The 144179-nt window shown below is 40.7% G+C and overlaps 2 protein-coding genes and 1 long non-coding RNA gene across 6 annotated transcripts; 2 read left to right on the forward strand and 1 right to left on the reverse strand.

Annotated features, from left to right (window-relative positions):
- Positions 1–5718: 5718 nt before the first annotated feature.
- RGS20 (regulator of G protein signaling 20) lies at positions 5719–47134 on the reverse strand. 3 transcript variants are annotated; one of them, XM_037381175.1, is made up of 6 exons: positions 46453–47134; positions 28621–28965; positions 13586–13734; positions 9392–9478; positions 8282–8516; positions 5719–7047 (listed from the first exon to the last, which is right to left on the reverse strand). In XM_037381175.1, the coding sequence occupies exons 1-6, from the start codon at positions 46567–46569 to the stop codon at positions 6859–6861; spliced, it is 1122 nt and encodes a 373-aa protein (XP_037237072.1). In that variant the 5' UTR covers positions 46570–47134; the 3' UTR covers positions 5719–6858. The 3 variants fall into 3 exon arrangements, with proteins under 3 accessions (XP_037237072.1, XP_037237073.1, XP_037237074.1); XM_037381176.1 differs by lacking the exon at positions 28621–28965; XM_037381177.1 differs by lacking the exons at positions 28621–28965; positions 46453–47134 and adding an exon at positions 27271–28021 and having other exon boundaries at positions 6131–7047.
- LOC119145083 lies at positions 9441–16560 on the forward strand. Of its 2 annotated transcripts, none has more exons than XR_005103290.1 (3): positions 9441–13362; positions 13564–13760; positions 14510–16560. It is a non-coding gene; the product is annotated as an uncharacterized LOC119145083 (long non-coding RNA). The 2 variants fall into 2 exon arrangements; XR_005103289.1 differs by having other exon boundaries at positions 15160–16560.
- Positions 47135–54982: 7848 nt separating the features above from the next.
- ATP6V1H (ATPase H+ transporting V1 subunit H) lies at positions 54983–106201 on the forward strand. The gene is made up of 14 exons (XM_037379959.1): positions 54983–55136; positions 56492–56618; positions 64414–64516; positions 65957–66046; positions 70614–70727; positions 73783–73887; positions 74964–75017; positions 77889–77986; positions 79421–79613; positions 82912–83090; positions 83867–83992; positions 86885–86986; positions 91585–91698; positions 103967–106201. The coding sequence occupies exons 2-14, from the start codon at positions 56515–56517 to the stop codon at positions 104025–104027; spliced, it is 1443 nt and encodes a 480-aa protein (XP_037235856.1). The 5' UTR covers positions 54983–55136; positions 56492–56514; the 3' UTR covers positions 104028–106201.
- The last annotated feature ends 37978 nt before the right edge of the window (positions 106202–144179 follow it).

Below are 144179 nucleotides of genomic sequence, written 5' to 3' on the forward strand. Positions count from 1 at the left end.
TTCATCACAATATTAACTAGCTGAGGAGGTGATATTAAATTCACTTCATATAAAGGACATTAATTTTGTTCATTAACTGAATTTTGACATGTAGAGTATCTGATGTCAATCATAGACCTGCCGGTGAGAATAAATTAGTAAAGTTACGGTCTTTTCCAGATGTGGAATGATATAAATACTGCTTTGTTAGAGCCTGCTTTTTAACAGTGCACATGTTTAGAAGTATTTTCAAATCCACTTTCTAGGAAAAACATGTCAACATCTTTAGGAGAGATTAAATTCTTTCATTACATTATAATTCATCAGAGCTGGGGGCTGAGGTCTATCCTGACAATGTAAGAGGATTCATGAAGAGTATGTGCGATTCCTGGAGAATAAATTCCTTGACTGTAAAGGAAACCCAAGGTTTTCTATGTTGAATGTTTTTTGCATGATAGTGGCGGTCGTAACAAACGAGTTGGAAATAGTATGATGACACTTGAGCTTTGCGAGACAAGAAATGTTTGGTAAATACTTTATAGAGCAAGCTTTTCTGGTCAGCCTGTGCTAGGAAGGAAAAGTGGCTTTTTTTGCTGAAAGGAAAAATGATTAAACTGGAAGTTTAGTTACAAAAATTTTTAAACAGAAAATTGTTCAGTATTTAAAGTTTCTTGCATAACTTTATAAAATTAAATGTAAACTCAATTTATTTTATATTAATGCTCAAATTCAGAAAAGATTTTTTTTTATGAACAGAATGGGTTTATTTTCATCTATGTGTAGGTCCTTTGGCAGGATTACTTCTTCAGAGTTAACTTAAAGATGCATAATTGGTTTTGGGTTTTTTTTTTCAAGTTTAAGATGGCAACAAACTAATGACAGACGTTTAATACCAATTACAGTGCTTTGTTCGGGGACCTTTCTGAAGGAACAAGTCCAAAAAATTGTGTTAGAAGTGATTGTAAATTGGGTACAAAGTAAACTTAAATTTCCACTGCTGTTCACCGCATGTATACAGGGCAGGCACAGCTTGGTTTGCATGTCCTTTAGTTTTTATGCCTGATTGTGACGTTTAAGAGAATTACCTTTTGAGAAAATACAGTAATTGTCTTTCTGTACTTACAGATTATATCTGGGATTGATTAAAAGAACTAGAACTGCGATAGTGCTTTCTGTGATGCAGGTGTGTCCAAGTAGTTCAACTAAAATGTTGTTTCACTTACTGTTATCTTATGGCTGGGCAACATCCTTCACCATTTCTGTCTTCTTTCCCCAAGGTAAAAACAACAGTTTATCCAGAAAAGATTGTAGGTGCCTAAATTCTATTCATGCTGCATTTTGATTACCCGAATCCACAAATAAAACTGCCTGGTAGTGAGTTTTGGATGCATCTCTGTTGAACAGGTGCTTCAGTTTTCCCAGTTGTCTGAAATTGCCCTCCCCTGTTGGAGAGGATGCAAAGTCTGGACTGATCTCATTTTCCCCAGCTGGCTGACTTACCTACTGAGCTGCAGTTGTGCTATAACTGATCCAGTATATTGGGATATTTTATGTAGTGAAATGTGCTGGCAGAACTGGTCATGAATCTCTCCCTTCCAAATTTTTTTCCAATTCCAAAAAAGCAGATTTGTTTATTACCTTTGTGGACATTTGAATCCTCTCAGATTAAAAGAGAGACTGGAACAAAGTTGCCTTACAATTTAAGCTAGTTTTTACACTACTCTAGTGGAGAAAAAAAGGGAGCCATGTTCCTTTTAAAGTGTGTGTGTGTGTTTAGATCTTTAAGGATGCCATTTTCTGTAAGGAAGGTTAGGGGTTTCTGCTGCTCAGAAAACACAGCTTCTGGATCCTTCATTAGAAGGCATTTCCTCATACATAATTCTGTTAAAATGCAGATTTTCTTCTGAGCCAGTTAAAATACCTCACACTCAGTGATTCTTTTCGGCTTTGAGCAGAAGGTAAATACCTGCTCAATGATCTTGGCTTTTGTGAATCCCACTTTGAAGCCCTATTGCACTTTCCAAGCATTGCAAAAGGAAGTGCCTTGCTGAGGTCACGATTCCACTTGTGGTCACGTGTCAATTTTAAATGGAAATGTACAACCCATACCAGCTTAGGTAGAACTAAAATTCATCAACAGGAAGTCCTCATTCTACAAAAAGTGGTTGTCTTACCTTCAAAGGCATGCCTTTTGAAATAGATCATTAGCAGTCATTCATATAAATAAACCTGAGGAGATTTACCTCAAAGTACAATTTCATACAGTTGTGTATTAGCTTTTATTCCACTAGATCATCATTCGTTTGGAATTGTTTTACTATTTTAAAAGGTTTGGGATTAATCTAGTTACAACATTAATATAGAAAATCTTCGTTAATGTCATTGAAATGATACTGATACCTTTCATGGCAGATGATGTGTTACTAAGGACTCTTTAGAGCAAACTTGTTTAAAAGCTACTTCACATTGTAATAGTCTTTCTCATCACTTTCTCTTTTTCAGATACGCTTTTTAATCAGAAAGTGCATGAGTACATGATGTTTGTGTGATAAATTTTCATCTATCTTTATATAGCATAACGCTTCAGGGGATATATATTTTTTTTTTCTTCATTTGTATTGTGCTAATGACTTTGGAATTTAAAGGTCAGTGTAAAACACAATGTGTTGGCTGAAGGAGCCCATGCAATTTTAATACTGCTTAGCAGGCTGGTGAAAAGAGCAGCCTTTAACAGTATGCATGTTCTGCGGGAGTTAGTGATTTGTGAAGTGCAGACATTGAGGAAAGAATACCAGTGGAATGGGAAGTTGTTAGAGCTTAATGATATCCTGCAGTTAGATAAATACCAAGACAAACCAACCATGCTTATTTTCAAACTAGGATAAGTCGATTTTGTGATAATTTCTTACTTGATGAATTATAAATAATATCTTGTGTCAATAATGATTATTTTCTCCTTCTGTTCATGTAATAGCTTGTCTATAGTTACTTTTCCTTTTCAGTGCAACTTACTATATCCCTGGGAAAAGTTTGTGCATAATGAGCAAGTATATAGTAATGAAATATAGTTAAAAATCTGTCTTCTGTGCAGGTGGGTGTTTGTTTTCCTCTTTTTTTTTTAAAAAAAATAATTTTTCGCTCCTCCTTCAATTAAATGCAGCACATTAAACAGCCTCAAAATAACAAGATGTTTAGAGGGGTTGTTTGTTTGGGTTTTTTAAGAGATGCTCCCAGGGTAAGTAGGGACCAGCATTCTGCTATTGGTGTTGGGTATAAGTTTAAATGCAAAACACAGCATTAAAATGTGTTTTCAGGAAAGATGCACATTGCAAATGTCAGCGTATTGTAATGCCAAAGTGAAAGGAAAACTACCTAGAGAATTTTAATTGCTTAGAAGTTGTGGCACATGGAAAATAAGCTTAGAAATTATTATTTTCTTCTTTTAATAATCTGAAGCCTAGACCTCTCAAACCAGTGTAGTTTTTCTCTCCCTTCTAATTTCATTGCAGAAATGGTTTTCTTCCTTTTTCTTGCAGAATAATAGAATATAGTGTTTGATATAAAGTACAAGTGTTTGGTCTGTCTTCCATCTCTTAATGAGGTATCTTTGCTGGGAAGAGAGATAGCTTAAAAGAAATGAAATTCTCCATTTCATGAAATGACACACTTTGAACTTTTTTTGATATGTGTGTCTGATCTTTCCAGCAGGCTGAATTTGACCTAATTAAACTTACTTTGTAAACTTAGAGTTTTAGAGCACTCTTGTCGGCCCTGACTGAGACAAGTACAGCATGGTCAGTTTGACTGCGAGCTCCCCATGAATGCCACCTTATTGATAGATCTAGTTTGTTTTGTTGAAGTTACGACCTATATTGTCATACTTTATATATGAAATGATATTGTTAGTGCTTTGGGTAAGTTTACTAGAAATTCAGCTGAGATAACTGGTGTTCATACATTAAGCAGTTCTGACCACTAACTGGACCGTGTCATAAGTATGTTTGTAGAAGGGCTCCCTCTTAACTTAGTCCTCCAGTGTTGTGCTACAGAGGGAAAAAGCACTTTGATTTGCTGTCTCTCATAGGTTTTTTGGTTTACTTTTTTGTGCTGTCATGTTGAATAATGTTTTGGTTTTGGAAGGAGATGACGGAAACTGGACCATAGGTATTGTTAACTTACCGTGTATCTGGTCTTCTCCTGTGGTGCTGTGTAATGAAAAATCTCACCATTATTTGTTTAATAACATGAATGCAGTAAGAGGAGAGCATGTCTCCTGTTGAGGGCATTGAGGAAACAATTAAATTGGTCTCCTAAATCCTGCCTTGTTATTCCCATTTCTATTTTTCAGAGAAAGCCCCCATTTTCTGCTTTTCATAGTACTGGAATTAGGCAAAGAGTAGATTTTAGAAAGGCTACGTACAGTAAATGTCACTGAAGTATGACTGTCTAATTCTTTCCTTCGGGGGTATTTTTTGCCTTTCTTTCTTTCTTTTGTCTTTCTATGTCCTTTTCCTACCTGTATGTGTCATTTGGTTCATGTAAATAAGTGTGCAGGAAAAAAATACAATTCAATGGAAGTCTACTATAAACTCCAAAGTTTAATGTAGTGGAATTAATGTAGTGAATCTTGTAACTTGAAATAAAGAAGTTACTCTAATAACAGGTCTACACATAGTTTACAAATGAGAGCAGTAGATGTTGTCTGCCTTGACCTCAGCAAGGCTTTGGACACTGTCTCCCATAACACCCTCATAGGTGAACTCAGGCAGTGTGGGTTAGATGGGTGGACAGTGAGGTGGGTTGAGAACTGGCTGATGGCAGAGCTCAGAGGGCTGTGATCAGCAGCACAGAGCCTTGCTGGAGGCCTGTAGCTGGCGGTGTGTCCCAGGGGGTCAGTGCTGGGTCCAGTCCTGTCCAATTTATTCATCAATTCCCTGGATGAAGGGACAGAGTGTGTCCTCAGCAAGTTTGCTGATGATACAGAACTGGGAGGAGTGGCTGACACACCAGCAGGCTGTGCTGCCATTCAACGAGACCTGGACAGGCTGGAGAGCTGCACGGAGGGGAACATCATGAAGTTCAACAAAGGCGAGTGTGAGGTCCTGCACCTGGGGAGGAACAACCCCACGCACCAGTACAGGCTAGGGGTGACCTGCTGGAAGGCAGCTCTGCGGAGAAGGACCTGGGAGTCCTGGTGGACAGCAATCTGGCCATGAGCCAGCAGTGTGCCCTGGTGACCGAGGAGGCCAATGGGATCCTGGGGTGCATCAGGAGGAGTGTGGCAGCAGGTCAAGGGAGGTTGTCCTCCCCCTCTGCTCTGCCCTGGTGAGGCCCCATCTGGAGTGCTGTGTCCAGTGCTGGGCTCCCCAGTTCAGGGGAGACAGGGAACTGCTGGAGAGGGCCCAGCAGAGGGTTACAAAGATGATGGGACTTCTGAGGAAGGGCTGAGAGGAGATAGTATCAACGTTTGGCATGCAGAAGAGACGACAGAGAAGATCTTATTGATGCCTACAAATATCTTAAGCATGGGTGTCAAGAGGACGGGACCAGATTCTTTTTAGTGGTGCCCAGCAACAGGACAGGGCAACAGGCACAAACTGAAGTGCAAGAAGCTCTATCTGAATATGAGGAAGAACTTCGCTTTGAGGGTGACAGAGCCCTGGCACAGGCTGCCCAGAGAGGCTGTGGAGTCTCCTTCTCTGGAGACGTTCAAAACCTGCCTGGACGTGGCTCTGTGCAACCTGCTGTAGGTGAACCTGCTTTAGCAGGGGCTGGACTGGATGATCTCCAGAGGTGCCTTCCAACCCTGACTGTTCTGTGATTCTGTGGATTCAACTTTACTGTCTTCCTAGTATCTCCTGTGATTACTGCTTTTGAGATATGACCAGAAATTAAATGTAAATCTTGGGGGATACTGTAAATGAACATTGGTTTATTAGTGGATAAAGCTGTTCCTTTTCTTTGGGACAGGCTGAATAGTTCCAGCTTCCTTCTGTTGGCGATAAAATTATCTGTAATAGAAACCTTACAAGATTGTCGGGTAACAGGAGAATTTAATATGTACAAAACAAAGGTGGTTGATACTGGCATCCTCTCGGGAATGAATAGTGCAGGGTTTTTACATCTACCTACTGAGGGAAGAGAAGAAATGTGAGAATTCTTGTGCTTTATTTAGGAATTTAAATGCCCACAGTCGTCTTCCTCTTAAGTAAATACTTTATAAACATCAACGATATGAACTTAAAAATGCTTTTAGCAGACTCTAGTAGTAAAATAACAATTCTTCAGCAAAAGATTTTTATAGGCAGCATTATTTCAACCATTAGCTTTCATAAACTTGAAATTGCCACGCTTATTCCCAGTAGCGCACCATATACATTAAATATACCAAGACAAGTGGAGTGCACCTGTGCCAGGTACAGTACATGAAACTTTGTCTAGTGTAACCCAGATATTGACAGTACTGTTTTTACTTTGGTTACAGTGTGGATGGGGCAACTGGTTTGGTTTCCAAGAAAATTCTAACGCTCCACTTTAAATTTAGTTTTCATGCCCAGTTGGCATTTGTACCTCAGATGTATGTCGTAATGGATTTGCATCCAAGTTGCCTGCTGTGTTTGAAAAAATACTGCGTTTTTCTGAATAACAATGTTTTCTTTTCGTTTTCTTCATTCTCTTTTGCAAAGTAACACTGAGTTTGATCAGGAACTGTAGTTGGCTGATTGTGTCGGAGCCTTGTGTGGCTTTAAATCATTCAGTCTGTAGTAAAATTTGCCTGAGTTGTTTTCAGGTAAATATCTGATTAACTCTGTGTTCCCTGTGGATTGGTGTAACCCAGAGTTCCGTCTGTTTTAAAATAAATACACTTAAGAAAAGAATCTATGCTTCAATGGATTTTTCAGATAAGGACTGAAGCAAGTCCTTATAAATAGCAGAGTTCATAAACCGTGGGTAGGAGTCTCTGTGCATTAAGGTATAAATTTGAAGCTGTGCGTCATCGAAGGTATGTTGTGAGGGTTCCAGCATATTTCGGTTAATAACTTCTCTTACTCTGGAGTCCAGACTGACCTGTGCATTAAAATAGAATGTCACATAAGTAATAGTGGAGAATAGTACACATGAGTTTTCAGGATTGTTGGTTGAAAAAGCAGTCTTTTTAAACCATTTCAGCTGTTTTTCAAGAGTGTAAAAACTGCTAAACATACTTAGGCAAAAAATGACTGTGTTGAAATTTGGAAATAGTAATATCTTGAGTATGGACAGAGAAATGTTCTTACTGAGGTGAGCTTGCTCAACCAAGGCTGCCTGCAGCCCCGCGGTTACAGACACCTGAGACTGGCAGGCTGTCTCCAGACCCGCTTCCTGCTCTGTAGGAGAGAGGATTTGTAATTTTTTGTGACAGTTTGTTTCCTTGGGAGTTAGTGCTGTTGTAAAGAGACTGAATTTGGAGTAAGCAGTATGATGCCAGACAGAAAATGTAACCTGGGAAGCTGTCACTTAATCGGGATCCTGTTAAAAACCAGGGTGAATCAATGGGAACCACTGGTATGGCTGTATAATGATTGCATACAACATACAAGTAATGTCTTTTTTCTTTTTTTTTTTTTTTTTTTTTTCTGTAAAGCTCTAGTGCCTGTAGAAAAATATTAGTATTACTGGAATAGACTGATTAAGATTTAAACAGCATTTTTATAAGTACATAAGTATAGCTTGCCCCACAAACTATTAAGTTTGACTTTTGGAAGGATATTGGAAGGTTTAAAATTCCAGCCTACTTGGCAGGATTATATTCAAACTGAACTGAGGTGTCTTCAAAACTTGATGTGTTTGCTAACAACAAAGTGACAAGTATTTTTGAAAATTTTCAGGAAGTCAGTGTGTGTGTTCTGTGACATATTTTGTCAGCTGCTCTTTGAGCAATTTTGAGCTTTGCAGATAACACTGTTTGTGGTTTCTGTGCTTTTGGAGAGACGTGTAACACCCCCTTCCTAGTGCAAAGAAAAAAACTGCTTTGTCCAACAAGTAAAATTTAAGTTGAGCAAGGATAGAGTGATCACCTGTATAGTTGTGCCTCAAACTAAGGAGTTCACGTCAGCATGCCAGGGTAGCATAGGAGAAGCTTTCTTCCAGCCAGTGGAAGTAGCGTTGACCATCTCACCTCAACAATGGGTCTGCCTTTTTCTCCTAAATCTCTACTTGATGGCGGTGGAATGGGGTGGGGGGAGGGGGGAGGAAGTTCTCCCTGAGTATTGTTGTAGCTTTAAACACACATTAGAACTAACTGTTGGGGAAAGTAATATACCTCTTTTGGAGAAAGGATAGAAATATAATCTTCATAAATTAGTCTTGCTTTTTCTTCAATGACACTTTTGTTGGATTCTTGTTTTAGTTCCTCGCAGGCCATCCAGAAAAGCATGTTTTCCTCGCTGAATTCTGTTCGTAGAAACTCACGAAAAGCATTTCTGCCAGCTGGAGTAAGCATCAATTTATCAAATGATTGAGCCCAGCCATTGACTTCTTCAAGAGTAGGGGCAGGGCTTCAGGCAGGAGAGAACAAGAGAGAAATGAAAGATTGTTACTCGGACTGTGTGCAAGTGGCAGGAGGCATCTGCCATCACAATGGCACAAAATCACAGGGTTCACAGGGCTGCAATTCCTTGCCAGGACTACCCGAGTGCAAACTCTAGTAAACATATTTGTAAGGTGCCTTTTGAAAGTGTGCTTATTAAAAACTCAGATGCAGATGATTGCCAGCACTTTGGTGCAGGGATTGAAGTTTACTCTCAAAGTAACTGCAACAAAGAAGTCCCTCTGCAACAACTATTTGTTGTTTTTTGTGTGTATATATATATATATATAAAATTTTGTCTATACCTCGTAGTTCTTGTTGAATTATTGTTAAAAATTGAATGAAAATATGTAGAAAGAAGCCATGATTCAAACCTCATAAAAGGTACTCTTCTGTCTATTACAGTTTTACAAGTGCTGCTACCTGTTTGAGCAATTCTGAAGAGACAGTTGCTTGACTCTTGGGAGGATCTGAGCTCCTCTCTATTATTTTTACAAGGCTGAGCATTGCCAATTAGCTTCATTACACAGTTGCTGTGTGGGAACAGGATGTATTTAAAAATTATTTCAGATAAAATGGAGGCTGTGTTTACAATGCTCTTTTTGATCTGCCATGTTATGAAAGTGGGGATGTGGATTTAGATGCTGCATATAAATAAGGTAAAAGATTATAGATCAGACCTTTGGTTCCTTAGGAGGTAAGAGACAAATGACTGCAAATTCAGCATAAATTGCAAACAGATAATAATAGTTATTTGATATTTCAGGTAATTCACTTTATTTAGTCTGATTTGTTGGGATTTGTTTCGTTTTATCTTGACAGAACACTTGGTAAATACCATACCTTTCCTCGCAGTTTGGAATACCCTCTGCTTGGAGTTCATGAGATGTTCTCCTTGCTCTCTCTTCATCTTGATTTCTAACAGTAAGACTGCAAGGTAGCAAACAAAATTTTAGCCAGCTTCATAGAGGAAAAGGCTGAATGTACAGCAGATGCTTTTCCTCTGATATTAAAAAAAAAAAAATCAGCTAAAAGGACAGAAGCTAACAGTAGCCACATTACTCATAGTTATGCTCTGACATTAATTTTACAGTTGTATAAACCTGGAAAACTTTAATGTAGCTGAATGCTGTTCAGTAATGTATCATGTAGACTTTCTATACAGAGGTCATAAATTCATAGAATTTCTCAGGTTGGAAGGGACCCATAAAGATCATTGAGTCCAATTGTCTGTATGTATGTGTACGTGAGTATATCTGTATATATATATGGGGTATATATGTATACATGTGTACCTTATCAGATACCAAATCTATTCTCCATTGATACTTATTATACTGTGTATGCTCGATGGAATGTTTTAACTTAAGTTAGGCTTTATGCACTGGTTTTATGTGAGTTAGATGCTAAGGTTGGTTGGTTTGGGTTTGGTTTGTTTCCTCCTCACCCCCCCGCCCCCAGCTTCCCTATTTTTAATATCCATAGGGCACAATGAGAGCCAAGGCTGTGGGTTAGAGAGGTGATACCATGTTACAAGAAAGCCAGGGTTCAGAAGATGGAGCGCAGGTTTTAAGCAAGCCAGACACTTCTGTATGGGATGTTGGGAGCATAAGCATATTTCAGAGTTCAGATGTAGGTACAGCCATTGTCTGGTAATTGATTGCAACTAAGGAAGTATTAGCATATGCTTCAAAATGTGAGGCCTGGAGCACAAAGAACAGATACATGGCTGCCGAATATTGTTTTGAGTATGTCTGACTGGAAATGAGTATTAGATTGTTTGTAGCATTACAATAAAGATAATGTCTTCTGCAGTCACTAGTAATCGCTGAGAGTTTTTCATGTCCCATGGAAGAGTAGCTGTCAACTTCTGTTGCTTTCATCACATGTTAGTTTAATTAACTCTAGTTTTTACAAATTCCTTTTGTAGTTGCAGATGATTTGTTTTCATTTGAGACTGGATTTGCGAGTATGCATACTTCTTTCTAGGGAATGGGGACTATGTTCCAGTTCGTAGGCTGTCATAGTTTAGTGAAAAATGCATGTGCACACACACACACATTCATACACTCTGTAAAGCTGCTTAAAATTTGTCAAGAGAAGGTCCTGGTGAATTATAACCTGTAATTTATATGAAATAGGTCCTCCAGCTGATACAATGCAATACAGTTGTTATAACTTGTAGGAAAATATAAATGTTTCTTCATTTGTATCGTGTCTGTCTTTAATGCTAATGTTGTAACAGTTTTGTTGCCTTAATTCTTAAGAATCTCATTTATCTGTAGTAAGGCTTTTTGTTGATCCAGTTGATTTTTCTGTCCTTTCTGCCTTCTGTACTTTTGACTTTGCCTTACTTCCAGCCTTACTATTTACTGGTTATCTCCTTCTCTTGTTTTCTCTAGTGTTAGTCCATAATCTGCAGAGACCCGCTTTTCTGTTTGCCAAGGCAGTCCATGCATTGAAGAGGGAGGGAAGCTTTCTAATACAGAGAGCAGATAATTGCAAACGCTTTTTTTCTTTTTTCTGCAACATCTGAAGCATACATTCAAACCAATGAAGTATTTCAGTTCACCTTTTCAGATAAAAATGGTAGTTAATGTTAGTTCTCTATTCTTTTGAGGTGTATAGGTCTCAATCCTTTACTACACTTTTTACCAGCGGCCTTTTTTAATATGAAAAGTAATTCATTACATATTCCTCACACACAGACAAGAAGTGATATGCTTGTCAGAGTTACTTTTGGATTGAGGGGAACCAACAGATCCAACAGAAAGGATTATAGTCTTCATAGGGTAATGCACAAAAGGGGAAAAAGAGAAAAGAAATAACAAACGCTTTCTTAAGAGAACATGCCGTGCCTCAGAAAATGACTTGCAGGCAGACTCTTTCCCTAGAAATGTACAGGTAAACAGTAGAAAGGGACTAGTGCCAATACTGCATCTTCTCATGCTTCTTCTCAGGATCTGGAAGAGTAACATGCTGGAGGCTTGAGTTCTGGCTCGGAATGAGCACAGGTTCTGAGCATCCAGCTGAGAGACTCATTTCACCATTTTTTTTCATTCTGAATCTACTATTAAGAGTATGCTGATTATTGGATGTTCAGCAACTCAGCTGCATGACTCATGTAGACTGTTATTTTTGTTCCTATTCATAACTTTTCTGTTCAAAGTACTTGAGCTATTTTGAGGAAAGGCTCTATGAATAGGGAATATAAATAGCTTAATTACAGTTTGTTTTGCATTTCTTGTTACTAGAAAACAATTGTTCTCAAAAAAACCCCCACCAGAAAATACTTTAAAGCTCAAACAAGCTGCTCTGTTTTGGAGCCTGTACTGGTTTCCTAGATGATTCTGAAATGCAAACAGGAATTCTAAGCATCGTGAAATTTGTGTACTATCACATACCCTATGGAGTAAATTGCTCCCTTTGAATTGTTTGAATAGTGAGGTGCACAGAAAATGAGCATCCTGGAAAATAACAGGTAAAATGCTGCACTTTATCAGCAATTTAAAAGATAAAATGCAAATTTTATGTAATCAGTGGGATAAGCGCCTTATTTTTTTTTCCTTTTATGGAAAGATGTGTTGTTTGTGTAATGCAGCTCTAGACTGAGCCACTTGTGATTGCACTGGACAACTGTTCAGATGACACTGGAATTTGTATGGGATGCAAGGTAGCAAACTCTGATCCTGTACAGGCACAGTACTTAATGTCTTTTTAAGCTCTATCTTAGTTTGCCTCTAAGAACCTGCTGAAAAGGTAGGATCAGACCCAGAGTACTTAGCATCTTGCAAAAAAATTCCAAGCAGCCTGTTGTCCTTACAAAATACTCACTGTTTGCGTAAGGGAGGGCAGGATTGGGTATCTCTGCTTCTGATGAGCTGAGTACCGATAGCAAAGGAATGATCAGCCTGCTTTTCCCTTGCCTTCTAATGGTGTTCTCCAAAGCATTTGCTATCAGCTGCCGTTAGAAAAAAGTAATGGTGGAATAGATTCCTAGCCTGGGCTGTCAGGTTATTTATGACTTCTTCCCTTCACCTCAGTGCCAGGTTTGCTTGCTATGAAGTGTTTATGTAGTGGATAGTGTATTTATAAGAAGCACTCAGCTTGCTGTCAAGTGTTTTGGTTGAACTCCTATGGGTGTTCAAGATATATATATATCTATTTCATCTATTTCAATGCAAGTTCTGGTCTTGCCCATTAATTAACACTTGGCCCCAAACGAATACAGGACTTCTGAGTATGGGAAGCTTTACTTCAGTTTTAAATCAAATTGCATGCATCTGGAGGAGCTGGTAAGAGAGAGAAGGTGAACACATCACTAATTTACGGGATCAGGTGATTTCTTTTCCTATTTTTGCTTTGCTTTCCTGATAAATTTTCCTCCTTAACATCTTGTAACGGGAGTTCTTCTGAATTATTTCTGCTTAACTCCTCTTCTTCAGCAAATACAATGTTTAAAGTCGCTGATCCTAAGGATTAACTTCATATGAGTTGCAGGTGCTGTGAGTTGGCAACACTAATTAATAACAACAGATCCAGTTGCCTTTGAAACAAAACAACAGTGCTGGGCATGTGGTTATTCATTTTCCAGCATACACATTCTTCCACCTTCTCCGAACTCCATTTAACACAGACTGTGCTGCTTGTTAAGTCCCAGTTCTAAATCTAAAGCTGTGACATATTCTGGTATTGCTTTCAGTTTTTAGTGGAAGCCCTGGTGAAGCTCAAGGCTCAGGAGAAGCAGTCATGCACGGAACAGACCTTCCATTACACAGTATTGACAACAAAACTACAGCGGAGTTACTGTACAGGTATTTTCTTAAAAATCTGTTATTTCAATGGCAGGGAAAAAAAAAGAAATAATTAGTAAACTGGAATAGAAAGTTGTGTCTAGCACTAGGGCACAGTCATCTTTTAGTCCCAGATCTGCAGAATTACCCAGGTGGTTTGTTTGGCTTATGTTGTCGTATACGCTGGCTATTGCCTCCCTCCCCTGCTATTCTCTTCCCCAGAGGCTTGAATGAGAGGGGTTACCATGAGCAGCTGCAGCAACAGCACCAACAGAAGCAGCAGGCATTGGACCCTCGATTTCCTGTGCTGTGCTGAGCCTGTGCTGTGCCTGGGGTCTCCTGGGTCGTAGACATCTGCCGTTTGCGCATCTCCATCCGCTCTGATCCCATGGGCTGCAAGACAGCGAGAGGAGGAGGAAGTAAGAAACATCTCTCTTTTTCCTTTTGTTTGCTTTAAAAGTCTTCCCAAGCAGTGCTGAAGGCCACAGCTCCAAAGGAACTGAAAGCCTAAATGCTTCATTTCCCACACCCCTGCTTACCCCCAGAAGCTCTTAGGTGTTGAATCCTTTGGAAGATTCACTCATTCTATTTTAAGCACTGCGATGGAAGGCAAAGGGCTAATGAATTCTGCGTGTAGGTGGGTTACAAGGAAAGAGTGGTGATGCAGAGAGCAAAAGGGGTCTCGGAGATGCAGCTTTTAGTACAGTGGTATATAAGGTCAGGAGCTGAAAAAGATTTCCTGAGGTTTTGACTTCGAGGCGAGTCCTAAAGAAAATGGTACAGAACAGAGGTAGGTAGAGCCTCTCCTTCCCTCTTCCCTTTTCCCCGATTAGCCAATGCACAGGCTTAGTGATGCTTGAGACACTTGAGCCCTCCTGAAAATCTGCCCTTTGGTGAGTATTGAGGATGTCTCAAGCCTGCTTGTTGCCCTGTAGCAAAGGGGAAAGGCCAGTGCTTACCTGTCCATTACAGGTCTGACTGCCACAGGTTTTTTAAATGTTTTCCTCTTAAGGAGGAATCAAGTGCTTCTTCATTAGTAATTCATCATTTTCACAGAAAACACACAACTGGACATTAACATGCAGGTTTTTGGTCACCTCTTGCAACTGAAGACAGCATGAAACAATTTTTGGTGGAAGCACTTGTTGTGGTTTTTGCACTGTTTTAGGAAACCTTTTTGGAGCTTGAATTCTGCAGGTTGTGCAGAGAAGTGGTGTTAATGAAATGACAAGTCCCCTTGAAGTTCCTGTCCCTTCCTGAGCTATCTCTCTCTGAGCTTCAGACTTGCTCTACAGCACTTCATCATGCTCTCCCTATTATGCTGAGGGTAGTATCGTATCGAAGTGACAGATGTCTTTTACACATGAAATGCCAGCTTGTACAAAGATGAGTGTGTCTGTCTTCATTTTGATTGTATTTGATTTTTGGATACATAACTAATCATCCTCCTATGTCATGAGATCCCTTTGTGTGTAGGTTTTTTTCAGGTTGCTAAACCTTCTTTTGAGGCCATGACAACTGTAGGGGAACTAGCTGCTGCTAATTTTGAGTTCTTTTTTTAATTGATAATCAATCGAATGCTAGACTTGAAACATAATCTGATGAAATGAATACTGGAGGGTTAAAAGTTGCCTTCCTTTCTAAAATGTTCAGCCAGGTTTAGGAAATGCTATTGTTATAATTTGAGGGAGAATGCACAGAAGTTGTCATGGACTTGAAAGAAGTGTCAGGAGGAGAAAGGAGATTATTGCAGCAGAGTGCAGCATTAAATTTTGCTGGATTTTTTTTTAATGTTGAATTTGTTTCTTTCTTATACAGATTAATAGTTTTCAGTTTGGTGGGAACCACCCACTCTCCCGAGAGAAAAATGCATGACATGCTGAGCAGAAGATGCACCTGTTTTGCAGGAGGAATATAAGAACAACAATACAGATAGAAATTATAACTCATTTTGTAACTCTGTAGACCTAATCTGACAAGCAATGCCTACATGCCCAGAAATAGAAAATCAGGAAAAGAACACAGCTTCCAAAAACCCCACAACCTTTCTTGTTTCAAAATGTGGAAGAATAAACATGAGATGTACAATACATTTGTAGATGCAGATTTCTTCAGAGTTTCAGATTCACAGGAAGAGAATGAAGCCCTAACTATTAATTTCCTTCCAGGTACCTATACTTTTTTTAAATAGAGCATCTTCATACTTCAATTAGAAAGTCATAGTATATAAAGCATTATTGGAATGATAATTTATCTAACAATATTTCAGGTTGCTTTGGACAGTGAGCAATTATTACTCATTTGAAAAGTGTAACTTGGTTTCAGATGTGTGGTTTATGTACCCTAATCCATCCGCTCTTACTTTTGAGATGTGTTATGTGGATAGTTCACACATATCTCTAGTCCATATTACAGTTGAACTGATGGTGGCCTGAGTAGAGAGCTTGGTTCCTGTTGTTTGCTTTTTTCCAAGGAGAACAGTAAAGGACAGCAGAAGTAGGAAGAATACACTCTTCCTCCCCACCTCATCCCACCGTGATTTAATTCAAGAGATCCTTCTGGATGCATTGTTACAATTTCAGGTTCTTCAGTATTGTTCTTTGACATCTTTAATGAAAGGGAAGAGTATGTAAGCAGCTGTATGGCAAAAACTGCCCAGCAGCATTGTGTCTTTGTTTCACTTTGAACCATACACCTTACTTAGTTTTCTGGTACTATAGGCTTTTATGAATGTTCATCATTGCATTTTCATTTTTATTTGGCAGATGTATGCCAACTTTCTCATTGAATAGCCAAGTAGGTTATGGTCATTTGCGATGAATATTTTTTTGAAGATATTTTTAGCAGACAAAGCATGCTTTAATGATGGCAAAGCTGTATTGGAGTAATGGGAGATAAGAGAAAGAGGACTGGAATATACCTGTTGGCTTAAAGACAGCCCAGACTTTTGAATTGGAGCTGTTTAGTGATTATCATGCACGTATTCCCTGTGGCCGTGGACAGACACTTTGTACATTTGAAAGAAGTGGATCACAAACTAATTTGGATGTGACTTTCTGTGGTGTATCAGCAGGAATATTGTGGTTAGATACAAGAAGGAATTTACTCCTCTGTGGAAGTACTACGGGTACCACTGTCCTGGTTTTGGCTGGCATAGAGTTAATTTTCTTCTTGGTAGCTGGTGCTGTGTTTTGGATTTGGTGTGAGAACAATGCTGATAACACATGGATGGTTTTTGTTGTTGCTGGGTAATGTTTGTACTAAGTCAAACACTTTTCAGTCTCTCAGGCCCTGCCAGCCAGAGGGCTGGAGGGGCACAGGAACTTGGGAGGCGACACAGCCAGGACAGCTGGCCCCAACTGGCCGAAGGGATATTCCATACTATGGGATGTCATGCTGAGTGTATGAACTGGGGGGAAAGCTGGCCCAGGGCTGCTGATCTCTGCTCAGGGACTGGCTGGGCATCGGTCAGTGAGTGGTGAGCAGCTGGATTTTGCATCACTTGGTTTTTTTTCTTGCTTCCCTTTGGATTTTATTTCTCTCCCCTTCTCCCTCCTTTTAATTATAATTGTTGTTGTTGTTATTATTATTATTATTATTGTTTTGGGTTTTCCCCCTCCTATTTTATTTTCCTAAATTGTTCTTATCTCAACTCTCGAGTTTACATTCCTTTTCATTTCTCCTCCCCGTCCCTTGTGGAGGGGGCAGGGAGGAGGGGAGTGGGCATCTGTGTGGTACTTAATTCTGGCTGGGGTTAAACCACGACAATCACATTCCAAGAAAGATAAAGCATCTATCTAAAACCCTAACAGGATGTTTAGAAAGCATGACTTCCACAGAAAAAAATTGTAGAAGTTTGGCTTGTTAATCTAGAAAGGGGAACTGAGAAGCACATTGATCTTCTGATCAGTAAAACTTACGATGTTCTATTGTTCTCTATTTCTTTCAGAGATAAATGATGAGTTAGCTTGGGCTAAATAAAAACCTAAGCTTGATTTTACAGGGTAGCAAGGTAGAGAGTGAGCAGTGGTGCAGGTTATTACGAAGTTGTAGAAACTCCTTTGGCACAGATATTATTAAGACCCATAAGACAAAAACATAGCAGGCTGGTCCAGGTTCACAGAACAAGTAATGAGTAAGTGATCCATTGCAGCAGTGTTTTTCTAACTTCATTCTTCCGTGCTTTTTAAAAATTTTTTTTTAATGTAGCTCTGGCTCTAAACCAAACTATCGTCAAGCACGTTCTATATACCTTTCTATCTGGATCAGTTCCTTTTAGCCACATAAAAATGATTAATCTGCAGGAGAAGTGGATGTCTTGCATTAAAAGTCTGGTTTTGTAGTTCATCCTCTAACAGAATTGCAAAATGAAGTTAAAATGTTCATGTTCGCAGCACAGTTTTTTGCAAATGTATATCCCATTCGTGATTGTACTGAGATTGTGTAATGCCAGACATGAGGCCTGAATGCACAGTAAGACATAGGCTCTGTCTTTTGTATGTATATTCACGGACATACACTGGCTTTCCAGATTGCTTTCAAAAAAAGATGTAATTTAAGAAAAAAAAAAAAAGGTAAACTAGAGAAACCCAAACCCTGCAATTTTGCAGCTGTGCATGGTGATCTAAGTTTATCATGAGCTCCGTATCTGCTGGTTTTGCTCTCCCAGAAACTGCTCCTTGGCTGGAATAGAAACAAAGGCACAGACACCAAGCTTGTGCAAGTCATCTAAGGGTTCATTTTTTTTAAAAAAAAACCAACAAAACCTTAAAAAGTATTAAGGCTATCAGAGTATGACTATGCACAGGGAAGTATAATGACCTTGGAAGGTGTATAGAAAAAAAGTCATAGAGATGAAGCAAGTTGTCTGAGATCATGCAGTGAGCCACTAATGGGATGCAAACAGAAAAGCCTTGTTTTACATATGTGTCTTTCTGCTACCTCTAGTGCATCCAGAATTCCGCTATGGGTCATTGAAGTTCTCCATCACACTTTGCTGCTGCTTGCTGCAGCCACCATAGCTGTGTAATGAGCCTTTCCAGACAACCGCTCGAATTACTGTTCTGGAGTTTGTACTGTGTGCAGGAATGCACAGTAGATTTATCAACAACCCCAGTGAATATTATTTGTAGGAATTTACACAATTCCTTGCTTCTTTACAGTACAACCCACATTAACAACTCTTTAAACAATTGCCTGACTCGCAGATCTGCAGGAATGGAGATGGCTATTTTTTTTGCCTTCGGTACACTTCAGATGCTCAGGGCAAAAAGGAGGGTTTTCTTAGACCTCCCTGTAAAAAGGTCTTCTGTTTGTATAATGTTACGGTTGTTAATTTGGGACATTGGATGGTCTGACTGGGTCATGCAGTAGATGTAAAACCAATTAGAAATTCTAGTGTCTGTGTTCTTTGCATCAATGATGACACTAACAGTATATATTAGTTGAAGAATTACTCACTTATGGCTTCTACTGCTATAGTACGTGGTACCAGTGATTGGTGACCTCTTCAAGTTTATTATCCCACAGTATGATGCCAAAGAGCTTCAACCCACTGTAATAAAAACCAGTGGAAGTGTGACTTAATTTTGCAAGAGGGCTTTCCTTATTTTCTAGATTGTTACTGTGGGTGATCAGGTTGTTTTAATAATGAAAAATATGAATCATCAACAGCATTTTGATCCAATAGCTTACCTTAAAGCTGTTAAAGGGAATGACATATGTTGGTACCTACATTTAGCTAAATATTTTTCTTTCCCTGTTCTAGTTAAGAACATATTCAGCAGACCCACAAGTGGTGGACCAGGGAAGTAGGGCAAGAGGCACACGTAATGTATATAGCTTCCTTGCCAGCTGATGCATTTCATAAGGAGCATAAGAGGTGTCCTAAACTTGTCCCATAACCTGACTGTGATGCTTAAATAATTATCTCTATGCTGAAATAATTATCTTTGTTTTGTTAAACAAGTAGAATGATATTGCAAAGAAATGCATGTACAGAGCTGGGCAGGGAAAATATTAGTTGTAGCAATCAGTTGGAAGACTCTGGGGCTCGAGGAGCCCTGAGGGCTAAAGTGTGTATAAAATCAAGGGTGATTCAGAGCTATTATTTGGCTGTAAAAGGAAACTATGCGTTCCTGAGGAAAACAAGGTGTACAGCCATCCTCCTATACCTGGTGCTGTCAGAGCACTCGCATATGACAGGAGACTGTTTTGTACTCTGGCATTGAAGCGGGAAAGAACCTGTGATTGAACTGGACAGAATCCTTCTCATGGGGAAATTTTATAATGCAGTTATAAAAAATGAATACACTAGGTGCATTTTCTGTAATCAACAGTGCAAATGTTCTTCCACCAGCTGATATATTCTGTTCCATGTTACCAGGTGCGCACTTTGAAAATGGCAGTCAGTAAATACAGCATGTTTTCACATCAGCCTCCCAGGAGAGTCACCTATTTCATCAGCTGACTCTGAAATAAAGCCAAGATGGAAGTGTTCTTTCTAAGGTTTTCGGTCTGCATGGCATGCAATTAGTATCTGGTTTAAAATGTTTTTTTTACTGGCCAGTGTCAGGTATTTTCTGTTTCATTTCCCTGGACAGTCAAATATCAAATATAAGTATGTCCATCAACAATGAAGATGCTTTCTTTGAAACATCAAGATCTCATTGTAATCAGAGAAAATTCCATCCTAGTTTTTATACATTCAATTTTGAAGTATTAATTCTGATTACATGTAGTGTGTGTCTTATTTTCAGCTGCTGAAAAACTACCTCACTTCACTATGACCGGTGAAGACAAGGGGATTTATACCACCTAGGGATGTGATCTGGTACTTGTATTTATGCTGCAGAGAAAAGTGACTTCATGTCTTGGGTTGGACTTAATACCAGGTGGTGCTAAGCAGAATTGTCTGAAATGCCTTTCTTCAAAATTTGTATAAATGTTTTGTTTAAAAATCCTCCTTCTGCTTCCTGAATGCATTTAGAAAGAAGGTTACAAACAGTGAGAGTTTTATTTTACCATTGAAAGTGACTTTTTCCATCACACTGAGAGAATGCAGAGGGTGAACATGTATCATTGTGCATAAACTATTTCCACTCTGATTGAATAGTTTTGTATTTATTCTTTGAGAGAACTCTTACTGGTTTGACTAGAAAGTAAATTTAGAGATGACTTTTTATTTTTTCCAAGGTAGTATGTTTAGGATTTTAGATATATTTCTTTAAGTAGTTAAATATTCAGACCTGTAAGGAGATGATCTCCTATTCTCTTTGAGGTCCTTGCAAGTTCAGGAAGACTAACATCTCACAGGTTCAAGCTCAAATACCTGCTCTGTTTTTGTTTAGTTTTTTTGTCACTCGGGTAGTCACACTGAGATCTAGTGCCTTCCTTCTTTAGGATTGAGGCAAGGTTATATTGTTTCTCCAAGGCAAGAGAGGAAGGTTCAGGAGGAGAATTTATTTCTAAGCCCCAGTGGAGGGATTCAGCCTAGTTTGTGACAGGTTTATCCCTTCATATGTCTGGATCTCAAAAACCTTGGATGCTCCCAGGTCTCTTGTTCTTGTTTAATTACTGTTAACTCCTTTACTAGGTTGCAGTACTACAAGGGAGATCCATACCCTAAAATCTGCATCATTGAGGAAGAATAAGAAAATAAAAAATTGCTTTTCTTTCCCTAAGGTTATCTCCTTCACACAAAAATGGAAATTTCACTGCTCTAAACTCCCTGTGCCTCCTTTATCTTCTCAGATTTCCAGATCTCTCAGAAGGTGCTATGATAATGAACAAATTGTGTGAGAACCCTCTGTGCTGGATGCTCGCTGCACCTTGCGAACTGGGGTCTGCCTTCTCTGTCCCCACCATCTGGAGCATCTACATGCCTTGTTTGACAATGGGTTGGAGAAGAAGACACAGGGGCTTTAAAAACTGGAGATGGGCCGCTGTCTTGTACTTGGTTTCTAAGGAATCCAAAAGTACTTTTAGCTACGGATGGAATGAGATGAGATACCTTTAACCAAAGGACTTCAGCCTCTACCATCACATAGTTTAACCCCAGCCTGGGTACAGTTTTAGCCAATTGTTGGATATAATGTGCGATGTCTCTCTCCATCCAGTTGTATCAGTTTGACTGCCCAAAGTAATGACAGCACTACCAAAGACCCTGTGTCTGCTTGGTGAGGGCTTGGGTAGCCGTAATTTAATAGAAAAAATACGACTCTGGTTCACGTGATAGGGAAGGACTAAAAGGTGCTATTCTGCTGATTGTTAGGTAGTCTCTGATTTTGCTAATACCAAGTTGCTGTGGGAAATCAAATCCTTGAACAAGACAGTCAGTGTCCAGGTGGCAACAGGAGTTTCTGTTGCAAAGGTTCTTGTGGTGGTGTTGGCTGGACCAGATTGAGACTCTCTGAATCGTGCTTTACTGCGCAGTTCTTACATCCAGCTGGTCCATGCTCCTTGCGACTGCTCCAGCAGACGCGTGATCCATCCCTTGTGATCATCTTGAGCTACATACAAAACATCTCCTAACTACCTAAATTCATACAAAAGACTCTGCTACATGATCATTTCCGCATCTGCAGGAAGTTTCTTCTGACTACTTACAATTGGCTGGCTACTTACAAGTCTCATCTGGCCACCTGCAATCTATGTAGAGTTGGATCAATTTTGCAGCCTTGGAGGCTCTGGAAGGGCCATATTCTCCACTCTGGATGTTAATCAGCACATTGAAACGTAAAGACAGTTGTCTAGGCACAGTGAGTCCTGCCTGAAGGAATCCAGAGAACTGTCCAGATCCCACACGGAGTGCACCAATTAGTCAGATAACTGGGAAAGGGGGGTAGGAGTTGAGTTGATCAGCTTGTCTCTTGTTTGCTCACTGTTTCGCATCAATCTAATGTAGTATCTATGCGGATGCTTAGGTGCATAATTTCTGGATCTCACAGAAAGAGAGAGGTCCTTCTCTAATGATAACAACAAATTTACTCCATTATAAAAATGTCTCTAAAAAGCAATGAACCAAAAGTAGAGGAAAAATAATGGCACGTGTTCTTGCTTCTTATCCACTAGATAGCATCTATGATTCATATAAAAAGTACACACTCATATTACTGAGTGCTAGTAAGTAAGTAAAAAAAAACGAAAAAAAAAAACCCCAAAACCAAAACCCAGGGACTTAAGCAAGCATCTGAAAAGCTACTTTTGACAAGAGTGGAAAAACTACTGTATGCCTTAAGAGTAATGCTGAGGTACTGGAACAAGTATGTCTGCCATACCTTTTCCTCTTCCTCTCCAAGGCATGCCTATCTGACATTCAGATTATGAGGCATTTCTGTATGTGACCTTATGAATGCAAAGGAGTGTGAAGGTCAGGAATGAAAATTATTTCCCTGGTTAAAAGCACCTCAGATAATACTTGGCTTAGTTGTAACATTTATAGTATTTGCTAATCTCTCAGTAGGAAGGTGGGCTACCAAGAAAATAGCTTCTCAAAGGAGGAATATTTAAAACCTAAGCCACAAATGTAAAATTTAAAAACAAAACCAAACCAAATAAAAAAAAACCCAAACACAAGAATACACAGAAGACTGTAGAAAATGATTTTATGCTTTTATCCTCATTTTATGCTAAAGCACAATGACATTTTCTCAGCTCAAAGTGCAAAGATTCTATTGCTTAAACATCACTACTTAGATATGATATTTCCTCCTTGTACACATTACAATCGGGCAGGTGTGCAAGCCTTAACTTGTCCTTAGGGCTGATTTGCATGGCCACAGCATGAAGCTTTTGCAGGAACTATACAGCCTGTGAAGCCCTGTGCTATAATGCTACCTGACAGCCAGTTGGAGTGAGCGCACAGATGTAGATCATCATAGTCCAATTATTTTTCAGTAAATACTTCAGGCCTGATCCAAACTCCATTAAAGCAATGAAAGCCAAATATTGGTTTCAGGGACCGTTAGGTGAGGTGGTGTAACTCTTGCAGTTGCTGCTTTCTCTTCAAATCCCTGCAATAACGATAACCAGTGAGTTGGAAGAAAAGAGATTCTGTCCTTATCTACTAATGTCATAAGAGGCTTGCAACTTGGGGTCAAGCTCCAAGTAATTCTCTGAATCTGTATTTTATTAATTTAGAAATACTTGGAGGAGCTGAGGAGCTGCAACATGCTCCCACTGAAGCCTGTGGCAGTTTATTGTCAACTGAAATATGAACGGGAAGCCTGATGCTCATGCTTCTTTCTCTTCATTGACAAATTTGACACACAGGCTTTCTGCATCAAGCAGTATACTATTTTAGATGGAGAATAATTGTAATATATGTTAATGAACTCACCCACACATATGCACACGCTTTAGGCAGTTACTGGATTGCCCACTTAGTGAGTTAAGAGCAAAAGCTCTTTGCAAGTGTTTTTGTGTTGTTGAAGATGTGGCATCTTGTAATGGGGTGACTGAGATGGTTGAGAATTTACAAAGGCAAGATGGAGGTTCACAGAACGGAGACTGGCAGCCATGCAGAATAAAGCAGCTTCTTATGTCACTGCCGCGTCTGAGTCTGTCAAAAGCCTAAGTAGATGAAATTGCAAGAGAAAGTATCCTTCCATGAGTTTAAAAAAAAAATCTGGGATGCTTTTATGTAAAATGTGCAGAAATTGAGTGCCTTTACCTGTTTTATTTATTTTTCCAGAGGAGCAGCAGCTCAGAGGAGCTGGGTTCATCTATCCAGATTAAAGCATTGCTTTACATTTCAAAAGGAACGGCTGAAAGTGTATCACACCCACATAGTTCCAGGTAACGGTGCCTCCATCATGTCACCTGTAACTGAGGTGTTTTTCTACCAAGGGCTTAGATGTCTTCTGCTCCTTTTTCTTTGCTATTCAGTGCTGCACTATTTGGCTGCCAGACCAACCCGCTGTCTGCAAAAAACTTCCCACACTGAAGTCTTTCTCTGAGTAAAATCTGACTTTCTTGTTAAGAAACATAGTTACTTGGGGTTTCAGTGGGATTTTTGTGTGTTTCTTTTTAGAAGGATGCTCTATATCTCCTCTGGTAGTACTGTAAAGTAATTCCTTTGGATTTTACCACAAGAGACTTCACTGCAAACGTTACTCTAACGTGCAATTAGCAGGGTCACTCTCTGTCATTATTTCTCCTGTAATATGGGAAAGGCAAGAGATATTTTTTTTTTTACTGGTTGCATTGAAAAAGCAACAAAAGCAACCTGTTACTGCAGTCCTGCTGTTTATGTGGGTACTGTGACAGTGGAGCAGTACGAATGCCAGTATGGATGTAACTTCATTCCATGCTGAGTCCCTTCACAAACCAGGTCATTGCAAACTGCAATTAAGTTAAATCAGTGTCAAATCCTCCTCTGCACAGCACAGCACAGCCTGTCGGCATCCCTTGCCTCGTCTTCCGTGGCAGCTGGAGTCAGCCTCGCTGGATGTATGTCAGTTCACACTGGCTGATCAGCTCTCTCAGAAGCAAAAACAAACAAACAAAACCCCAGGCTTCTCCAGTGCTGGGAGTTTTACGGCTGCTTCAGCTCTGCTTTGGCTAGCTTTAATGTTAGAGGAAATATTTGCTTCTAGGTATTTTTATGCAGCTGGCTTAAAAAAAAAAAATTAAAAAAATCCATTCATCCTAATATTTTACAAACCTCTTTACTATGCAAACAGTGAAACTGGTGCACATAGCAGATTACTCTGCTCACTCCCATCATCTCCTACTGGCGCTTGGTTGCATTGTGCTTAATTATGAATGGTCTCCAAAAAGCCCATTTTACTGTACTATGAAGTGACTCATAGCACACAGAACTGACAACTCACACTGGGTACTGGAGTCACATGGCGCTGTATTAGTCTGTGACTCATTTCATATTGTACTCGGTGCTGAGATCTGACTCATATCGAACTGTGTGCGGAGCTGACTGACATTGTACTGGTCTGAAAGCTGGTTTGAATTGGGATGACTCATGCTGGAGTGCATTAAACAGTGATTCACATACCGTTTCCTATTGATTCCGATTGTCGCGATTCACTTTGGATTGTACTACACTGGCATCTGGCTGCTTTGGTAGGGTAGGCACCGCGGTAGCTACCCTCTGCCTCAAGTTCAGCTGTGGTGCCAAATGGCGCCATGTCAGCTGGGAGGAGTATTACCAAAGTCAATTTAAAGCTGAAGTAAAGTCAGAATTTGGCTTAACGGACCGTCATTTTGGTCACAACGCTTTCTGGACTTCTTCGCTTCACCTGGCTATGACAATTTTGAAACAAGCCTATAAACAGAAAGTTAAGAATCACGAGCTTCTAGCTAAGACTAGTCTTGCTCCTGAATGTGAGATCTCTGCGCTATTGCGAAGACCTGCTGCCTCCTTGGGATAACGTTTCCTAGTGATGAAAGATGGGATGATTTTTTATAAGCAACTAAGTATTGGTAGTTGCCTATGCCTCGGGTTCATCAACTTGTGACCTGGGTTCCAAGAGACACAGAAACCTTACACTGTGCAGATTCCTTCCTGGTACTTTAAGCTGAGCCCCTCAAGCATCACCACTCACTCCAAAAAATGTGCGCTGCTCTTCAAGGGACAGAGGTGTGTAATAGCCAAGGTGATGCTTCCACGATTAACCATTTGGGACCCAGAGTAAAGACATCAAAATAAGTATTAATGGTCGAGTAGATAAGTAAGTGAAGGGGAAATAAGGTAACTGCTCTCTCATCTTAAAATATTTTACAAAACCTAGTGCTAGTTTTACATTCATTTGGCTTCAACATGCTCTTAGTTTGAAAAGACATTCCTTATTTTAACCTGACCACAACTAGTACTCAGCTGATAGTGATTTCGGTGCTTCATTGAATTGAACTAATGGTTACTGGTTTTTGGTTCTGTAGCAGACCCTTGGCGTAACCGGTGCCGCAGTACACAGCTCTGCGAAGTGCTGGATCTAATGCTGATGTTCTGTTTGCGCAACAGGTACAGAGGTACCAGGCAACTCCTCGCCATTATGTCATACTGCTGACACCATATGAAAAGTTTTGATCTTACGTTTTTCAACAGCAAAAGTGAAATAACGGAATGGTTACATCAAGTAATTCACACGTATTAAATTACTGCAATTCTTACTGGCACACACAAGGATAATCTTATTTCACTTTCTGCAGTTGTGTCCACTTTCCATTACATGTTTTTTCGTACCTGCTGACGTTAACTAAAGGCAGAGCTCAGGAAGAGCTCTTTCTCGCACCTGGGGATGGGTGATGTGGCAGGCTGATACCGAAAGAGTACATGGAAGCGCTGCCTTGCTGCTACTCGTGTCTAACGTTGCAGGGGGCCGAGGGCCCCGAGAGCGGGCGCGCCGCGGGACTCCCGTCGCGGAGGGGTAGGGGGGATGGGGTCTCCAGCAGCACTCGGGGAGAGACGAAGAGGCCCCGGGCGCACGGCGGGAGCGGGGCCGGCACCCGCGCTGGGGCGAGGGGGGCAGCGCGGGGCACGGCGCGGCCCCGGGGCGCGGCGGCGGGTCTGAGCCCGCGGGGGCGGGTGCCTGCCCTCGGTGCCGGGGCAGCCGGCTGCCGGCTGGGCCCTGCGCTGGGGCCGCGCTGGGAGCGGCGCCGGGAGCCCGCGGGGAGGGACGGGGCGGTGCGAGCCCCGGCACTGGGCGCTCCCGGCTGGCGGCTCCCGGCACTCCGGGAGACCGGGGGAAGCGCCTTTCGCGCCGGGTCCCTCCGGCTCCTCCCGGGCAGGGCGGCCGCGGCCGCTCACCCGTCCCGACCGCGGGGTCCGCTGGCAGCGCCGCTCGTCCCGTCCCGTCCCGCTACACCCGGGGCGGCCCCACCGCGGCGCGGAGGTCGCGACTGCCAGCGACGAGCCCGGGGTGCGGGGCCGCAGTGCGCGGCGGCCGCCGGGCGGGACCGAGCGGTACTTACGGGGTCGGCGGCGGGGCCCCGCCGTGAGTCCTCGCCCGCTTCCCCTCCGGTAGAGGCGGGCTGGGCGCCCGGGGACGGCGGCTTGCCAGCCCCGCGCATGCGCCCGGCCCTCGCGGGCTCGTGTCACGGTGCCAGCCGCGGACGCGGGTGGGCTTCGCTCGCGGTGTCCGGAGCCGGGGGGGAGCGAGGCCGGCAGCCCGCGCTCCCCGCCCCCCTCCCGGCACGACGGGGAGGGCTGCCGCCGGGCCGCCCCCCGCGAGGCGAGCACCGGGGGCCGCTGCGGCTCAGGGGCGGTTCGCAACGGGACTAGCCGCCGCAGCGCCCGCACCGCGGCGGCGGGATGGGGAGGGCGCGGGGGGAGCCATGGGGCCGGCGCCGCAGGGAGGGATGCCGGAGCAACCGGCGTGCGAGCGTGTCTGCGCTCGGGGGAGGGGGTGGGAAGGGCCAGAGGAGGCGGCGGTGCCGCCGCGGGGCTCGGTACTGGTGCTTTAATGTTCATGGAAGCCTTAAATGAGAGCCGTGCTTATAAACCCGGGATTGGAGCACGTCTGCATTTTAAGTAACTGCAGGGATACATCTTCCCTCCTCCCCCAGCTGCCTCCTGTCCGCCTGCAGCGCACAGCTCGCCGCCGCCGGGCTCTCTCTGTCTCGTTCTCCTGTTTCAGCAGGGCACGATGTTACTGGCGGCTGCGGCGGCCGCCCGGCGCGGCCCCGGGGAAGGCGGGTGCCCGGCCCCGCCGAGCTCGGCCCTCGCTCCGCTCCTCCGGGGCGGCTCTCGCGGCAGCGCCCTGCGCAGCACCACCACGCTTTGGGGACTATCTCACCGATAAGGTCCCGCCACCGCGGCCCCCCGTGCAGTCCCAGACGCCGTTTGCCGGGAGGGCGCAGCGCGCCCGTCGGTGGGACATGGGTTAACGGGGCGGCTGGGGCTGGCTTCTGTCACCGCCGTCCCCGGGCAGAGCTACACGGTCTTCCCGTGAAACCTCGACTGATCTGGTGCATGAACGCCCTGCGCGTTCCCGGAGCCGGGCTCCCGGTTCCCGGGAGACCTGGCGGGCAGCCCTGCCGTCGGGGCTGCTCCCTTCCCGCCTGCGTACCGGGTGCGGAGCACGGCGGCCGCAGGACCGCCTTGCTGGAGCCAGCGGACCCGGGGAGCGATGGGGGTGGCAGGTGGGGAGCAGCGGGCATTGCCTGAGGAGCCCGGGGCTCTCACCGTGGGAGCTCACCCAGCGCCCCCGGCTCCCACGCCGCTGCCGGCTGAGGGCACGTGGGCGGACAGCGGCTTCCCCGGTGCGGGGAGGTGGGGGAGGAGGAGGAAAGGGCGGACGCGGCCCCACGAGCGGTACTCACAGCGCCGGGCGGCTCGGGGGCAGCGCGGGGCTGCGGCGACGCGGCTCCGTGGCACGCCGGGCATCTCCGGCGCTCCGGGGGGAGGCGGCTGGGCGGCGGCGGGGCTGGGGCCGGCGGCTCAGCCCAGCGGCCCCGCAGCAGGGCGGCGAGCGGGCAGCGGGCGGCCGCCCCGCTACCGGCCAGCAGCGCCGCTAAGCCCGCGGGGCCGAAGCGGGGCCCCGGGGCGTCTCGACGGGGCGCCGAGACGAAGCGCGGGCAGGGCCGGCGGGCGGGGAGCTGCGGCCGCAGGAAGGGGCTGGAGAGCAGAGCTGACAGCGGGGCGAGGGGCCCGGCAGGCCTCGGAGGCTGCGGCGTGCGGGGGAGGTGCGGGAGCCGGGGTGCGGGGCGGGGAGAGAGAGAGAGAGAGAAAAACACAAAATAAGCATTACCGGGGAGGGGGGAGCAGGCGGGCGCCCTGCATAGCCCAGCCCCGAGCGAAGCCCCTCCGCCGCACAGCTAACCTGAGGGGTGGCAGACTGGAACCCTCACCAGTCTGTCCCCGAGTGCTCGGGGCTGCTCCCTCCCCCTCCGCGAGCATGCTCTGCGTTTTTAACTTTTCTAAGGCGGCCCTTTAGGGTGAGAACTGAAGGAGACTTCTTGTACCGAGCCAAGTGCCCCGCTGGGGTTCAGGGCCGGCCCTGGTGCCAGAGGAGCAGGGGGACGAGGCTGGCCGCTTACACGGTACACGCAAAGAGCACACCCAGCAAAGCCCCGGGCACAAATCCGGCCGCGCTCGGCGGGAGGCGCCGCCCTGCCCTGTCCAGGGTCCTGAAACGGCCCCGCCGCGGCTCGGGGGCGGCCGCGAGCGCAGCCAGCTCCGCTCTGCAAGCGGCAGCGCGGCACGGCCTTCCCCTTCCTTGCCGAGTGCCATTGTCCTAGAGAGAGGAAGCCACCTTACCAGAGCATGAGCCCGGAATAGGAATAGACAGAAATCACTGCCTTTCGGGCTCTGCCTCTGTTTCCCCTAGCCACGATTTTCACCTGTTTCTCTTCAGGGCTCCATCTTCTCATCAGAACCCATCCCTTCCTGAAACATCTTCCCCATTTCTGGCCTACAGCCATTCTTTTGACATCAAGAAGACAGAGAGGAGTTTAAATCTGCACAGTGTGAAGAAAGCCCTTCCCACAGAGGTGGCACTGCCCTTGAAGACCAAAGCTATTGCTGCTGCAATAGGAGAAGGTGCTGTGGTGCCATTTGTGCCAGGGGAAAGTGCTCATTAAAGCTGAGACCCGTGAGGAAAGCTGCCATTCCTGCACATAAGGAAAGCTTGCTGTTGCCTAGCAGCAGAGTTCCCCTAGGTCTCTTCAGGGAGGTGGACCGGATGGAAGCTGGACAATGTTTCCAGGAGAGTGGAAAAAATAGAAAGGCTGATTCCTACCCCACACCCCCACTTAGTAGCTCTCCTGCCCAGCGGCAAGGAGCCCATCTGCAGATCTCTGCCCTTTTGGTCATGGCACAAAGCACACGACTGGGATGTTAAATAGGCTTTTGTGCCAAATTGCAACTGTCAAGGCTCAGGCAGGACTATGGAGGTATTCTAGGCTTGACAATTAGGATCAAGTGATACTGCCTCAGTCCTTGGCAGAGAAAAGGGAAGAAAGTCTCAGCAAGTGTACCAAGGTGGTTCTAAGACCAAGATCACAACACCTGTTAACACCACTGGCTTTTGAATCCAGCTCCTAGTCACTCTGTCAGGAAGGGCAGTCATTTCTGTCCAGTGAGTGGATGTGATTCCCCTAAGCCCTCTCCAGACTATGGACCCAGGTCACCTTCTAAATCTTCGCATGTTCAAGTTTAAGTTCACATAACAAGCTCAGATTTAAAATGCTGGCATAGTGTAACCCCTTTGGAAGGTATGGTCTTGCTCCATCCTTTGCATTTCTGTCAGGAGGGTCATGATCAACTAATACCTTATCTTAAAGACAGCTATTTTTTCAACATCAATGATGCACAGTGATAGTGCATCATATTGTGTAAAAAAGATGGTACTCATGCTCCCCAGCATGAATGGTATTAGACAAACAAAGCCACCTAAGCTGAGTGTCTTCCAGTGCTTGGTGTTTGCAGATAAATCTATCTAGCTCTGCAGGTAGGTACATCTGCATCACTGCATATGTACACAACCACCTACATTCCAAAACAGCTGAGAGGCTTGGAGGCCTAAAGTCCTCTCCAAATTGATAAAATAAGCACCACCTTCTCCCTGAATAACGGATGCAGGCTGATGTCCAGATGCTTAAGACAGAACTGCAAGTGCTTGGACTTCATTGAAATGGGGTTTAAAGTTGAGGGACTTTAAGAGCTGAAAGACTCATATTGAACCCCTTTGCCTAAAAGGAATCTGAGCACACTTTTCTCATCTGTGAAAGAAAATTCCCTCTGTCATCAGAGTAGCTTGTTGGTGACCTTGCTCTTAGTCCCCACCACTGCCCTACTTTGTACAGGTTAATTCAACTTCACTAGGACAGAAAAGTCAAATATGAACATCCTGACAATCTAGTTAGGCATGGGAGTATTGGGCCTGGGTCTTGCTTCTGTTTCAAAAAACATGTATGGAAAACAGTTTACATTTAATAAAATTATGCTATATAGTGGCCCCTTTGTTTGTAATATACAAGGTAAACATTAATTCAGGGCTCAATTTCAATATTGATATTAGCTACTAGTATATAAGGCATTAGAAAAAAAAATCCTTTTACTAGACCTTCCTGAACATTTTGCATTAAGTCTGCGTAAGTTATTGATGAACTTTTAGAAGTGAAATCTATCCATCATGCCATGGTTGTTTGTTTTTTTTTTTTATTCTGCACCAGAAAGGAATAGGGCACCCTTGCTGTTTAATGTTGTCCCTTTGTACATTTCTTAGACTCCGGCCTCTCTCTTTCTGGAGACATGTCTAGTTAATGTGCTTTCATAATTTTGCCTTTGTGGGAATGAAGAAACCTGTCATTGTTATTATTACCAAAAAATTGTATGGCACATTTGTTATTTTGTTCTCATTGAAAACGTTAAGAACAGGTTATAAGAAAGGTAATAGAGTATCTGTATTTTAATAACATAATATTCCAACATTCTTTCAGTCACACTTCAATGGCTGAAAATGCATATATTAGCTCTTTTGGGACCTGGCTTGCTTTAAGGTGTTAGGACACATTGCTGGGCCTCATACCTGAACTTCTGCTCCTTGCCCCAGGAGAGGTAGAGTAGCTTACAGGTACTACTAGTCTATTTTAGTGTTTCCTGCTCACTTCAATTGTTAAATAGAGAGTTTCTAGACCATTGAATGGAGCTGATTCATAGTGAATTAGGGAGCAATTCAAACAGAAAGTAATAAGCCATTTTTGACTATTTTCATTCACATGAAAGTGCACTTGTTACAAATCACTTTGAAGACTGATAGGCTTTTCTGGGAGAGGAGATCTTTTCAGAAGTAAAATGAGTTTCCAGGGACTTTAGTTGAAGTTCAATTTTTTTAATATACCAGCAGTATTCTAGCATTTGCTTTATCTTATTCCTTAATAAAAACTTGAAAGGAAAATAAGTATGTATTTTTAAAACACGCATTTTAAGTAACCATATTTTGAAGTGAACATAATGCCAGTGATATTATGGGAAACAGCACTGCTGAACTTTTAGATATTTCTATACTTTCAACATCAGTTTCTTACAGATACAAGTAGTTTTTCTTAATGGATCTGTTAGTAATTGGTTTTCAATAGAAGATGTAGGTTCAATGTTGAGGGAAGGCAGAATAAATTGGAGTCTTCAAATACGTAAAACTAATCATAGAACTGCACAGGTCCACAGAGCATTTACCAACTTGTCCCACATGTAGGGATGGCTGTTTGTACTTGATTTTTCTTCAGCATCAATAGCAATGTGTTAATTTGTCAGTAGAATTTATTTTGTGTAAGCCCAAGTGTGAAAGTCACACTGGGAAGTTCCTCCCAATGCCACATCATTCACACTGTCAAAATGGAACTGTGCAGCAGCACATACGCAGTGCATAGGGTTCCTCTTAGCCTTTTGCTGGAGGATTAAGGTTCTTCAGGGTCTTATGCCAAAACCTGTGATTGCATTATGTTAGGACTAATGCTTGAAGAATTATCATGAGCCTTGGCTTAGATCTCAGTGCAGCTAGAATTCTTTGCTATTGATGGCTCTGCTTAGTACTTTGCTAATTATTTCAGCACTGTAAGGTTATTTTCTAGGGTGATGCACTTTCTCAGAGTTGGCCAATTCCAGATGTATGTTCTGCCAAAACTCTCAGCTTCAATATTTATATCAGTCAATCTGTATTCTGAAGTCTCAGGAAGTCTGGAAATTAGCCTCTGCTGTCACCACTGACAACCCTGTTTCTTTTCCGCTCCTACATATCCCATCTTTGTTTCTTCTAAGGAAGAAGCTTAAAGAGAAATAAACTTTGAGATGGAATTAAATATTAGAAATAAAGAGATGTTTTCCAGTAATAGGACTGAATGCTGGGTTTCAGAGCATCAGTCAGCTCTGTGATGGCTCTGCTACCCATTCTGGCCCCAGTCCAGCTGACAGGCACCGTGGGGTTTGTAAGCCCTCAAAGTTCTGTGGCACAACTCATGTGCTTAAAATCCTTGGTGACTCAGAGTTTCTGGCAGATTGAAAGACTACCTAGGAAGCTGGTGGCTTGGACAAAGAGAGTCTAATTACAAATTGCAATACGACACATACAAAAAATTTAAATCTTTGCTGAAGTACGACTGCAGGAAGAAACTATGTCATTCATTTCCTTTGCCGTGTTTGACAAACTGATGCCTCACTGTATTCTGTCTGACCCTCTCACATTATGCATGTCAATAACTAAAAAATAATGCTAGCTACATCTTTATAAATCACAAGGTTAACATACATCTCTAGTTCTATTTTGCCCATAAACCTTTGAATTATTTGGAATCATTAAAAACCCTTACAGGTTTGGTTTGATTAAAAAAAAAAGTTCTCCCATCACAGCAACGTTCTGTCAGTGTATGTCCTGATGACATCCTAGAACCTGTACCAAAGATCTGGGCAAAATGTTGACCAGAAAAAGATTAGCTTCTACATCTTAAAAACTGAGAGTTAAGGAAGCTGCTCAGTAAGTCATTACACACTTCCAGAAGGTGTCAGTGTGCACCTACAATTTGACTGGGGAACCTCAACAGTTGAGGATTCGTGCCAAAGCACGATTCCTTCTTGTGCTATTAGAGGTCCTTTTCTCTGCCCACAATGGAAATTAAATGAGCTAAAACTGGACACAAATATTTTCCTTTTTTCATGATTAGAAAAGGAAAAATATCTCCATAGTATCAATGTCACTCAAGAAGTACCTGTCCAACCATGGCCTGCAAGAGTATTCCTGATATTCTGGGTCACACAATGTAATTATTACACAGGATTCTTGCCACACAGATACTCAGCAAGCAATGGATATAATTAAAGAATAATCTAAAACTGACATGACTGCAATTTTTAGGTCTAGAAAGTAGCTTTTAGTCACATTCCAGAGTGATTCAGAAAGGAAGATTGATGGGGCAATTTGGAACCAATGTTCCTGAACAGCTTGAGGTTTCAGAGTAGTTCAAAGTGAGTCTGAAAGCCCAGTTGCACAACGTGGCTGCACAATAATATTCCAGTTGACAAGATTCATGAGGAAGCCACTATCACTTCTGCCATTGACTTTTCATCAGATTTTGGACCTTAGAAAACCTGGAGGAACTGGGGGAATTGCGCAGCCATGTTAAAAGGCTGATGGGAGAAAAATGTACTCATAGAATGGGGCAGAGAACACAAAAAGAGATCACAGCTAAAATACACCATAATTCCATTGAAGAACAAAAGAATAAAGAGCAGGCAATGAGAGACTGCTAAAGAGTATGAGGTTAAAAACCCCCAGTATCAGGAACGAGAACATTCTAGGCTAATAGATGCTGGCATAAAAAGCAAACTACTTGCTTCATTGCAGACTAGTTTGAGGTATTAACCAGGAGTGTTTCTCTAACATCTTAAAAAGACCTTTGAATGACAATGGGAGGAAGGGGAGCTGATCTGTATAGAATGATGGCGAGGAGAAGGTATGAAAATTTTTAGGAAATGGGAAAACTTCAGGTGATACTTATCTCAGTGTACTAAGGTATCGATGGTACTGAACAAGTACTGATTTAGAGAGGTTAAGTTATCCTTGTTTTGCATTTGCAGATACCACTGCAGAAGTGATTGGAAAGGCCTGGGGCTTCCTTGTGGAATCTCTTACTAATCTTTCCTTCCTGGATGCCTTATGCAATTTTACCCATATAGGAGTGTATGCCTGGATTAGAGAGGCTGTGACTGCAGACAGTACAAATTACAGGTTGAATGTCATGCTTGCTTTGGGCTTAGGAGCAGACTTACAAATGGTACCTGTGGTGCCAAGGGAGACCTGGAAACCAATACAGAGTTACAGGTTACAGATACAGAGGACCTCAAGGAAAAAAAAACCCAACAAACCAGGGGGTGGAAAAAAACACCTCAGAAGAACACTGAGTTCTTCTGAAGTTGGTGAAGGCACTTGATGTATTCCTGTGAAACTGCATTTCTCCTGTCTGATGCTCAGAGAGACAGACACTCTTCTGCAGGCTGGACCTTTTCCTCCGGCCACTCTGGGGCTGTCTGTCATGTTTCCCTGCCTTTGGAAATATGCCGCACTTTGCTGTGGATTCTCAGAAGGTCCTGAGAGAGAGAGAGCAGCAGTCCAGAGGGGTAGAAATTTGGACAAACCTGTTTTTATATCCCATCTTTATGCATCATTTTTCAAAACAACTCATTAACAGACCACACTTATGGTGGTTTCCCTGTTACACCACTGCTTTGAAAGACTGCATCTTCCTCCTGGGTGGACAAAAATGTTCCTCCCAACCTCCTTTCTGCATGCATTTCAAATCTACCTTCCGACCTAATACAGAAAAGACAAAGTGAGACTGAAATTTTCCTGTCTGCAATAGTCCATGTTTTTTTCTCTGATCTGTAACACCTTTAACTTATTTATCCTAATGATTTGGAAAGGCTGGTAAGAACCCAGTAGAGTTTGGCTTTTCTTTCTGTTTAAAAGATGTCTGGCTTAGAATCCAGTATGATACTTGAGAGAGCACAGGTTTTTTATGAGTCTGAAACAATTTTATAGTCTGAGCATACCACTGTTGGTCAGGTAAATCATTCAAGCAGATGCTGTTCTTGTACGTACATGAAGCGCATGCATTTATCTGTGCAGGGTCTATATGAACAGAATAAACAATGCACAAAGATGGCTATTCTGTCTAGCAGAAAAAAATAGTAACCATCTTTCAAAATCAAAAATTTCAGTGAACATGAAGAAATTCTAGTTTGAAGAAACATCCCTGGCATTTAAGACTGACTTACTGTATCAGTCTTCTGATTGGAAAGCTATCTGACTATTCCATGCCAAACTGTCTAGAAGGTCTGTATGTAAGTAGAAACACCCTTTTACCTTATTTAGAGCCCATATTAAATATAGAGGTTATAGATGTCCCATTTATTGACATGATATGCAGAATTCTGGGTAACATAGATCAGTAAATGGAACAAGAGTTTGCAAAAGAAAAAAATAGGACAAAGGGACAGAGATGAGCAACTCTGCCACTTCTCTGGTGCAGTCTGAGAACCTGCGTGAATCTGAGCACAAGTAACCACAAGGCAAAAAGGGTGCAAGTGGCAAAGGTTATTTGGGATACTAAACTCCAGGATTGGCAAGGAATCCCTAAAAGGAGATACTCTTCCCCAAAGACATCCCTCCTAGAAGAATGCTTGTGCTTAAACAAATCAGTTTGGTAATAAAAAGAGAAGACCATGGATTTTACAAACTCAGGCACTGCAGTGCAAGAAAATTAATACTTTAAAATATTATAATCCTCCTACCTCTCATAATAAATGAAAGTCATTATGCACTTCAAGAACAAATACTTATCTTTTACTGGTCTAAGTCTGATCTACTGTTTTTGCTCTTGACTACCCTCAAAGGAAACAATGAAGCTGACAGAACATTAAGAACAGTTTTCTCCTTTATTGAGTCCTAAAGTAAATCACACAAGATGTCACAGGAAAAGTCACAGCTACTTCCTGAAATTAGGCTGTGTTCACAAAGGGAACTGAATGAATAATGGAAGTTGAGCCTCTCCTCTTTTTCTGTATGAATTTCTCAGCCTACACCTGTCATCTCTAGATTCCCGAGAATATTTTTCATCCTTCTTGTAGGCATAAATAAGCACTTGCAACAGTGAACCAGGAAAAGTGATCTGACATTTCCTAAGATCATTGGCTACTGCTTCATTGGACAGCATCACTGGGCAGCTCCTGGTTTGCTGCAGTCTGTTCTTACCTTAAGATGTGATATGGTATTTTAGATTTGCTTTATTTTGAGAATAACACCAAAGGTACAATATTGAGGACAATTAGCCTTCTGAGCTGTTTCCAACCATATCTGGTGGTAGTCCGAGGATCTGTTAAGTTAAAGATCTCAACATTGAAGTTCCTGAAAGTTTCATTGGAATCAGGACCCAGCACAGGGATGGGCTGTGGGAAAGGCCAGGCCTTCTCAGATATCATAATCAGTAGTAATCAGGCACAGACCCACTGTGATCCAGGCTTCACCAGTTCACCTACTCACCGATCCCTGCCATTTCCCAAGTATTACCCTTCAGCATACTTTTGGATGTGGCTGATGGAAAAATAACATTCTGCCTGCCTCAGCATTAAGTTTTAATGCTTGTGTTGAAACATACAGTTACTTACATTGTACATAAACAAGGTGCTTTCATCCCGTGCGGCCTCCGGGAGAAGAGTCTGTGGGATGGTATCTCACTTGCATTTCCTGGCTTGGCAGAGGTTTGGCTTTGACGAGTTCTCAGGAGGATGCACCTAGCAACCTGAAGCTGGGCTTCAAAATTAAGATATTTGCAGTAGGATATTCTGATCTCTTTTTGCATCTTTCTTTTGACAGGATGAAGCTGATTTATGAAGACATGCCAATGAATGGGAGTAAAAAACTGTCCTGTTATTGCACAGAAGGGACCAGCAAAATGTAGGACTGAGTAAGCATTAACTGGCTTGCAAAACAATTTATTTTCCACTAGAGTCTTTGAATTTTGTGTGGAAAGATATTGCTGTGAAAAAGCATGTATTGATTCCTGAGTTTTGTTGTTTTGCAGCATTTATGGGAAATGCATGTCATGTGGCACGCACTGTATACAAACAGGCAAGAGGAAGGAGTAAATTACCCTTCATGTTCACTACATATACAGCAAGGAGTAGTGGGTTTAAACGGCAGACAGATATTTCAGTTAAATACGGGTTTTCAATGGTAGGGTGGTGAAGCACTGGATCTGACTGCCTAGACTGGAAAGTCTGTGTTAGTAAGGTTTTAAAGAGCAGGCAAGGTAAACCCATGCCAGGAAGGGCTTGAGGATGGTTGCTCAGATGACACTTTCAAGCTCCCATCCAGAACTCCCTTTGATGATACTACACCCCACATGATTCTCCTGGTCACTGGAAGGATTTGCTAATTAGGCTGGACTGGCCAATACCTACAACCTGGCACTCAAATCCCTGAGAAATCTGAGCTGAAAAAAAACCCCACACCACAATTCCTCTTTCACTTGGACGTGAGGTGTATTGGAAATAAAGCAGAGTGTGATGGGAACACTATGCTCAGGTGATCTCTACAACATGATGGCCTCTAGGAGAAGCCATAAATGACAGCAACATCAGCTGTATTATGTCTTAGCATTCTGGGGCTTGTAATGCACAATGGTACTTCATTTTACTGAAGATCATCTACTTTCATCAGTCTGGGTGTGAGAGACCTATCAGGAAATAAAGATCAATTCCTCCTGACTCACAGACACCCAAACTAGATGTCTTAAGGCAGCCTCCATGGTCTTCCAGAGAAATGTTGCTTTTCCCCAGTATCCTTTAGATAAACAGTTGATTCTTGCTGATGGAAGGATATCCTAAATTACTACATTTGTAAATCTAAAGTTACCCATATCTCAAATTACTTGATTTAGATTTAGGCTGGGTGGGTTATTTATCAATCAGTGTGACATTTTATTGCACTTAAAGAAGGTCATCTTATATTAATGAAAGCAGTCTCTGTAATTCAGGTCAGTCTAGGATTGTTTTGCTGGAAAATTTCTGGAACTAATGTAAAAACAGTTTATATTTTGAATTTTGTATTCATTAAGTTCTTTCTGACAGTAATACCCTAATCAGCCCAGGATTCTACATTTTTCCATTTCAAAGGTACACAGCTAAAAAGGAAATTGTAGGACTATTTCAAAGGTAAAATATGTAAATCACTAAATTAGAAAAATACATGATTGCAAATTAGTACAAATTATCTCTGAGGGCTAGAAAATTTGCACACTATTAATATGCAAGTAATCCATCCATTAATATGTAGTACATTATTATTTTGACAACTTCTACAAAAGAAAGCCCTCTGCTGTCTGCACAGCTATTATTTGCTTATAGACAACTCTGAGCAATACAGCTAGCTAGTCTCAGAACTGTGTTTCTGGATGCAAGAAAATATATTTTATGAATTAAAAAATATTATGCCATGTAATTACAGAACAGTTTAAAAAGACAGACATGTGAAGAGCTCTGTTTCACAGAATAGTTGAGGTTGGAAGGCAGAATCTGCAGATCGTCTAGTGTAACCTTCTGCTCTCAGGCTTCCTAGGACCATGCTGAGCAGGGTTTGAATACCTCCAAGGATGGAGACTTCAGAACCTCTCTGGGCACTGTCCCACTATTCAACCCACCCTCTCCCAATAAAAAAAAAAAACACACCACCAACTTTCTGCCTGATAGAATAATTCCTGCATAACCCACATTCATCTGTTCTTACATTTATGTAAGATGCTAAAGATTAAAACATTTTTGAAAGGAGTTATATTTAATGGTTTGAGCTGCCTTTAGCAGACTAGTATATTATATATTCAGAGGAGATACAGGGAGAAGAAAATCCCCAAACCAAACATGAAAGATATCTGCAAGGCTGCCCAGGGGTAGCAAGCAAGTGGTAAAAACTAGTCCTATCCATGGATACTAGCAAAGCCAGTGGCTTGTTGCGTGTCTTCAGGACTAGGCCTGCTAAAGGGTACCCTATGCACAGCACATTGTGCTCCTCCATGGCTCCCAGAAAGACCCACAGAACTCAAGTAGATACCAGTGCCTGCTCCCTCATCTTGCATGGACAGAGCTGGTATCTAAACATGCCATCCAAAAAATGACACCACACTGCATGGGGAGCTGCATCACAGGAACAAATGAAAGTCCCAATTGCAGAAAAGAGTGTTCATGTGTCTCTTTCAAAGGAAATTACAGGACTGATTTGGCTCTGTACATGCATTAGCCTTCATTTGGGAGCCACAGCCCCAGATATGGCCAGCTCCCACCGCCAGACCTACATATCTGAGTGATGCTATTAGCATATTTGCTGGAGAGACAGGACATACAGCCTTAGATCCTTCCTCCGCTCTGAATTTGCATGGGTTGATCTCCTAGACTGGTGGCCTAGCTGCTGGAGGCTGTCTGTCAGCCTCAGAATGCCCTCCCTGGCTCAGACCCTGCTAACCAGAAGGGCAATGAGAATGACGTTCCAACCTAGCTGCAAAAGACCTCCCTGTGGATTTTGGTCTGGGCCAACTACCTGTTAAAAAAAATGGAAATATTTCTTATTGAATCTCAGACCCTTGTGTGATAAGTGCCTTGAACACAGTAAAGCGTCACCACTCCTATACAAGGAATATTGAATTATACAACAAAAAATTTCAACACAAGGGAAGGAAGGGACCCCTGCTATCCTTCTCACAGACACACTGTACTAAGTGGTTAGGTGATCCTTCTGGTGCATGTGGTTTCAAGTCACTTCAGGGGAAGTTTTTGAACCTGGACTTCCCATAACCTGGGCAACAGCTGTAAGTGTTAGGCTGTCAAATGAGAAAGCAGTCCTCTGTCCTGTGTCAGGACAAGGAGGCTAATTTCAGGAGCACATTTGGGTCCATGATTCACAAATTAAAGGAGAGGCCTATCTCTAATGTCATTGCTCATGGTAGCTCATTGAATCCTATCCTACATACTCAGCTATGCTTATACATATGCAATACAGACCCCACATGGGCTCTGGGGGACACAAGCACACCAAAATCCTGCATGCAGTGATGTAGATCACAGGGATGACCACAGCCTTTAGTGAATAATGCTGGGTTTAGCTATGAGAGTAATTATTTAATTGCTATCAATGTTTATTTTGGATTCTCATCCTATATTTTTTACTTCCTCAGCCAATACAGAAAACTGTAGGAGCTTTACCCAGCTAGCAGATTTGGACCATGATAAACATAAATCATTCAAAGATGAAATGTTTTTCCATAGTTACAAGTACTATAGTTAACAGACCTCCCACTTCAGATGACCAGATGGAAGGGAGGATTCTAACCCCCCAGATGAGTAGTACAGTCTTTTTCATAGCATGGATGCCCTGACTCCAATAAGTGCTAAAAACCTGGGTATGAAGCAACTGTGAAATATTGCTTCCTGTGCCCCAAGAGTACTTTGTGACTTCTGAAAGCAGCAATTAATGAAACAAGTTTTTCCTTGGAGGAATTTTCTTGCAAACAAGAGAAACCACTTCCAGTTTCTGCCTGACCCCTCTTGCAAGGTTGGGTGCTGACAGGCCTTAATCCTCCTAATAGGTCTGCTGACAAGATGTGCACCAGTATTTTGCTGGACACTGCAAGTCTCAGAAGGATTTATACTTTATGGTTGATAGTCTAGAAATATGCAGGGCTAGCCCTTTAACTAGTACAACCACTTCAGGGACAAGAAAAACTGTTGTTATAAAGGATACATGCCAAGAAAATAGAATTAACCAGCACAGAAGACCACACAGAGATAATGTTCTCCAGCTTGTCCTGAAAATAATTTTGCTTAAAGTAAAATCATATGCAGCTGGTTTTAAAGCTATTACCTTAGTCTTTAACTACTCAGGAAAATACCCACCCTTTTTCCTAACCAGAAGTATAATGTATTATCAAAGAAGTTGTCAGCAAGATGGTTATAATTTGGTGGTCCTAAATATCCTGTAATACTCCTACTTCTCTCCCAGAACTCTTCCCCTCTTTGAATCAGTGCTCCTGAATAAAACAGAGCATCAAACACGCGACAAGTTTTACATCTGCTGTATAAGAATAACTATTTGGGCAAAGACAAAGAATGTTAGTTGCCAAGCGATTCAATCCACAGCCATACAGTTTGCATCCCCCGCCCATCTCAAACATAAGAATTAGATAAAATGTGACTATTAAGCCATGTTTCAGCCTATTTATCTAATTAAAACACCTGTTCAAAAGAACAGAAAGAATGTGTTCTTGGTATAAGTTACTGCTTGGTTTGTTCCTATGACACAATCACAAGCTTTAAGACCATACAAAAGCTACTGTGACTAAGTATGAAAAAGAGACTTCAAATAAACACCCCTGACATGAAAATGTACTTGGCAGAGATTATGTTGACTGAAGAGGGTGAGTATATTGATCAACAGCAGGACTTTTCCTACTGTTACAAAAGATAAAGACAATATCCAACTTGAGAGGGATTGTTAATAGTAATAATTAGTGACTGGTAACACTCATCACCTGATGACACTAGGGTACTTGGCAAAGCAGTGCAATCATTCAACTGGCACAGCATCCTTTGCAAATAACATCTTTTATCATTTTTGACCTTTCTGGAGTTGTTTGTGAATGGAACTCTATTTCAGCAAACAAATCATGATTCATAGCTGTTGCCAAATGATTTAGATGAGCTATGCACGGTCACAAGCAGCTTCCACATTACATGCAGTGCACGGAATAATGTTTGACATCTGCAAACCCAAAGGATTTCTGCAGAGCTAAGATTAGCTAGATGAGGGAAAACAGATACCATGCTTCCCCTGGGCTGCTACTCCCGACAGTATGCTTGTGGCCATTTTGGTTTCTGCCTAGTTTCCCAGACAAAACTCAGAAGGGTAGGACTTGGCAAGCAGAAAGGCAATGCTGTAACTGGGGTATCATTAGGCATCAGACTATAGGCTGATTTTTAAGGATGTGCAATACTTGTTCTCTGCCTCTCCTTGACAGACACCTTCTCACTCAACACTATGCTTTTCTTCACCTCTCTGCTCCATGCCTCAGGGAAGAAAGGAAAGAAAGATCTTACCTGTAAGGCAAACCTCAACAGGAGCTGGAAAGGATTCTGCTTACCAGCAAGAATAGGGTTGCTCTCTCAGGTAAAGTAAGCAAGAAGCCCAGGGAATCCCACAGCACTTGAGCAAGGCAAACAGGACAGAAATCGCCAAGCAAGGTCCAGATCATAAGGCAGCATTGCAGCAAGGAAGTCAGCCCCTCAGCCAAGGGCTAAAATCAGGTTCCATAATCAAGCCTACACTGACAAGGGACAGCCAAGTTCAAGGCAGGAAGCCAGCCCAGGGTGGGGGTTAAGGTCTCAGCCAGGTAGCTCCAGCACCAAATGGGGATAGCTATCACTCAGCCAGAGACCAGAGCTCCAGCACAGCTCAACCAAATAGAGAACAGCCCTTTGGGGCCAAGCTTAAATAGAGCTGCTGGGTTCATGAGCGAGTGTGGTGGCCCCAGGTGAGGCTGCTCAGGCTCATTAGCGCTTATTACTGCCCTCAGAGTTCTGACACTGCTGTCCTGTTGGCACTTGTCCAGTCACCTGTTGTCTGTAGATGTATTATTCATGTAAACCCAACCAAATCTGTGTATGCTTAGAAACTGTAATTATGTTATAGAAGTGAAATAGGTCTTATCCAGATGTAACCTGGACATGAATTAAAATGTAGAATCTCTGTGGAGAACATTCTCATCCTTTTCTGAGGAAGTGATGGCTTTGGCCAAATTTTGTCATTAGGGAAAAACTGTGATGTATTTGCAACCTCTCACTATCTCCCTGTGCAGTGTAATGTTGCTGGGATGTTTATTTTGTTAACTTGCAAAAAACTCATTGGGAGCATACAAGAATGTGTCTGTTGGCTCTGGGTTAAGTAAGTCCTTGCATCTTTGTGTTGAGACTGGTAAAACCCACTTTATTCACTTCTGGGTTTTAACACTTTTATAAATCAAGACGCAAAAATGTCAGAGGGAAAGGCTTTCTAAGTAATGCAAATGGAGATTAGAAATAAACAAGTCACTAGTAAATTTAAATATCATGAAGGTAATTTAAAAGGCCTTTAAACCTCGCCTACCACTTTTCAAAAATATTTATCTTCTAATTCAGTTTCTCTTTGAAATGCATGTTCAAGAATAAATAAACCTAATTCAAGTGTTCTGTTGAAAGATTTGTGTTTGTTTTTTTTTTTTTTTTCTTAAGTAAACCCAATTTATTTAGTATTTCAACTTTTTTACTCTTTGGCATGTTGAATTAGGTGCCAACTTGCTCTCAGAAGCAGCCACTGCTCACATTTGGAAGCATCAAATTCAAAACCTCACCTAAAGTGGAAAGGAACATGGAAATTAATGAGGTCTGGGGAATCAGTCTGATCAAAGACCCTGTCAGTCACACAGATTATGGGTCTAAGAAAATAGTTTGTCTATAGTGACCACTGTCACATATAGAAAAAATTTACCAGAAAGAATCTGAACTTTCTTCAGGCTTTAATGCCACCAGAAAAAAAAAAAAAATGTGATCTTGTCTGTTCTGGGAGTGTAAGTGATGAACTGCTCTTCAACCTTACAAACTTCAAGTTGATTTCCTAAATACTAGGAAATCATGTAAACCCTCTGTGCCTTGGTTCCCTATCAGTATACAAGAAAGGTATTTGCTTCCTATATGAAGTAAAGCTTGCAATTTATTTTAGTTACCCAGACTTAGAGCTGTACACATTTCCAGACAGTAATTTTTCTAACTTTCAATCACTGACACAGTCCTTGTAGACTCATTAACTACTAGTACTGTTGCTTACTTTACATATGTGAAAGGATTATTTGCTGATACAGTTTATGAAGTCCTGGAGACATGCTTCCCCAGAGCCTCATGCAAGAGCTTCCACATGACAGCAATTTCACCTTAGCTGGGCTCATAAAGTGGTCACAGAGCATCTCCTGGGCTGTCCCTGCTACTGGAGATGACAGCCACACCGGCAGAGCTGCAGCATTTAGAAACGTAAGCACAGAACAAAGTAAATGGACAGATAGTCAGTGGGAGAAGGGAAGCTGGCAGTGCTGGTGTTTAAGGAACTTTGGACAGTAAGTGGCTCTGAACCTTGCAGTGTCATTTAGGTTCCTCTGTAGATAAATCCCTTTGCAGAGCACAGAAATAATAAGTTGTCCTCTGTGAGATGCCTGACTCAGTGCTGTGCACCATGTTCTCAGAGACTTGGCAACAAACTACAATTTCAGGTAAGAGCCATAAAAGCAATCACCAAGCTGAAAGGAACTATTCACTGGGGATGAATGAGAGGATGGCTGAATGAGAAATGACTGGGGAGAGTTGTGAAGAACTCAGTATATGGGTTTCAGAAGCTATGACTATGAAGAGTGAAATTCAGGAGCCATTGTGCCTGTGACAAAACCTTCTCTGCCTTCAATAGGGCCAAGAAGTCCCCAGGCTAGTGTGCTAAATGGACAAATAATGAGACAGAATGACATGAAATTCTGAAAGGTTTGTACTTGGTTCATTACCAGAAACAGTTTCCTGATAGTGGCAAAGCAGGCTGAGTATCTCCTCTCAGCAAAAGCAGTGAAAGTCATTCAGGATTTCTGATTAGTATAGTTTCGTAATTCAAATGAAATGGCCTGCTGGCAATGGACACGCATTGGCTAAGGAGATGGGATGGAGAAGCCAATTCTTGCTTTAACTGGAATGTCTGTAGTGCAGATGTGGAATGGGGAATGGCTTCTTCCCATCTTGTCTTTCATCAAATCTGCCAACAACCTTGACTGGCTGCCTCAGTCCTTCTCCACTCTGGTGCTAAGTTAGTCTAAAAAAGCCCCCAGATGTTGTGCTTCCAAGGTGTGTGACTTTGCTATTATGTTCTCTTCCCTACCACTTCTGCATTAAAGTTTTAACAAGTTACGGTTTCTTGCACCTGTCTCTCTTGCTCTGTTGAGATGCACTGTAAATAACATTGGTTCACCCCGCAGGCAGCTTTCAGGCTTTTGACAGAATCTAATGGGTACATGACTGTTGTTTTTAATTAAGGAAAATGGTTCGGCTCCACAAGTTGACTAAAGGGGATATACTGCAACACCCTAATAGATTTTAATATTATGCTGTGTTTGATTTCTTTGGGATATCTTATTTTGTTAACTACTAACAAAGATCATCTGAGGTAGGTAGCATCAGTAAAAAATGCAGACCTCTTCAGTTTCTCAGCACCATGAAGCAACATGCTTTCCCTCACCCTCTTAACCACAGATTAGCTCCACAAAGTATGAATCATTTTCATGAGTTAGATGGATGTGTTTAATACGTTTGAAAGCAGACACTTAACAGGAAGGTGGATCACCACCTCCTTTGTCACTGTGGTTGCAACACATCGAGGAACAGAGGGCAGAGGATGAGGGTCAGGAACAAAGAAAAACTACATGAATACTGATGTCTTGGTGACGAATAGTCTATGGCTATTATCTATTACATTAACATTTTCTTTCTGCTGCTTTCCCAATACACCCTTTCCTCCCTCCTTCAGGACATTTGGATAACCCTGGATTTTGTCTTACCTTGAAAATCCACTGTGCTGCTTTAACATCATCTTCATTTTGGAGAGTCTCCTTTGCTTGACAGTTGTCTGCATGGTAGCTGTGAGTCCTGAAGTAGAGCAAAACTTGCCTCCACATCAAGAAATAAAGGGGCTGAACCCAATTTTACAATGACCTTTCTCGGAAAAGCACCACTTTTATTTAATGATGAAACAAAACCAAATCCCAGACAGTGGGCTGAATGACAACAACATAGAGGTGGCTCTTCTTTAAAGCGATGGGCAAATGCCAGGGTCTCTTGCAGCTTGCCAGTCCTTCCTGAAGCCTCCACAGTTCTGGAGACAAACAGGATTATCGTCCCTCAGATATCTGCAGCGCCTCATTCCCTCAGCATCGTGCCAGCTTAGAGATTAACGATTTCATAGGTTCTAGTAAGCTGAAAAGGAAGAAGACAGGCACATAGCGGGTGGATACATGTAAGAAAACAGGCTGTAACAATCATTAAACACATTTTATCACTCAGAGTGAATGTACTTCATTTACAACTTGAAGGAAGAAGTAACTTAGCATGTAGTTGTACTCTGCAGGCAGCACCAAATGGAGATGTCTGTTTTAGGTCAGTGGCACCTGTCAATCACATTTTTTCTCACCGACTGAACAGATGGTTTACTGGTAATCCTTCCAGCCCCAATGAAAACACCACATGAGCAGAGCCATGTCTGAGGATAGAGACAAACTAAATATAAAGACTAAGACTCCAGGTAGATTATTAATAGATTATTTCTCTTAGCTTTATATAGGGTTGCAAGGCTTTTGCTTTCTGTTCATATTCCCTCACTATTTCTTTTTTGTGCTTTTCAAAATACAGATGGGACAAACACAGAAAATTTAGGAGGAATATTAAATTATTGTGGAATTTTCATTCAAATAATTATGTAAGCATTGTTTAAAGTTTATAGTTAGCAATGCTGTTGTAATGACAGCTAAGCAAATAATAGTGTTCCTTGTGTGGGAAAGCATTTGGGAGCCTTTTAAAACATCTTATCTCGGAGACAGCAGGAAGTCAAACTCATACATATGTTAGTATGCATTGAAAAGAATCAACATGTTAATTTATCATAATTTCAAAATGCTTCCAGTTTTAATAATTTTACATTTTAAGTTAGTAATTTTTAAGAGTTAGTTGAAAGTACAGAAGTTACTATAAATAGGGAGCCAAGAGAACTTCCATTTTAAAAGTGTCTGTGATAGAAATATAAGTGGGAAAACTGATAGAAATATTCTATCTGTTTTAAAAGTTCACTACATCTTTTTCCAGGCTGAAATATGTCTAACCGTTGTTTTCTGCCAAAAGTCAAAAGTTTTGACAATTCAACACTGTAGCTATAAGGCAGCATCTCTTGTGAGAAGTGCCTTGGTCACACCTCTGTCTCTTTTCAGAGAAATCCAGTAAGTGCTGAGGAGAAAAATGAAGAACAATAGGAGAACATTTTGTTCTAGCATTTGGCTTGACAAGCTGAATTGCACTACAAGTCATAGTATAGTAAGAAAGCTTTTGCATGAGCTCTGGTAATAAGTCTGAGTTCAGCAGAGTTACTGCTGAGGTTTAGGTAACCACCTTCTTTTCTGTCTTCTAGCCAGGCTTACTGTCAGCAGCAGTGGGTAGCTCAGCATTTCCTTTTTCCTCCAAGAAGCTACTGCTCTGACCTAGCCTCTGCTTGTAAGAAAAGGTGATGTCAGAGGATCTATTTGTTTTCTTTATTTTAACCCGGAGGTGGGTTTTATTTCACTTGGTACTTGCAGCGATTTCCCAGAAAAGAGTGCTCCTTCTACACATTCAGGTGCAGACGCCCTTGTCCAGACAAGAGCTGTTAGCACAAATTAGCTGAGACTGATGGTGAGAGGAGAGATGCTGTACTGCAAAGGGGAGCTGGAGGCTCTGAGACCCTCCACCTTTCAATACAGAAGGGCATGTTCATGAGACAGAGACACTTGTCCCTACTCACTAAAATAATGTACTCTGCTGTTTTAACCCAGCTGCATTTATTTCCCAAGGCTATAAATAGTTTTGTACTGGCCTTTCTGTTCCTGTTTCTACACAGTACTTCACTTCCAATTTTCAGGCAATATATCATTGTTCCATTCTACCAGGGAAAAAAAAAATGAAGATGTATTTATTACAGTAAAATGTTAGTTTATTTTTCTTTCAAAACCACTGCTCCTATTGAGGATAAGATATGTGTGGTTCCCTAACTGAGCATGCAAAACTTAATTTCAAAGAGGTGGTGGAGCACTCAGAAGATTGCCTGGTATGACTGTTGCAAAATTGTTGTGTATTAGCTTTACCAGATCCTTTCGGCCAGGATCTGATTAATTTAAAATAAAAACGATCAAACTTCTATGACCCAGAAGACAGACAAATCTATATTGGTTGCAGGAAGCAGGATTTACTGGTTTAAAAAAAAAACTCACAGAATAATGTTCTTCTACCATGACACAGACACTAAAATGAAGATGAAATAAGAGGAGAAAACAAAGACAGATGAAGCAGTCAAAATCCTGTTCACAGTGGGCCAATCTGGCTATAATTACTCAGGAAAAATATCCAGTGAAGCACTCCATATCTTCTCACATTGAGAAGTCATTTCCGTTTCCATGAAAGGAAGCCTCTTCTCTGACAACCCTCCACCCTTGGACAAGAGAGAAAAGAATCTGGAGTCCCCCATTCCACTGTCCCACAGGTCCTCCTTGATGCCTGTGAGGCAAACGTGAAATCTGCTGGGAGAGATGGTTTAAATGGGAAACCCATGAGACGAAAATAAAGAGAAGCCAGAATGGTAAAATAAGTCAAGTCCATTCAAAAGTTACAAATGTCACAGCATTTTCTCTCCAGGATAGGAGGTTAGTTGTGTATCAGTGGGTCATTAGAAATCATTGGGATTTGCTCCAGTATGTGAGTACTTTTTATACATCCTTGCAGTATCAAATCCTGTTAGGTTTTTTCCTTCAGATAATTCAGGCACCTAAAGACATATCTAGATGTACAATGAGATTTTTCAAAAGACATTGTGCTCTCCTATCCCATAACACTAAAAAGCCCAAAGGAGCATCTCAGATATGAAGTTTTAAAGCAAAAATTCGTCAAAAGGACAAAGAAATTCAGTGCCTGCCTTTCTCTTATCTGTACTTGAAACATATATTTAAAATTGCAAATAAATAAATAAACATATAAGATACAAAATATTAGAGTATTTAAATAATTAGCTTTATTTATTTTATTCTGAAATTTAGAGATAACACACACAATTTCCACCAGTGGAAAAGAAGAGCAAATCATATCTTCTGGGAGACAGCTAGCAGTCTTCCTTTTCAGGCCTTAAGATGTGTGTATGCGATAAAGTGCTGGAAGATACAAAGATGGACATATTCTGATATATTTCTTCTCACCTTGCAGTAGAGACAGATTATTGTAGATTCATTTCTTTTTTGCACTATTGGTTTCTTCCATACTGTGGAGCAGTGCTTTGGGGTAAGGAGTATTTTAGATTTACAACAACATGTTCTTTGATTTTCCCCATTCATGTGACCTTGACCTAGTTTCTTCATATTTATCTGCCTCAATTTATCTAGAAAATGAAGACCCTCCTACTTTACATTAGTATTACATGGACTTAGCCAATGATGCTCAAAAAGGCTTCAAGTTTCACACATTACAAAACCAGCTAGATTCCCTCTAATGTTTGCCTCTTACAACCCACAAGCAGACCTGAATTGTAGTAATTTCTTCTTCTTTGCTGTTGCCTCTCTCCTGCTATAGAATCCCCTTTGCCAAAAAATAGCAGGTTTAATTTAGGGTCTGTTGACCGAGTGCACCTGGTGCTTAATTCTGTGACAGAAGAAATATATCCTACGCTTGCAATGCACCCATAGGGGCTTCACACCGAAAGAAGTAATTCTAAAGCCCATGCCTATGGCTGGCATCCATCCCTTGGCATGCAGTGTACATGCTGCTGTGATTTGCAGAATATGTGAGAGGCAACGATACATTGTTCTTATTACAAGAAGGAAAGGAGAACAGACAGAAATATTCTCACGATCCAACTCTCTGTAGTCTTACTGTAAGGATAACTCAACTGCATTCATTTTTCTAGTATTAAACTATTGAACATTTTTATTCTTTATGATCCAGGCAATTGGTGACTTTCATTCCTGCATGCTGATATGCTTTTCATTTTTCTGTTTCACACACCAATAAAGTCATCTACACATAGCAACTTCAAGTGAAGCTGGGCTGCCAGGAGTTAATAGACAAGCTAGTGCTTAAGACAATGTGAGACAACGAGAATTGTTTTTCAGCACCTGAATCCTAAAGGATCAAAAAATAGGAGCATATAAAAAAATAGGAGCATAGCACTTTTCCAATTATAATCTTTAACAAGATCCAGTTCAGAGAATCAACCAGCATGAATAAGGCACCATAAGGTGCTCTCTGAAGCTGATGACACAGAATGGGTTTGTACTGGTTGCTGAGGACTGCTTCTTGCTGTCATAGTGATGACAGGCACACGAGACAGGTTCCTGTAATGCCTGTATAATGTTTTTCTCTCTCAAAGCCTGCCCTTGCAATGCAATGCAGTTCATTAACACAGAGAGTGCCTCATGGGACTCACGTTGAGTGAAAATTTCCAGATGTGCCCAAGTGTTTGACAGACAGGGGTAAGAGTGCATGTAAATCTGTAGCATACCCACCATCCTCTGGTAAAGTGGTTCACAGTTAACAATGTGCTTGTCAAAGGAGTGGCACTATCATCGGCAAAGTTTTGAATACACTGTTTACCTCCTTTCTCAAACATATCTGAGTGTGCTGAACAGCACAGGCTCCAGCCAGATGTTTTCTGCACTCTGTTGAAGACCCTTCTGCACTGTGAAAGTTGATAATTTCTTCCTACTCTCTGTCATATATATCTCATTCAAGAGTTATGAATCAATGCATAGACGTTTCTTTTTAGTCCAGAAGAGGGATAATTTTTTTTGGTTTTTGTTTTTTTAAGAGCACCTGCAGATGCATCTCACTGAATGCCTCTTGGAAATAAATCCAAGTGGATGGAGTCTACCTGTACCAACCTTGTCCACACACACAAAGAACTCCTGCAGAGGTGGGAGACATGACTGTCCCTTACAGATCTGTACTGACCTTTTGTTAATGTTTTGCATTTATTTCCTTACATGGCATAGAAGAATATGTAAAGTAAGTATATTATTATATACATATATTCAGGAACAATGTATTGTTTGCATTCTCTAATACGGTACATTGTGTTCACTAATTTGATTCCTCTGCTAGAGACTCTGTTAACTGGCCTGGCATAGATATCATGTTTACTGTTTTCTAGTTCCTCAACTGCTCCTGGAACTTCTGTTAAAAAAATAATTACTCTTACAATTATTTCTCCTCTCTTTATCTTTCTCTTCTTGCTAATTCAGTAGATTCATACTTTCAGCCATTATGCCTCACTCCAAGGTTACAGAAAAGTTACAGGAAAATACTTTTTATGGTAGCCTCTCAACCACCTGTGAAACGAGTAGCAAAGCCAGAGTCTGCCATTTATGATGAAGTCAACATACAAAATCACAGCTTTCCAAAGTTCTTTTCTATAGAAAAATGACTGTTGCCATAGTATCAAAATTTCAACTGCAAAGAGCAATCTGTCTTCTTTTAGCTGGACTGAATGGATGGTGCTAGACTCTTGCAGGTCATGCAATTAGGCAAAAAAATAGTCTGCTACAGAAAAAACAGACCACTGATGACCTAAAGCATGCTCCAAATAAGAGATCACTTTGGGCACCAAACTGAAACCAGGAAACTGTTTTTCTCTGCTTACTATAAAGTACTGAAACAATACTGGAAGCAGGGACTAGAAGTGAGAGAACCACGATCCTGTGTATGCTTGCACACGAGTACAGGTAATTGGGTTAAGCCAGAAGTGTGCTAAAGGGGTGGGAGAAAATACACTCTGCAAAGTAAGATTTGTTGTGGATTATTTCCTTGAAATAGGTGATCCCTAGCAGAAGAAATGCCTTTGCAAGCCTAAGCAAGTATTTGGGACATTACCTTGCTAGACACAGGGGCACATGATGGGGAACAACACTATTTGTGTCTTAAAACTGGCAGCTGGAACTGCACATTCAGAGGTGCTGATCCACTTTCCATGGGTTTACTTAAACTCTGAGAACAACTATTGGACTGAGCTCGGAAGGGTGGAGGTGGAAGAATACCGTGCCTAGCTTAGGTAAGAGAAGGCACTGAATTATCGGTGTTTTCAGTGCTGGGACAGTTTGGGGTTTGAGCAGAACTATCATTGCGGACAACCGAGGAAGTTTCACTGAAGGAAAGCCTGATGTGCCTCCAGCTTCAGGTAAGGGCTGAATGGTAGTTTGTAGGATCACTGTGCAGACCTTTGATGCCTTCATTCTGCAAATCCTGTTTAAAAAGCTTCAATGCTTGTTCAGATTATTTTGTAAACCCTTTGTGCTTTGGTTTCTTTATAAAATGGATAAAGTTGTATATATCATTATTGGTAATGTGGTTTGCAATGACTATGGAAGAGGTGAATATGTGTATTGCAGGTGCCTGATGCTAGACTCCAAACAAGACCAGCGGGCGAGACATGCCATAAAAAGGCAGAGCAGAAGCAGGAAATGCAGAATGCCACAGGACAGAAGTTACATTCTTAAAAGAGGAACTGGTTAAAATAAGGCTGAATCAGATTCAAATAAACTTTCAAAGTAGCAGACTTTTATTCAAGATTGTGTGGAGTTGTAGAAATGTTCATCAATGTGTGTAAGCAAGCAACATGCAAGAACACAAATGTGCTAGATTAAATCCCAAAGTCCCATGTACTGGGTAATCCACAGAATCACATTAATGCATGTGTTTATTACAGACTAGAAGGCACCGAGCATGCACACAGCTTTGAGAGCTTTCTTCTGCTAAAGCATGAAGAAATGCAAATACTGTTACTTGGACTGTGCCTGGGATTTGAGCTCAGTGGTTACGTTATCAAGAAATCAACAGTTTTATTGTGGTATGAAGAAAAATCCATTTTAAAGGAAAAATTCTTATGGAGGAAATGTAATTAGTGGCATGGTAATGAAAGCCATCCTTGAGTTAAAAGAACACTAGCAGAGGTACTGGCAAGGTGTAATTTAAAGAACAATGTATCCTCTGAATGGAGAATACAGAGACTCTACAAAAATGAAAGTTAACTGTAGACAGGTTCTATGATATTATGACACAGCTCTGCATTGCCTGTCTTGTCCTGCTCACACACAGACCTCTCAGATCTATTTCTCTTTCCTCTGCCTTTCCTCCTTTTATGTTAGCAGAATTACCATTCAGGATCATTTCTGACTAGGAGTGGTATGTCTATACACTTCATCACAGTATGACTGGAAAACTTCACTCAGCAACTGAAGACAGTTTTTTTTCCCCTCAGAAACATGGAAAATTAAGCTTGTGGTTTCTGAAACACTTGGGCTTTTAGTTTGAAAAGTTTCCTCCTCCTTTTGCTTAGCGAGGCATAGCTCAAGATATACAGGCCATTTTATTCAAGGACGTTGTTGTGCAGGGTGCACGTCCTGCCCAGGTACGACTGGGGAGGAACGGAACAGGGTGCTGCTGGCACATGGCCCCTGCAGCTCAGGGCGCGAGGGAGAGCTGTGACACAGTGGGCTGCGAGACTGACACCGTGGGCTGTGAGACCCCCTGCGAGACCCCGACACGGTGGGCTGTGAGACCCCCTGCGAGACCCCGACACGGTGGGCTGTGAGACCCCCTGTGAGAGACCAACATGGTGGGCTGAGACCCCTGCAAGACCGCAACACGGTGGGCTGTGAGACCCCCCGCCACACAAGGGACACAGGCAGTCAGGCCCCCCTCCCAGAAGCAGGGGCCCAGGACCCCCTGCCCCCTTTCCAGCTGTAGGAAAGCGCAAACTCGCCCCACTGCAGCAGGAGGCAGAAGGCAAGAAAATGCTGGTTACCGGGGAACAGCGGCAGAGCCCCGGGAGGCATTCCAGCGGCAGAGGCCGTGCGCGCCATCTCCCCGGCCTTCCCACTCCCGGCCCCGGGGCTCTCCCGAGCCCGGCGCCCCTCACCCCGATGGGAACCGAGGGGGCCGTCCCGGGGGGCCAGGAGGTGCTCGACCCGAGGGGCAGCACCGAGGGGAACCTCAACCCTTCCCAAACACTAAGCCCTTTCTTGGCAGCAAATAACACGGGCGGGCACCTACACGCCGTGTCCTGCCATCGGTCTCCTCGGCACGGGCTTACACCCCCACACGAAATGACCCGCAAGTATCTGTGTGTCGGGGTGCGGATGTTTCCTACACCCGCGCACACAACCCAACCCGCACGGATGGCTAACGCCGCCCCGCCGTCCCCGCCCGGGGGGCACGGTGCGCCAGCCCCGCCCGCCGCGCGGCGCGTGGAGCGGGGCGGCGCGCGCTCGGGGTGAGCTGTCCCTCGGAGGCCGCCGTCGCCGTCAGGTGAGCGGCGTCACGTGACGGCGCTGGCTGCGGGGCCGCGGCGGCGGGTGGCGGAGCGCAGCGGCGAGGGGCCTCCGGGTGCGCGGCCTCCCCGGGACTGCCGAGAGGCGGCTGCCGCCTTCTCCCTTGCACGGCCCTCGCTCACCCACGTACCCTTGGGGTGAGTGAGAGCTGTCCCGGGCGCTGCCCGCCGCGGGGACAGGCGGGGGTGGGGGTGGGTGCCGCTGCACGGCCTCTCACGGGGGCTCCTGTGGGCTCGGGGGCGGCGCGAAGGGCTCCCCCCATCCCCCCGGGCGTTTGGGCTCCCCTGGACCCCTCAGGAGCCCGCGCAGGGAGCGGCAGGACGAGGCCCGGCGCCTTCCTGCCCTCAGGCCTGCGCGTCACTCGGGTTCTTCGACTTCCCCGTGCCGCTCCTGCCGCCGGCCCTGCTCTCCTCTGCCGCTCCGGGAGTCTTGAAGTGGTTCTGGCTGGGCCACGCAGGAGCTGGGAAACGTTCAGTGGTCGTTGAAGGACACCGAATGGTGCCGTCTTTGTGGGTGTCTGTTCACGGAAGTAGTTTCAAAGGGAAGACAGTTCTGCTGCTTCATTTGGTCAGGGTAGTTCCTTTTTTTGCTTTTGTTAGAATCATGTTTTCATTAAGTCATACGGATCAGGTTTGCTTGTTAGGGATGGTGCAGAATATGCCAGTTTGCTCTTGCTTCTGTAAAGGGAGCCAGAAAAGTCCAGAAGTAAGCTACACGGAGAGGCTTGATGCAGTTTAGGTTGTAAGGAATTCCTGCTCCAGCTGGGTCTCAAGCCTCTGCAAACACACTTCTTGTTATGGCATCAAAGGCGGGTGGAGATTAAACCATAAAGGAAAGAAAAGGAAGTGGTGAAGGTCACTGTCTGCAGTAATGTAATATGTCCTGATGAAGAACTTCTGTGTAGTTATTTTTCAGTTTGCTTTCTGTACAGCGGTGATATGAATTTTCTTGTTAGCATATGTGACATGGGTTTTAATTTATATAACTGGTGAGTTTTTTTGGTGAAGTTGTAGTTCATGTGTTTCTAATGTCTAAATACTCTTAAACAAATACCTGAACTAAATCAATTCAAATGTGTGGGGTTAGGGAGGATATGCACTGAATTTTAGCCGTGATTTGGAAGGAAGATACATTGTGTTATCTGTAGGAGTGCTTGAGCATTGGAGAAGAGTTGTCTATTCAAACGACTTCATTTGATTATTTAAGAATTTACAAGACTGGGAATTATTTAGTAATGGTATATATCTTTTATTTTAGCAATCTTGTGATTGGCTACAGTTTAATTTGTAGGTATGGCTTATTTTTGTTTGCTTCAAGGAAGGCACGTTTTAGATGCTGTATAAAAGTTTGATTTCTTAGTAAGTACTAGGTACAGTTTTAAGGAATGGTACACTGAAAGCAGATTTTCCTTTTTATTTCTTTAAAATACTGGACATGTACTCTTTTCTTTAGTACTTTAATAAGAGGTCTCACATCTGACTTGCATTCCTAGGTACAATTTAATTATCAATTAAGATGGATATCCGAGGTGCTGTAGATGCTGCTGTCCCAACAAACATCATTGCTGCCAAAGCTGCTGAAGTTCGGGCAAACAAAGTAAACTGGCAGTCTTATCTCCAGTAAGTAAAAACTTTCCATGACTTTGTTTTTTTTTTTTTCTTTCTTCCTTCCCTCTTAAGTGTTAGACTTCTTGAGATTTTGGGTTACGTTGGAACATTAGGTTACAGTGAGGAACATTCTTTCTTGGCCTCATGGAAGCAGCTGGAAGAAGTCTGTATTAAATGGAAGTGGTTGGGGAAAATTTTCTTGTGACTTCTTACCAGAAGGGGAACTCTGCTTTTGTGAACTGAAATGCTGTAATAGCAAATAATGTAAGTTTGCCCAAATGTGTGGTAAAACTGTCCATTTTTGTTCCTCATCATTCAAATGCCATTCTCAATTTTACCCTTATTAGATGAATATGGAAGTAAGAAAAGTTTACAGTATGAGTTGTCTTATATGTAGGTATGTTACCTATATTGCTGAAGTGCCTTTTGTGTGAATACAAATTATACTAGTGAAACTGGACTGGTAGTCCAGGAAAATACGGTGTACCTTAAGAAAGAGTAGTGCTGTTGAGCAATTGAAGCAAGTAAATTGGGGAGTAGGCTGAAACCAATACTTCAGTCTGGGGAGAGTTGTGCTGCCATTTCAGGTAAGCTCAGAGTTTACTTTGGAACATACATAATGGCATTGGGAGTAGCAAGAGAAGTACTGTCCAAAGAGGCTACAGGAACAAGCTGAGGAAAATAGATCTGTGTGTGAGGTAGGGAACAGGAATTAAAAACAGACTTTTACGAGTCCTCTGTACTCTGAAGTGAATGCAAGATTCATGCAGCCCAGCATTCCTCATGACAGGTACCTATGAAGAATATTGACAAAGTGTAAATTACTGTTATCTTTTGAGGGCTCACTTAGGAATAGCAAACTACTTAAGCGTTCATTGCTTTGTAACTGAAGTGGCAGAAATTTTGATGATTCTGGGGGTACAAACCATATGATGGTACTTCGTGGTTATCAACATTATACTACTTCGCAAAAAATAGTTGCTTTTTTTTAGATTGCTGTGGCACATAAATATATGCTATATGTTAAAATAACATTGCAGAAGTGTACGCATGCCAGCTGAAAAGTGCTAACCCCGTAGAAGCTTATTGATTACTACATGCTTTGCCCTGTGCTATGTAACTCAGTCTTGCTTATTCTATTTTTTGTATTGTGTTTTTTTTTTTCTCTTTGTGATTGGGTTTCTGCATGATCAGTCTAGATTTAAGGAACTGATCTGATGAGGAAGTTTCATTTTTTTCTAGGCTATTTTTCAGTTGGTTTAGTTCCTTGTTCAGTTTACAATGTGACATTACAGTGGCTTTGCAAGTGGAAGGGAAAGGTTGGTGTCGTAACTTCACAGTGGCAGCTACCAAGCACTTTTCAAACGGTCTAAGCAGCTTTTGCTGTTACTGTGGGCACTGTTATCTATCTGATAGGAAGTGTGTCCTGAGGAAGCCTGAACCGTTGTTCCTGTGCTGTCCTAGTGGCATGTGAACAGCTAGTTAGCAGTTATTTGGGATGAAAGTGGGAGTACAGTTGTTCACTGTCAATGTGAGTGCACATGACGTAGTCTTTTTCACTGCTGCTCTGTGTCAGACTGTAGGGTTGGTGAGGTTAATTTGTTGTTTTTGTTGATGCAGGGGATAGTTCTGTTTGGCAAGGAGTTGTATTTTGAATATGTATGTAGTATTAATTGCTTCACTATGCTTTATGTGGTCTACCACATACAATTTTCATTCGCTCTTGGGGTTCTGTCTCTCTGATGCTGAGTAAGGATGGGGGAGTTTTGTTTATTTGTCAGCAAACTCCTGTGTAACCTCTTTTGACCAGGAGGCAGGATTGATGTTCTTTTTCAGATTCTAGATGTAGAATTTGTTTTTGTTTTGTTCTGGATTCTAGGAAAGAAGAACATACTAGTTATTTCTTATCTTTGATGCATTAGCCAGGTTTTGGAGGCTACTGTAGTGCATCTGGCTAGTGTTTGTGGTCCTTCGTGAGACTGTTCAATGCTTGATGTCCTCTGTGTGTCCTGTTTATTATTGCTCTGAAAGAAATGTAATTTTTGTGCCTCATATTTACTGATAGCAGCCTGGGTGTCTGGCTGAGGTAGCTTCACAGGTGAACTTAAGTGGTGCCAGAGGGATTGTGGAGTGTCATGAAGATAACTGTAGTTCCTTGGCTGGGGAGTTGCCTTATCATTAGTTATTGGAAAACATCAGCAGAAATTTTGGTGCTTCTGAAGAGGAAATAAAATTATACTTGGTTTTGGACATGTCCTGTTTGGATGTGATGGTGTCTGAGGCTGGTGCTTTAAGGGATTTGTTGGAAAGTCAGTGCAGCTATATTGGCTCGTGTTTGGAACAAAGCACGTTAATAAATGAGTGGAAACTGCTTCTGGTGTACCTGTTAGAGGCAGGTCAGAGTGGGTTGTTCTGGTTTGTAGAGTAGAAGGAAGATGAAGTGCTGGTGATTTTGAAGGGCACTTTTTTGCTTTCTTTTGAGCTCCTGTTCTGGCAATCTGTGTTTACAGTGGTAAGCTTGCATATAAATATATGGAAGCATACTTCAAGTCTTTAGACATTTTTACATTAGAGGAAAGATTTTTGTGTTAATTTAGGGAAAACAAACGTATCAACTCAGGCATGACATAATTTGTGTTCCTTAAATACTTCCTATAGTTTATGTAGTTGGAATCAAATTACTTGACAAGAAATTGTGATGAAGTGTGTGTGGTTTTTTTGTGGTGTGGGTTTTGTGTTGTGGTTTTTTTCTTTTTTTTTTTTTAATCTGGCTGTGACAGTTATGTGTATAAAGATGCTTCAAAGTCTGCATCAGTCATGACTGAATTGGAGTCTGGGTCACACAGGAAGGCGTTCTGAAGGTCTTTTCTGCTCTCTGTTCTTCAGTGCAAAAGTGAAAAAGCTTACTAATAGTTGATCAGATTCTAGTAGCCTGACTTCTCTTACAGAGTCAGTTCAAGCTAAAGATTAATTGGCATATTGTTTAATCCATCTCTGAAGGTTTTAACTGTAAACTAAATGTCAAACTATGCTAACGCACAACTGCTGACTTGTGATGTTTTCCGTGTATGCTGTTGGAACAGAAGTAAAATATTTAGGTGTGACAACTGTATATATTAATCATTTGCTGCTGTGTTCACTGCTTGCTTCAAAATTAGGCTGTGGAAAAATTTGTGGGGTTTTTATGTTAAAATTACTTTTTTGTTTGTTTTGAATTCCAGCTAGAGTGTGTCTGAGGGAGAAGAAAGTAGCAAAACTTGCAACAGTGGAAGGTGATGTGTAGGTTTACTTACCTTCTGGAAGCTAAATGTAGTTGAGGCCATTAGCTCTGTACAGACTTTACTGCCCTTGAATCTTGAGACTTGTGGTGGTTTAGAGGTGTTGATGCCCTCTGCTAGTTAAATACATGATGGGTCTGTGGGTGTGGGTCGCTGTTCTGTGCTGTGTAGTTTCTTTCAGCTTTTGCCTCAGGGTGTGAGAATGCCTTTGGAAGGTGTGTTAGCTTGCTTGAAGCAAATTTGGTTTTGCTTTCTAAGAATAATAAATGAGTTCTGTGGAAAAGTGAACTTGTTTCAGAGTTTAACTTGCATCTTAACTGCACTGTAGGTTTTCTAGGTATACAACATTTGACAATACTTTATATTTAACCAGGTGGGTACCTGATGGCTAGCTTGTACTTAGTTTCCCATGTGTCGCCAAGTACTTTATATATATGTCTGTGATTCCGATAATTTTTTTTTTTCCGCTTGGGAGTGGGGGAACCTTCTAAAGCAAGCTAAATATTTTTGTCTTTAAGAGCCAATCTTGTCTTAGAAGAGATAGAAGTTTCCTAACTTGTAGTATGCATATTTTGTTTTCTTAATTTTTTTTTTTTTAAATTTGGTCCAGTCTTGTAGAGTACATTTAGCCTGTTTTACTGTTTTAATTTTGTAGTGTTAAAACTGTTGAGCAGTTGGATAAAATTAATGTCGTTTAGGTACATGCAAAGTACTGTTGATACCTGGATAAAAGAAATCATGCCTTGACATGATGACTTCATATGAGCTTTTTATTTGCTTCAGATATAGTCAATTAAATATGTAAAAGCACCAACAAAGAAACCCCAAAATTAAAAACCAAACGAAACACCCTTAACCCTCCAGAACAGTTTTTGTTAAATAGTTCAAACAAAAAAAGGAACAGGAGCTTCTGGAGGAAATGCATAATAAAAAGGAGGAACCACAAGTTTCTGAATCATCTTTAGAGGTTTTAAAAATGATGGTCTTACAAATTCATGCTTTCTAAGTCTTGCATAGCTTCAGTTTACTCTCCTGTAGGTAGTGCTCTCAAAGGTAGGCCTTAGTATTTGAAGCACAGGCCTTTAAAATGTGGTTACAGGACTCCTGGTCTAAACCTGATACACCCAGATAGCTGAAGCTCAAAGTGACTTTTATCTGTTGACGAAAGACTGTATAGAGAAATTCTGGAAAATAAGAAATTAGATGGCTGTTAGGAAGAAGGATGGAGGGAAGTTTTGGTTACTTGCGTTGTTTGCTTAAAGGTACTGGGAGATTCCTGTCTCTTTGAAGAGTGGATGAGGAGAACACGGTAATAGCATCATGGTAGCTGGTGACAGCTGCCTGATGCTGCTCTGCATTTTTTCTCCCCACCCGCCCCCCGGTTGTTAAGGTTTACTACATAATAAGTTACTTCAATTTTAAAATGAGGTGAATAGAAATGGGTGCATTTGAAATTACTAAAACTATTAATTAGTTGTATGAGATCCCTGGTAAAATATTAACAACTTGCTTACAAAACTCAATCCCTCGTACTGTTTTGTATGGGTTCGAAAGTGTCTTTTTGAATGGCACTTACAAAGCAGTAAAGAATAAACTTTAACATCCTTTCCTCTCAAGACAACAAAGACAACATCAGTCCCCACGCTTTTCTTTTTTTTTTTCCTTCCCCCTGCCAGTCTAATGTAGGATGAAAGCAAAAGCTTGAAAGCTTTTTTCTTTGGCAGTTGGCAGACTTCTTTGAATAGCCTGTCTTTTAAAGAAGCATCTCTTTTCTTGGGCTGAGGCTTTTTCAGGCGTTAAAGCTGAAAGTTAAGGGTTTACCTCATGTTGTCTTTGAAGTGCTTCCTGAAAGGCAATATTCTTATAAATGAGCAGCTCATCTAGCTACTTTTTTATCAATATCATCCAGGAGTCTCTGGCTTGGCCAGCACTGAATGAAACATGAGAGGCTTCTAGTTATGGGTCGTTAAGTCCAGTATTTGTGGTGGATGAATTGTCCTCATATTTCAATAACTACTCAAATCCATCTTTAATAGGGAAGAAAGAACACAAGTCAGTCTAAAACGTGTGTGGTAGCAGCATGGTCATCATTGGCTGATTACTTTTCCATGTATAATTTGTTAAGTTTTAGTAGAAACTAGTCAAGGACTACCACTGGCTCTATGTATCTTCCACCCAGTAAGAATTAATTGCCTTTTGTCAGTGCATATAAGGATATTTCTCATATAGAGCTAGAATACAGGAATAATGCAGTACTGGACTATTTACTTTCTTTGCTTGAAAAGTAGATAGGTAAAAAGATGACTCTGTGATGAGGCTGTCCTTAAGATATAACTGTTTAAGTAAGAAGAAAGAGTAGGCCTTATTTGTGTTTCAAGAATCCAGGTGAGCCAACTAAAAAAAAAACTACCATCAATCAAACAAACATTTCCTGTTAACTTTACAAGGATTTTAATGGAACCTCTAGTCATGGAACATCTAGAAACTGACCTGAAACATGGAAACAGATGGATTACAAGAACCCATGCTACATAGCTTTGCGAAGTGGAAGAGGCATTTGACTTGGTGGAAATGTAAGAGGACATGAGTCATGGAAATAACTGAAACAGAGCAGTGTCTAATACTTTAATCCCTTAGTGGCTTTTGTATTGATGATGTGCACAATTTTCTTCTTTCTTGAAGCACTCCTGGTATTAACTAGTAAAGCTGGTCACCTATTAAAGTCTTGGATATTTTCCGGACTACTTGATTTAAAATTAGTTTTTATACTTGACTGTACCATTTTGATAAGTTTGTTATTTGTTGTGATGGTAAGTTTTGTGTTATAACAAAGACCCAACAATACTCTGCCAGGTCTTAGCTGAGTCAGCAGCTTTCTGAAATAGCATTGATGGGGTAGTAATCCCTTGAATATTAAGTTAAAGAGAAGATAAAGTAGAGATCTGTCAGCTTATAGGTATCCATAGCAGTTTACTGTATCAAGCCCCTGTGCGATGTGTTTGGATGAGCCTGCATTCGTATCAGTTTTTAAACTATTAGGAAAAGCTGAAATGTCATGATTGGTGAAAGGTAAAAATACATTAGGAACCAGGTTCTCTGTACTACTTAAAATTCTCTTCAGTGCTTATGTCAAACTTAAAAAAATCATTTTGTTTTTCAGCACTTACTTTAGGTTGGATTTGACTGTTATTCATGTTATATATTATAATTTTGGCATGCTAGTTGTTTGTATTCTGGTTCTTATAACTATTTCCACTGACCGTTGCATTCAGCCTCTGGAAGTTTAAGAATTATTTAGGGAATGTTTTTGAGCAGAGGCAATGCATAGGGAAGGCTTTAGAGAGATTATTCTGTCATTAATTTTAGATCCATTGTACATGAGACTTTTTGTAGAAGGGAGTTCTTTACGTATATACTGTGGGATAGAGGACTGGTAAAGCAATACTGTTGATATCTCAAGTTGAAGAAAATAAGGTTGGTTTGGTGGGTTGACCTTGGCTGGCCACTAGCTGCCCACCAGGCCTCTCTATTACTCTCACTCCATGAAAAGAATAGGGGGAAAAACCGTGCCAAAATGCTTGTGGGTCAAGATAAAGACAGGGAGATCACTTGCCAATTACCACCAAAGGCAAAACAAACTTTACTTGGAGAAATTAATTTATTGCGGATTAAACAGAGTAGGGTAATGAGAAATAGGAACAAATCTAAAAAACACCTTCTCCCCACCCCTACCTTCTTCACAGGCTTAACTTCACTCCTGACTTCTCTACCTCCTTGCTCCGAGTGGTGTAGGAGAACGGGGGTAGCGATCAGTTCATAATGCTTTGTCTTTGCTGCTCCTTCTTTCTCACATTCTTCCTCTGCTCCATCCTAGGGTCCCATCTATGGGATATGGTACTTCACAAACTGCTCCAGCATGGGTCCTTTCCATGGGGTACAGTCCTTCAGGAATGGACTTCTCCAGTGTAGGTCCCCCGTGGGGTCACAGGTCCTGCAAGAAAACTTCCTCCAGCATGGGCTTCTGCCTACAGGGCCACAGCTCCCGCCAGGAGCCTGCTCTAATGTGGGTTTTCCATGGGCTGCAGCTTCTTTTAGGGCATATCTACCTGCTCCAGCATGGGGTCCTCCTTGGGCTGCTGAGGAACAACGAGTTTCACTATGGGCTGCAGAGGAATCTCTGCTCCAGCACATGAGTCACCTCCTCCCCCTCCTTCACTGACCTTGGTGTCTGCAGAGTTGTTGCTCTCACATATTCTTCCTCCTCTCTTGGCCACTGTTGTGCTGCTGTTGCTGCTCCTTAAATATGTTATCACAGAGGTGCTACCACCGTTGCTGAGTGGTTCAACATTGGCCAGTGGTTGGTGTCTTCTGGAGCTGTCTGGCATGACTCTGTCATGGGGGATGCTTCTAGTGTCTTCTCATAGAAGTTGCCCCTGCAGCCCCCTGCTACCAATACCTTGCGACATAAACCCAATACAGTTTGAAATTTACTATTCATGTTACTTATGGCTTTATATTTTGCTTTTCAGAGGGCAAATGATTTCAGGTGAAGACTGTGAATTTATTCAAAGATTTGAACAGAAAAGAAATCCAGAAGAAAAACAGGAGTTGTTGCAAACAGAAGGCAATCAAGTAACTTTCCTTTCTTTCAATAATTTATCTTTTGGGGAGGAGAATGGAAGGAAACTTTTGTACCAACTCTGTTTTATTGTTGGCTGTATACAGTTAAGATGTTATGAAAGTAGTATAAAACCTGCTATTACGATTCTGGGTTTTTTTCTACATTAGTTGGATATTTTTTTAAAAAAACTATTTAATTGTTAAATGTCATCTGATTTTGACTGTGTTGCTCGAGTCTTTCCTCATCCCAGTTATCCCAGTTTACTTAATCACGCATGCTTGTCCTTGAGTTGCTTTTTTTTTTTAAGCTTTTTTCCTTTTACTGGTTAGAGATACTACTGGTGAGTTTTCAGCTTAGCTAGCTGAGCATTTCTAATGTAGTTCCAGTAATAGTCCACTGACTGCTAAGGTGTAATCAGTTAAACACAGGTGTCTAGTGTCATTTTAGGCACGGTAAGATATGAGGCATTGGACAGAGCTGATAGGTGACCCATGTCAATTGGGTTATAAAGTCCAGGCAGGGAGCCTAAATACACTTCAATGGTATTTGAAGCAGTAGAATCTCACCTTCAAAGCCAGAGGTTCTAGCAGACAGTGTCAGGCATCAGGAGGTTTTGGGGAGGCAAGGGGAAGGTGAAGAGTAGGAGATGCAGTGAAGACACAGATCTTCCTAGCCCTTTTTTTCTACTTTAGTTTTAGGCTGTTCTGTGAGTGTTGTTTTTTTTTTTTTTTTTCCCCTCTTCCCCAAATTGTGTTGTGTGACTGCTAGGTAATAGACCATAATTTGCATAGTGACAAAAGTGTATATGGTGTGCATTATATGCCACTATATAATTATGGTGTAGCAGTTCAGAGTTCCATTTTTCTTTCATTTTTAGTTGAATGCGGTGAAGGCGAAGGAGGAAGTATAGAGTAGTGTTGTGACTGTTCAAGCCTATTATATCTGTTGCTGAAATTGTAGAGTAGAATTGTTCAGGAAGCAGAAAACAGCTTGGATATGCACAAAGATTTGTCTGCAAGGTATAGGAAGTGAACAGGTAAAAGTGTGACTTGTCTTCCCTCCCTCCCATTCAAGTTGCTGAAACTTTTTTATACTATGCCTGAGTTTGTTGCTTGTCAATTTACTTGGTGGTTCTCCTTACTACCATAAAAAGGACACTGGAGATTTTTCTAATCAGTCTTTCAACAAAGCACCATCCTGGCTTTCACTGGTGAGTGCTTGTTCTATGGCTTTCAAATGAAATAGCGATTTGTAAAGTGTAATGATCAATGTGACAGAAAATTTTCTTTGTAATATAATGTCAAGTGTATTCATCTCATTGCAAATGAATAAGATGTTGGGATGCTCAATGCTTATGTAAGACAACTGAATTAATGAGGTCCTGTTTCATATTATCAAAAAGGAATGAAGACAATTGGTAATATTAATTTTAACATCTCTTATTTTTCTAGTGTGCTAAAACGTTTATAAACTTGATGACTCACATCTCCAAGGAACAGACGGTTCAGTACATTCTGACAATGGTTGATGATATGCTACAAGTACGTCAATAACCTGTCTTATTTTTAAGTCTTTAAATGCATGTTTGAATGTTTCCTTAGCCTAATTCAGGTCTTTTCAGGTGTTTGTCATACTGTATTAAAAATATTATTTAAATTTTCAGATCTTGTCTTCAGAGATTAGATGTTAGTCCTGCTGTTGTATGGGTAACTTAGTCTTATTTATATATGCTCATATTCTGGAAAGAAAACACACCTGTGAGCTTGTCTGTCAGCTCTCAACCATGTTTCATGCAAAACTTGGATGTTACGGGATAATTTGTGACCTCAGCCCTTCCCTGTAATGTAGATAGGATACGACTTCTAACTTGAAGTTGTTGAAGCTTTTTCTATGAAGATATTTGGCCACCCTCAGCAAGAAGGTGTAGTTCCTGCAGCTTCAGGTTTCCAATATATGTTAGACTATTTAGGACAACATGTTCTGAAATTCTGTGTAATTTAATTATAAACCAGGATATTCTGATTCAATGAAATATAGTTCTTTGTAGTTATGGGATACAGTGACTTTTAAGAGTAGGCGATTAAATTTGGTGTCAGGACTGCAGTGCCAACTGGGACAAGTCAGTTGGATAATCCCGCTTTTGCATTTCTTTGCTCTCTAGTAGACTAAGAGAAAGTGTGATGTATTAGAGTGTTGATGTAACAAGACGGGTTGAATTGTGCAAGGTTTTCTCCTGGTATTCATGTAGCATATCTGGCTGTTTGACAGTTTCTCTTCTGCTATTTTATGTTGTATTTAATACAAGGTTACAATGAAATGTGTCTAGTGATAACTTAATGGTTTAGAGTATTGCTGGAGGAGTCAAACCACATGAGTTCTAATTCCATCTGAGTATTAAGTGTTGTCGGCAGGCAAATTGAAAGTGTGAGCCTCTCCACAGTACGTATGACACGGGGATTATGGTGTTCTTCCAGGTTCCTGTCTGCACGTTCCTGAGTGAGTGCCCTGACTGCTGGAATAATAGTTAGTGGTGGTGGCAGCAGTTTATTCATGCCCATCTGCAGCTTTGTCACTCTAACCCCCTTCCTCTTTAGATTTAGTTTTTCTTAAGTGTGACAGAGACATCAAGAAGCAGAGAAGACAAAAGGGAGCCTCAGTGTGATTCCTTCATTAGGATGCTAAGTTGGGAGCATCTTGTTTTAGTTTGTGCATTTGATGACAAACTTGTCTTGGGGTGTGAGAACTTTGTTTATTATGGCTAATTTTGTGAGGAATGGGTCTCATTTTCTGTGTAAGAGATGTCAGTGGCCATCAAAGTAATCTTTTCACTTGCCTTGCTTTGGAACTTTTTGTGTTAGTAGGTCTTGTTTTGCTTATGAACTTTGACATTAGCACATATAGCCTGTAGCTACAAGATGCAATAGCTGGTATCATCTCCTGTGTTGCGGAATTAATAACCCACAGGTAAAGCTTTCACTGGTGCATTCACGAAGAATTGCATTAGTTTTAGGTAGTCCCAGAAAGTAGTTTTGAGTAATCTCTTATTTGCTGTATTGGTTCTGTCATATGTGTGTAGATGAACATGTTTTCCTGACTTAATGGTCGTGCACTGACATTTCTGTATTCAGGGCCTTACCCTGCCACAGAAGTGGCATGTGTGGAATTCTTAGTGTTAAACATAATTGCTTTAAATTGTCCAGGCTTTATAGCGATACAGAAGAACAGGGATATTGGTGTACAGTATATATTTACTATTGTTTAAAACTGGATGCCTTTTTCAATTTAGAAACTCTGCTTCACTGTCTGAAAAGCTGCACTGGCTTTTGCAGCACTTTGTGTGATTTCATTATTCAGGATTATCTGGCTGCTGGCATAGAGGGCTTGTGTGCAGGCATCTGCATACTCTGTGTCTCCACTAGGCAAGGCTGAAGCAGGACTTTTCTTTTGGTCAAGTTCAGGTGGTAGAGTGTGCTGTCAGTGATGCCTTATGGACCCTTGGCTGCATGTTTTCAGGGTGTACGATTCTGTCAGAAAGCAGCATATTAGCTGTTGACTGTACCTGAGTTTAGCACAGGGTCCCTGCAGACTGCATGGACAGAAGAATCTACAATAGTGAATGTGAAGTCTCCTGCCCAAGTAGTCTTAATTCAGTACATGCAAAGATTTTAAGTGAGAAGTTATTCAAGGACATGGCTTGTCGTGGTGCCACTGACTCAGTAAAATTGCTTTGAGCAAGGATGTTCATGCAGTTCCATGCGATGAACAAATAATATCTGAAAGCTGCTTTCGATAGCTGAAACTGCTAGAAACTGTCATAGGTAACAGCAACCAGCTTTTTTCTGTGTTGGTAGTGACTATGTGGTTCTTCTATTGTCTTTTCTATGCTTTTCTTGGGAGGCTGTAAAAATCGTATCAGCTGTGTTTTCAGCACACCAAAAGCCTGCCTGTGTGTCTAGGATTGTTCCAGCAGTTCTACTTATGGATTTGATCATTGTTCTAAGGCAGATTTCTTTTGGAGGCTGGCAGAAGTGAAATTAATGTGGTGATTGCCTTAAGAACATCGCCACTCTGCTCATTTCTGAAGGTGGAGAGTGTTGGCATACTGGAGTCCCTGAGGAGACATTTCTTACTCTATTCATATGGTAAATACTTGGAAGAATTTTTCTGGATTAGTCACCCAGTCACACTGTACAGTCTGTTAATTATGAAATCTTTAAGAACCTGCACCGTAGTTGCTGCAGGTAACAGTACCACCCAAGTGAGCTTCATTACACTTCTTCAGAAATGATAGATGCTAAATTATTCAATTGCTCATGTGAGAGCTTCAGGATTTTCATTTTATTGGTGTAGTCAGTAGCTGCCTAGGAAGGTGCAGCACTACGTATTCCAGGGCTGTAGGTAGGTCTCCATTTCTGCCCTCATGTCCTTACCTTCCACCTTAATAGCAAACCAGACTAGTTATCTGATTGACAGCAAGGTGAAATTATTTCAACTTTTCTACTTCCAGACCCATCTCCTCCTTAGTTATATTGTAAACTGAACTCATTGATCTAGTTATTTTTTGATCTTTTTAGCTAGGCTTTGTGTAGCATAAGTGTAGATGCTAACAACAATTTATTTGATTGAACTGCTATTTTTCATCAAACTAGCCCTTGCAGAGTGGAGGCTCTCCACCAAGGCACTGTGTTCCTGAGATCTTGGTGGTTTTTTTCAATTTTTATTTTTTTTTATTTCATAGTTTGAACAACAAATTTTGAGAGGGTTTTTGAGCATTGACACATGCCATATAGAACATTAATCACTGTAAGGTTTATGACTGTTGGATAACTAGTGACGCCTGACCTTCCCCAGGTCAGTGATCAGGACAGCAATTTGCAGCCCGTGTGTTGCAGTAACTTTGATACTTTCAGTGAAGAGTTGGTTGGAACTCTGATGCTTAGTAAGATACCAATGTTTGGATCATGGGTACATTGAGGTCATCTTGTGCTTCGTGGATCATATTCCAACAAGCGGGCTTGCCTTAGCTGATTCTTGGTCCATAGAGTTAATAATAGGGTGCAGAATTGAAGGAGGAAAGCCCTTCAGCTATGGCAGTCTGAAGATTAAATTAATTGGGTAGTAGAGCCTGAAGTACTGTTCTCATGCGAGTTTCTCAATTACAGCATTTCAAACAGTTTTGCCTTCCTTGGTAGGAGTTGTAAATGTGGTTGTAATAGCTTGACTTCAATGAGGAGACATCTCTTTAGAATGGAAGCTTACTATCAGGCAGGCTAGAAAGTATATGGAAATGTTGAGGAAAAGCAAGAATCCAGGTATTTGATTTTCTGGAAGACTGTCTATATTCTGGGCTATTAGGAAATAGCAGAGCTCCTCTTTCTCCTTCAGGTTTGCATGGGCTTTTCTCTGGTCTGCTTTAAGGAGAACCACAATAACTGCTTTTCACAGTGGTTGTTAGGTGAAATGCTTGAAGAAACTGTGCATGGTGCCCAGGTGCAGCTACTTGTGGTTCAGCCTAGAAGCCCTGGAGAACAGACTTCTGGTGACTGTGTCCTCTTCTAGGTATGCAAGTTGCCTGAGGTAACTGCAGAATCAGTTACAGCCTCATCTGGGAAAGAAGAGCTTGCTTCCCATTGAGGGTAATGGAGAGGCAGGAGTAGCTTCTGTTGTAGCATATGCAGCCAAGTTGAACAACAGGCTTTTGTGTGGAAGTAGCAGTATGTGGAAAACTTTGGATGGACTTTATTCAAGCATATTTGATTGGGTGAAGGGTAGGGGAAATGGCAGTATTTAACTTGTCTCTCATTGCTCTCATTCTGCTTGCTTGATCAAAGGGATACATCCATTTTTACTCTAGCAGGTATTGGAGTGCTGAGATATGACTAGGATTTCAAAATTTGTTCCCCCACTCCACATCTCTAACCTGTCGAGTTATTGGAGTGCTGAAATGAACTGTATCTGCAAGTAACTGTCAAACCGAAAAATTTAAGGGCTGTTACAAGCCAGGATACGCTGTGATAATGTATGCCAATATAATAAGGAGCAAATAACTGCTCTATGTTGAATGCTTTTACAGGTCTCTCATCTTTTCCCCTCTCCCAATTTTTACAGGAAAATCATCAGCGTGTTTGTATCTTCTTTGATTATGCAAAACGTGGTAAAAACACTGCATGGTCCTATTTTCTGCCTATGTTGAATCGACAAGATCTTTTCACTGTGCATATGGTAAGTTTTAAACGAACCTGTCTCTGAGGGTGGTAGAGAAAAATGCTGATTTTATTTTTCTTTAGGATTTTGGAGTTTGAAGGTAAACTATTGCCTGGACTGGAAGGTTTTCCTCTTGCAGTCTAGATGAGTCATTCTTAATACAAGCTTCACTTTGACCACATTTTAGAAAGAAGTTACATTGTTTATTGATGTGGGTTTTTTTCTGGGAGATTGTAAAGATTTTAAAGGCTCAGAAAAGGAAGGATTTCAGAATTACTTAAGCAGAGTAAGACGTAACTAGAAAAATAACTTATGTCACAATGCCAGTCAATGTACCTCATGCTGTACAAATAGTAGAATTTTTCTCATCTTGTGAAAGGGAAATATCTTTACCTTGCTGAACCTTATTCTCTCGTATGCACGAGTTACTGTAATGCCACTTGAAATCTATGTATAACAGCAAGCATACTGGGGAAGAAGTAATGTCTGCTGTTGTGGTGGGTTGACCCTGGCTGACAGGAAAGCTCTCGCCCAGTTGCTTGCACAGTCCCTTGCAGCAGGTCTAAGGAGAGAATCAGTATGGCAGAAAACTCATGGATGAAGATAAAGACAGTTTAATAAATCAAGGGGAAAAAAGGAAGTGGGGGTGGAACCTAGAACAAATCCAACAAAAAGAAGTGATGCTAAAGCAGCACGCAACACCATCAGACTAATGCCCAGCCAGTGTATCTCTTTGGTCAGTTGTCTCAGCCTCTTGGGTCCCCACCCCCAGCCTACTCACTGAAGTGTAGAGTGAGAAGTCCTTGATACTGTGCAAGCACTGCTCAGCAACAGCTAAAACTTTGGTATGTTATCAGTGCTGTTTTGGTCACCAGTCTAAACCACAGTATCATATGGCCTGCTATGAAGAAAGTCCATCCCAGCCAAACACAATAGAACCGTGTGTGTTGTGTGGTATCTGCTGTGCTTTGAGCCACAGGGTGCTCTTGGTGTATATGGAGTAACTTTTCTGGAATTCCTAGTATTCTTCTGTCATTTGTGGTGAGAACTGGCCATTTCATCTCAGCAGTTTTTTTCCTTGTAGGTGAAAGCTATGGTTGCATTACTGTAAATTCCTAATGGAGACCATAGTTTCCACCCATAAAACTTGTATTATGGCTTGAGGAGGAAGAAAACTGCATAGCTGTGAATTGATCTTCACTGCATATCTTTATTGGCATGGTGTGGTTGAATCAAATCAGTGGCTCAAACTACAGAACCACATACCTGGCCTGCATTATGCTGTGGTGGCAGTACTGGCACAAAGAGTTCCAGGCAAGTCATGATGTTTGCCCTTAGATGTGGCCAGTGCAACTGTTTGAGGCTGCGCTACAACTTGAACAGTGAGCTGGCCTGTTTTCAAGAAAAATGTCAGGCTTGAATTTTGTTTATTTAATCTGACTGATTCACTGCATGGCCATGGAATCAGTTTACTTGGTGCAGCTGAAGGAGGAAGCTGGAGTTTTTTGGCTGTGGTGTGTGGGGTTTTTTTCTCTTCTTTTTTTCTTTTTTTTTTTTTTTTTTTTTGGTTTGGCATTGCTGCTGAAGATCCATCTTGCAAAAGTGCAGTCTGAGCAAGCTCAGACAGTATTGACTTCTTGAGTGTGCAGTGAAAGTGTAATTTTTAGACCCTTCCAGTGCAAAGTAATTAGTCTCCCTAGAATGGTGGCTTTCAAATGTGTAGTATAGACATTTCTATGTCCAGCATTTCTCTGTTCACAGATGAGTTATGCAGATATTATTTTCTTCAGGTACTGCAAAAATACACAAATTATTTTATAAATGACACAGAACCTCACATGATGTGAATCCACTTTAAAACACTGTTTGCTCTTTATGCCTTTTAGTACTTTTAGTGCATACTTCTTATAAGCACGTGAATGTTTTCAAAACAAAATTCTAGGTTTGTGTTGTTTTTTGTTGGCTTTCCTTTTTTTCCTCCTTACTGTGCTCACTGGAAGACTTTTGATGGCACATTGTTGCATCTGCATAGGCAGATAAAAATATTGTCCTCTGTGTCCAGGCTCAAATTCTGCTAGGCATAAATGGTCTCTCATTCAGGGGCCACGTAGCTAGAAATGGCAGCACGGTAAGCTAGAGATCTACTCTCTCATTTTTTAAAGCTGAAAAGATTTCTTAGGGTTACTTGGCTGCATTTAGAAGTGGATTTGACGCATTTCAGTGTAGAGTTTGTTGTTCCAGATTCTCACTGTTTCCCTCTAGGAATCAGTGGTGGTGGTGCCACACCTCTGAATGCAGTATAGTGGAAAGGTGCCTGGAATACTCACTGCATCACAGAGCATTATGCAGGCAAACAAACCCCTGCTTCAGTAGTTTCTTGGTTAGACTGCCTCTTTATATATAAAGCTGGTTCAAATGTTTCTGTGAATAAGCTGTAGGCTGCAATCTAGAGTTACTTCAAGCATAATTTGGAAAGGCTGGCATAGAAATACAGCATTGTTCTGTGCCATCATGGAAATTGTTAATATGACTGGTTTTAGTCCTCAACTTCATTCTAAAGTTCTGCCTTCACTTCTGCTCTTCTTTTTATGGCCTTGCAACTTCTCTCTTCTTGAAGATGACTTGCTTCAGTTTAAGTCCAAGAAAACTTTAATACTTTGCAGTCATTTGTGTTGACATACGCTGTAGTTGCTTAAAGTAAGCCTGCTTGTGTATGCGTTAGGCCATTAAGCATCTTGCTGTTACTGGATTTCTGACTGTAATGGTGTCCTCCAGCAGTAGCCCATTGATAGCTCCCCTCCACCTCGTTCTGTGTTCTGTGTCGATGCCTTGCAAACTTAATCAGCTACAGCTATCTGGTAACGCTGTGGAAATACACCACTTACTAGGAGGCAGAAACAGCAGAAAGCTGAAGAAACAAAATTACTAGACATGAAGAGTCCCTTACATTGAAAACAGGTAGATTTATGTAAGGGGCCATCTTCTTCATAAACTTGGTTTCCAGAGCTTATAGGACCTCTCACTGAATCCTGCAATTGTGTTTGAAAAATCTGTTTGTTGCATTCTTTTCCAGGCAGCAAGAATTATTGCCAAACTGGCTGCTTGGGGCAGGGAACTTATGGAAGGCAGTGACTTGAATTACTATTTCAACTGGATTAAAACTCAGCTCAGTTCACAGGTAAAAAGCTACTTCTGTTTAAACATTACATTGACTTTGGAAACTTTTTTCAAGAATTTGAATATATAGATGTACAAACAAGGAATACGTTCTTGGTTTTCTTTTTCTAAAATGAAATTTTGCTGTGTCATTTTTAAAGCTAAGTATCCTTTAAGTTAAAAACTATGTGTTTGAATAGTGGTTTATATTTTCTACTCTAGTCCTTGAAATGCAAGTTAAAAATAGAAGTAAGAATTTTTACCTTTTCTATTGGGTTAACACTGATTTTTCTTTTGGATGCAGAAAATGTATAATGAGGGGTTTTTGTCTCCCTGTATTGTTTCTCAGCTTTTTGCTGGGAAGAAAAATCACATGGCAACAGGAAGTGAATATAAAAACTTTTTTCCAGTTTACTGTAGTACTGTTGTACTTTAGCAAAAGCTAAAAGCTTTTTAGCCCTGTTGATTGAAATGAAATACTGACTTATTTGGACAGTATTTTTATGTTCTTAGCTCAGTATAAACTGCTTACTGCTGGTTTGTCCTTCAAAGATGAATCATTCTCCTTGGTATTAATTTTTGGAGATTCTTCCTTTAAGACTTGCAAAACCCCAGTGATTTGTCGTTCTTTAAGGTAGTGTTGTAGCAGAAGTGGACTCTAGAGAGCTGAGAAACATTCAGTATGTTTAGTAATGGTGTATTTTTCATAGTTTTCCAAACTGGGTTTATTAAAAAGTTGTTTTATTTTTTCTCTGGAAGAAGAATCCTGAAGTTGGGAGTTCCTTCAGAAATATTCAAGAAAACAGTTTTCAAATTCTGAGATGAAGATGGATAAAAGTCTTGAGGAAATCCATACTTTAACAAAAATAAATTAAAACAATATACCAGGATCAGCTCCAAGCATATTCTTCTAGACATGATGGAGTGTGAGTGGGAAATAAATTATTATAATGTATTGAGCAGGAAAAGTATCTAGTAGGTTGTTAAACTTTTCTTTTTTTGATTAGAGAGATTGGAGAATTGAAAGAAACTTGGTAATAAATGTTCTGTAAGTGTGCAGGACAGCTCCGATTTTAAACGTTTTTTTTTTTTCCCTAGAAACTACGTGGTACGGGGGGTTCTGTGGAAGCAGGAGCAGTCTCTACAAGTGATGTAAGTATATCTTTGAAATCTGTCAATTTGCTATTTTGGACAGGTGATAGCCACTCCTGATTAAGGTGCAGAGCTGTTCTGGTGTCAGTAATAGAAAGTACTTGGAATTAGAACTGTGCAACAGAATGCCAGGTGATGGCGCCAAGAAACAAGTATTTTTAAAACACTGATTTCACAGAGAATGCTGGCAGTGTAAGTATGTTTTTTACCAGTTGGTTTGGGTTGTTAAAATGTAGATGTATCTAGCATTCTTGCTGTTTAAAACTCGAGAAGATTATGTGGAATTAATTTAATATTTGAACAATACTGTCTGTTTAGCGCTGAACTGTTGGACTTGTAGAAGAAACCTGAAACTAAGAAGCTTTTGGCTCTAGTGATATGCAGAACTTAGAAAGGGCATGTCGGATATTAGATCTGACATTGCCCCTCAGCTTCTGTAGCATGAAGTTGCAAGTGCTTTCAAAGCTGTAAGCTTTTCATATTTCATTAGCTTGAATTCAGGGGAAAATTAACTGTTCTTTTTGCATCAGTATTTATTTATACTAAATTTCATACAGCTATAGTGGCTGTTGAGCTTGGAGATGAACTGCAGCAGCACAGCAAACTCGGGTGATCATCGTAACTGAATTTTCTGGGGTTTTTTGTGGCACAGTGGGGCAGTTTATCATAGCTTTAGAATATGGAGTAGTATTCAGTTTGGTTTGTTCCTTTTGCAACTTGGAAGTTTTCAGTTTCTCAGAAGACTTAAACATGAACCTGAAATTTGTTTTTCTTCTAAATGTACTCATTGCTTTAAAGCATAAGCTTCCCGTAGAGAAAAGCCTCTTAAATTACCATTTGACTGGAGTTTAAAATAGAAGAGATGAAAGGCTGTTATGCATTGGCCATGGATAGGGAGTAAGATTACAGCCTGAGCCTAGAAGTTGAAGTATTTCAGTATTTCATGTGCAGTTCTGTGTGCCATACTGTTAGGTTTTGTTAGGCTGACAGCCCTCTGTCATATAGCCTTAAAGGAGTAAATAGTTGTACAGCACTCAACACCGCTCGTTACGGAGCTGTGAGCTCTTCTAACTTGCTTAGAAATCTGTACTCATTGTACTTCAGCACTGCATGGATGTACTGTACAACTGCAGGGTCCCAAAGCAGCAGAACTGATAGTGCAGATGTGTTCTAGGATAATTAAATTGGGTAAGTATTGTCTTGACTTTGTTAATGTTCTAATTTCAGATCTAGCTTGTGCAAGAATTCCAAGCAGGTCCTGACTAATTTATTTCAGAGTAAATTGGAGATGCAGTTGTAGGGTTTTACAGAGGAAATAAGGACTGGGATCAATTATGAAATTTCAGTTATACTAGTGTTGGAAGAGGATGCTTTTATGACTTTAAAAAGAAGACTCTAAGTTTGGTGGTACACAGTTTGGTGATGCAGTTGGATGATGTAAATTAATACATTATTTGGGGTGGGAGGACTATCTTTGTGTTTATAGCTGTTTGGTTTTTTTTTTTTTTTATTGGATGGTGCGTGAGAATGAATACCTACCCCAGGGAAATGAATGTTCTGTATGATGATTTGGGCCTACAAGTTCAGATTCAATTTTTACGTAAAGGTCTTAATCTCTGATGAGAGACACAGAATGAATTCATCTTTATTTTAAATTCTGTTTATTGTCACTTCTCTTTTCCCTTATGAGGGATTGCCTAAGCTCTTCACTCCATTAGATGTTTGAAAGGTTTGACCTTGTATTATGTGAGTGATCTACCATAAGGTTTTTCAAGACACTTAGTAAAGAAAAAGGCTTATAGGGAAAAAATCCTAACACTTTATCAGCAGCATACCCGAGTATTAGGAAAGGTAATGCCAGAAGTTGAGCAAGAAGAGAGGAAATAAAAAAAGCAACTTCTGTTATACCTTGGGATCTTTCTGTTGCTGTAGTGGGCGGCATGATTTGTTGGCCAAAACCCATTTTTGAACTGCACCCCATCTTGTGTGTTACTGTGTGGAAAACAACATGCTTTTAGAGATGAAAAGCTGTTTAATGATTCTGTCTTTGTGACAGTACATATAGGAGGCTGAATGAAAATAGAATTCAGTGGTGCATCTCTCGGTGTTTTCCTGATGGGCAAGTTTTATTCTTTTCTTAGCGCAGTATACTGTGTTAAACTTGTAATGAAACAAAGAAAAAAATTTAAAATGCAAAGCTGAACTTTGAAGATAAGTTTGCATACTCATTTTTCTAATGTTATTTTTTTGTATAAATGTACATCTCATTATAAGCATGGTACTTGCTATGTGGCACATGTGTAGGAACATAAACAATTGTAATGATAACACTGCTGTTTTGAGTTGGAGAACAGGAATGGGAAGAACCTGAACTCAAGATTCCTTTTTCCCACAGTGACCTCCTTCAAGCTTGGTAACCAGTTTGCTGATTGTATTTCCCAAACTTTGCTCAGTGGAATAACAATTGACTCTGTGGGTGAAAGGTCTCTGGCAGTATAATCAAATAGAAGTCAGCCTTGATTTATAGATAACAAAAGAAGGCATGTTCACATGGGCTATAAAAATCTGTTTTGTTTTTTTTCAAATGGTATCACTTGCGTAATACTTCTTTCCTATTCAAAACTCTTCTCCATTTACTTCCCACCTTTTATTGTGAGATTGTTTTTTTGGTTTTCTTTTTGTGTGCTTGTTGGGTTTTTTTCTGTTCTGTTTGTTTTTTTAAGACGGGCATTGTAAGAGTGAGCCTGTTTAACTTGAAAGTGTCACTGAAGAAATGTGTGTTGAAATATGCCAGTAAGCCTAGTTTGGAAAACTGAACTTCAGCACTTACTGCCTAACTCTTGTAAGAAGTGATGTGTTCTTTTCACCCAGAGTTCCCAGTATGTACAATGTGTTGCCGGATGTCTGCAGCTGATGCTCAGGGTCAATGAATACCGCTTTGCGTGGGTAGAAGCAGATGGAGTAAATTGGTGAGCATTTATTTCAATTTATATGGATATACTGGCAGTTACAATAGCATGTTCCATGGTGACCTCTTCTGGAATAGAACTCTCTTGCAAAAGACAGCTGCTCTGTTTGAGTACAAAACCTCTTTGTTTTCAAACATTACTACAGTCAAATAAACAAATGAAACTTGCAGATATAGGTACCAATGTTGAGGCTTAAATGCTGCTTTGTTCTTTAAGAACTGCTTAAATAAATATCTGAAGGGGAATATAGCTGTTTATCTTCAGCTGAAGATGCTCTTTTTTATTTAATAGAACAAAGAGTAACAAAATGAGTTTCTGCTAGTCTTCCTTGTCTTTCAGTTTGGAGTTGGTCAGTCTGAAAAAATTAGTGAAAGGAGAAACATGTTCTAGAACTAAGTTCAAAATTCCACACAGCCCACCCCGGCTTTAATTAGGTCATTCTTTAATCCATGTTATCTGTATGAATAGCTCTGCATGGGGCTCGGGTGTTGTCACTCATCTTATTTAAAAAATGCTAGTCTATAAATAGCTTTTCTGCCATGCATGTCTCTGTTGGGGATGGTGGCTATATGATTTGTACTTGTCAAAGTTGTCAGTGAAATGAAAGTTCAAAAGATCTTCATGTGTGTCAAGATGACGGTATTGGAAAACAAACTTTTTCACCAAGGAATCTTTTTAATAAACTATGAAGGCATTGCAGTAAGTCTGCATTTCAACAAGTCTGAATTTGTTTTAATTTTGATAGCAATGATCCTAAAAGCAGATATTTTTTTTCTTTTAAAATGGGTTAGCTGTTTTGGGATGGAATTACTTACTAAATTTTCAAAACTTCAGCTGAACAAAGCTGCTGCATGGTTTCTTCTTGGAGATCTTGGGATATTTCTTCTCCAGCAGTGTTTTGTGTATCTGCGATGTGTTACATCTGTAAACTTTTTTCTGAAAACTTGCTTGTTAAATAATGACTACCATTGCTCATTTCAGACACTTCTGTGGAAAGATACAGTTAGGGAAGCAAGTTCAATTTGTATATATTTTGTTGTGTCTTTTTGCTTCTCCTCTTTCTTTACTTTGAAGGAGTAGCAATGTCTGTTTCTCCTAGAAGAGCAAATAATGCTCTAAATATGCCAGTAGGGAAAGAGTCTTGGTGAACCTGAATATGGATACAGTAACATTTCAGTTCACATGGGAGAAGCTACTTTATGGCTGTAGGGCTAAGGAGAAAGTAACTCTCTTTAAAAGACAACTTTCTGAACAAGCGGCTTGTATAAGGATAAATACTTATGCAGGATACTCTGAAGTGTGTGTTGTGTATTCATAGTCAGCAGCTCTTTCCGATAAGTTCCTGTTAGTGTTCTTTTAATGTTTCAGGGTGGAGCAATGCAATCTATGCAGTCATTATGTAAAAATTAAATGTATGCTATGTTAATTTTTCAGTATCATGGGGGTCTTGAGCAACAAATGTGGCTTCCAGCTCCAGTATCAGATGATTTTCTGTGTGTGGCTGCTGGCGTTTAGTCCTCAAATGTGTGAATATCTCCGTCGGTATAATATTGTTCCAGTGCTGTCAGATATTCTTCAGGAATCTGTCAAAGAGAAAGTAACTAGAATCATCCTTGCAGCATTTCGGGTAAGTATCTGTTGACTGCAATCACACTGCGCTTCTCTCTCAAATTAGTAGGTCTCATCCTAGGTGCTGATCCACAGTCTTTCTGCTATACTGTATCAGTAAACTGGATTGAAAGCCTAATTATCTTTTTTTTGTGAGCTGAGTTTTGCTACAGGCAATAGGTGTCTGCTGTTTGATGTTGTTTTAAAATAAGGTTGACTAAGAAAACCCCTGTTAACACAGTTACTAATGATTTTCCTTCTTTAGTTCAAGATTCTTTTTTCTACGGGTACTAGTATAAAACGGTATAGTTAATAATACCTGATAAGTTTTACCTTATGAAACTTTAAATAAAAGGTACTATTTTGAACACATATGCATTTGTCCAACTGACTGTCTTAGAAATTACTTCAATCTACCAGTCCAAAAATCTTTTCTTAATGGCTCTGTCAAGATGAATGAGAAAGAATACCCATGTAAGAGTGATGGTTGACTTGTGTCCGTGTTACCTGAAAATCATTGGTCCTATTTAAAGTTATTTGGAATAACTGAGCATGGGGGCTTGATATTTTTACTGTGAGAGTACCAGTTTGTGTTCATGGATGCTAAATGTGCATGTGCACATAGTTTTATGTGCATGCTTGCTAAGTGTCTTGTATGTAATACAGGAATGCTGTAACAACTTGTAATCCTGTTTTAAAACAGGACTTGTATCCTGAGTAGATGCAGATCTTGGAAACTGTTTGGTTTTGGCTGTTGTGTTCTAGTAGTAGGTGTTGGAAGCAAATTAGGATAGGGAGAGGGGAATTGCTGCTTACTGACTGCTGATGAGCGATAATGAGCTGTGTGAAGATGTTTACTCTGTGACTTAAATGGTCTCTCCAACCAAAAGCATCTGCCACTTGAAAAATTTCTGGATAAGGTAGGTCATAAGAATATGCTGTTTATCCTGTTGAAGGAGGTCAGTGGCATGAGGTTCAGTAGGGCCTGTTCTTACAGTGCAGGACTCTGTAGATGTTCCAGTGTTCTTTAGGTTCTTAATGTTAGGATTAAGCAGGGATGCATAGCAAGACAGCTTGGGGAAGGGGCAAGGGGGGAAAGAAGGAAGTTGAGGAGCTTATATACAATTCTTCCAATTGTGAGGTTATAAAAGATAAGAAAAATAATTGCTAGATCTTAGATTTAGTGTGTTTTGCAAGAGGAGACAAAAATGAAGCCAAGTTATTTCAATAAATAAAGCTAAGAAAGAATAAGATGGTTCTGTATAAAGCTCTGGGGAAATAAATGTGGCTGTGTTCTTTCTCCAACTTTAAAAACTAGTGTTGACATGAAAATGAGGTAATAAACTGGCAGCCAGGAAATAGAAGATTAGAAATTAGAAGTCAGACCTCTTGAGTTCTGAAGCAAAATTAAAATAGGGCTACTTTGCCTCTGCTACCTTTTCCTGTATGCAAGGCCAACAGTATCAGTTTATGGGGGGAAAAAAAAGTGAATTGCATAAAGGACTAGGCTTGAGGATTCTCCAGGTCATCCCTGCTGCCTGTGTATTACTGAAGGTGTGCCATGAGTCTTGACAACTTGCATACAACTTCTCTATTACTTGATTTCTCCTAATTTGACCTGTTTTACTTCTTTGACAAGCTAATTGCCTGAAGTGTGTAATGTAATTTTTTCCTGTAAAGCAACAGGTGTTGGGTACTTCTGTCTAATTTTCATCAAATACTTTCTCTCTTTACGTATTAAAATTATTTTCTTCTCATTTGTCATACTTTTATTGTCTTTTATGTCAGTTTCCTACCTCTAACTCAATTTATACCTGAAGACTTTTTTTTTTAATCACTGAGTAGTTTACTGATCCGTTCTGTTTAGTCATGTGTTCATGTTTTTAGTTCCATAACATATCCTTTCAATTTCACTGTAAAAGGCTTGAATATCTCACTATGGTAGGAGATATGGAGTAGTTTCCACATCTGCCTATAATTCTCCTAGTTTCCAAAGAATTCCTGGTTATCTACTTGCTCCTTGAGCTTGTTGAATTTTGTCTTTTAAGATTCAATATTAGTTCTTTTGCTGTTGTTAGCACCTTTAAATAATTTAGCATTACTCACTGTAAATTACCTTTTACTTTGGTTCTCTTACTGAGATGGGTTTTTTCCACCTTTAAAGCTAATTGTGTGTGGCCATTAAAAGCAGTAATATGAATTATTTTCAGTTTGCAAGTTTTAACATTTATTTGCACTGTTCTGTCTGACTAATAAGATATCTGATATCTTGGAAACCTTAAGTGTAACTGTTTTGTGACATGAATGGGAGTGCAGTCAACTTCCTTCTGTATGGATTCATTGCTTATTTCTGGTAGATACTAAGGCTTATTTGTGTGAATACATGTTTATTAAAGACTTTCTCTTTTATATGGAATTCATGTTTTCAGCTTTATCAAAAAGTGCAGGTGGCTAGCGTTGAACAACATAATTTGAAGCTGAATAAATTGAGTAGAATTGTAATGAATAAATGACATTGGAACTTGACTGTTACATTCTGTGCTTGTAATTCCAGTCTTACCAATAAGCTTCTGTTTGAATAAAAACGTCTAGTTGGAATATTCCCAAATTCAATATAAGTTGATCTAATCCAGATGGTAACTCTTGAGTTGGGAAGATGACTTCAGGCTGTGTATTGTTGTGTGGGTTTTGTTTTTTTTTTGTCTGTTTTTTTTAAAGGCTTTCCTGCTTTATGCTATTGCTGCACAGAAAGGTAAAATTATAATCCTTGATAAAAGCATTTGTTTATGGCAGAGAATCTGGGATTTGGGTTATAAGGCTGCCCTTTTTCTTTGAATAGTCATTGTAGTCAGCCCGATTTGATGTGGAAAATTATCAAAGCAGGTGAATTAATACTTTCTAGTATTCGAGGTAGCATACCGTTCAGGAGGAAGAAAAGGTCTAAGTGACCTAAACTTAGGTGGTGGTTGTGCTTTTCAGCATATATGGTTGTATTACTTCTACCTTGCAAGTCAGAGCCTTTTTTTTTTCTTCTTTTTTTTTTAAAAGTTCATCTGCTGCAGTGACTGATAGGAGTACTTGAATACTCCTCTAGTGTAGTAAGGTCAGTCCTAGGCAATTTATGCTACTAAACGTAGGTGTAAAGCTGCCACTGTGTTGTAGACTCATACTTTACTACTTTGAAAGATTATTTTGGGAAGTGGTCAATTTTGTCACTAAATTACAAAAGAGTCAGTAAGAATTTCTTAAAAATACCACTTTGTTTCAAAGTAGTCTGTTCTTAAAACAGACTACAGTAAAATTTTTTACTTCCCTAGAATTTGTTAGAGAAATCTACTGAGAGAGAAACTCGCCAAGAATATGCTCTTGCCATGATTCAGTGCAAAGTTTTAAAGCAGCTAGAGAATTTGGATCAGCAGAAATACGATGATGAAGACATAAGTGAAGATATCAAGTTTCTACTGGACAAGCTCGGTGAGAGCGTGCAGGACCTTAGGTAAGATTTGCAGTGTGAACTTTTAAAAAAAGCTATTATACAAACATTGGTAAAAAGGCTAAATAATATACAGAGTCATAATACCTAAATGACAGTTGATAGGGTAGAGTGTACGGGCATGCTAGTTGTATATAGGAGTTTAGTATTCTGAGTATTTACATGCTGAATAGAAAAGAAATCTTCACTTTTGGCTATGTGATCTTTGTAACTGAAAAATTGTTAAAGGACTTCAGAGGGATCTGGTAGGAGTTCCAGTCTAAGTTTGAAGACTACCTGATTAGAATATTTTGCTGTCCAGATTAAGTCAAGTTTTTGCTAGTGTTTACCTAGTTCTTGGTCTTGTGCATAAATTGAACTGCATGTTATAGTTCATGTCCAAGATTTAATTGGATGAAAGGCAAGGACTGAGATCCTTGGTTGGGGAAATTAAAACCTAGAAAACAGGCAAAATGACCAGTTAAATTTCTTAATACTGTGGTTATGTGGCTTGGGTTTTCCCTCTCCCCCCCTCCCCCTTGGGAATTGTGTTTTTGGGTGGATGGAGGGGTATGTTTGAAAAAATATTTTTCTCTTGCCTTTCATGCCTTTCCTTATTTTTAAAGTGTTGAACTCTGAGTGAGAGAGAGAACACGTCTCATGCTCTGAAGAAATGTGACTTCCAAATGTGTCATAGTTGTGCTCCAGCTTTGTCTTGTTCAGGATAGACTTTGGCACATGGTTCAAACTCTCTTTGTAGAAGCTTAGTCACTATTTCATTTAGGTCTTTTGTGTTGCAGCTCCTTTGATGAGTACAGTTCTGAGCTCAAGTCAGGAAGACTGGAGTGGAGTCCTGTACACAAATCTGAGAAGTTTTGGCGGGAGAATGCTGTAAGGCTAAATGAGAAAAATTATGAACTACTCAAGTAAGTTTTTAAGCCTTGAATCACTTAATTTTTTTAGTATTTTCTGTGTTTAAGTGAACTTATATCTAGTACAGGTTTTGCATTTCAACAGGGAATAACGTCTAGAATGAAAGCAAGTTAGAACATCTTGCTGTTTATAGAATGTATAGTCTTTACTCATGTATGGTTTGTTTTGTTCAAAAGCAGAATTGTGTATTTGGTTTTACTGGTCAAAATGTATTGATGATGATAGAAGGAGTATCTCTAGCTTAACCTGCATGCAGATTTGTGCTATTGACTCTCCTCATGCTTTCACTTGAAAAACAGCTGTACTAATTGATGTAATTAAAAATGTTTTTACTGTACCTTAGTCTGTTTTGTGTTATGTGGTGGTGGTGTTGATTGAAGTAATGAACTCCTGTCTTGAATACTTGGGGGTTGGAAGTTGTGGTACTGTTCCATGGAAAAATCTGACTTGCTGCATTATGTTGCAGTCTGTCTTGTTTTTTCTTGGTACTGTGTCTGGTGTACGTAGATCATTAGATGAAGTGAAGCTGAAACTCATCTTCCATTTTGGAGTCAAGGACTTATTTGTTGACTTCTGAAAGTATGTACTCAAAAGATGTTTAGGCTTTCAATAGTTTGTAGGAGCTCTTAGTTGTTTAACTGTGTTGTCATTAACTGATAATATGTGGTGTTCTTCCTGTTCAGTATTTGCCCATTAAGTGCCAGACCTAAGAGAAATCAGGAAGTTGAGTGTAGTATGTGAGATGTTAGTGGGTATGGCAAAAGCAAGCTAATCCTTAGCTTTATGTGCATTTCAGTCTGCCCTGAAACCTCACCAAAACAAGTCTGGTGAATTCCTTCCTGAGGGCATATTGCTACATTTGTAGGCCTGTGGATTTAAAAACTTAAGATGCTGCCAACTGAAACCTGAAACTCATGTTGGGGTTAAGTATTTCCTGTAGCAATTGCAGTGCTTTGCTGTATTCATCTCTCCTAGATCTGGGACTGATGGTAAATTTATTATGCCTGTGCTACCTCAGAGACAGTGATCTACAATAGAAAAATGCCCCCACCCTCTACAAAACAAAAAAACCAACCCCAAAACCATAATAACCAGCCCTCACCCCTCTCAATGTGGTGGGGAGATTCTTGCAGCTCAGAACTTTTCTTTTGCATTGTAAGGCATTTGACAGACAATCCTTTCATTGCTTCAAGCCACATCATTTTATTTTCCCCTATCTGTCGGCTTGCTTGTTTTCTAACTCTAAGCTTATTGTTAAACATACTTTTTTTTTCTTTTCCCCTGCACGCCACCATTGTTAACTTCTGAAGCAAATAATGCTGGACTTGTATTTTGTTCAACAGTATTGTATGGATCTTCAGTGTCTTCTGATTAGTGTTATGATTCAAGTTTCTGCTCCTACTTATTGTCCAAATTAGGAGTTCTATTAAAATGAGAAGTGCTTCATGTATCACTTTCTGGCCTCTAGGGAGGCAGTGGCTGTGGTAATCTAATTTTACCAGAATGTTCTTTCTTTCATTCCAGTTGAGTTTTTAACCTACCTACCTATTTCAACTTGTTACTAACTTTCTGTGATTAGGACATGTTTGTCATCTCACTAAGTGTAGATGAATCTTAACTTTCCAGTGATGTTTATGTTTAAACTTTTACCTTTTAAACTTATTATTAGTGCCTAATCTTTTATATCTGTGTCATTATTTTTACTCCTTCTCATTACTGGCTAGAGAACAGTGCTACTGATAGCTGTTTTCCACTAAAACTGATTAAACTACATAATTAAAAAATGCAGACAATATTAAGAGTTGAGAAACTGTTTTCTAATTCTCACAGCTCTGTATTTCTGTTCATGCTAACAAAATACCTTATAATTGACTCCAATTTCATATATTAGTTATAGCTTTCATCATTTCAGTCTTTGAATTACAAACTCAAACTATTTTTTAGACCACAACAGTTGGCTGAATGCATGATGTTTTTGAGATAAAGTTGATGGTCTTGAACTGAAAGAAGTTCACAGATGCACAAACCAAAGAACTTGGTGTGCTGCTTTGTTCTCAACTGCTAGGAAGCCTTTTAATTTTTAAATAACTGTGTAACACTGTTCTGCATAAAATTCTGCCCTCCTTGTCCTTCTATCCTGTATTGAGCAAGACTGCTGTTGTGAGGGGAGGAACAGAGTTGGGGAAATGCTGATGGATAGCAGGCTTGTCATACCCACCTTGTTGTGTCACGAGCGATGTGGCCTTACTGCTTTCTGAATCCATAGTGCAGGATCCTGAGTGCAGGAGCTGGGAACAGCATGCAAGCACGACTGGGTTCTATTGTATAACAGAAGCAGCAGCATCTGTTTGGCTTGTGTGGGCTTTGTGTTTGTGTCCCACCCCTGTCCGAGTCTATAAATGTTTGTATGTTTGGTTAGTACAGCTTATCTTGAACTCAGACCTGTTGGTCTTAAAGCCAATATATAAAAAAAAAAACCCAGATATTCTGCAAACCTTGGTTATAGGTATTTGTACACATGGATCACTAAAGTCACTCTAGTGAATGCTTTTAATAATTCTGTTAATTAGGGTAAGTTCTCCATTGTTTTAAGTGCAGCTGCAAGTTTGGAAAAAGTTCTATTCCAGCTTTGCTGTTGGGTGACTGGTAAGGCATTTTAATGGTTACAGGCTACAGGCTTTGTTACTTTGTTAGTGATTTAAAAGAAAAAACAATGAAGAACCCCCCACCCCACCCCCAAAAAAAAACCCCAACAAAAAACAAACACCCCCCCCCCCCCCAAAAAAAAAAAAAAAAAACCCAAAAAAACCACCAACAAAAAACCAAAAAAACCCAACAGCAAACCTCAAACCAAAACTTTGGACTTGTTTCAAATTCTTTCATAGAATCCTGACAAAACTTCTGGAAGTTTCTGATGACCCACAGGTGCTGGCTGTAGCTGCTCATGATGTGGGCGAATATGTACGACACTATCCCCGTGGGAAACGGTAAGAAAAATGCCGCTATATTGTTATTCAAGAGACTAGCTAGAGTATATTTACTTTGCCTGTGGCTTTTTTGCTTATTTATATTAAAATATGCTACATAAGGATTGGAGGTTATGCTTAAGTTTAATTCACTGGGAAGGTGAGAAAACACAAACTAGATAAGATGAGAGACAACAAACTAAATCTTTGACTTAATATTAATTTTCAGTGTCCCTTAACAGTGAAGGGAACCTGTGTCTAAAGAAGGCTTGAATAAGTTGTTTAGATTAAAGCAGAAGACGTACACCAGAGGAAATTAGAAGAGATGCCAATAATTTAATCAGCATATCGTTTTTACCCTCTTTTATGATTATTGGACTATAATTGCTGAACTTATAGTAGGGATAGACTATTTCAACAATGATTAAGTCAGTTTTGTGACCTTAGTACTACACAGACATGATTTTTCTTACAAACGATTGCTATTGTAATTTCAGTGATGTTAACACAGATTGAGTTACCACTCTTATATTTTGGTATGTTTTCTTTTAGCTATACAAATATGCATTTTTGTGAAAGTATTAATGTTTCTTGTAAACCTGAATTCCTGTCAAAATAGACAGACAGACATTACTATATTTTCTTGCTTTGCTTTGTTTTCAAAACCTGTGAGCAAAGATGTTTGCTGCATAATTGCATCTGTAAGGTAAGGAGACCACAGAAGTAGAAAGGGGCCTTTGGTTTTTGCAGGAATCATGGTCATCAGTCAACCAAAGGGACATGTGACTTAGTTTTTGTAGCAAAGTAGTGGTCTGTTTCTGCTTTCTGCATAGTGTTTAATGGGGAAGATGAGAATGATCTTTTAGGCTTGTTGGAAATTTCATGAATGCTTCTTGTGCAGGTTGCTATCTTGACAGTAGTAGAATCATGAACCAACCAATGCCATATATATGCTAGAAAGATTTTGTTCACTTTAGAGCGACTCACTGCCCTTGTAATCTTATAAACATTTGAACTGAAGATTTTAGATTATTGGAACAAATAAACTGTTTTCTAGGTCCACTAAGAAAGGTCAGAGGTCTTGAGTATGTACCACTTGTACTAAGCAGTGCTGTGTATTTGCTATTTAGTTCCCGTGTCTTCCAAAAGAGATTTATGACAACTGATATTTGGAGGGGAAGGCAAAGTACCCTCCAGTAAGGTGGAAACTTGTATTGCTGCCTGCAAGTGGCAAAGCTGAAGGACTGATAGAGGTTGCTCCTGCTTTGAGCTGCCCTGTGTCTGAAACCATTTTATACAGCCCTTTGCCATAATCTTTAAAGAGCTTGCAGACATCTCCTCAAATGTGGCGTAATTCTTGGGCTAGTATGGCCATGCAGTTGCTGGACAAAAGCTACGAAGTTGGAAAAGTGGATGAACAGGACCTGTATCTCTCAGTCTGTGGTTGGGAAAGGGTACTGCTGGTGGGACCACAGCTCCACTCAGATCCCAGGCTGTTAGACCTGTTCAGAAGTGCATCAACCTTCAAAAGGAGTGGCCGTCAGCAAGTAAGAAGTGTCTATTCTAACTCACGTTCCTGTATCAAATTCTAATACTTAGCTGCTTTCTGCTTATGGACTTGGCTTATTTAGCTTCCTGTTCTGATGGACAAACTAAAGTGCCTCAATCACTTTCTTTTAAAGAATTTCCTTTGTAGTCTGATGTATTCTTACCAAGTATGACTTCAGCAGTTTTAGGACTGAAAGCTTAAAATACCTAAGGGCTGGGTGTCAGTTCCCATGTAATAGTCCATTTCTTGCCGTGATTCTTTTTGATATATAGTCATTTACTGCTCCCACGCCTGGCTGGCATTTCCTACTGTCATTGCATGACTCACTTTGGGAATGGATGCTATTCGCTGGTTTAGAAGAATAAGAGAATTCAAATGTCTTATACTTTTGTTTCTTTCAAGTGTTTATCCTCCACTCCTAAGTGGATTGCAGAGGCGAATTAGAACTGAAAACCTCTTGAGTTTACCTGCTGCAAACTGCAGAGACCTAGAGACCTGGCTAACCTTTCCCTTTGTCTGACAAAAGAAAATGTTCTTAAACTAAATATTACATTTTTACTTGGCTGTTCTCTAATGTTGTCAGCTTAAATAATTTTAATTTGCCTTTAAAACTGCACATTGTGGACCAAGTTCTCAAGGCAATAGCACCGTGAGCCTTTTAATGAGGCTTACCGACATGTATTTGCTGACAATGCAACAGCAGAAATAAAGTGCGGTATTGGTGCTTCTGTCGCTGAAATAAATGCAAGCTAAACATCAACCTCCTGTACAACTTCCATGTGGCCCAAGGATTGCTGCTGTGTAACGTCAACACTTTTCAGTCACCTGAACGCCTAGCTCATGGGCTTTGTTTTGCATGTACAAAGAGATTGATACCTAGAGCTGTTCCCTTCCTTAGCTGCTGATTCAGAAGCAGTTTAATTGCATTCCCTCTTTCACCTTAGGCTGCTTTTAGATCTGTAGTGTGGATATTTTGTTAGTATTTTCTGCTATAACAGTTTAAGCTGTTCTTATTTGTCTTTGTTATCTGTTTCCTTTCTCCCTCTAAATGGGTCGTATTAAAATCTGGCTCTTCAGCATCCAGAAATTTGTTTGAATTGCCACTGTTTTGGCTTAGTGCACTGTTGTTATGGGGAACAGTCCCTGCAGAAGGTGTGCACATACAGTAACTAGCTCACTGGGCTCTATTACTGCTGTAAAGTAAGCAGAGTTGAGGAGAGGGAAAACAGAACTAGAAGTTTTGAGCAGATTTGAGCACTTGAGCAGATTTAGAACTTGAAGGAATGGGATTCACCATGTACCTTCCTCACAGTTGCTTACCGTTTGTTCTAAAACACATAGCTGGGAAGTGATTTGTACCAGTAGACAGCATTATGCAAGAATGGTAACACTGTTTTTTGACTCTTCATATCTGTGCTATAATTTCAGTGATGTATTGTCATCGGAAATACTCTATTGCCATTTGTGATCATAGGATTTTAACTTTTCATTTTGATTCTTAGGTACTTCTAGTGTAAGGAAGCTTTTGAGTTTAATGGCTTTTTTACTTCAACTCCTGAAAATTAAGTATTTAAGTCAGTCCTGTAATGAGGGGGGAAAAAACCTCTTATGTTTCATATAACTTAGGTTGGAAAAGTCACTTAAGATCTTTGTGTGCAGTGGTTTTATATTTAACTCATGATTAAAGATGTGAGACAGCCTAAGGCTGGCATAAAGCTTTTTTTAATCTGTTACATTACCGCGAATTCAAGAAGTCATTAGTAAAGATTTTTCATCTTAAAACAATTGCACTTTTCTGAATGCATTCTTGTTGTATGAAACATCCTTAGATGTTTTAATGTTGTTGGGAAATAACATTCCAGGATAGTTTTGACTGGTTTATAAAACGAAGTGGGAAATTCTTTTTTGTCTTCATGCTATGTCTTTATACCTGTTCTGCAGTTTACAAAAACATGTGTTGTGCAGCAGTAATGCATTAATTTGTCCATGAAAAGAACTATACTAAAAGCAGATGGCTAATGCAAGCTTAGAATAGAAGGATAACATCAGGTTAAGAAAAATGCAGATAGTAGCTTCTTAACAGGATTATGTTTAACTACTCAGCGACCTGTGGGAGAACATAAAACCCATATGCAAGTCAGCGAGTAACCAGTTTATGTATTCCTCTCGAGTTCTCTCCAAATGTTCTTTGTTACCAGAGACCAAAATGCTGCATGTAGAGTCATCTAGATGGTGATACTTGTTCAGGTTATGTGTTGCCTTCCTTTTTTTTTTTTTTTTTTTAAAAAGGAGCTATATATTTGTGATGTGAAACAAAGTTTCATCAGTATTTGGTGTGGGGTTTAGTACAGCTATTAAAAAGCTATGGCTGACTACTGTGGTGAAGTTTGTAGTGGAAGATGCAGCTCAAGCTTACCGCTTTTCTGGAAATGGTACTTTAAGCAGCCAGTTCTGCATCTTGAACAATGATAGCTGTGGCTCTAGTACAGTTTGAATGGCAAAAAGCACTATGAGGAGTACCAGGTGGGTGGCTTAATAGGTGTTGGTGAGATTACAAGCACTTTTTCTGGATTAGGCAGTGCTGAGGATTTGGACTTTTCTTGCAAAAAATGGAGTGACCTGGTTATCATCAATTTATGGGGGAGAGGGTACTACGTCCTCCTAAATAATAATTGATAGTGCTGTACCCTGCCAACCCTCTCAAGCCAATGTTAAGTTCTTTAGCAAGCTGGATAAAGTAAATAACCCTCTCTGAAAAGGTCTGCTTTCTTTATTGTTGTTTGTTTCAAAATTTATGGAAGTAGGTAGTGTTTACCAAACAGGAGTCCAGTACAAACACTTTCTGATGTTGTGAATTTAAAAAAAAAAAAGTCAGTAGGTAGGATGAGAGATCTGCATTTATAACATGTCAGATAAGTTTCTTTTGTTAAAAGTATTTATTTCCTAATGTATACGTCTTATGTGACGTGAACTTAACCTGTTAATGCCTTGCACATGAAGTGGTTCGACAGGATAGCTACTCAGAATCTGAAGTAATGTCAAAAAAACTGTTCCGCTCCTCTCTTTTCAGAGTGATTGAACAACTTGGTGGTAAACAGCTGGTTATGAACCACATGCATCATGAAGACCAACAAGTTCGTTATAATGCACTACTGGCTGTGCAGAAGCTGATGGTTCACAACTGGTATGTGAAGATTATTTAACATACTAACAGTGAGAAATACTGAGCATGGAGAGAGGGTTCAAGATGGTAGATTTCTTTATGGGTGGAATAACTTTTATGGGGTAAGACTGCAGTTGTTGTGATAGAGCACTGTGATGTCGATGTGCAAGATCTTAGCTAGTCTATCTGTATGTTTTGGTTGCAGTTGAATTGGGTAGCTTCGCTTTACGTGATTGTTACATGAGTAATTCACTTGAACATTATATTTTAACTTACGTGAACTGCTTAATATTCAATATGAGCTGTGATTTAGCCTTGCACTTGTTTAAGTACTTAATTGGCAGTTGCTTTGGAAGGTGCGTGCCTGACCATTCTTTTGCATTGTTGTCCTTTGCTCTAGTCCTTTCCCTGACTCCACGCTGTCATTTTAAGGGGTGCGAGTACAACTTTTCTTTGAGCTCCTGGAGTGGCAGAAACTTAGAGGCTGGTTGGTTAGATGAAGTTGAAAATCAGTGGCTGGTATCTCTTTTATCAGTTGCTGAGAATAGCATTTGAAGCAAGGTTTTTCTTCCATTGTTTGTTGACTAGTTCTCTAATAAAGCTCCAAAGCCCCTGAAGTCCTGGCGTGTTCTGCCACAGAACATGCTGATAGGTGATGCTGCCTTTCCAACAGAGCAAGGACCTTTACAAACAAGCATTGAAGGGCTGAAGTTCTAAAAAACTTCAGTGTTCATGTAACAACTTTGTATAACTTGCCAAACTGGTTAGGTGTGCTAAGTGTAAGTTAAAATGAGGTACAAATATTAATTAGAAATTCTTAATCTGATTATTAATTATGATTTCACCAAAGCTCATATTTCCAATTTGGCGTTGCCTTAGAGAAAGATAAAATGCAACAGTACATTTGAGTATATTGGAACATAGATGTTGAGATAGAAGCAACTAATTTAATTTTGAACTTACATAACCTTTTGTTTCTGAAGAGCTTGGTGCTTGGAAGCACCTATAACTTATGTCAGTTTTTTTGCTTCTGACACAATGTGGTCTTTTTAAAAGGCTGGGTAGTGATGTAGTGTGAAAGTGGTAGGGGATTCAGGTTTATCAAGCACATTCTGACAGGCTCTTTAAGTTGCCTACTTAATGTAGAAGACAGGCTAGGAAGGCTGACAGAAAGCTCCTGTCTCGTCTCCCTGCAGTGTATTTTCTGTAAAACAAAGCTAGTTTTCCCCGTTTTCTTCTGAAGAATATGGGTTTTGATTCTCTTGTGTGTTAGGTTAATTTTATCCTACTTCCTCCTTTTTTCATACTGTAGGAACTTTCTATAGCAGAGAAACACTTACACATTTAAGTAATCTACTGTGACAAATCCAGAGTTAGAATTTTTCACCTATAAGGACTTTGGTAAATAACATTGAATTTCTGAGTGTATGGAAATGGAGATAAAACATGTGGTCATGTGCAACCTAATTTTGGGTCATTTTTATATATCGCCCTATATATTTGGAGCATTTTCAGTATTATAAACAGGCTGTAGCTGATAGAGAGTCAGTGTGGAAGGCTTAGTTACTGAATTTACCTTCTGCAGGTGTGACAGGTCTTATTTATGTTCTCATGTCTTGAAAATCTGGTGGTAAAACTCTGGCTTTTCTCCAGCACAAACCTCGCTGATAGTAAAAGTTTTTCTGGATGCCTAACCTGGCTTTTTCTCATTTTCAACTTAAGCATACTAATTTTAAAAACATCACATCAGATTTTCTAGATTTGTCTTGGTTTCTTAACGGCATGAACAGTTCTGTGCCTGCTTTTCAGTTTGTGAAACTTTAGCGATAAGACTGAGAGAGATTGCAATTAAGTTAGTTTCAGCTTTTCAGAGGTGTCAGTGAAAAGAATCTGTTTAAGTTAGTGCCATTTTCAGATTCATATTGTAATTTCTGTAGGGAATATGTTCTTGTTTAATTCTTATTGGAACAAGCCTCTGGGACTCAATTGTCCTTGGCTGGTATTTGTCAAAGTAGTGTTCCCCCTGGAATGGACATCAGATGGCTTGAGCTAAGGAAATTACACATTGTTTGTATGTGGGAAGCTAGATCTGTCTTCGTATACATCTGGCTTTTGCTGTGTGTCAGGAGCTCTTCTGTTTCATAGGTTGTGTGGGGAGAAGAGGGCAGAGTCCCCTGACGGCTGCACAGTGCAGTGCCTACTTATTTAGCTTTGCTTTGCCATAAGATGGATTACACAGCGATTTCAAGGTTTTGCTTACCTTGCTCTTCAGAGCTGGGGAAACAATAAGGATTTTCCCATTTTCCCTCTTGCTTCCATGTGTTTTGGAATTCCAGTTATTTCACTCAGAGCAATTGTGTTTTTCTTTAATTGGCACAGAACAGCTCTGCATTACTCTGACACATGTGTGACAGCGGTAGTCAGGCTCTTCCTAGACCTGGAGGCTAACCAGGAGAAGGGTTAGAAAGTAAAGGCTTGCTTTACCAGGCTGAGCAAGTGCTGCGCCTGGAGCAGCAGAGTAAGGAAAACTTCTGGTACCTGAACCTAGGGAGTGTCATGGGGCAGCTGAAGTGGTATTCTGCTTAAAATGCAGCTGTATCATTAGACTACTAATAACTCAGAGAGAATTAACTCCTAAGTAATTTGAATAGTTCATTACAGGCTGCTCGGCTGGCTTTTCCTTAGGGCTTTTTAAGTCAGGGATAAATGGGAGGAAATCAAGACTGTCAGGCATTCTATTAAATGGTGAAGCTAGGTTAGCAAAAGCAGTAACTGCTGTCAGCTTTTCAGGTAAGGTAAGTTGAGGTGAAATATTCCAGTTACATTTGCATGTTAAATGATCAGGCACTTGATGAAGCAGGGAGCAAAGGTATCTTTTCAGCATCACTTGAATGTCTTTAAACGGTAATCAATCCTGTGTTTTAATTTCACTTGAACTGTTAGTCACTGCACCCTGTGCTGATGATAAAACCCTGTTATTGGCAGATGGGGGAGTTTGGCATGGTGATGGTGGTGCACATTTTTTTGTGTCCTGTTCAATTTGTGCTTTGACTGTGTATGAGAAATGTCATCTTATTGTTTGTCTTTGCTGGTGTTCAGAGCCAATACCCAACTTCACCATTTTAGTATGAGGAACTGATTTTGGGAATCTAGTGCTGGTTGGAGCAATGTTTTTAGTGATGCAGACTTTAAAACAATCAAATCATTAAGTTCTAAACTGACAGCACTTACATATGTTAATCTCTACAGATGGAGCACATGCCTTTCATGTGCTTCACAGCACAACATTTTACTGAACTTCAGGGGTGGGATGTTGTGACTCAAAGCACCTGCAGTTAGAAGCCCAGGTTCCTTCTGTGAAAAATGGAGAGAAGCAGGTTGTTTTTCAGGGCAGCGTAGAGCAGTTTCAGTGCCTGAAGTTGAGCAGTTGGAATAATCTTCTAAGATTTGTGAATGTATAGTCTCCTAGCTTCATTCTAAAGGGCTTAATTCCAACCTTCTATTACTTCACTAAAATAACAGGTGAATTTTAAATGTTTGCATTTAATGTGTGATGTATTTATGACCTTAGTGGCCATTAGGTCACGGCGTGTTAGTTTCCACCACTTGCTTGTCTTCTGGTGAGGTTAGGCCCAGGCAAGTTTGCTCATGACTCATGTAGTAAGTGCAGCATATTACTTTTTACTTGTTCTGTCAGCAGCAGTACTATTGGGAATTGGGGATCAGAGGTCAGAAACAAAAAAGAATTATGATATCCAGTCTAGTTGATGTGTGCAGAGACTGCTTTTGTGTGCTCTTTGTTTACACAAATGTAAAATGAAGTGCAGCGGCTTAACCTTTGTGGCTCAGATGTTTTTCAGTATTCATACAAGTGTTAATGGAACCACAGTGGATCTGATTGCAAACGTATTTTTCCTCTGGCTGAGTCAGGATAATGGGAGAACTCATAGCATCTTTTGGCAGTTGCTGCTATTGACTAAACTACTGGACTGTGTTGCCTTGCCTTTCTGTTTACAGTGTAGTAGTGAACTGCTGTTAGGGAGGGATTGCATCTCTTAGCTCTGGGCTCAGGTGTGATGCCTCATCTCACCAGGGTCCTTTCACCTGTGCAGACTCTGAGCTATAAACTTCCTTTAAACAGGCAGACTTTTAGAATAAACTGATACTTGGTGAATTGATACTGACATGGAAAATACGAGTATGTTGGTGGATGCTGAACAATGGGAGTTAGGATGCGTTATTGATATGCGATCAAGTATGGTACTGGAAGTAAAATTAATAAATGACATAATGAAGCAACAACTTTGTGTAAGCTTTGTGCAACAGATTCATACATGGTTTTCAGAGTGCACATCTCGGACAAAATTATTTGCTTTCCATTTTTAAAAGTGACTAGTTATGCAGAGAGATGTTACAAAAATCTGAAACTGCCTCAGACTTGGAGTGTGCTGTATCTAGAAGTTGTTCTATAGAGTTAGCTTTGAATATTCAGCATTTGTCACTATTCTTCTTTGGTATAAACTTTGTTCTCCAAAGCCCATATATCTCCTAAGATAGCTTCTTGCACCATGCTTGCTTTTAGTAGTGAGAAATGCAAGGTGCAATGATAGTTAACTGGCAGCAATAAAGTGTGTGTCCCCCCACTTTTTTTTTCATGTCCCAACACTCAATCGTGTGTAATGCCTGATAGAGCAGGCTTAAATCTAGGAAACAATGCCTACGTGATAAATACAGTTGATTGCATTATCTTGTTTCTTGGCCTTCATCATCAATACAGCTCCTTTTTAGTAGTTAACGGAAGTTAATTAACTGAAATGGTTGAGACAATAGATTGTGTCCTTGATGAAAATTAATTTTTGTTTAAGAGGACTGTTTTGAGCTGAATTGAGACAAGTTAGGCAAAAAACCGATTAGTTATAGGCACACTTGATAACTAGTATGAGTGTTCCATCTTTTTATTTGAACATAGATACATATTCTTGTAAAGCTTCATTCCGTACAAGTAGGGACTATGGTTCATATTGTGTGTATGCTCTCTGGGATTTCATAGTGTGATCATGTTTTGTGTCATGAGATCTGCACTCTTCGTAAAATACTTCAGTATTTATAGAGCTTCTGTTAATGAGGAGCAAATATTTTGCAAATATCAAACATCCTGCTCAGTTTGCATTGTCTTTTTTTCAAATAAATTGTTTGGTTTTATGTGCTATGCTGAAAAACATGTTGCCAAAAAAGTAACTTTTTGATAGTGTCGCTTCTGATTAGTCTTACTTTAAGGATTTGATTTCCTGATAGGAAGATTCAGTTAAACATGATCTAAGTCTGTCATTCTGAAATACACTGTACAAACTTAAAGCTCTTAAGTGTTGAAAGCATTTTGCTTGCTTACTGTTCATTGTGGCAACAAAATCTTTTGATTATATACAAACCCACTTTCAAACCAAGTTGCATGGTTTAGTCAAATTGGTTTATTTTAATTCACAAATTGCTTTGTGTGTTAGCTCATAGTGCATCTTATAAGTGAAAAGTGGTGCATACCTTGTCTCCCTAATAGAAAGGCATATATTGAATTGAATTTCAGAGTTATTTTCTTTTAAAGTCTAATCGAATGTTTAAGTGATAGCCTTATAACAGAGGCTTGTTGATCTGCTGTTTATTTATAGCTTTATATATAAAGTTGTGAACTGGAAGTCTAGTATTACTTTTCAAAAAAAATAGACAAGACCTCTCTCTTGAGGGAAACTGCTGAGTGAAAAGGAGGTTCTTGCAGTGTCTCTGAAGACACATTGATTTTGCATGTCACATCGTAAGGAGGGCTATAAACCATATAAACAAAGCTATAAATAATGCTCTCAGTTCTCAGGAGATAATCTATATATTGTTTATTAATAACATATTCAGATGATGACAGGCTCCGCTTGAAAAAAAACCAAAACAACAAACCAAAACCCCTTTCATGTGACATTTATAATTTCTCTGCTCAACCATTCAAGCTGTTTAGTTTTAGCGTATCAGAATGCTGAACGTCTCTTTACTGTGAATAATGAAAGTGCATTAAGATGAACAGCACCTAGGACATTTTTTCAAACAGGTAGAACAAAATGTTAAGTGGAATCTGTTACACTAAATACTGCAAAAATCTCTGCAATTCTCAATATTTCCTGTCTTGAGATCCAAGGCCACATGTATTGGTAAAGGAGATACATGGTGAAAATCACCATGGTTCCACTGAAAAATAACTTATAAAAACTTCAATTTGATAATGTGGTAGAGGCTCAAACTGTTTAGTCAAAGTTTGTTGCGTACATTTGTTTCTTCTTTGGTTTTGTTTGTTCTGGCTTACCTTCAGCACTACTTGGTACAATAGACATATTTTATCACTATTAACACCTTTTTTTTTTTTTAATTGAAATACTTTGTGTTGCATTAATAGACTGAGTCAAGGAAGAAAATTGCATTCAGCAAAGAAGTGACAGAAGAGAGCTGCAGTTTTCCTGTGTGGTAGAACGCCAGTTTGGGCAGTCTTCCCAGCCCAGCTCTCTAGGACTGTGTGTCTATGTTTTTTGGTTTACAGCTTTCGTAGCTGTACTATTTCTATTTACTTCTGTGAAGAGCAGTGCTGTAATGTATAAAATATATATGGTATATTTAAAAATACATATAAGTCTAGCATATATTTTGTATATAAAATAATATGCATTGGTATAATTTCTGATTGAGCAGTACAACATGTTAATATTTTATTTCAGTAACCAAATATTAACATAGCTTCATGTTTGATTTGAGCCTGTTTATTTTCTTTACTGACTTCCATGACCATGGCTCTGTGGCAAGGCAAATGCATCTGTGGTGGCCCCTCTCTCTGCCTTTCTCTCACTCACCACATGTTAATGTTGACACCGCAGTAACCAGGTTCAAGGGAGCTTGTGAATTGCTTTCTGCTAACTTGAGAGTTAAGTGAACAAAAAATACTGTCTTAGCAGAATGCCTAAGTGAGCGCCCTATGAGAAAGGCAGGCATACATGGCTGGAATAGGTTCAGGGGTGGCTGTGCCAGTCCACTGGATTAGATGGGGGCTTGAGAGACAGTTGCAACCTTGTCCTGGTGTTGCCACTTCGTGTCTACTGCTCAGAAAGTTCCAGGGATTGCCGCATCTGTGGAGTTGTTTTTGCAGCAGTGTAACACAAGACCAATGCTTTCAAGGGAGAGTTTAGCCTGCTTAGAGCTGGAATTACGTCAGCTGCGTAACTCAAATACCTATTTGTGAAGCTACAATAAATTACTAAAACTGGACTGTCTCTCTCAACAAATCCACGTTATTAGATCCATAGTAGAAATACAATGTGAAGATGGCAAGCAAACCTGTTCTATCTGTTCAAACTTACCAATCTGCTGTATGTCCTGTGAGCTCCTTTGTTTAACTATTTGTCGTATCTTTATATTCCCTGTATCTTTATTTTCTCTGTAACAGTGTATGTTGGCAATGTCTTTGAGGTGGCTTGAGTCATATGGCAGACTTTTTATTGTAGCTTTGTTACATTTCTGTGCTCTTTCATAAGGTGAAGAATTTCTTTAGAGCTACCTTTTCAGTTTCACTTTGAAAAGCATGGGACTCTAGGTTTATGTTTAGATAGAGAAAAATAAAATCAGTATTTTTATATTGTTCTTTGTCAAAGAAAAGTGTTCTGCCTCTTAAAAACCTCAGTCTGCTAAAACAAGCTAGAAATTGGAGATGTTCAAGACCATCAAATATTTTTTTGATAACTTGGTTCTTTAATGAATTGCAAGCAAGGTTTAAATAAATCTTGTTAGAAAAGAGAATATGAAAATTTCAGCCTTCCTTTCTTCCGTGCTTCATCACTTTTCTTCCCTTTCCTGCTAAAAAGAAGAATTTTCAGTTTTCTTTAAAGGATAGGCAAATCTAACTGCACTGGAATTTGGAGTATAACACTAGAAGTAGTACTACTTAAACTGTTCCTGTTCCTTTTAGCACACGGCCTCTAGAAATCTGTTGTATGTATGTTAAAACTTACCCGTCTATTGTAGATTGATTGTTGTCAACAGTGATTCTTTTGATCCTTTATCTGGAAATTACTGTAAAATTTTCAGGTAGGGTCTTGTGCCAGTTTGCAATTTTCTCCTTATCCTGTACTCACTGAATTTGGTGGCTTACATGTTGTTCAGTCCTTTGTGCCTTTTCCTAAATGATCTTTTAGCATTTGGTGCACTATGACACTGAAGTATGTGTCAGTGTCTCTCATATACCAACAAAATCAATTAAATAGAATGAAGCAACAAATTAGAATAAGGATTTGAGATGCAACAAATTCATATATTCAGCTCTAAGTTTCCTTTTCTTCTTGGAAAAAGCACTTTGGAAACTGTGGAAAATGTGTGTTTAAAGATAGCCCTGAAGAAGGGGTAATTGCTAATGTGGAATGAATCTCACTTGTTTTTTCTAATATGAATGACAAGATTAATTTGCAAATAGAAATTACTTACACCTCACTGTCAGACTTCTGAATGACCAGGGAAGTGATAAAATGTGCTGTTACAAGTTTTGTTGATCTGGCGTTAGTGGAGAAATGGAGGATTTTGTAGTTACTCTCAAAAGTGAGGTACTATGCTTGTGTGTTTTGATGCTTTTGTGCAGCACAGACATAATGGTTTGCGGTTTTGAAACAACTGATTCTGTATGAATTTATGTGTCTGAATGCAGTTAAGTCTGAATGCAGTTAAGTATAAATGCAGGCTTGTCTGGGCCACCTTCTATTCCTTTGCAATAAGGATGTTTTTGCGTTGAAGGCAGTCAGAAGGGGGCTAATACTGACCTTTATAAATGCCTCTCTGTTCCAGTGTGAGGAAAACAGTTGAAGTGGAACTTGTTGCAAGGAGCTAAACTTGCAAATTTGAACTTTTAAGGTACTTGGGCCTTTACTCGATGAACTTTACATCTTGATTATTAATGCTAGAGGAAAAATTGATGCCCTGTTCTGTGTTGCATGGTTTCTAGTGCTAATTCCACATAAATGCTACTAGAACTGTTGCAAGGTACCTTGAAAGTATCCATGGAGTTCACCTCTACAATCCCAGCATGGGTAGTATACCAAAATGGCATGCTTAATTGTAAGTCTGTTTATGTGGGAGAGCGCAGACTTTTCTGGATGCTTATTGACTTGAGGGAGCACCATTAAGCATGTGGTAACTTTTCCTTTCTGGAAAACAGTTAAGGAATAAAGCATTTATATGTAAACATGCTCAATATTACTTGACTGCTGGTACATAGAATTTAATTTCCCTTCATCCTTTTAAATGATTTAAAAGAAAAATGAGCCTTATGTGATGGCTGGACAGCTGCTGTATTTGTATTGAGAAATTGTTCACTACTTCTTACTGGCTTTTGCAATATTATATACAATAATGCAGTGCCTACTCGAGGTAAAAGGCAGCTTTCTAGTGGAAAGAATTGATGACTGAATTCATTGTTGGGCAGGACGGTATTTTGCTCTTTTTCTGTAACTTTTTACTTGAATTTTGTACATCTTGCAGAACACCTATTGAGTGACATTCTGCAGATTTGCTTGGCCTGGTTAGAAGGGAGAAAAGGTATCACTGGTAAGGTTGTGTATTGAAAGACGATGGGTATGTAGGCCCCAAAGCTCAACTATGTCAAATTTTAGCAGTTTTGTCTTCGTCTATAGTATGAGCTGAGGAGGCACGCGTGAATCTTTGCCAGTAGCGGCCACAGTCATGTATCTCATACTTTTGCTTCTGAGTTTAAACATCTTAGAAACTTGATGTACTTGCAAAAGACCAACCATGATGCTTTTGTTAGGGTACAGGTGGTCTTGTTCTGAATTTATGGAGGAACTTACAAAATAAGATTAAAATAAGGTGAAGTGGTCAAATTTATGCATTTATAGCTTGTCATTTTAAAAATCAAGCCTAATACCTTATTACTTTCCATTGTAGCATGCAACTCTAATCTGTCAGATGCTGTTTTGAATGTTTTCTGCAGTGATTTGTTATCTTGGCGTCAAGATCTGTTCTTCTTTCATTGTATGTGCTTTTATAGTGCAATGTGTTGAGTGTTTGTGTTCTTAAAGGTAATTCTAATTTTATGAGTATCCTGGTTTTGGCTGGGATAGAGTTCATTTTCTTCCTACTAGCTGGTACAGTGCTGTGTTTTGGATTTACTATGAGAATGTTGGTAACATACTGATGTTGTCCCTGGACTTAAACCTCACACCTGCAAGTGAATGGCTGAGAGAAAAGGTTTTGTAGGGAAGATAATGTACTATCCGCTGTATGTCCTTATGCGTTGAATATGTCTGTTAAGGCACTAAGTACCTACAAAATATGCTACTGCTGTGCCTTCTCAGAGATTCTTGCTGAATACAGTGCACTATGGTTGGATTTTAGCATGCACCTGAACCAGTGTAAGCTTTGCAATAGTAGTACTGGTATGGATTGTTAGCTTAATTGATTTTCCTACTGCAAAGTAGTTGCATAAGGATTTCACATTCAAAATGGTTCATGTGTGCTTTAAGAATAAGTAACTGCAGGCTTGTGATGCTGTGAGCAGAGCCATGTATGCAGCAAATGTCACTTGCTTTCAGTGCTGGATGTTAGAGAAGAAATGCTAGAATCAGTACATGTTATAGATGTGAAATGAAGAAAAAAACCACCAGTGAGGGAGCAGAAGAAGGTTTGGTGAACTTGGAAGCCCTTCCATAGTGGCTAGCGGTGTTTTTAGATGGCTGTCAATTTCTGTTTATTTTGGTGGTACAATTTTGGGTCTTGCAAAACCACGAGAGAGCCGCTCATTTCCTTCTTTGCCATCAGGAGTCTCTACTTTGAGGGTGATAACCTGCTTACTATGATCGAGAGTCATATCTGTTGAGTGCAGCCCAAGCATTAAAATACTGTGAACCTGCAGCAACACCTGATAAAGCCATGAAAGAAGGTGCTAAATCATAATGTATGGCTCAGCATACAAATCCTGTGTTATCTTCTTTGCTAGTGGAGTTTGAAGTTAACATTATACTTCATAAGAATTTTGCTTTTCTAGATGCTGAACTTTAAAACTGAGAAAAAAATGCTGCTGGGTGGTACAGTTGTGATGCTAAACTTCATTGTGCTATAGGAATAGTAATGCCTAGGGAACAGCTGTTCAACAGGTCGCTAAACTGAAAACTAGCCTTTAAAATGTGCAATAAGAACTGATTTTTTTTTTTTTCTTTTTGAGTAAAGCAAAAATGCATACTCTTGAGTTTTTGGTGTATTTTGTTTTGTTTTCCAAAATAACTTCATTCTGAACATAATTTCTCTGAACCGCTTCTAACGTTTAACCTGTGTAGGTTGAAACACCTGTGCACTAAGAAAAAGTGTGGTGTTAAGTGTTCAATCAGCAATGTAAAAAGAACACCTACATTTCACAGGTCCTGAAACCTCTCTTTCAGCTGATACAGTGGTACAGTTATTGAAGTTTATTTTCTATAATAAGCAACAAGCCAGGTATTACTGAAGGCCTCTTTCAGCTTCTTTGTAGTTCTGTGAAATGTTGAGCTGCTTTGACAGAAGAAAATGAAAGACAGGAACATTCAGCAGAATTGTGCAGTATTTTTCCATAGAATTTAGATATTGTTGCTTGAGGTAAATGCTAGGGATCTGGGGGGTGGTTGTTCCAGTGTTGAGAGTACAGGTATGGAAAAAAAGTGACTTAGTGTACTTCAAAATATGGGTGAGGAAAACACTCTTTTGAAAGAAAGTGTTGGTATACAGTGGGCCTGGCTTGAATATATTTTCTTCTTCCAGCTTGAACATGTAGTTTCTCAGCCAGTGTCTAGTTCGCTAGCCTGGGTTAAATTGCCAATGTGTTCATGGCTATTACTTGTGCTCATGCAGCTGAGTGATGGGAAGAGATCCTTTTCAATACTTTGCCACGGCTTCTAATGTATTCTGATGTTCAGCAAGCAAAATCTGTGGGCTTCGTGGGTGTTCTGTGACAGTTGCCAGGACTTCTAAATATTACCACTGGGCCTTTTTCCAGACAGTTTTGTTTATGTTCAGTTCATACCTTATTTTCAGAGGGATTGATGGTGGATACCTAAAGCTTTGGTACTGTCATAGTAGCTCCAGTTGACTATTGACAGCAAGCATTATTTGAAGGAATAATTATAAACCTAAAGCTTTTTCCTCTTTCTCTACTTCATACTTCCCCCCCACTATCCTCCTATTCCCCACTCTCCAGGATGTTTCTCAATCTAATTTTTTTGTTGTATTTCAGGGAATACCTTGGAAAGCAGTTGCAGTCAGAACAACCTCAAACGGCCACCGCACGGAGCTAAACACTTCTGTCAGTTCATGCTTATAGCTACAGTATGTTTGTCTTTAAATTAATATCAAGGAAACACTGAAATCACATGTTCTTTGCGTGCTGCTAGTGCGTAAACTTTCCATGTTTCCTCTAGTATTGTTGGCTTATAAAAATTTGTTCAACTAGTTCTGATGATTATGCCTATTAGCTGCTTGTTATATTCTGAATGTATATGAGGAAATGTCGCTAATATATTGCATTTGTTTTATGTATTTATTCTCATAATAAAGACTGTTATTAAAGGATATTCATCCAATGTTATATTTAGCCTAGAAAAAATGTTCTCTTCTTTTAGCAGGTTATCAGTGTTGCTGCTTTCAAGAAAAGCAAGTAGTCCTTGTATGTCTCCAGACAAATTAATAAAGCTATGACTTGGTGTTCTGCAGGAAATGCAGTAGCTTGAGAAATTTTGACTCTCAGTACTAAAGTGCATACCAAGTCTCAAAGCAGTGTTCAATTTGTATATAAAAGCAAATGTATGGGTTTTCTTTTGGAGTGGGGTAACTCCCTCTTGTTAGAGGCTACATTAAAAAATTTGGACGTGAGAAGAGGAAAAGAAAACGTGCCTAGTGAAAACTGGTAGACTTAAGATTGTTAGTCAAGCTGTATAACATCAATATTAAGGCTGTAGGTCAGAGATCAAGCTTTTTGGTAACAAATGTGCAGTAACTGAATTTTGAATTTCATGGGGTGGTTTTGTTATTGAAAATGCTTGGTAAATGTTAGGGTTCTGGTGTCATTCTAAAATCTATTATATTTCCTTTATATTGAGCCAAATAATGTGGCTGTCAGTCTTCTCTGTGTTTTGTAGCTCCTGATAGTGAAAAAGATGTAAGCATCAAATATTGATGATACTGAATTGGCATGTGAAAACAGTCTTGTCGCAAATATAGGAACTTGTCTCCACACACTTGCAACACCAAACAGTTAATATTCTTGTAGTTAATTTTTAGAATGAAAAAAAGTATGAGAGAACATGACTTAATCACATTGGTAGTCTTGTGTGGTGGTCTCTGAGGAACCTTAAGGTACTTCGTCATCAAGTAAAAAAACCCAAACAAACAAAACCTCAAAAAACCAATCGGAAAAACTTTTCTTACCTAGTCTGGATTTTCATCATATATAACTAGAACTTGACCACTGTTGCAATGGAGAGAGAAGACATTTGGGGGATGACAGTTTGATGACTCTTTGGCCTGCTTAATTAAAATCGGATTGTGTAGATTAATGACTATTGCTTACTTCTGCATAGGGGGAGGCATAGGCTCTGATATTGAAGTTAGTGTCTTGGGGATAGATGCTGAAGCCTGAAAAAAATTAAACTGACTTTAGTTGGAGTGAGGGTTATCTGGATCTGGTCTCAGCACTGCATGTTCCCACAGAGTGATGAGGGATACTGGTGGTGTGGGAAGCTGCTGGGAGAACAAGGGTGCACTTACACTGCCATTTTTATCTTGGGTTGGTTGAATGCTCTTGAAATAAATTTCTGAGTCTTCCCTGCTTTTCACACTTCAGTATACATTGCATGGTTTTGTCCGTACATGAATGGGGTGGTTCTCTGATAAAGCTGAACTGCAGCACATACATCTTGTGTCTTGGCTACCTGGCAAGTGTTCAGTCCACCACACCAGGTAAGATTTTCTTTGAAGTATGGCCCTTAGAAGTGCATGCAGAGTGAAAGTTGGATTTGTAATGCCAAATGTCTTGCTCTACAAGTCAGATTCTCTTGTCATGCTTCTTGCTGATGTAAGCATAGCCTAAGACTTTTCTTGAAGATGCTGTAAAAGGTTGGTCCTATGGTTACAGCTGTAATGTTGGGTACAAGAATCATGACAGGACATTAGTGGGGAAGGAATATACCCTCATCTTCAAAACCAGATGTTGTTTCCTTGTTTGTGTTGTTTCCTTGTCTGAAGGGAGCAGTGAAGCACTGCTTGGTAAGAGGATTTGGGTTTGCATTGTATGAGTAAAGATGATGTGTGCTACTGATGGCAACCCCTCCTGTTTTTTTGGGAGCTAGAAATAACCAGGCTATTCATAATATGGATTATGAACAAAGTTGCTTACAGTGATTGTCCTGAAACATCTAAATATTGTGTTCATGTACTGTACAAATAAATTCTCTCTGCTGCTTTGCTAGTTTTACTCTGTGCATAGTTTAATCATTGTGGTCTGTTTCGACACCATGTGGTACGTGGAATTCCCTTCCATTTAGTTAGAAGTCTGTTGGGATACAGAAGAAGAAATGATGGTGATGTTTCACTTACATCAGTGTGCAGTATTGATCCTCTGGTGTCTGTGAAACCCGAAAGGCATGAGACTTCCATCCCCTGATGGTAACATCAAGGTGGCTCAAGGGTTATGATCTTGAGGAGTTTGTGCCGAGATTGTACAGTAAGAAGCTTGGGAAATTCTGGCCAGGGTGCTGTGGAGGACCTTCCTGTGCAGCCAGTAATTTGGACTGTGCGGAGCTGAGAGATCTGCAGAAGTCAGAGTGCACACTGTGTCCTGGAGGGATCTTGGCATAGCAGGGAGCTGCAGACAGGTTTCCAGCTGTGGGTTCTCTATCTCCGATCATCCCATGGCAGGCCTATTATCTGTAGGTGTTGGAAGGCCTTGGATCCATGGTCCCAAGAGAAAAAGTAGGGCAGAGCTGTTCTGGAGCTTATAACCTTTGAAATCAGAAAACTTGGCCAAAAGCTTTGGTTGCATTTCAACTAATTCTTAAAATGGTCTACTGCATCTGGTTTCTGCCTGACAAGGTGTAACTGGCTTTTGCTACTGAACACTGTTTTGACTATTTGCCTGTTTGCGTTAGCTCACTTAACTTGCTTGGCCTCATTCTCCCAAAATCTGGCATGGGGCAGGAAGGCAGGTGCCATGGTGGCAGACTGAAAGCTTCAGGGCTGTGTGATGACAGTGTGGGCAGACCTTGGTGTTAGGGAGAGAAACGTATGCCAGCAGCTTCCTTCCTCCCTCTGGTGATAAGAAGATTTAGGGATGACTGGAGGCTAGCTGCCATGGACCAGATAACTAACCTGCTTCTAAAGTGAGGAGGTAGTTATGATCCTCCAAATTAGGGTAATTGTTCTTTTTATGAAATTTTTCTTAGTTTTCCTAGTTTTTATTTTCACTCACGTTGCATCTAAGAATAGATGGAGTTTTAATTTTCCTGTAATGAAAGTAACTGAGTTTGAAGTCTTTTAAGCTATCTTTAAAGTTTTGCATTTGAGGTTTCTTTTGCTTTTCGTGATACGTCTGCTTAAATGATTTTTCTTTAAACTTTGGTCTCAATTTGAAATCTGCATGGGAAATAAATTTGAGTTAAGTTCACAAGATTCAGCAACTGTGAGAAGAATTTAAGCCAGTCACAATTCAATGCAGGAGGGGTGGAGGGGAAGCACGATGAAAAACAGTGCTGACATCTGGAGCTAAGGTAGGAAAATGCTTAAATCATGTGCTTAGTGCATGTTTATTATTCCTACAAGCCATTTGAGGGCTTAAGGCCTGCAGCCAGGCGAAGAGGAGGCTAGATCTTGGTCTTGGCTGGTGTAAGCTACTCTGCTAGAAACAAACCAGGGTTGAGCAGGAGATGGGCTGCCTGGGCCCTGGTGTACGGTGCTGCATCAAACCTGTCTTCAGTATCTCATCAGAATTCCAAAAATGGGTTTGTGCCCCTGCATGAACAAATGAAGATTGTCAGCCTGCTGGGTTAATAGTTTTTTCTCGTGAACATGACATAATTTTAGCCTCATAGGTGACAAGGGGTCAGAAGGAATCCTGAATCCTGTTGACTCACCTCTATTCAAAAGCTTTCACTTTTCACTTTGGCAGCTTCTGCAGAGTAGTTTTGAGTTGTCTTTTTAGAACCACGTGCTTTGTCAGAGTTGAGAACAGAGCTAGTGCTCTTGCAATGACCAGGCACGGTATTCACCTTATATTCACTTCCTCTTAGACTCCAAAATGAGTATTAAAAAAAAAATCTGAACTGCTGTTAAAATTTTCAAATGGTCAAGGGTATCATCATTGAAATACCACAGAGAGCAGCAATGTTGTTTGCAAATGTAAGGTGCAGCCTTTAGGGAGTTACCTGGGAACTCTTCTTACCTTGGGGTATGTGTATTTCACTGGTACAGCCAGTTCTGAGATGCGTCAGACATTGCTGAACACATATGATGTGCTGAAAACTGTCAGTATCCTTTGTGTAAGAATATTTTTCATGACCTGTCCCTTGGCCTTACTGCTGCTTGTAAGCTAAGTTACTCTACAGCAGGGGGGCCAGATACAGCCCCCCAGGGTCCTCAATCCGGCCCCCGGTATTTACAGACCCCCCGCCGGGCGTTGGGGGGGAAACCAAGCAGCCGCAGGTGACTGCCTGCCACTGCATCCGCGCGCCGGCCCCCTGGTTAAAACATTTGAGGACCCCTGCGCTATGGTAAGGAGCCTAATAAAAGGCAGAAATGGAATAATGGCTGATTGTTACACAGTCTCTCTTGTTTCTGTTACTTGGTTTTATCCAAGGATATTTCTGTGCTATGGGAAGGTAATTTTTCTTGGGGGGTGGGGTGGGGGGGTGGGACGGAGCAGGACAAAATTCACTCTGCTTATAAAAGTGGGCAGCGGGCCAATTTATTTTTTTTTTTTAACTTTATCATCTAACAGATTATCCAGAAGGGCACAATTTGTCCCTCTGTGTGAAGACTTAATATGCAGAAGGGAACAATGAAGTTGTTCATGAGCCATCTTTGGTGCTGTTATGTACATATTCATGATACAATTTTTTCAGGGATCTTCAGTTGGTTTGCCTTGTCTGGAGTCTTGTGTACAGACAAAACTGTCAAGCTGCAAATCTGAGTAACTTCTTCATTGTCTTCATAAAGTATTTTAAAATGTCTGCACACATCCAGCTCTGCCAAAAAATGGACAGAGAAATTGGGTAGTTGATTGTGGTGGTGACAGTTGAAACCTATTGATTTGGAAATCACAGAACTGCTACAGTATCACGTTATTTTGTAGCCAGAAAAGATGATAAATTGCAGACATAAAGGTTGTCATTTTGTAGATAACTTCCATGAAAAGGAAGTGTGCAAGACAAGCCTACTCTGTCAGGTTCAGATGGCTAAAATACAGCTTCAGATTAGGAGTCTTCCCGCGTGGGGATCACATCCAGTAGTTTGCTTGTGGATGCACGCAAACGCAGGGCAGATACTTTGGTCAATTAAAATTAAATAATTTTGACATAAAATACTGAATAGAAAAATAACCCTTAGAAATGTATGGGTGTGAGACCACTGGTTAGATACTGAAATCCGTCTGGGATGTCTTCAATTGGTGAAGTCCGCTTGTAGAAGAAATACTTAGCGTGAAGTGCACAAGTTGTACCTCCTGTTGTATTTCTGAATGTCACTCCTCTCTTACTTAGTGCCATCTAGTTATTTCTAGATTATATGCTAATTCCCCTTAGAATTGATAATATTTCCCAGTTTAAATATAATACAATTAAATATTTGTGGTACTATATCAAGCAGATGATGGGTGAGACCTAGAATGAGGGAAATGTGTTAAAAAAAATTAGTTATTTTTCTCTGGTAAGAAAGGGCTCTTTATGCCTTGTCTATCTTGTATTTTACCCGTTTTCCTTATACATTCCAGTTCAAATTCTGTCCAATACTATCTCTAAGGGAGAGTCAAGATTTTTATCCTATCGATCTTAATCCAGTGTCTAAGTCCATCCAGATCACTACTTCTTTTCTTTTTTGACTTGCAGATATTAAATTTCCTGAATTTTATCATCCCTGACTTAATATGCATTGTGTTGATTTTTATTTATTTTATTTTTTTTTAAAGAAGCCTGAGTGGGATGAAATCTTCCCTTAAAGACAATGCATTAGCTCCCTAGGCTTTGTTTCTATGGAAGTTTCCATTTCCTTACCTTAATTTTATTAGTCCATCTGGATAGCCTTTAACCTGGGGCAAAGCCAAACTTGTACTGGCTTTGACGGCCCTGCAGGGACTAGGCACTGTAACTTCTTTGTAACAGCCTGTTTGTCCTGTCAAGCCTCTGTGCTTTTTCTGGAAGTGAAAGGAATTCTGTTGGTTTGCTGGATTCTTCGTTTATTCGTCTTTGTTTTCTAATCCAGTACAGCAATTGGTAATTTTAAGAATCTTGTGATGTTGCAATTCAGCTGGAAGATAAATAGTGGATTCCATCAAACCACTGAGATCTTTTTCATCCTTTGTTCTCCATCCTGTATCCCTGCTCTCAATGCACAGTCTGAATTTCCTATTAGCTGGTTCATTGCATGAGAAAAAAGTCCTTTAGACATGTTACAGCGGCATCTCTTGCACTGGGATAAACCTCTGGTCTTCTCTGATTTTCCTTTTTTTACATACCTGTTTGGTGCTTCCCCTTCCCTCCATCTTTTCTTTTCTTTCTGCCTCTCTCTTCCTTGTTCTGGGGTGTTGCAAGGCTGTTTTTCTCATTCACCTGATGCCTCTTTGGTCACATAATTAAAAACCATTTCTCTCAGACATTTTTATTTAACTCGTAGATACTGAGTTAACTGTTCTTCATTTCCTCAAAATTGCATGTGAACTCCATTTCCAGAACCAACTTTAGTCTCCGGCTACTCAATGCTTTATACAGGGAAAACCTCTTTTGAGTGCCCCTTTGAAAGTATTAAGCAGAACTTCTCTCTGTAGTGTCATCTTTATTAGGTCTTTTTCAAGTGCTGCCACAGTTACCATCGCTATCCATTCTCTCTTTTTATTTTTATTTTTGAGAAGTAAGGACCATTCATTCCTTGTTTTGTACAGTCACTTGTAAATTTTGTTGTTTACGCAAATTTGGGTTTCTGAGTCTGTATTTTGAAGAGATGGAGATGCTTTTTCTACACCAGTGGGGATTCAAACACATGTGTCTCACTGGCTGTGAGACTTGGAATCAAGGGATTTTAAAGATGTTCCTCTCTGCCTCTTGCCCCAAGATGACGTGAGAAATAGGTGTTGCAAAGTGATGATTCTGGAGAGCATATTCCTGAAGAGCTTTTCCATGCAGTGCTTGTAATAGAAGCATTTTGTATTCACTCTGATCATATCTCACAAGATCCAGGCTCTGCAGTATCAGCAGCATGATACTTGAAATTTAATCTACGTGCCCTGGGCTCCATAGCCTGACAGAATTAGGTAATGTATTCTGAATTTAAAATACAATTCTGAAATAAAGTAATAATAAAAAGAATAATACACAGGTAACTCTTTTTCTTGTCAGTTACCTTTTTACCATAAATCCTTAACAGTGAAGCGAAAACCACTGCTGAAGAAACACTCTGAAATGAACTCCATTGCAGCTTGTGTTGGCAATGCTAATAACTTGTGCAAAAGCAAATTAAATCTTAGTCTTTGCTAAAATAGACTGCTCTGCACAGTCTACTCCTCCTTGTGCTTAGTGTCTCAAGCCGTATTTAATTTGAAATGCCTGTGGTGCAATATCTGTAGCCATTTGCTTCTCCCTTGTGCCCAATCTGGATTCTACAGAAGTAATTGTACAGGGGACATTCATCAGGTAAATGGATTCCAAAAGAGATCAGCAAATGGAGGATGATTTCTCAGTCAGCACTTCAACTGTCTGCAGCTTGTATGGCCTTGCAAGAGTTGTAAAAGAATTGACACCAATGGCTTTTCCCCCTCCTCTCTACAGACAAACAGCTGCCACCTTGCTTTAGAAAAAAACAACAAACCAAACTCCTTGAGAACACGTGCATCTGCTTCAGCACAGTGCACGTGTAGCAGTTTTTCTGCTCTCCTGAATGCGGCTAACCCTGCTTCCATGCTGCGTCTCGATAAAAATGCTGACTCTGAGGGCAGTGAAGAACTGCTTGCTGTTCCCACTTAACCTTTTTGTTTTCTGGAAGGCTGGCAACGCAGCGGAAGGGGTTGCGTGGCTTGTGCTGAATCTATTTCATTGCTGCCAATTTGTTTCCTTCTGTAAGCAGACCTACAGCTTCATTTTTCTGTCTTCCACTGTGACTGCAGGAAAACTTGCTCCCCCTGAGACATAAACACCAGGCAAGCTAGGAGAGGTAATATTTCCTCCTGGTGTACTTATGGCTGAAGAGCGCCGTGCAGCTTTTCCAGGGGTGAGAATTGTTTGTACTTCCTTTTAAAGCTGCTTTGAAAAAAAAAATGATAATCTCAATTTATGTTTTTTCTATTATGTGAAGCTGTTAGAAATTGCAGATAAAGCTTGCCGTTTTGTGAAGTGGTGGGCAAGCTATTTCCTACCTGGAGTGCCTGGGGAGTGAGCGAAATGGAGCCAGACGTGATCAAATGACACTTCTGAGACTTACTCAAGGGGCTGATAACAGGCTTGTGGCTTTCTGCCCTTGGGCTGGTGTGTGCATCATGCCTGGGAGGACATCTGTCACCTACATGGGGGCAGGAGGAGCTGGTTGGGTTGTGTTGGTAGAAATACCTAGCAGCCAAGAATCCGTGCAACTAAAGGATGCTGCCATTCCCATAGCCTGGCCCCAGGGAGTTGTGGCACGGAGTCACTTGGCTGAAGTGGCCTCTGGAATAACCTGCGTCCTGGCGGTGCTGAGGTTTGGCACTGGGGAGAAACGTGCAACTGCCTGTAGCTTCTACCTGGATTCCTGTTTTGGGACTTCACCTTTCCGAAGCCCCAGTGTCCTGGTTGTATCCCTGGTATTGGTCTCCGACAAGGTAAACTGATGCCTTACATACCTGAAGTGGTAGCTATAGTCATTTCTGTTTTACTTTCACAGGGGCTCCTCACCAATGACCAGAGGCTAAACTCTTAAGGTTTTCATTGACTTTTCTGAGCTTTTAGAAACTTCTGCCAGACCAGGCAGCAACTCATCTGTCCATTTAAAGTACCTTTTGGCTATAGGATTTTGAATACAATAATTGCCATGAAAGGCCTTTACAATGAAGTCTGCATAAAGCTTCGCTAAATGTTCGGGAATTTGGTTATAGTAAAGATTACTTTGGCAAAAATGTATGCACTTCTAGCATTTTTGGAAAGGAATGTCTGGTAAATACTAAGGGATGGCCGAAGTGGAGGGACAGATGGTGCTTTTTCTCAGCACAACTTTGCAGTAAAGAAGTTAAAAATAAAGGTTGCAACATTATCAGGAGCATAAATAAGTTAGTGACACTGTGTAATTAAACCAGTGCTTGGGAATGCTATTTAATCAACACTGTTGAAGCCCAGGATTTGTAATAAGCCAAAGAGGCTAAACAAAAGCAATCTTTGTTCTGATGCAATTTGTTCTGAAAATGGTTATACACCATGCGGACAGAGTAGGCTCCAGAGCTAATTTGCTGTGTAGCCTCCCTTCTGAGGTATGGCATTAAGAGATAACTGTTTTGTATTAAACAAGAAGGATTTTATGAGAAGGGCCCGGTTATTTTAGCAGATGCTGTGAGCTGTGCAGGGCACTGTGTGGTAACCCCATGCTCCCCAGACCGCTACGGCAGCTTGAACAAGGCATCAGTGAGGGACCTGCTCTGTTTAGCTGCACTGGTGAATTGCCCTAGCATAAAAGTTATTCTTAATTTTTATCCCTTTTAAAGGCTAATTCAGTGATCTGATTTCCTTGAGCAGATCTTTGCAGAGACGTCTTCTGAACCAGAGGATTCAGGCTGGTGCAAATGTCTGTGCCCAAGGTGATGTTGCAGCAGGGAATAGAGGTGGTTTGCACTGGGTGAGGAGAGGGCTCTGAAGCTCCCCTGTTGCCCCATGAATTTTTCTTAGGGTGTAACCAGTATCTCTGAAGGGCTGTGAATCCTTGAATTTGTGGAATCAGGACATTATCTTTTGATCTCTCTTGTGGAGACCAGTGACAAGTGGTGTTCCTCAGGGGTCCATACCGGGATGGGTGCTGTTCAATGTCTTAGTCAGCATCATGGGCACTGGTATTGAGTGCCCCCTCAGCAAGTTTGCGGATCACTGGAGAGAAGGGATGCCATCCAGAGGGACCTTGACAGGCTTGAGAAGTGGACCCATGTGAACCTGGTGAAATTCAACAAGCTGAGTGCAAGGTCCTGCACATGAGTTGGGACAATCTCAAGCACAAATGTAGGCTGGGTGGAGAATGGATTGAGAGCAGCCCTCGAGGAGAAAGACTTGAGGGTGCTGGTGGATATGAAGCTCAACATGGCCCAGCAACATACACTTGCAGCCCAGAAAGCCAACCGTATCCTCGTATCCTGGGCTGCATCAAAAGCAGTGTGACCAGCAGGTTGAAGGAGGTGATTCCCCCCCTCTGCTCTCGTGGGACCCCACCTGGAGCACTGTGTTCGGCTCTGGGGCCCCCGACATAAGAAGGACATGGAGCTGTTGGAACAAGCCCAGAGGAGGGCCAGGAAGATGATCAGAGGGCTGGAGCACCTCCCCTAAGAAGACAGGCTGAGAGAGTTGGGGCTGTTCAGCCTGGAGAAGAGAAGGCTCTGGGGACACCTTATAGGAGCCTGCCAGTGCCTAAAGGGGGCCTGCAAGGAAGCTGGAGAGGGACTTTTGTAAGGGCCTGTAGTGACAGGACAAGGCGGGGGATGGTTTAAAACTGAAAGATGGTAGACCTAGATCAGATATGAGGAAGAAATTCTTTACTGTGAGGGTGGTGAGGCACTGGGCCAGGTTTCCCAGAGCAGCTGTGGATGCCCCGTGCCTGGAAGTGTTCAAGGCCAGGCTGGATGGGGCTTTGAGCAACTTGGTCTGGTGGAAGGTGTCCCTGCCCATGGCAGGGTGTTGGAACTAGGTGATCTCTAAGGTCCCTTCCAATCCAAACCATTCTATGATTCTATGAAATGTTCAGGAAAGATAGCAAAGGCCTGGCTTGTTGGTTCTGGGCCGCCATTCTCAGAGGCTGCAATATTAATTGTCTTTGTCTTAGCATCAGTTGTGTTTCTTGCACTTCTTCTTCCTGTTGGGTGATTGGACCAGAAACCCACTCCTCTGATGGCTTTAAACCTTCTTGCTTCCAAATTCAGTGAAGGTATGCTAAGGGTATTGTAACTTATTCTTGTACTGATACTTTCCTATAGCTGCTTAAGCTTTGGTGGCAGTAACTCTCCCCCAGATACCTCCTGAAGTCATTTAGAGAGAAATCACTTAGAAACACTATTACCTCTGTCTCTAGCGAGTCCTAATGTTGCAAAGTCTGCTTTCTTTCTCAAGTCAGAAAGCAAAAATTAGAGAGTGCCACAGACTTGATCTATTAGAGGTGTCAGAAAGTCCTGACACTGACCTCACATCTGTGTTACAGGGAACCTGTTGGAGACACGGGCTGTGCGTGTGTTATCTGTAATGGAGCCGATACCTCCCCACACAAAGAAAAATCTTAAGTGTGAGGAGTGCAGGCAGAACTAATGAGCTGGTGTATAACTGGAACCTTAATTAGCAAAGCGATATGCTGTGTTTCTATTATCTTTGCCAGGTCAGACTCATCGCTTTCTGGGCAAGGCTGCGGTATTATATCTAAATTAAAAAATGCCTTAATTAAGATGTTTATGCAACCACTACTTTTTTTTTGTTTGTTTGTTTCTTTAGGGGAGCAAAACAGCTTTTGTAAACATGGCACTTCAGAAATGTCTTGTGACTGAGTCTGCTGGTTTGACTGATTTTTCACACAGAATTAACTGCCCTGTGATATGGTAATATGCTTCTTGTGTGTTATCTGAATTAGTTTTTTCTCTTGCATCCAAGGAACTATGTAGTCAAATATGTCAGTCTTCACTTCCCTCTTAACCATCCTAAGTCACTTAGGTATTGTTTACTCATGCATTACTCCATTTCCATGGTAGTGTTCTCTTGAAGATAGGGAAAGTCCCTTCTTGTGTCTCAAAAACTTTTTTCCCCAAGTTTTCCTCCTTTGAATAGTTTCTTTTTGATGTAAGTGCTATGATGTTAACGCCAAACAGGTATTCTTGTTTCATCAGTACCTTCGCAGTGGCCTTATAATTTTTCTGGTGCTTAGCAAGATGAAGATGAGGGAAAGATATGTACCATTAAGTTCAGTCAGATATAATTCTGTGCTACCTTATTAGTCAAATCATCCTTGATGGCAGTGTCACTGCCTTTCCCATGCTGACTCATTTCATGTCAGTATGAAAGCTGTGCAACAGTATGTGGGTTCTACCTGTCCTCCCCATTTCAGTTGTTTGTTCTGTTTGGCCTTTGCTGGCTGGTATCTCGAAACACAGGCCAATGTAACCTAATTCTTGACTGCGGTGAAGGAGCCGTCTGTGTTCCTGATGAGGATAACTGGTATAATCCTATAAAAACTTGGAAGGCTTTGGAAGATTGAGTGTAAGAGTAGAATGCTTTAATTTTTCCTGTGTTCCTAATTTTGTTAGCAGAGAGGATGAAGCTTTTCTGCTTTCTCTAGTTCTGGAGCTAAGAAGAGGTTAACTCCTGCTTCTGCTTGCAAGACTTAAAAGTCTTCCAACAAGTTTTCTTGTAATGCAAGACTGTTTGTGCACGTGTGTACTACATAACAAGCTCTAATTAAGAGGATTTGCAGTCATCTTCCAGAGCTGAATTGCTCTGAAATATTTCCAGAGTTTAATAGGCTGATTGTTAATGGAGCATGATTTTTTTTTTTTTTGGTGTATTTTTACAAAACTGGTTTAGGTGATGAGTTGTTAGTCATTTGCTTGCTTTAACTAAATTGCTTAGGTATTACAGTATTGGTAAGTACTCTGAGCGTGACACTACCTCTCCTGCATGCTTACTTTAAAAGGAGATAAATAATAGTTGTTGGATTAATGATGCAAACATGAAGGTCTCAAACAGAAAGAATTGAGGGCCAGAGGGTTCCCACTCTGAGCTCATAGTCAGCATCTTTGGATGGTTCTAGTTTGTATCCAGCTCCAAGTGGACAGTGGAGGTGATGCTGGAAACAGATCCTCTTCTGATGCATTACTCTCTACCTTACATAGAAAGTTTAACATTTGGGCAGAGAATGGGACAAAGTAGTCTGAGTGCTTGTTAGAGACAGAAGACAGAGTTTATATCTATCTCAGTGAATCCGCTATACAAAATGGAGCTGGTCCAGTAAAGCAGATGGAGAAAATTCCCAAGAATGCTAGGCTGGTGGTCACAACACCCATCTGGAGAGAGAGACCTGGTTTCAAATTGGTATTTGAGATTAGGCAGATGAAGTATTTGAACATGAGTATTCACAATCAGAGCAAGCAGACAAACCGTTATTTTGAGGCTTGCAGATTTTTCCTTTTGGACTTAAGTTTCTAAATAGCTTAAATGCTTTTCGGAGTTAATGGGAACACTCCATAAATAGAATGGAAATTAAATCCATCCAGGCAAACTTGATTTCATTTTACATGGCGATATAAGTTAACCCATGTAACACTTGGATAGGAGATGGCTGTCATGCACGTAGAAGAGCTGATATAACATTGTCTTGATTTTTCAAATGTACCAGTTTATAGTTTCTCTCTAAAATTCACTCCAAAATTTTATCCGCTTGGATGAAAGCAGTATTGAGTGGATAACTACAGAATTTATTTGGTTTATTGAGATGAAGTTTGCTCATAAAATGCCTATGAGCAGGCTGTGATTCCATCGGGGTTATTTGTTCTTTTTTTTTTTTTTTACTTAATTTTCTGTTTAGAACTCGGTTTTGTTCTTCTCTGTTATTGCTGGCAGCAGTTATATGATTAACTGGTGCCATCAGTTTGAGCTAGATGAGCCGCTGTAATTACATAAGACACAATCTATCACTTATATATATATATATATCTCTATCTTGACTGGAGGAAAATACCTTAGTAATTAGGTGAAAAAGTGGAGGCCGTGGCATGGGGAGAAGAATTTGACTCTTGCGAAGTAACAGTAAACAAAGAGGAGAAAGAAACTTTTCTTGACCTAAGCAGTATCTGAAATGTCAATCCTAGACACGATAGCCTATTTTATACCTGTTCTGAGTTCAAATGTGAAATGAAATCTTGTTTTGCAAATTATTGATATTACAGTAGTTTCTCCCTGCTCCGATGGGGGCTGTTGTCCTTCTTGCTATGCATTGTGCACACTAACAGCATCTTGCTTGTTTGCCTGAAATAGGGCCCATCATCCCATATGTGCTGTGTTAGCTGCAGAGCCTTGGTGGTTTAAATGTTGCGCGCTTATTTATAACTTGACTGTGTGCAGTGGGTTGTTTTCTTGTTCTGGGAAGCAGCTGTAAAAGAAATGCGATCACATTCAAGACAGTGATTTACTACTCGCCCTCCTTAAGGCTTTAGGTGTATAAAATACAGCATAGAATGAATTACCAAGAGTTATGTACAGTGACAAATGTTAATTTCTTGAATTAATTTGGTAGGGGGACAGATCTTGGTAACAGGAGGAAAAAATACCTGTTCTGATAATTTTTGGTTATTGCACATTTTCCTCTGTGAAGAGCTGTCCGGCTCGTCGTGGGAAGAGATGTCAGCTCTGTGCTGTTGTCGTTACAAGATTACAACAATCCATAAGCAGAAACCCTTAATGTTCTTTCTTGCAAATCTGCAAGCTGTTTCACCTTTTGGGTTATGAAAAAGCAGCTTCTCCCTTATTCTGTGATCTGTGAATGAATGTGATTTGAGGTCTAACAGATGGACTTGGATGGTCAGCTCCTGAGTTTTGCTGTGAATCTTCATGAGCTCAGCAGAGCCAACAGAGGGAAGCACAGAGTGGTTTGGGTTGGAAGAGAACTCTGAAGATCATCTAGTTCAAGCCCCCTGCCAGGGACATCTGTCACTAGACCAGGTTGCTCAAAGCCCTGTCCAACCTGACCTTGAGCACTTTCAGGGATGGGGCATCCACAGCTGCTCTGGGCAACGCCATGCTCTGGTCCCACGCTGTCCAATGCATCCTCATTAAGCACCACCCATCTTCCCATCCTTTGGTATAATACATAGATATCATTCCCTTAGTCTATGGACTATACCTGTAAAATGTCCACAAAATGTCCACTGACAATAAGGTCTCCCTGGAACCGGCTTCATTTTTGATCCCAGAATTTCTACGGTATTTAATGACCTGAATTGTACAGATAGGAGAATAAGGGTTTTGCCAGTGTCCTGCAGGCTTTGCTGTGCCTGGCTTATCCCATCCTTCTGGGAGTATATCCGCACTTGGCTTTGGAAAAGGGAATAAGCTCTGGCTGCCCAAGGAAATGGGTGTCTGCACCATCCTGAATCCCTATTCTCTGAAAAATCTGTTGGAGCTCAGCTCCTGTTTAGCTGCAGAAAGCTTAATGTCTATAGAAACACCAGGTGTTTTTCACTAGCTGAAACAAGGCAGCCAATTGATATGTGCGAGCTAGGGTCGAAAGGAGAATTGAATCGCCTGCATATATTTTTAGTGGTGGCTTCATTTGCATCAGTATAATCTGCTTGTTACTGGGGGACTGTGTGTTTTGTGTGATTTTTTTTTTTTTTTTTTTTTGAAGGCTGAAGCCATATTCTCTCTGTTTCTTCAGTGATATAGAAAATCACTAATAACAGAGATGAAATGGATGACTCTCCACGGTGTCTGAGCAATATAATTTTTATTTAGTTTCCAATACCCATCCCTGTTGTTCTGTTCTGGTTCTTCAGTTTACTCTTTTGTCTGTTAAAACCTAGATGCTTATCTTGAAAAATACCACAGTTCCCTATAGCTCTTCACAGAACTGCTTTTCAGTACGCTCTGTATCATGTGGAGTCCAGTGTTACAGAGCAGTATTTATGTCAAGCTATTTGTTACTTGTTGGGTTTCCACTGATTTTGAAATAAGTGCATTTATGCATTTTTTTCTTCTTTTAGATCACTTGTTATTACAAATGAGTACTCTAAAGCTCAAACTTTGTTCTCTGAAGACTGGCTGAAATAAGAGAAGAAAGTAGATAAATTATTTATAAGAACAGCAATCCGTTCTAATGGAAGAGACTGTAGTTTTCTTGCATTAAACTTTATGTTCCTCGTAAGCATTTTTTCCTATTGAATTAGTTAAAGTAAAAATTTGTAACTGATAGTCAGCCTAGAGCATTTACATCTCAAGGATACTCTGGAAATACTAGGTCGTAGAGTTTTACTGAACACTAACACTTTGTTACTCATTTTCAAATACACATAGAAAAGGCTTGCTGGCATGTGCTTTTCACTTGGTCACCTCCTAGGTATTCTGTGTAGTAGAACAAGAAAATATTAATCCTACTGAAGACACAGGAATAATGATGAGTAAACCATATGAGAATTTTGAAGAATAGGTTTATCCAAACAAGTTCGTGGTTTTTTTTGGTTTTTTTTTAATTCTGTTAAAAGGTAGGAAAAGAAGAGAGGAGAAAAAACCCAAATAATTGTTTAATGGAAAATTTAGATGTATATTCACAATGTAAATTTTGAAAGATAATTTACAATCTGAATTTCAGAATGAAGTATGCTAGGATGTGCAGGCCATAATGGACTTCAAACTGCACAGAAGGATCATGTTATCTCTGTAAATATTATCTGGCAAAACCCCTTTATTTGCGCTTTGTTTTGTGCAGTACTTTACCAACAAGATTTAAAGCTTGCAAGAGCAGGGGTTATCACTCCTTTGCTGTGTTTTCCTTTCTGTCTTCAAACGCACCTTCAAAATGCATTTCCCCAAAACGTAGTTCTCTAATGTTCCCTTAATATAGTTCACCCATTGCAAATACTTGAGAGAAGATATTCTTCGGTTTCTGGCTGTCACTGCTGTTTGAAAAGTCCATGTGTTCTTGTTATGTAGTCAGTCACAATTTAGCAGTGCACAAAGAAACATGGAGACTAAAGTTAAAAAAACGTAAATTTGGTGGTATAAACCCAATTAAATGGCAATTCAATATAAAGGCTGTAATAATGAAGGCATAGCAAAAATCCAGGAATATAGAATTCCAAAGGAGGAGAGACGAGATACTCTGGGAATCTGTAACCATTTTATAGTGCTGTGGCAGAAGTGCCAAGGAGATGCTCTTTATACAATATGAGCTCTTTCTGTGCAAGCACAGAAAGCAGTGGTTGATAGTGTGGCAGTGCTTTAGACCCTGGACCATGGCCAAAGGTGAGCCTGCTGGGAACATCTGCATGTGGACTTGATGAGTGAACTGGTGCCTGAAGGTGCCAAACACATTTGTACAGCACATCCACACCTGCTTGAGCAACCGCTCTTCAAAGTGGAATAGGAGGATGTGGTAGCTCTCCAGAAGATGCACCTGATGCACTTGTGCATGCACAGGTCTGGCACTGGATGCATAATGTGCATGAGTTTGCAATGTATCATTTCATGTCACACCAACTGTTCCATGTCATTTTTTGCTTCTGCGCCTAACCCTGTGAGTGCTGGAAGATGTGCTTGTTACCTGTTTGCTTAGAGGGAGGCTGTGGCAAAGGAGTGGTAGAGGGGAGGGAAGAAGCACTTTATCTCAAAGCAAAGTAGATTTCTGGCACTGGGCAGCAGCACATGGGTTAGTTGTGTGCTGGCTGTGCTTGCCTGTTGCTCTGGGTCAGTGTCTCTGTGTGGATAAAATAAAGTACCCTTAGAGTGTGCCACAGACATTAGCTTTTCTCTGTGCGGAGGCTGAGCTCCAGGGTCCCCAGTGCGCTGCAAGCAAGCAGAAGCAGCAGGGAACTGGTGTCATAGGTGGGATGACAGTCTAAACCAGTGGTTTTTCAAATTTCCAGAGACATAATTTCTCATTTCCTTCTTTACATAGACTCTATGTGGAAACGAGAGAGTGAAAGGCGTATTCTCTCATTCATAAGGTCAGGTTAGAAGAAAAGTCCATGACATCAGAACAATAGTACTTCAAAGGAGAGCTTTAACAAACCTGCTGGGCTGCTCTTCATCTGCGCAGGAGGTGAGAGCTAGCATAATGGTACTTGTGGGCTTTTTCAATGATGAAAGGTATGTTTGTGATTGAGCAATTGCCAATTATTCCGAAGATGAAAAGAAGGCATATTAATAAAACTGATTTTTTAAAAAAAACAAACAGGGAAACTGAGATTTAAAGATAATTTTGGCTTTCTCTGTTCAATAGTGCATCGGTGGTTGGTAATCCTTTGTAAGGTGAAATAAATACAATAACAACTGAATCAATTCTTTTACCTAATAAGTGGACAGCAAGCAAAGTATCTTCAGGGCCTTGTTGTGGATAACACCACCAAAGTGATATGTATGATGAGTCAAACCTAAAATGATAGCAATTTATTTGGCCAATTTAGTTACGGGCTGTTTGGAATAATTTAAAAATCCTATCCCTATGGCACTTACAGCTAATAAGATTTTATATTAAACGTACATGGACAAAACCTCAGGGAATGTAAACCATCAGATTTAGATAATACCTCTATAAGCATGCACTGTGCACAGGGTGTCTGCCAGGGTGCAATGAACAGGGAACTTGTGAAACCAAATCAGGGAACATGCAATCAATTCAAAGGAAGTTTTCTGGCTATCTGTTCCTCTTGTACCCATTTTCAAATAGAGAAAGAATTACTGCCATTGACACCTCTTCTTTAAGTCTGTGTTTTATCAAGTAGAGTAGGTGTTTATGAAGCTAGCTGTCATGGTCTCCTGTTCTTGGGATGCCTGGCACCAAACAAAGCTGGAATTAATAAGATGAATTGTATGGGAAATCATCTGGTGGCATTGCCGGATTGTATCCCTCCCTGTAATGATTGCTTCCGTCACATAAAAGTATGTATGCATGCAGTTTGCAGGAAGAATACTGGTTATAAATATTTAGTGGGATTAGGGGGAAGAGAGTGCTCCGTTCTTCGTGCTACCCGGGGGAAAAGCAGGTCCATCAGGAAGGCACCAGCCAATCTCCACTACGTTTGTGGCAGACCGAAGGGTAAAATCAAACCCCATGCAGAAGGCCGATGTACAGGTCTCTGTGGCATTTATAGTAACGGGGAAAAGAAAATAGCAATAAATTGTTTGGCAGAAATCCTTTACTTCCCTGGCAAGACTTAAGAAGGGATATGTACCTTCATGCTAGGCAACAGGCTGAGTGCTTGAGTCTCAGTAAGTATTTGTAACTCACTGCCAAGTGCTGATAGCTCTGTGGATATTTTGAGCCTATTCTTTGGACAAATAACTGTGGGAAGATGGCTGTGCTACAAACGATGTGGGATGTTATTTATCTAGGGGCTCCTGGTGGTAGGACTTGGAAAAATATGTTGTGAGAGTTGTCATTAGGGGTTTTCTGGGGAGCCTTTTTGTCAGTGGAGTTTTGTCTTGAGGCAGGACTGGCCTGCTTGGATAAGCTATGGTGTAATAACTAAAATGTGATGTTATGGCTCCCTTAGTGACTTGTTTTATTCCCATCGTGCTGTTGCTGTATCAGGGCAGCCTTCCCGGTGTATTGCCAGCTGGCTGGAGGAGCAGTGCAGGGAGGAAGAGCGTGGGACAGGGGGGAAGGCTGTGCGCACTGAGGCGTGGAGTCCGTTTGGCTCAAGAAGAGCAGGCAGCCCCAGAAAGCTAGGGAACAGGGGAAAGGCAGGGTAGCCCTGATAAATTTCTGAATTGCTTTACCATCATCCGGTAAAGTTCAGGGACTTCTGGAGGGGGCTTATTTCTGTTTGCACTAAAATCTATCTTTAATAATCTTCAGGTTTAATTTTTTTAGCATGAATATGTCCAGCACCCTTTTGAACCCAAGTCTTTGTAGTTACAACAGCTTGTGGCAGAGTCCTGCAATATAACTGCCTCTCGGGTGAAGGAATTGTCTGTTGTGTTCCCCCACCCCTGAACTGTTAGTGCCCTGAACGCGCAGAGCTCCTGGAGCCACCTCTGCGTCACCGCTACTGTGCCTGGGGGCGACTGGCTGGTCGCCTCCACACAACCCAATAAAGCATGGCACGACAACAGCGTTATTCCTGGGAGTAGGAAACACTGTAGGCATTGTGGTGAAAGTTTATTAAATAATGATTGATTACTGCGTATGGAAGAAGTCTTTGGTCATATATTTAAGTGGGAATTAACTTGGACAGTGAGCTCAAGGACAGCTATAAATTACTTTTAATGAATCTGACAGGTGGTGCTGGTCCTGAGCCCCCTGAACGGGCAGGATGCAAGCAGGGCCATCTGGACAATAAAACCGGTGTGCAGCTGGGTCATGACAGTAACTCGACTGCGCTTGGACATCTGGCCAGTGCCCCTGGCATGGCATGTATGGACCTTATGGATCATGAGACAGTGTACACCTGCACTTGGCACAAACTTACAAGCTTGCATATACTAGGTGTGTAAGCTGGTTTTGTTTTTCACTGAGTATAAAGGTGGGCAAGCCCTGGGACCAGGCCAGAAGCCTCATCTATGAGTGGACTCCCCACAGAGGAACTTCCCCGTTACCGAGAGGCTCCTGGCACCAGCTGCAGTGGGGCCTCCCAGCCAAAGTGTGGGCCTGGATGATGTTATTAAGGTGGTAATTGGTGATGTATCCTTTTCTTAATCACTATAATGCTTTGCAGCAATGATTTAATTCATCATTCCTATTGCTTTTTTATCATATTGTGCATAATTAGTACTGTTTCCTTTTATCATATTACATGCTATTTTCCTTTACTATATTGTAATATAATAAACTACACTTATCTTCATATTTGATTTGGAGTCCATTTTTGCTTGGTATCCAGTCAGTCAGCAAAACAGGCATTCGGACCAGTTTTCCAGAGAACCATTTTGGCTCTTTTACCTTTGACCTGTTAACATTTAGTTGAAAAGCAATTGCACGCTTGCTCTTGCTGCGATTTTGTGAGAATAAATGCAAAAAAGCAAAGATTTTTTTTTTCTTTCTTTCTAGCTGTGAAAACTTCTTCCTGGAATAAGTAAAATAATTGGTAACTGCATTGGTCACTGAGTCAATTTTTGTGAGTAACCATGAACAAGTATATTCATTCTTTTTTAGGTCTTGAGAGATAACAGTACTTCAAATCCATCCTCAATAAAGGCAGAGTTTCATATACTGAAGTCAAGGAAAGCTTTCTCAAACCCCTCAATGAAACCTGGTCTTAAACTCTCTGTCTTACTAAAGAGCAAAATAAAGGAGCATGAGTCCAAGCATGAGCTGGATGCTAGGTCTCATTTTCTACGTATGCTGTGTTGTTGCACCTGAATTTTCTGAAATATATTTTTTGAAAGGGAATTGAGCTGAATAGTTTGATTAATTACTGAAAATTATGCATCAAGTTTACTTGCCAGTGTTTCATTAGTATTTTTCCTGAAGCTCACTTTGAGCTGCAACTGTCTATAAGCATAAAATGGTATCAGTAAGGTTGGTTACTATAAAAGTAGAATCGAGTCCACTCGTAAGTTTCCTCCACCTAAGTAATATTTTGAATTGGTTTTGGTTTATTGATATTTTTTTTAAAATATTTAACTTGAGTGCCACTGTCTGTGACACAATATTTAAATAATTCAGCAAAAAAAATAAACATCTGTTAAAACAGCAATCGCCCAGCTGGAGACATTAAAGCACTGTTATGGCACTAGACCTAGGAAAAATAAACAATCCACCTAACTTTTTATCTCAAAAGCTGAAACAGACAGGAGGAGTCTCATGGTCTTTCAGTAATGTATGTGCATTTTTAGGCAAAGGGAAAAAAAGCCCCAAACTGGTAATATTTTGTAGACCCTGTTCTGTAGTGACAGAACAAAAGTTCAAAAGAAAATTGTTCTCTGGGTCTGTCTGAGACCTTGAGCTATCTGAACTCATCCCAGCACCAGCAGCACCAAAGATACCAAAACAGCCATCCAAGGCACTGATACATCTAGTGCTGGCATGTGCCATGCTGCTTTTTTCTAACTGAAGAGACCTCAGTTCAGGGATTGCTAATGATGGACCAAAAGCCCAAAAGGAATTTGTACCCCCAGGACTGTCGGAGACCTTGAGCTGTCTAAGCTGGTGACAACACCGGCAGCAGCAAAGGTGCAGAAGCAGCTGTCGACATGTGGCTGGTGCTGGCGTACCCTCACGCTGCTTAGTTCAAGCCCTACCTGAGCTTGAACTGACCAGGAGATGTGGGGTAGAAGGACTGAGTGTTCACATACTTGGCAGAAAGGAAAAAAAAATAAAAGGGGGGTGGGGGGTGGGGGAAGGCAAATTCTATCTTAAGAAAAAAATTTTCAAGCATGGAATTTTTTTTTTTTTAGTCTATAGGTGAAGTTGATGGCTTTAGCGGGGAGCTTTGCCTCCAGTGCAGCTCCAGTGGACCTAAATGATTGCTTGGATCAGCAAAAACGCTTCAGACAGGTGAGGTATGTTGGTGATGGGAGGGGGAAACAAAACAGAAAAAGCACTTCATATGCTGAGTGCTTTTCTAAAGCACTCTGTTATATTAGTCACCTATGGGCTGTACAGAAAGTAAGCTGGGAGTTAAAAACAACACAAAAATAAATCTACTCTAGTAAAGTCCATGTATGATAAATGTATGATAGTTGGATATAGTGGGCTTGAAAGTACTCCTACCTTCAAGGAAGGAAAACCTCTCTGTCCAGCTCTAGCTAAGAGGAATGTGCCATTGTAAAGAAAATAAGTGTGTAAATTCACAGTATCCTGCAGGGAAGAAGAAATGCTTTGTCTGGCGCATCTTCCTCTTGCTGCTCAGAGTACTGTCAGTGGGCGGTCAACGCTCTGACCTCTTTGCTGCTGGGGCAGGAGTCTGTGCTGAGCTCCTGGGTAAGGGGATGGGCTTCCCGTGTTCAGCCCAAGGAGAAAGCAGACTGAGCCCCTGAGACCTGCCCTCGTTCACAGCGTTGTCTCCATGCCCCCACTTTGCTGGCAGCCCTGCCAGTCCCGTGGCACAAGAGTGAAGGCTGAGGCTCAAGTGGTGTGGAGCCAACGCACAGCCAAGGTATACAGTCACAAACACCCCGGGGAGGTGAGTGGGAAGGTTTCTATTGCAATGGACACATTTTAGTTACCTAAGTGAGCGTATCTGGTGCAACTTGAGACACCCTGCCAGGTGCTGATGTTTGGGTGACTGAGTCAAGCTGTAGATCAGTGCATGGGAGATGCTTGCTCAGCAACAGTAAAAGGAGCCAAAATACCTGTAAGATACCTGCAGAAGAACAACGGTTTGCTAAAGTGCGTGTGATCTGCCTTTGGGATCATGGTATGTCTAAACATGCCAGTAAACAAGTGAACAGGAGTGTGATCCCTAATCAGGGCAGGGGCCAGGGGATGTGATGGTGTAACCTCTCCTGTATTCTGGTGCCTACTCTCCTCGTGAGAGGTCTGTGTTTCTACAAAATCTCTGATTCTGCTCTGCAACACAGTTGCAAGAAAATGTCTGACAGAAGTAAGAAGGATTTCATTCAATGAAATAGTTTGTTCATTGAAATAGTGGAAGGTGTCCTAGTGATTTATCTGGAATTTGAGCCAAGCTGCCTCTGTGATGCTGGTCTAGGGCTGGGAGTGATCAGAAGTGTGTGGTGTCAGACTGTGTGTGAGCATATTTGCTGTTTTCGGGTTTTTCTGCACTTGGAAGGAACCTACAGCTTTTTTTTTTTTTTTTTCTCCTGTTATAGTCTTGTAGTCCTTTTTTCATCTATGCAAACAGTTTTGTGAACTTTGAGAATAGTCCTCTGTGCATTAAAATGTATTTGCTCTTGAAACGTTAAATCAAACAGTAGCCTGAATGTTTTTAAAGGTCAGAGTTACTGAGGCAAAATGCACATTGCATACACCTTTTTGAACTGGTTTTTTTTTTGTGTTTTTTGTTTTGTTTCATCGTTGTTGTTTGTTCTTTTTTTTTTTTTTCTTTTTACATGGAATCCTGCAGTATATAGACAAGGTTGCAACTAAAATGTGTAGAGTGAAATCTAGTTTTGTCCTAAAGGAAGTAACAAGCATGATGAAGTTTGCATCTTCCATATACATTTCATAGGTGATTAAGAAGACTACCAGAAAAAGGGTAATGGTCTTTTCTAGGAAAAACCCAGGACAATTAGTAAGTCACCTTTCCAGTATTTTCTGCATCCAGGAGCATGTCTGGGGGAAGCGCACCAATGGTTTAAATGAAAGCTGAGGTAGTGCAATTCTGCAACCAGGGCTGAATGATGCAGCAGCTTCTGCAGCTGTGAGGCTCTAAAAAAATGCTTTGGCTGCTATGGCAATAAAACATATTAAACATATATCAGATAAGCAGGCACACTGCAAACATATGTTATTATCTTACACTGGGATGATTCTGGTTTTAGTTATATTTTGTCATGGGGCTACAGTTAATATGGTACATAACATCTTAATTTGTCTCTTCTGACTGCAAACTATATGTTGATGTAAGTATTTATAATATTTACAATAATCCTAAGTATACATCTGTTTATAAAACAGTAACCAGTAGAACTGAATGGAATTTGACACTGATGTTTTGGGTATACCGTGTTCTTACTGTACATTCAGGATACAGAATTGCATGCTCAAAAGGGAAAACTGATTCAGTGATAGCATCAGAGATGCAACTGTCCTAGGTATTGCTACTCCAAGTGACAGATACAAAGGCTGAGAGAATTTAATAGCTTTCGCTCAGGGTCAGGTCTTAGCCAGGTAGAGCGGTGTTCAGCTTTTCAGCATGGGGGCACTGATAGCTGCAGGGCTGGCATTGCTTCTCCTTACTGGAGTTCAACTGTCCTTAGAGTGTCGGTTCATAGGTCCGTCATCGTCACACAGAAAACGGGGGTGGTGGTGTTTATTCTTCTGTTTAATGACTGTTAGCTCCTAGCTCATCAATTTTAAGACCAATCCATCCATCCATCCTGTGTACATTGTATCACAGATTTTTTTTTTATTTTCCTTCTTCCTTTCCCTTATTTGCTAATATAAAACAGAGATGATGGTGCAAGGTAATGAATTTGGAGCTTAATATCATAAGAAAGCACTTATTCGATTTTTCCACTGTAGTGATGAAATTAAAAACTGAATCTTTCCTGTACTCCGGAGGGAGAGGATTCTTATAATTTGCATAAGTTTACATTACCAAAAAACAAGACAAAACCTTTAGAATTTAATGTAGATTAGGATTTGAAAAGGATTCATTTTATTTCTCACAGGGATGAACACAGCCTGCCATGCTACATGATCATTCACTATCAGCATCAGCAGAGGTTCCTCCAGTTGCTGCTGTGTGTTACTGATAGTAGAAACTATCCAATGGAGCAGAGTCCTGCAAAATGCTGGATGTGTTCCAGCTCTCCTTCACTCCCATTGCAAGAAGTCCTCAGCACCTTATGCATCTCAATCAAATTGCTTGTAATTAAGCACTTGGGTCTGTGTCCCACAAGTATTTTAGTCATTTGCCTGCTTTTATTTTGGTTGTTTCTACCTGAAACAAACACAATATGAAAGAGCAAATGTTTAACCCATGCCTAAGAGAAGCTGCATTCTTTCTATTAGCCCCTGAATGCGTTATAACTATCTGCTCATAAGTCTTTTTCTAAACTAATATTTCTTTTTGTGTCTACGAGGAATTCATTAACATCCTTATGCTCTGAATCAAAATCATAAAAGAGGCCAGAACCCACCCCAAAACCACAACAAGGCTTTGTGATGCCACAAATGACTGAGTTATGATTTATTAATTTGGCAGACTATCATCTAGGCCATGTCCAATTTTGTAATTAGAAGTTCTGCAGTGTAAGCATCTGATAAGAGCAGAATGTTGATATGCATATGGCAGTGTGTGCAGGGTGTTTCAGCAATTCAGAAAAAATGGTGTGTAGGTCATCTGTGAGGATTCTGGTGGAAGCAATCAGGAGTAAAACCACCATTTGTTTCTGCAGCTGTGAGGTGGTTCATTCATCAGCATATTTTCGTTCTCTTAAAACACAGAAATAATGCATTCAAATCTGAGTACCTCCTTGACTCTTAAGAGTGTTTTGCAGAATTTGGTGCTATGGATGATGTATAGATGCATAAAGAATGATGTGATTTGCATGTTTTATGCATGATTGTGAACAGCAGGACTGGTTAACAGAAATTAACTGCATGTGTTTTTAAATAGACATGAAACATTGGGAAAGCTTTCTTAGAATACTCGTATGCTTCACATGCAAAATTTTTTCTGAAATGTAATTGGAATTGTAATGATTTAAAATTTCACTGAAAGGAGAATGCTGAACAGCCTTCTTAAAACTGAAAATAATTTGTCATCATGGTGAAATCCATTAACTTGATGAAGTGCTACAATCTGGGCAATGTCAAATTATTGTAATTAGCACTTCTGTGATGTAAGCACCCAGGAAAAACTGAGCCTCTGTGTTTTGCCTGTTTCTCTGCATTTTTATTCATTTATTCTGCTGGATGAGACCCTCCAGCTCTTATGAATGTCCACTGTAGCTCAACCCCCTCAAAACATGATTGTGCAATATTTTAAAGTTACATAAAGTCAAAATGATACACAAACTGTACACCAAAATTTATGAGTGGAGAGCCAGAAACTCTTGTTGAAACCTCGTGTGTCATATGGGGCAGCAAAATGAGTCATGTGAAATGCCTTTCCCCTCTGCCCTGGGTTCTGCACAACCTGTGCTGCTTCTGTCTGCTGGCGGTAAAAGAGAGGTCGTTGGCAAACCAAACCTTGTGGCTTGTCACTGTGGATGAGCAGCTTCCCTCTGGGTATCACAAAGGAGCTGAAACCATTGGTGCTGTGCACCACAGGGCCTTGACTCTTCGTATGCCCGGTGGCCATATTGCACAATCCCAGGGGAATGAACAGACGTTTTAAACCTGTTCACTGTAAAAACATATGGGGTGAGGTGTAATGCAGAAGGCAAAATATTTCAGTTCCAGTTAGCCCTGGATTAAGATTTATGTGCGTTATTAGAGAGCTGCTGAGAGCACACAGCTTTTCTCTGAGGCAGGGGGGCAGCTCTCATTTTACCATGAATACGTGTTTGCCAAGTGAGGAAGGCAACCCTTGCCTGTTTTTATCAGAGTGGGTTTTGCTGAGCTGAACTGTCCTGAAAGCCTGAATAGGGCAAACGGCAGCTGCTGCGGCTGAAGCCAAAACAGCTCATTCAGGCAGGAAGCACAGGATGTTTTAGAAAACTGAGGGCTTCTTGTAGCGTTTTATTCATGATTAAGAGCTAGCTTGGAGAGGAGGGCAGAATAAATAGGGTGCTGCTGGTGGGGAAATGGGGAATAATGCGACTGCAGAATCGTTAGGAGACAATTTAGAGACCTTTATGTAGGCAGTGGTTCCCCCTCCTTCTCAAGAGGTACGTGCACATGTGCCACAACCTTGATTAGCCTTGATGATATCTTGCCTCCTTGGCATCATGCCTTAAAGGGGAACAGAGGCTCTCACCTGGGTGGCTGAGGCACTGGGAGCAGGTTGGGGACATACCCTAGCCCCTCATGACCCATCGCTGTTTGAGCAAGGCACGCACTATGCCCACCAGCACGGCAGGTCTGGGTGTGCTGTGCCCACACGTGTGTGCTGCTCCACATGTTTCTGCACCCCAGCAGGCTGCCAAGGTGTTGGTGTGAGTTGAGGACCTCAGCCTGGTCATTGCCTCCTGACCAAAGACCCTGGGGCAGAGGCAGAGAGAAGCAGAGGCCAGCCCTTCACAGGTGAGCTTGCTGTCCACCTTCTTAACAAGCTGTCCCCAAAGCCATGGCTGTGACACGGAGAAGTTGTCACCTGACATGCACCCAAACCCCACAGGGGCACGGAGCACACCCCTCAAACCTCCCCTCACGGAGGAGGATAAATAGATACACAGAGGCGAAAGGATTTTACTCATCTTTAAGAATATCTCAGTGTTCTTGGAATTGTGTGTGTTGTCAGACTTAAAATCTTTAGTAGAGGAATGGGTAGGCAGTAAGATTAGGGTATTCACAGGTTTCCCAGTGGCTTCTGTCAAAATAAACATTATTTTATTAACAGAACAAGCAGTAATGCCTATGTATTGTATAAAAAAATGACTATATTTTCCCTGTGTATTACGACAACTTTGAGATAAGAACGTAATCATTTAATTACATATATATTTCTTACAGTAAATAGGTTACGTTTTAAAAAAATCCTAAGTGACTTATGGATCTAGATTTACTTCTGTAAAACCTTAAGTATTAGAAATGTGAGTTTCTTTGGAAATCAGGGGTATTTAGGCTCCAGAACTACTTACATGCTTCTAAAATTGTATTTAATGATTTGAAAGATAAGTGGTTTACAGATAAACTATTAATTCTGAATTAAACAGCATTTTAGGCTAATGTTAAGATTATTATGAGGTGTCCCTAAATCTAATACGGTAAATAAGTTTATAATTACACCCATGATTATCTTAATATATTTACATAAATATGTGAAGTATTTTAAATGCCCATTATGGGTTATGTTTCCAGTGTCCTTAAAAAAATATCTGATATATTCTAACTATGTACTGTCAGAACTACTCTCAAGCACTCATACCCATACACACCATTTCACTAAATGCTTTTAATGCTGTTGTGAAAAGCTTCTTTTTAGGAATTAAATATGTTCTTATTCTTCACAGGAATGAGCGCTTCCCCTTCCTAGGCAAAAGATGAAGCTCGTAATCCGGAGGTTGCTTAGGAGGTGTTTTTTTTTCTGTTAAAAGCCTTTTTTTCAGATCAGGTATGTAAAACTCTTTCTCATGGGTGTGGTTAATGCTCTAATCATGGGGACCTTCTCAGGATCTTGGTCATGCTGGCATGGAGAAGCTGAGGGGCCCCCTGTTCTGCAGCTGGATATTCCACTGGGAAAGTGCAAAGTCTTTCTCCATGATGAGTGTTACTTAACTTGACATATTTCTAGGAAAAATTTTGGAACAGAAACTTTCAAACAATGCACTGGAGAATCTGCAGCCAGTGTTTGTAGCAGCTGCTGTTACCACAGCATTGCCTGCAAGCCCCACATCACTTCTAACATGCTCAGATGCTCTGCACAGGGGAGAGTCCTTTCCTTGGAGGATCTTTCCAGGGACTGGAGAAACAATCAAAAGGCAGTAGGAGCAGAGCCTGGCAGCAGCCTGGACTGCTGGTGTGTGCCAGGCTTGGACCCTACTTGTTATGTTATCTGCAGAAATTACTTGGGGAGCCATAGGGAGCTTCTCTGCACAGAACTGAGAAGTTTTGTCCTTGCTTTTACAGCACTCACGCATTCCCCTCCTCGCCCATACCTTCACAGTGTTAGTGAATATTGCAAAGTCCAAGAGGGGTCTTACAGATGTAGCTATCATGGCAGGGGCCAAGGGCCAACATTTAGACACTGGTGTTGCATTTGTGTTATGCCTGTTGAGCAGACCATAGCTAGGTGGTAGCTAGTATGGTTGTTAAACCAGGTCTACCTTGCTTGTGGAGCTCAGTCTGATGTAAAAGTGAATATTCTTTTCCACCTACAAAAAGTGATCTTAGAACATACTTTCTGAGACTGCAACTCTGTATGCATGTGTCCATTAGATCCCCCAAACAAGTGGATAAGGTGCTTCTTGGGCTGGAGGGAACTCTTTTTCCATTCTGCTTGATTTTGCACGAGGAACCGATTTCAGATCTGTATCCTAGGGAAACATGCCAACTACAGAACTACTGGATACTCTGTAGGGAGCCTCTGAGTCTGTTCTGCAAGTGTCCCACTCACTGCAACAAGTATGTGAACATAAATCTGCCACTTCCAAGGTGAGTACTTCAGGCTTTTGAGAGGATCATTTTCATGCCAGAAATGTTTCATGGCAATATAGAAAGAGATACTGTAATTTAGAAAAGACAAGGTGCTATTTAATACAAAATATGTCTGCCTTTAATCACTTTAAAATTGAAATCAGAATAATGGATAATACAACAATATAATATCCAAATATTACAGTAATAGCTCTGTATGTTCTGGGTTATTATCAACTTTCATGAAATATAGAAAAGATAATATTTTTATAGATGAAGAAATATAATTTAAAATGCAATTCTAAACAACATTGTGGGGTTGTAAGTTAAAGGAAGACAAACTCAATGGGTTACCAGATCATTATTTTGAAATCGAGCAGAAGTTTCTAAATCTTTTTCACGCTAACTGAACCATCCAGGGTTCAGCAAGTCCAATGTCCACAGGGATTTACACTTGTGACCACCTCTTACATATGCATGAATATCTTAAAAACTTGCAGAAGCTTGCTCATGAGTGGTCACTCTGTGATTGTGAGGTCAGGCTCCATAATGAAGTTAATGGGCTATTGGCTTGTGTATGAGGCGAACTACGCATTACCCAAAGGGTCTGCGCCTTGTTCTGATCCACAGGACTCAAGACGGTTCCTGACAACGATGTGCCCTGCTGGAAAAGGCTTGGGGGGGGGGATCAAGATCTTAAATGTATCTTTGTGAGTTTCCCTTGCTCTGACTTTTTGTGATAGGGCTCTATGGGTTCCAGGTGGCTGATGGACAGCCTAGTCCTGGGGCTGGTGGATGACGCCCACCAGAAGTCATAGCCTGTGCAAGGATGTTGTGAAGATGGCCACAGGAAAAAAATCCCTGTCTGGATTCTGATATTTCTAGGTGTTACGGGAATTACATATGAAAACAATGACTTCAAGATGCTGCTGTTCAACAGCAGATGGAATTAGCTTTCATTTATTTATTTTCACTCATAACACTTCATGAAAAATAGACTTGCTCCCTCTCCAGGGCAATTTAGAAGCAATGGAAAAATCCCACTCCTCGTTTTCTTCTTCTTTTGACTGGATATAGGTCTGGTAAGTTAATTTTTGATAGTCACTGTCATTACACTGAACTCATTGTATCAACTCATAGATCAGATTGGATTCTTGTATGTAGATGGCACTCTGCTTTAGTCAAATAGATTTTTTAAATTTTTTTTAAGATAATTTCTGAAGCTATTGCCCGAAGAAACATATCATATGTGTTTTTTTGGTAAGAAACATTCTAATAAATTGAAACACAGATACATCTTCAGAAAAGGAAACTTGAACAAAACCTTTGTCTCACCATGCAGTAAGCCTTCCTTTCAAATGCAAACGTAAGTTCATCAGTTACAAATTAGCTGTTATTGCACAATTTATGAGGTAAATAAACATGAAATTAAATAAAGTGCGTAGCTTGTCTAAGTTATTGTCAGTACTGTCTTTAATAACTAGCAGAAGAGAGATGCAGTTTGCAAATCATAGATGCTATTCCATTATAGTGTTCTGAAACTGTTTTTTTCTACTCCTCCAGAGGCAAGAAGTTTGGTTCAAAAAGAGAAGTGGAAAATTGTTCTATGACAGAGGGCACAAGAACAACTTCCCCTGGCAGGTCCAGCTGATGCTGCAGTGGTTCAGTGCGGGTCTTGCTGCAGGGCGGCTGTGTGTCCCCTGGGAACCCACCCCTTGTCAGGCTGAACAGGGGTAGGGCACTGGGTGGACTAGAACTAAAAGGCTTTGATTGTGTGGTTATGTGAGGTTTGAGGGGATGTACCCCATTGTGATTCTGCAGACAACAGAATATAATATTTTCATCTGGAAGGAACCTACAACGATCATCTGGTCCAACTGCCTGACCAATTCAGGGCTGACCAAAAATTAAAGCATGTTGTTAAGGGCATTGTCCAAATGGCTTTTAAACACTGACAGGCTTGAGGCATCGACCACACCTCAAAGGAGCCTGTTCCAGTGTTTCACCACCCTTATAGTAAAGAAATGTTTCCTAATATCAAGTCTGAATCAGAACCAGAGTAGCTCTCTGACAAATCCCATGTCATCATTGCCTTTTATGCATCTATAAAAAGGGATTTTGAGTTATAATTCAAGCATGCACATGAAATGGCAACTGAAATTCTGCTCCATCAAAGATGACGGGAAAACTCTGGGAGTGAGAAATCACAGACAAAAAGGACTGTTTTCTGAAAGAATGATATATTGCTCCCAGGTAACTCCGTAGGATTGCTTCAGTGGTCTTGCAGGGTTTTTCTGGTAAATATATTTCCTTCTGTGAATTACTGCTGGTGCAGAACAGAGGCCATGGTGTAAATACATATATATATATATATATATATATATATGTATTTTTATTTTTTTCCCCCTCCATAGAGACTGGATGGTGGATTTTCTACACTGACAGTGCTTTTTCCCCCGGGGAGTGCCAATTTTATCTTCTGGTATAAGGTGAAACTGTTTTGCATTTTTGAATTAGGCTGAATATGAATCAGCCAATTTCGTGTTTCAAGAAAATTTTGCTTGGTGTTGCCTGCTTGTATTTTAGTCCTTAAGTTGTATATTTGCTTTCTGATGCTTCCTAAGCTTGGAAAACTCCCTTATATACCTTGCCTGTGTCTCCTTTGCATCTAAAGAGCTCATAAGCTTTGATGAGCTCTGTAAGGAAGTTACTGAGTGTCACCCTGGGTATTGCAAACTCACCACATATAAGACAAAAGAGTTGAGAAAATCTGTAGATTTGACAAAATGTCCTTTATCTTGCAGCTGTAAGACTCTGTTGTAGATGATGACTGTTGTATGTGTTTGGAGTATGCTTCCCACCCTTTCACTTAGCCACACTCTTGAACCCTATTGCTGTGTTCTGGGATCCTCTTTGGGTGGTGTTATATGAAAGCTTGACCTTCTGGATGGATTTTGACCCCTTTTTCTGGGTGCTGTGGCTGTACACAGACCTTTGGGCTTGTGTGAGGTAACTAACAGCTGGAGAGAGCATCTGAGCCCTGGCATCCCACTCCTCCAGCTGTAAATTGCCATCTCCCTGTTGAGCTGGTATCTTGCTGTGCTTAATCTGTTTCTCCCTGGACATCAGAGTTTTAGCTCTGGTGCTGGAGGCTGGGTTGACATAGAGGGGTACATCTCATTTCTGTACTTTGAAATCAATCTCGCTACTTGTTTGGGCTTATGAGACCTTTCTCTTACCTGACCTAATATGCCTGCAGCCCTACCCACCAAGTGGCTTGTCTTAAAATAAATTAATTCATATCAAAGGCACTGAGATCTTCCAAATGTGGTAGAGAGCAGCCAGACATGCACAAGGGCAAGCAGTGTCTGTCTGGGGGGAAAACCTTCCATATGTGCACTTAACATTTCTTTGGAGAACAGGGTTTCACTTTCAAGGGTGGAAGAGGCTATTTGAATATTTTAAGGATAAATCAGAGAGGTGCAGGTCTGGACCTTATCATCCTAAGTAACTATATCACCAATAAGAGGGGGAGAAAGTTTTCTATCCATGAAACAGTAAAGCAGGGGCTACACTGCCTCGCTATCCTTGATGCTTCCAGTAAGTGTATTATGAGCTTCTGGTAAGGTTATTGCAATATTAATAATGACATTTGTTTAAACATATCCTGGTGCAGTGCTCTGTGCTGATTAATTCTGATCTCTAGTGTTGCTGGAAAAGATCATCACCAAATTTCCTACTTGATCTGACTGAGGAAAGGCTGAGCCAGACAAGTCTATACTTATAAGCTGTAGAAGGATAGTCTTTTCATGTGGAGATTCTTTGGAAACAACAACAAGAGAAAAAGGAAAACCACATTTTATCCTCCTTTTTTAAAATACAACAGGAACTTGGTAAACATTCAATGTTGTGCCCAAACTGATTTTCTGCACTGCTAATCCCCTTCCTTAAGGGGTTGTGTCTAACAAGCACATCATGGCCAAGGAAAGCTCATGAGTATGCAGGATCCAGGTGACAGGTGATGTGAGCCAGACACCAGAGTATGAGTGTGTAACCGAGAAGCTCACAGGATAGCCTTGTTTCTGAAAAATAAACACATTACTGGTGCTAAAATGGCCTGACTCCACTTCTAGCACGGATAGCTTGGCTGCTTGAAATCTCTACATTTTCATTACTATAAAACCAAAAATTTTCTTAGAGCAGTATGAATTGCCATCCTTTTGCATTTCTCAGTTTCTTCTTCGGAAAGTTGTTCAAACTTTAATTTGACTACGTAATTAAAGCAAGCACTATGGTATTGAAAAGAAACTTTTCATTTGCCTTTAAATTTGAAACTGGAAAACAAGTGAGCATGGAACAAGGTTACCCTTTGCAAAGTTAAAGCACTGGTAACTTTCCAAAGGAGTAACAAATTTAAGGACTTTTTGACAGGCAAAGAAATCTAATTTCTTCATTTCAGTTGGTGACTGTTCCCTCATCCTCGGTTTGTTCAGCTCCATTTTTCATCTACTTCTGCCATGCTGTTTGTTGCTAAAAACAGTCTTTTATTTGAGAAACACCCTTAAACAGTTCTATGGATCTACCAGTTGTGTTGGGTCTGTCTGAGCCCCTTAGCACCCTCCTCGTGCTGCGCTTGTGTTGGTAGCTGGAAAGGTGGTGATAACGCACCAGTGTCTTGGCTACTGCAGAGCAGCGCTCGCACAGCATCAGGGCTGTCTGCCCAACCTTCCCCCCATCCTCACCAGCAGGCTGGGGGTGGGCAAGATCTTGGGAGGGGACATAGCCAGGACAGCTGGCCCAAAGTGACCAAAGGGCTATTCCACACCATATGACGTCTGCTCAGATATAAAGCTAAGAGAAAGGAGGAGGGGGTGGGGGGATGGGGCAGTTGTTATTTATGGTGTTTTTCTTCCAGAGAAACTACTACATGTACTGAAACCCTGCTTGCCGGGAAGTGGCCAAACATCATCTGAAGATGGGAAGTAGAGAATAACATCTTTTCCTTCACTTCTGCAGATGTGACTTTTGCTATTGCTTCATTAAATTGACTTTATCTTGTCCTTGAAGGGTTTTTTTCCATCTTATTTTCTCTTCCCCGGTTCTGCTGAGCAGGGGAGTGGTGGAGCATCTTGGTGGGCACCTGGCATTCAGCCAAGGTCAACCCACCACACCAGTGAACATTAAAAGCATGCTGGGACAATCCTTCTATTTGTAGATGTTCAGAGTGTTTTTCTGTGGCATGTACTCTGGTACTGTTTTTCAGGCTTAAGATAAAAGGTCTGCAATTTTCTGCCAAAATACTTGCAATCTATTTCAGTATAATTGCATCAGGAGTTGGTAGCTTGAGCATAGCTGTCTGCTCAGGCCCTTTTAGCTAGAGTAGATTTTAGAGCAGTGATATTCTTCTGGCCTGAGGGTTATTTCTGGTCTAAAAGACTTCAATAAGTCCTCTGAAAAGACTACAAAACTGTTTAAAAAAACCTATCCCACCCTAAAAAACCCAGAACACTGATATTCCCATGCAGGTATGCATGAATAAGGTAAATAGGAAGGAAATAAAGTTCATCTGAATGAAGGATTAGAATTCAACTTAGTTTTCACCTGTTATAAATTAAAATCGTCATGGTATCAGACCATGGGACGGCAGCTGGATTGTCTTTTAGAGCAGTCAGGTGGTTCTTAGGTTTCAAGAAAACCGAGGAACGCTGTTGTTGGGCACTCTTTTTACGTGTCCTTCTCGGTGAGGGTTGGAAGGCAGCAGCTTTGCCAGATGAGCTGGGCTGTGCATCATTGCAGGATTTCCTCCTGTAAGACATTGTCTGCTTGCTATGGAAGCACATGACCGCGTGGCAGTGGTCTGCAGTAGTTACTCTTCAATAACCTTTCAATAAGTTGACTTTCTTCAATGAAATCAAATAAAGGGGCCATTAGTGTGTCAAACCAGAGTGGAGGCATGGGCAGGGGAGCTTGATACTCATTGCTTAATGTGCTTTTGTTTCACACCTGAGGGCTTTTCTTCTTTCCCCTTGACAATGGTTTCCCTGGGTAGGCAAGCCCCCATTCACTGCCTCGAAGGTGGCTGAGCAGCTTTAGGAAGTCTGGTCTCATCTCTCTGATAAGAGCTGGGACTGGAAATAGAAAGGAGCTGCTTCAGTGTGCATGTTAAATAGGCGTCTCTAAAAAACTTTTTCTGTACTGGATACCTCTGTACATGCCTGGAAACTTTATCCCTTACCAGCCCTCCCACCTTCCCCAAGACTGGCACAATATTGAAAAGACCCAACAAATCCTGGGTCCTAGGCCAGCTGCAGGAGCTCTCCCATCCTTTCATCTTAGTGGATTTTTTTACTTTTTTGGGAGTGAAAAATGCTTGTGTCTAACTTCGAGTAGGGGAGACTTTGTACATTCTGCCTGTTCATTGTCAGAAGTACTTCTGCCATACCTTGTGACTGCTTTATCCTAATGGATATCATCATGTTGTGTATTGCCTGAAGCTCTTCTATCTTGGTTATCAGCATTGTTATAGTACCTTTCTTTTGTAACTGTTTTGTTGTTGCTGAAAAATGAAGATGCAGGACAGTGACTGAAAAGTCAGTTGCATTCAGGTCTCCTGATGATTATCTGTCTTCAATTTTGTGACTCAAAAAGTCTTTGCAATCTTGCAGCAATCTGAGCTTCCATGATTTGCACTGTGATCATCTTAACAGAGAAGCATAGTCCATGTTCTCGGTGTGGTCACGGACTCTTTTTACAAGGGCCAGAAAGCAGAAGATAGCTTGTTTTTAAATTGTTTCAGACATGCAGAACAATGAGCCAACTGATTAATAAAGTTCTGGTTTGTCTCTCTGAGACCCCCTGTCCCCACAACAGAAACCCCACGCTTGTTCCTCTAAAATGAATCTGGAACAAAAGCTTGAAATGATATTTTATCTCAAAATTGCAAAGGGGTTTTGAAAGCTTGCATTAAAGTCCCTGTGTGTCCCTGGCTTACCAGGCTGTAAAGGCAGCTCTCCAGCCTCCTATATCAAAGTCCTGAAAAAAAGATAATCATAAAGCCTTCCCTCTGCCATCCATAAGTGTTCAAACACATTGAGGGAGCCAATCCTAAAATTTCATCATACACTGTTTTAATTGACATGACAGGCTGTTTAAAGTTAACAAAAGTTTGTATGATTTTAATTTTTAAAGGAAGCTGAACTGGTCAAAATCTTTTGAACAATTTTTTGTCCTCCTCCCGAGTTTGGTCAGAAAATGTCTCCCAAAGGGTTTGTGTCTGTGTCTCTGTAGAATAGAATAGGTTAAACTTGTCTCTAAAAGCCTCTAAAATTCAACCTGGAGATCGTGGTCAGGTTCAGGAGAAGATTTACTTGCCCCAGAATAGCAAATAGGACAGTGGGCTGGGGCATCAGCTGTACCTGCAGCCAGCACCGCGGGCTTTTGAGGCAGAAGAAAGGGCTGAGTGTGGGTATTTTGTTTTCAACTTGCTATGATGATGGAGGCAACATTGTTTACATCCGTTTTAGATTGGGATTCCTGCTCGGGCTGACAAGGCCTGTTTGGTCTGGAAGGGAGAATGTGGACCCATCTTGCATGGATTTGGGATAATGTTTTCAGCCCTTCATAATACAGATAAATGGCTCTTAGTCACTTTTGGTTTTCTATCTGAATGTCTGCTGTGGGCCTGCTCTCATACTGCAGTGTGGTGGTTCCCTCACTCACCTGTTCCTTTAGTTATGCTCTGAACAAAATCTCCTTTTAACAATATTTGCCTTGGGCATACTGAGCTTTCGTCTCTCCCTACAGTGTAGAATCAAGGGTTTCTCTAGGCTTTAGATATATTACATGCAGAGAGATAATGCTAGCTCCATGACAACACCAAGCATTTACAGTCTCAGAGGAACTGATCTTGGTAATGCATCAACTTGGGCAGACAGCTGCGGCGTTGCAGCAGGAGAAATCCCCCAGGCACACAGCCTCGTCCGTCCCCACAGCTGCAGTGAGACATGCCAGCAGCCTGTGGGTGTTGCAGAGTCAGAGCTTCCCACAGCTGTCTTCCTGCGGTTACAAGCCCACAAATAAGGTCCCCCCAGGGTCTACAGAGCTGCCCCAAGTCTTTCACATGCAGCTCCTCAGTGTGAAAGAAACCATCTCGGTTTTGGAAAACTTCTCTCTGATCATTTCCTTCACACCCTCAGTAAACAGCTTCACGTTCAGGTGTCTTCTTAGATGTTTCACTGCCTAATATATTTTCTTTTCTCCCGAGTGGTAGAAAAATTAATGGACTGGTGCTGGGATGGTGCTGGTTACTGCTACGCATTGATGGGTGGCCACAGGGGAGAAGCTCTTTTCGTCGGAGACAGACGCTGCCTGTGGGTGCATCCTCAGGGAATAAGGGATGGAGTGCAGCAGAAATGCAGTCCTGCTTCTGCTGCATGTTCAGAAATGAAGCATTGAAGTCCTCCCAAATGCTGAGCAGGCATTCTCTGAGCTGTGATGCTGCTTTCTTGCTGAACTGAGAGCAGCAACGTATGTTCATGTGTAGCTCAAAGTGTTGACGCATCTTGCTGGATTAGAGCAAAAGATGTCTCTTGTTTCTGCTTTCTTTTTTTGTCTTTTTCCTTTCAGTTTGTCTTGAATGCCATGGGTGTAAAGACCTGTTGTTTAAGAATGCCATGTGCAATTTTTTCATATTGATTTATTGTTTTCCTTTCTTTGAAGAAAAGTGACAGAAAACCCATGTGAAGAATGAGGTTTCCACATAGCAAAAATTGAATGCTGTTACACTTTTGGAAGCTTTAAATACACAGAATTACGATACTTAAATGGTACAAGCCTGTGTAAGATTTACTGTTGACTCTCTACTCCCTCTCTTATGACACAGAGGCAAAGCCTCATAGACCAAATATCACTGAAACTGTATCCTTGGGTAACTTTGCTGTTTACGTAAGCACATGTTTTTAAAGACATGCTTCAGACAGTAATGAGCATTACAGTACATCTCAGAGCACAGGATAATTCTATTTTAATTACAGAGGGTAGTTCTTCATTACTGAATGCTCAGAGAAAAGTGCAAAAGAAATCTGATTTTCATGCTGTTATAATTAAAGGAAATACAAAATTAAAACCAAAACCAAACTACATAATCACAAGTTTGAATTAATAGCAAGGGAAATATTTTGCTTATTAAAAGTAAAAAAGACTGAAATACCAGAAATGAGACAATGCACCCTGTAAAGAACTAATATATGAGGAGACAACATGAATGGATGCCCCTAGTTTTGTTTCTTTGTCTCTTTTTTTTCTGTTCATCCTGCTTTTCCCTTTCCTTCTCACGTATTCACTATATGAATTGTCTCTTTGTAGTCAAAAGGATTTGGAGTTAAATTGCTTCAACAACAAAGTCATAAATTGCACTTAAGTTCCTGTGCAGTGGGGGGCGGCTTGCAGAAACAATGTCTAATTTTTGTTCATCACCTTTAGAATGTAAAAGGGACAGTTTATGCAAATAGTGCTTTTAGTTGGTCAAAATACTGCTTTTACTAATGTGCTTTTCTGTTTTCTGCAGATAAAGCATTGACTGTCCATATGCTAAGTGCACCACTATGTCTGAATGTCCTACTTTTAGAAACAAAAATTTTAGTGCTACAGACTGTAAAGTACAAATTTCTGTTGAAGTATTTCTTAAACTGAATTGATTTTTAATTTTTTGATTAGATCTTATTCTTCTTCAGAATTTAGTAAAAGTTTTTCAGTCAATCGTAAGAACAATACTGACCTAGATACGGTCCTGCTCTTTGATTGGTATCATTGCATGTAGGTGTACAGGGATATTACAGGACTAAATAATTTGTTTTTAACTTAAAGCAAGTGAGCTGAACTTCTAGCAAGAAAAATGACATTGCTCTGTCTTTCAAGTTGTTTTATACTATTCCTTTCTCTAGAAACATTTGGGTGTTTAGTTTGTCTGGTCTTGAATAGGTTGTTTCAGAAGAAACTTAACTCTCTGTCTGGAAGTTGAATTAGACTGTCTGTAGAGCACTTGTGTCTGAATTTTTGCTTATTTTAAAGATAAAGAAAACTTTTCCCACACAGACTTTGCACAACAGAACTTATGGTAGAAATACCACCTATGCAAAAATGTATTAGCAGCGTAGTTCCAGCCAGTCAGACTTATGTAGCACACTTACTGCCCTCAAAGCAATTTCTTCATTGTGTTCACCAAATAAAGCAGGCATCCTGAGGAGAATGCAATTGCATTACTTAAACACATTAATATGGTACCCAGGAGGCTTGCCTGGAGACTATATAGGTCATCTCAATTTTGGCATTTTTGATGTTGAATGATTGGATCTGGAAACTAAAATATTTTTATCTGAATTACTCTATGTGGAGTTATTACTACTATTGTTCTTATTATCTTTAATTTATCAAGGAAAAAAATTCCCAAGGTTGGCTTTTCCCTCTGTTTCACC

The sequence above is a fragment of the Falco rusticolus genome, chromosome 3 (genome assembly GCF_015220075.1).
Source record: "Falco rusticolus isolate bFalRus1 chromosome 3, bFalRus1.pri, whole genome shotgun sequence".
Lineage (NCBI taxonomy): Eukaryota > Metazoa > Chordata > Aves > Falconiformes > Falconidae > Falco > Falco rusticolus.

Coding starts and splice junctions, on each gene's coding strand:
- ATP6V1H (XM_037379959.1), top strand. CDS start 56,515: ATGGATATCCGAGGTGCTGTAGATGCTGCTGTCCCAACAAACATCATT. Junction 56,619..64,413: donor AACTGGCAGTCTTATCTCCA/GTAAGTAAAAAC, acceptor TTTGCTTTTCAG/AGGGCAAATGATTTCAGGTG. Junction 66,047..70,613: donor TGGTTGATGATATGCTACAA/GTACGTCAATAA, acceptor CAATTTTTACAG/GAAAATCATCAGCGTGTTTG.
- RGS20 (XM_037381175.1), bottom strand. CDS start 46,569: ATGTGGAGGCAAGTTTTGCTCTACTTCAGGACTCACAGCTACCATGCA. Junction 13,735..28,620: donor CCCCCGAGCCGCCCGGCGCT/GTGAGTACCGCT, acceptor GCTGTCTTGCAG/CCCATGGGATCAGAGCGGAT. Junction 9,479..13,585: donor TGTTGCTGCAGCTGCTCATG/GTAACCCCTCTC, acceptor GCTACCTTGCAG/TCTTACTGTTAGAAATCAAG.